Below are 135,970 nucleotides of genomic sequence, written 5' to 3' on the forward strand. Positions count from 1 at the left end.
TCAACTTTTGCCACCATACAAACCAATAATTCTAAGAACAAAAAGAAGACCTCAATATCTACCTATTCTCATTCGTCAACAATCATTCCTAACAAAAAACAAGGTTTATCAAAACTACAAATCAACAAATATGCCATTAACATCAATCACCATTAGCAACCACCACTATTGGAAAATACCACATCCATTGACAACAAGGTAAAATGATCAAGGTCCATCATTAGTGATGAAGATATGAGCTAATCATAACCACCAAGTGTGTAGTACTAGACCAGAGCCACCTTTAGGACTATGCTTATTGTGTGATAAACCATTGATCCTAGAGTTTTCCATCGGTATGGCTATAAGGACAAGTGAAGATATTGTGACATAAAAGTGTTACATGACCATTTCATCACATCCTTCAAGTCTACCTACTTTGATATGATACAAGAAAACCTAGAGGAGTCGAATCATCTAGCAAAATCCAAATCACATTTTGTATGAAAGTGATTTGCTCAAGGACAATGGAATGGAAACATATATTCAAATGTGTGAAAATTGGCATTCACATGTTAGATACTAAATTAATTAAGTCACTTGTCTTGTGAGTTTAGAGTTTAAAAACCACAATATATAAAAGAATTCGAATTACTTTTGTTGTTGAACATATGGGATAGGATAATAATCTTACTGGTTGAACATATTCACGCAATGTATACATACTCTAGAACCGTGCACAAATCCACATAGACTATAAAGACAAATGAACAATACATGCACACATACACCACTCAAAGGAGCAAGAATTAGAGTTTTGCCAAATTATGTATACCAATGAGCAATAAAGTGTAAATTTACTCAAGGCCTCTTTGCATCAATTTGAATGAGTCCCAAATCAAGACTTGAGCTCTATTTGAGTGCTATTCAAATGCTTTGTTGTGTGTTGCCTAGCATGGCTCTACTATTAGGAGCCCAACATGGTCATTATTAGATTGGTCACCTCGCTATTGCTACTCTTGGTTGCCCCGTCTACTCTATACATTATTTAGAGCTTTGCCTTGGGGATCTCGAACCGACTAGAAGGCTCCCAAGCCTATGTGGCACAAGGACAAGGAGTTTGGTATTCAAGAAATAAAGATAGCTTTTTCTTGAAGCGTGACTAGGGGTTATATTTGAGAGAGAGAGAGAGAGAGAGAGAGAAATGAATTTATTATCTAATTAGACATATGAAATGATACAAAATTTTAATGGTTGAACATGCGCATGCAATGTATACATACTCTAAAAACATTTGCAAATGCACATATACTATAAAAAAAGCGGTAAATTTCTTTTTTCAATTGAACATTATGGGATGAAATAATAATTTTAATGGTTGAACATGTTCATGTAATGTATACATACTCTAAAACCACACACAAATGCACATGGACTATCAAAAGACATGAACAATATATGTACACATACACAAATACATGTGCACACACATGTGCAAACATATACATAATATGTATACACATGTATACATATATGCAGACATGCTTGTACACATGTAAATATGTATGCGTATATGTAGACATGCTTGTACACATGTAAATATGTATACATATATGCAGACATGTTTGTACATGCATAAATGAGCGAGAGAAAAAATGGGGGGAGAGAGAGAGAGTGTGTGTGTGTGTGTGTGTGTAGAGGAGAGAGAATGGATATACACTTGTAAAACATATGATCACACACACACACACACGCACACACACGCACACACATATGTAATGTGCATGTAAAATGTACATATACATATATGCACATGTGTACACATGTACACATATGAGGTGAAAAAAAGAAAAACAAATGAGAGAATGCAAATGATAAGAGGGAGAGAGAGGACGTACATTTACGAGACCACATAAATAGCCACACATACATATACATACATACATACACATATGTATGCACATATGTATATGTGCACATGCACACACATACACATACAAAGCATAGGAAAAACAATAGTAGGCAAAAAGAGAAAGAAGTGTGTGGGTGTATACGTGTGGGCATACATGTGTATCATTCACACACACACCCTGTATGTATGTATGTATGTATGTATGTATGTATGTATGTATGTATGTATGTATGTATGTATGGTTAATATTTATATTACATATTGATAATTAATTATAATGTATGATAATAATTATTTGTTATTTATATTAATTATATTTATAATAAATATTATTATTATTATTATTATTATTATTATTATTATATATAAATATATAAATAGGCAGATATATGATATATGTGTATGCTTAGTGTGTGAGAATAACATGCATGCTCTGATAGGCTCAATATGAATAGAAATCAACATTAAATGTGTTTGTCTTTGAGAAGCTTTATGAAATAGTCATAAGGTTTCATTGATGGTTTAGGCTTCATCCTATTAATGTTGATATTTAGTTCCAAATACATTAGTAAGTGATATATTGCCATATATTGCATTTTTGTGTATTTAGTATAAGTTACAAAAGCTGTCATGCACGTGTAGGTACCTTGCCTTCAATGAATACATAATTTAGGAAAAGCACAGTTCACCTCCTAGCCACTCAAGGTGATAGCCTCTTTTAGTAATGCAGCGGTGTCTTAAGGCAGATCCATGGATTATTTTTAGATTGCTGACCTTTAGTAAGTCCATTCACACCGATTGCCTATCCTTTGTTCCTTTGGTACATATACCCTTGTGCCCTAATGCAGACTATCTCTTGGCCCCTTAACCTCGTCAATACCTTAGCATAATAGTCCATCACCTGCTATTAGCACTATGATTGTTGAGCTATCCTATAGACTCCATGTTGATGACCCTTGTCCTAATTTTATTCCCTCCCTTTTGGAAGAGTTTTCGTCCCCTAAAACAAAAGTGGAAAATCTCTTCTTGAGTATAGTAATATTCTTCCAAATGGAACTTTCTTAAAGTCTATCTTTCCACTTGACCAAGGCTTGTTTTTGACCATGATGACATGTATGATGCCCATGGAAATCCACAATCCATTCTAGTTCATGAAGTTAAATTGATGATTCAATGATTTCTACTAACACCCCTTGGTCTGAACATTACCAAGTTGCCTTCGCAATTGGCTAACATGAAAGACTAGCTAAACTCTATTAGAGGACGATAGATCTAATTTGTAAAAGTAACTGCACTTCTATGTTCATATGCATATTTTTTATAATGGTCTTGATCTTACTTAGCATTCAAGCATGCTACTTTTAGCATATCAAAATGATATTGGAGAGAGTCCTTGACATGTTGGATTTTCTCATTGACTAATTCCACCATGACTAGTGATCGTGGTTGAAATCTATACATAAGCATGAACAAACTAAACCTTATAGTCACATGATTGGCACTATTGTAAGCAAACTCTACTATAGTAAATAACATTTCAAATTAGATTATTTTTTGCTTACACATGCTTGTAACATATCTTCTAGAACTTGGTTTATCCGCTCGGTTTGCCCATCCATTTGAGGGTGATTAATGGAACTTAGATTAAGGATGGTAACTAACCTTTTGAATACTCCAAAAATGGTTAGAATCCATAGAGTCGATAAATATTCTCCACAAATAATTGTGCTAATTCAGGAGTCTTAACAATTGTCTTTGTTAGAATAAATATATACATCTTAGTGAGTCTATCCACTATTACTAAAATGGCATCATGATCATGATTGGTAGTAGAAAGTCCAACAGTAAAATCCATAGAGAGACTTTTCCACTTGCCATTAGGAATCTCTAAAGGATGTAAAAGCCCACCTACCTTTAGGTGCTCTGCTTTGTTCACTTAACACTTTTGACATTGAATAACATAATGCTATATATCCTTATGCATTCTAGACCAATAAAAGTGTCTATAGACATGTGCATAGGTCTTTCTTATCCCAAGACGGCATGCAGTAGGACTATCATGACACTTATAAAGAATTTGGTACCACGTGTCTAAGTTCAAGGATACACATATTTGACCTTTCATTGATTGAGCTCATCATGTGTAAGAGAGGAGCCCAGTGTGGGATTCACATCTTGTGCACGAGTAGGTGACGGATCCCTTTTTTTAACTACATTTCATGCCTCTGCGTAAGATTGTTCATGCTCATATTTATCTTGTGAAGGTTCCAAAGATCACTCTTCAATATGGTAAATGAGAGAGTGTCATACTTAGAGCATCAGCTACAACATTATATCAACCTTTGCGATACTGTAGTGTGTAATCAAACTCTTAAAGAAATTTAATCCATCGAGCCATTCTTTCATTCAAATCCTTTTAAATTGTTTGACACTCTCTTCGTCAAAGACTACCTCATATGTAGCACTATACAAATAATGGCACTACTTTTTTCGAAGCATAGATAATTGCATAAAGCTCATGTTCATAAGCATAATAATTATGATGATCCTTATCTAGCTTTTCACTTTCGAAAGCCATAGGCCTACCCTCTTGGAGTAGCATGGCTCCAATGGCTATGGCACTAGCATCAGTTTCCAACACAAATGGTTTGTTGAATGCACTATAGTTAGGATTGGAGCAATAACAATGTCTATTTTGACTTTGTCGAAATTGCATGATTGTTTTTCACCTTAAGAGAATGTACAACCTTGAGCTTTCAATTGGTTTGTCATAGGAACAAGGGCTATTGTAAGATAGTTTAGACATTTTTTGGATCCATTCTAATACCTTCTTTAGATATGATATGGCCAAGGTAGTGAACTTCTATCTTTTAAAAATCACATTTACTTTCCTTAACTTAAAGTTTGTGATTCTTGAGCAAAGATTAAGCGAAGTTGTTCCCAATGGTCTTCTTCAAAACAAGTATAAATAAGTATATCATTAAGTAAAAAAACAACAATTTTTTTTGAGATATGGATGTAATGCACTATCCATAAGGGACATGAATGTGGTAGGAGCATTAATTAGACCAAAGGGCATAACCAAAAACTCATAATGGCTAAAATGCATTCAAAAGGTAGTTTTAGATGTATTCTCTATGCATATTTGCACTCTAACCTCAAATCAGTCTTTGTAAAGTTGTGAGCTCCTTTAAGTTGATCAAACAACTTATCCACACAAAGAGGTGAATACTTATTTTTCATTATGAGTGAATTTAGACCATGGTAGTCTATGCATATATGCATGGACTCGCCCTTTTTCTTGACCAACAATATCGAAAAACCCATGGAGAAGAACTAGGTTGAATAAATCCTCATTGGAGATAATCAATCATTTGCATATCCACTTCACTAGCTTCACTAGTAAGTTGATAAGGTGGTTGACTAATGAGTTTATTTCTTGGTAAAACATCAATATTATGCACTCCTATGCATTACATTACATTCCAAGGGGTAAACTTGGAGGCAAATCAGGACGAAATCCATCATTGTATTTGTTAAATAGTTGGTGCATCTTATTATGTACATATGGTAGAGAACAAGAAAAATAGTTTATAAGATAATGCTACGGTGAGGAATTTTCTTTTTAAAGAGAGAGAAGAGAGAGTGTGTGTGAGAGAGCATATACTCATTAGATTCTAGTAAAGAAATATCCACAATATCCTTAAGAGAGAACAAAGACTTATGCAAAGAAACAAAGGACGACGATACATCATAAAAATCGACATCTTATATTTCCTTATGTTTGGCCAAATAATGAAGTTAAACTATATATATAAGAGGGGATGGCAAAATATTCTTCTCACCCTGTAACAAAACGTGCACACCATTGTCCTCAAATGCAATAGTATTATGTTGATCGTTGTATTTTAATGAGTGCCCAAACTGTACAACCATTCTCAACTTGATGCCACATCTACCCTAGTCACGCTCATAACTTGAATTTTATTTTAATAGTATTCCTATGCTCTTGCACTTCTAATGGCAACATTATAGACTTTTGTATCGCAGACATCCTTGTCATCCATGTTCATGAGAGATATGATATAAGTATGAGTACAAGGTACTCATGGCGAACATAGCTTATTAACTAATGTATAGTTAATAAATTTTTGAGTTCATCCATCATCCATGAGAATACAGACTCGTTGTCCATTGAGTATACCATGCATTTAGAGTAACTTATGGGGGCCAAATGTGGGTTGCCATGGTGTAGCAATCAAGTGACACTCATGCTCATGAATTTAATGATTGACTTGTATGGTCGAATATTTAGAACAAGCTTCCAAAGGAAGCATCTGCCTCATGTGCATTGCGTTTTCTTTGTTATTGTTCTTATTAGGCTCGTTGCTTTTGAGTTTTGAATATTCCTTTTTTTCATGAGGGCCTAAGTAATCGAAACATAACTTATTCTTATGTGCTCTCGCAAGCTCTTCTCTTGAGAGTGGCCCTCTAGCCCCTTTAGGCTTCTTAGTATTCTCCTTTTCAAATGTAGCATTGAACTTTCTCTTCCCTACTAATGCTTATGCATATTAGATGTTTTCATATCTAATATATCATCAAAAATTTGTGCCCTTCTATACACTCCACGTGGCTACTTGTCACTATCACTTTATTTTTTATTCTTACAGTGACAAGAGAATAAGGGAAGGTAGGCCACACATTGTGACTATTGGAGTTTCCATATATCAGTCTCTCTTCTTTGGTTGAATCTCCATTACTCTTGCTTGCACTCATGCTTCCACTTCTACTCTACCTTTCAACTAGTATCAAAGCAGACATTTGAGGAGCTTTATCAACATTGTAGTCAGCCCAGGAAGATAGCTTAACTTACAACTTTCATGGCAACCCTATTTTAATCCATTTGAGGTATGCATTGGCTTCCCTATTTTCAACACTTGTTCCAAGCTGGTTGACAAGCTTCCCAAGGCTTAGCTAGGCCTTCTCGAGTGCTTATTGAGCTAAGAAGTGGCCATTCTATCCATTTTGAGTGGATATGGAGCATGTTGCAAAGATAACTATGGTAGCTTGATAACACTTTTGTATCCTTGCCATAACTTTTGCATACCATATCATATTGAGATGTTCTATAACTAGAAACAGAAAGCACAGCTAGAACTATAGATCTAAACACTCATAAAGTTGATTCTATGGAGTTTTCAATTTTATGTTTTATATGGAACTAAATAGTTCTTGTTTGGACAACAAGCTTATAGGTTACACAACTTTATGTATTACGTACCTTCATGCTATTTGGGTCTTCCACATGCTTATATTGATGCTTAGCATTGATATTTGTGCTTAGATATATTTATGATAACCTTTAAATCTTGGATTTGAGCTTCATTGGATGTGTTTGGGTGTTAGCCATTCGTTTCAATGATTCTTCACTTGCAGGTTGTTGAAGACATATTAGATGTATATGCTCCTAGATGTATCATTGATGTGCTTGGGCTTCTTGGATGTTATGTGGTTGATGTATTGAGCTTTGTTATGCTCTTGGGAATTTCGGATTTTCTTCAAGTTGGGAGCCATTTGTATTTATATTGTAGAGCTTAGTTCTTTGAGTTGATGGGAGCACTTTTGGTTTATGCTACCCTATTCATTGCAAAGATTCATGATGGTGGATTGATTAGCTTTTGAGCTTGGATACCTTATACCTATCATTGTTAGTAGGTTGTTAGTGATGGATACATGCTTGATACACATTGTTGTATACATCCATGTATCTGACACCGTGTATATTTTGACAACTCTTAGTACTTTGTCGCTACATTACTGGTTGCATTTTATATATTTCAATTGCTACTTGGATTTCTAGTAGTGGGAACTTCCTTCTTTGGTCATTTGCCTACATATGTTGTATACATCCATGTATATTTTGACAACTCTTAGTACTTTGTCGCTACATTACTGGTTGCATTTTATATATTTCAATTGCTACTTGGATTTCTAGTAGTGGGAACTTCCTTCTTTGGTCATTTGCCTACATATGTATAGTCATTTACTATAAATTTATGGACAACAATGCTAAAATATGTTTATGAGTAGTTTTTTTGAGAAGTAGACATCTTGTTTGAGCACTCTAGTACCTATTGTTTGTGGACAACTATGTACTATTTAGTTCCCCACTTCATGCCCTCACTTGTCCCTCAATTTTAGGGCCATCTTGCTATTATTACAACAACCCATTCTCTTGTACTTTGTAGTCATTTGTAGACATAATGGCATGTACTTCAAATTCATCCAATGACAATGTTATTTTCAAAATCGAAAAGCTGGATGGTAACAACTTCCAATATTTGAAGACGCAAACATTTTAGGTATTGGTGTAAAAGAAGCAAGTTAGGCCATTCAAAGCCAAGGGCATAAGGCTAAAAAGTTGAGATAGAGATTATTGGGATGAGCTTGATGAGTCATACAAGTCTACTATCATATTAACTTTGCCTAAGTAGGTGTACTTCTATGTTATTTTGACTAATAGTAGTGCATATGATTTACGGAAGAAGATATGTGATATTTATAACAAGTAGAGTCTTACATCTCAATTAAATTGCTTGAAGAAGCTTATGGATCTTTGCATGAAGGAGGGTACCCCTATGTCTACTCATTTTAATGAGTTTCACTCTAATTTTACATGCTTATCTTGTAGGGCATAAAATTTGAGGATAACATAGTCTTTGTTCTTGCTTGTCACACTACTAGAGGAGTCATGGAATACATTCCATACTACTATGAGTGCTAGTCCTCCTGAAGATGGCTTTAAATGTAGTGATGTAGAGAGGGATTTACTTACAAAAGAAGTACATATGACTACAACATGCCTAAGTCCAGCATGAAGATAGAGGAGATAAACGTCTTGGAGTACAATTTCAATGATTATATACTTGCTACTTCATCACTAAATGCCACTCGGTTGACTGATGCTCCATCTTCTTACTCTTAGAATTGGCTTCTTGATTTGAGGGCTTCATTCCATGTTACCCCATATCATCATTAATTTCATATACTGTTATGGGTTCTATTAGATTGGGAGATGACATTGCATTGGATATCATCGGTATAGGTGATGTTAGACAACAATTTATTATTGGTGCTCCATTTGTGCTTCATGATGTACATCATGTCCCAGCTTTGATCAAAAGCCTTATTTCAGCTGGACAATTGGATGATGACAAGTACCATGTATTTTTTGGTGATTTTACATGGAAGATCACTTGTGGTAGTCTTGTTTTTACTGGAGGTGCCAAGATTGGTAGCCTCTATCCCTTGCTTATCTCTAGGTCTGTTGACCATGTTTTAGTTGTGACTGATCTTCCACATGTATCATTATGGCATCATCACCTTGGGCACATGTCTTTGAAAGGAATGAAAATACTTACTCATTTCCAATATATTTTATCTCTTGATTACTCATATTTTGATTCATGTGATTATTATCTTTATGGCAAGCAAACACATAACTCTCATAAAAAGTCTTGCTCTATGCATGTGGATGAGCCTCTGGTTCTTGTGCATTTAGATGTTTGTGGTCCCATGCCTTAGTAGTCATTAGGTGGTGTGAAGCACTTTGTTACATTCATAGATGATTATTCACATAAGGTTTATGCCTATCCTATCAAGTAGAAATTAGATGTTTTATCTATATTTTAGTGCCTTTCTATTATGGTTAAGAACTAGTATGAGTAGAGACTGAAATGCATGCGGTCTAACAATTGGGGGAATATGTGTCTAAGTCATTTGAGCAACTTTGTGATGAGAGGGGTTTTAAGCATTAGTTAGCGACCCCATACACCCCATCCTAGAATGGTGTTACAAATCACATGAATAGTCAAGTAGGCTTATCACAATACTTTTGCACAGAGGTAGTTACTACTGCTATGCATCTCATTAATAGATCCCCATGCACTATTCTTGGTGGTAGAGCTGCATAGGAGGTATGGTCTAGTAAATCTCACTTATATGCACACTTCCAAGTCTTTGGATGTGAGGTTTTCAACCATATTCCCAAAGACAAGTGCAATAAGTTAAATCCAAAGTCTGTCAAATACATCTTTCTTAGATATGGTGATGTGGGAGAGATGGGCTATCGTCTTTGGGGTCTACAAGCTGAGAAGGTTATTCATTGCCATGATGTTATATTCCATGAGGAAAAGATGCATATGAGACTAGAGGAGGTGATTAAGGTATGTATGATGATCTTTTAAGAGGAGCCTCCTATTACAATAGAGATAGACCTAGTGATACAATCTCTTGCAATCACACTGGTAATACAGTGGCCTAGGATTTGTGTCTTGTGCATGATCATGATGTTGGATAGAGAGGATAGGTCGTACAAGTTTCACAACTAGTTTTGAGCTTCATGTCCTCCTAATCACTTTGAGCTCTTCCCAAGAGTGACTATCACCCTTATGCATAGGCTCGTCATAAGTGAGAGGTTACCATCATCTATCCATGACATAATGCATGTAGGGTCATGCAATTTAAGGATGATTCACTAAAAAAAAAGGTACATGGGATTTGGTTTCTTTGCCCAATGGGAAACATGCATTTCCATGTAAGTGGGTGTACAAGTTGAAGAGTAACCCCAGTCGCCCCAAGCCAACATAATAAGGCTGTATCAGTTGTTGCTAAGGAATTACGAAAGAGAAGGAAGTTCATTTTTTGAGATATTCTCTCCTTGCTCAAGATGGCCACCCTATGCTTGGTATTGGCCTTAGTTGTGTACACAGATTTGGGCTTGTACCAGGTGGATGCAAAAATAACTTTTCTACATGGGACTTGCATGAGGACATTTATATGCAACACTCTAAGGACTTTGAGGAAAAGGGTAGGAAACACCTAGTGTGCAATTTGACAAAGAGTCTTTATGGACTTAAGTAGGCACCTAGGGAATGGTATCATAAGTTTGATACCTTTACACATTCACAAGGTTACTCCTACAATGATATGGATTTGTACCTTTACAAAAGAAGGCCCATAATGATAAGCTTATCATTTTGGTGCTGTATGTTAATTATATGTTGATTGTTGCTAAGCGTCATGATGAGTTGGATGCTTTGAAGACTGAGGTCAAGAAGAGCTTTGAGATGAAGGACATGGGGCATGTATCTGAGATACTTGGTATGTGTGTTACATGCAATCACTCTAAGAGACTCCTCTACTTGTCACAAAGGAAGTATATTCATAAAGTCCTCGAGCAATTCCATATGTAGGATGGTAAGCTTATTGGCTGCCTATTTCCTTCTCATGTGAAGGTTAATCAAGTAGATTGTCCCTAGTTTGATGATGAGAAGGTCGAGATGGCCAAGATCTCGTATACATCCACCATGGGAAACTTAATGTATATGAGTATGACTTCTACATTGCATTTTGTCTCTATTAGTGCCATTTAATTGACATGAAATCCTATGTTTTATGCAAAGACCAAGCACATTGAGGTATGTTATTCCTTCATCAAATAAGTGATTGAGGATAAGCAGATAGAGCTTATTAAGATCTCGACTAATGAGAATCTTATAGATTTGCCCATTAAAATTCTCTAAGTGGAATGTTATGTCCTCCTTAGGAAGATGATGGGCATGGGATGAGATGATGTTTATTACACATCCTATCATGCTTCTATGTACACTTTGCACTTTGTCATTTTTTCCTTTTTTTCTCCACATTTGTGCACATTCACCTTTAAGCGGGAGGTTGTTTGGGTTAAAGACCACCTATACCTAACTGTGTGCATTTACTTATACTTATCACATACACACCGGTACATTGCATGTGGTAACTACCCATCACTGTCACTTTATTCTTTATTCTTACTATGACAATAGAATAAGGGAAGGCATGTCACACATTATGATTGTTGGATTTCCCACACACTGGTCTCTCTCTTCTTTGCTTGAGCCTCCATAGCTCTTGCTTCCACTTCTACTCCACCTTTCAATCCTGACCTTGGTTTTATTACCACATGCAACTACCTACAATTATTTCTCCAACTACTCAATCTAAAGAAGGCGGTAGAAGAATAGGGCTTGTATCTGCTCTTCCTAAACATAAATGCGAGGATCAATAGGTATATCATGGTGAGAGTACTTCTTCGAGCCACATACTACCTATATATTATTTGGAACTACTAGAGGATATAAAGGCCAATATGATTAGTAGCTAGGGTCACCCCTTTCTTTTGGCTATACCCCTAGTTATAAGAGTAGGAATACCTCAAAATCTACAAGATGATTAGGACATGCTTGGAAAGATCATTACAATTAGTTCCTTGGCCAACACAAGGGGAAGAAAAGAGGCCCCAAAAAAGTTCCCATTTAAAAAATATATATAGAATAAAGGAGAGCAGAAGATCTATTATACACCCACGATCATATCACCTAGGAGCCCTCAAGTTGGGCATGTCTTCTGACAACCACTTGCGAGCTTTGTTTCCAATCCCCTTGCCCTTCCCCACTTCAAATAGATTCATGGCACATTAATGGCACAACCGTTGGAGGCCATCGACAAACTTGTCACCTTGAGCTTTGTATCACGCCTCCTCTTACACCAACAAGGCTCTCAAGCATGGGACAATACCTCAAGCTTTCTTGGAGTTTGACCTATCTCCTAGTTGCACTCTCACTTGCATGAGCAATCACAACACAAAAAGGCAAGGATAAACCCTTAGGTAGTTCACATCCTTTTCTATTACAAAATTTTGACATGAAGATTTGCTTGACCAACCCCATAAAATCAGTGGCCCTTGTCATTCTATTTCCTTCTTTCCGTTGACTACGAAACCCAACTCTAGAGGACCATAAGCAAAAAAGCTAATCCCATGCACACCAACAATGACCCAAAATTACAATGTCATTACCAAGACACCCTCGTCATGACCCACCAACCTTGGCCACACAGTGCTACTCACCAAATTGCAAAATGCCATGGGAGTGTCACATGTCTAGGAGGGGATAATGATAACCCTCTACGAAGCAAGGGCAAAGGTCATACATGCAAGGAGAATTTAAAAAATTATGAAAAGAGATGCAAAAATAAAAATGTTTACCAAGTGCTTGTAATTTTAATAAAAAATTAATGTCGTAAATTATTTCAGGAAAGGTGAGATCACTTTCATTCAAATTGTAATAATATTTTGAGTGAGGCACAAGCGTAAAACTCTTGCTTCAACAAGCTAGACATGATTTGTAAACGAATAGAATATGCATAAAGTGGAAAAGGACCAAGTTAAGCCAATGAGATGGGAGGGTGCCTAAAATATCACGTCCATATATAAAAACTAAGAAATGAAAGGATAAGCTCATCCTTGTGGAGCTCTCTTCTTGCTTCTTACTTGCAACTTGCTTGTGTGAGAGATGGAGAGAGTGAGAAAGGAATGAGAGGGAGAGTGTGAAGTAGAGTGAGGCCTCCTCCTCCTCCTCCTCCTCCTCCTCCTCCTCCTCCTCCTCCTCCTCCTCCTCCTCCTCCTCTTCTTCTTCTTCTTCTTCTTCTTCTTCTTCTTCTACACAAAGCTCATGCAGTGATCAAGGACATGGTGAAGCTTGCTTGAGGTGCATTGCTTGAATGGTGGAGCCATCAACAAACCTTTGCAAATAGAGTACAATGAGAAGGTAAATCTATGAGTTTCCTATGTTCATTTTGAGAGCGTGCAATGGTTATGTGAGAGATGGTCATAGCCACATTGCTTGAAGTGATTGAAGCAAAAAGTGTGCCATCAAGTTTGGCATTCATAGCTTGTGAGAGTGACAACATCGACCATGTTCATTAGGATGTGCACGGTCATGAGAGATGTTGTTGACTACATGCACGTACTTACATCTATCCTTCATATAAATGTCCTAAGGGAGGAAAGGAGGGAGCATAGGTGCTTGAGAGAGAGTTTAGGCCTTCAACCATCTAAACATCCACCATCATGTGTGAAACAATAGAGATAACTTAAAAGTAAATTATGGGCTTTTGAAATTTAGGTCTGTGGAGGCTAGGAGAGTCTACAAAGTTTGGATGTACCTAAGAAATTGCCAAATCAATGTGGTATAGACATCATCATCAGCAAGAGTAGCTATTTTTCACTCAATCATACACTCATACTATGTCTCATCTAGATCAATCATTAGGAGCCATACAAAGAGTCTACCCAATCAAAGAGGCTTCCCATGGATGGTGTGGATCCCCCCTCTTATGTGTCTCAAGGCTTATGAGAATGCATTGAGTTTGCAAATACCCCCATGTCATCCCTTCTCTATCACCCTACTCCATTGCCTTAGATCACTTTTACAAGAAAATCCACCAAGGAGTGAGAGAAAATGTGAGGTGGAAGAGGTAACATGAAAATGTTCACAGAGAGAGAGAGAGAGAGAGAGAGAGAGAGAGAGAGAGAGAGAGAGAGAGAGAGAGAGAGAGAGAGAGAGAGAGAGAGAGAGAGAGAGAGAGAGAGTTGATAAGCACATGTAGCATGATGAGTTTAATAGGATGGTAAGATTGGGTTTGAGGACTATACACCTGATCAATCTTGCATTTATTATTTCCATTATATTTTTCAGTACTTCGAGGTGCCTCAAGGTTATAGGTTAATTTGGTCAAACTTGGAAGAATGACTTTGGCAACAATCCCCTTTGCTTGCATTTTAGCCTTTATCCCCCATAGTTGGATTGGGCTTTTGTGAGATCGTCAACTTTTAGGAAACATTCAACAATATAATGGAGGGAAAATTTTTACATGTACAAGAGAGATACCCTTTTCTTCTTCTCCAAGTTAAGGAAGGAAAATGAAGAGGAGAAGCTCTTCTTCACATCAAGAGCAAGATAAATTTCCCTTTCTCCTCTTCTTCTTCAACTTCTTCTTACTCCTCCTCTACTTGTCATTTCTCTTTCTCAAAGAATGTTAACATTTCTACTTCCCTTCTCTTGCTTGAAGAGAGACAAGAGAGAAGCTATTTTCTTCTATCACCCAGTGAAGGAAGGATGAGGAAGAGGGGAGGTTCTTCTTCATACCAAGACAATGTATTGTTTCCATTCTCTCCTTCTTCTTATTTCCCTTGAATGTTAATGCTTCCTCTTGTTTCTCTTTCTTTCATAGCACGAGAGAGAGAGAGAGAGAGAGAGAGAGAGAGAGAGAGAGAGAGAGAGAGAGAGAGAGAGAGAGAGAGAGAGAGAGAGAGAGAGAGAGAGAGAGAGAGAAGATGAGCTATTTTCTTCAATCTCTAAGAGAAATAGAGGTGTCTGCATAGACAAGGAAGAGGGAAAGTTCATCTTGATGTAAAAACGAGGTTAATTTTCTTTGCTTCTTCTTCTTCCTACTTCTCTACCTCTTGTTTTTGAACTTCTCTCAATAATGTATTATTTCTTTATTGTATATTATTTTCTTGAATTATTTTGTATGTGATAGAATTGCTTAGTTTTTTGAATAAGAATTTGGAGACTGTGGCAAACACATACATGAATATGTACATATGTAGATAAAACACACATACAACATGCTCATAAACACAAAATTGCACTCACACAATGCACACTCACATTTGTAACAACATTTTCTAAAGACTGAGTGGAAAAGTTTTTCCTTTAGATGTCCCTAACAATCTTCGTGAAAAAAGTGCAATAAAAAATATATTGCAATTTTTTCAAAAAGACCTTCAAAATTTATAGAAGAATGTTTTCGGGGTCAGGCCATGCCTATGCCCATTTTACTTGTTGGAGTTGATGGAGTCAAAGTAATAAAAACATTGCTGCATTACTTTCACTTCACACCACCAAATTTGAGACTCGGGGTGGTCATGTAGGTACATCCAAAATTAGATGTTATAGGGTTAACTCCCTCAACTTGAGTGCCATGCGGTAGTCAAATATGGGAATTAGTACTCTTTTTCTTCTTTTGCCATGAGAGAGAGAGAGAGAGAGAGAGAGAGAGAGAGAGAGAGACTTAAAAACACTTTCAAACCATCCAAAAACCAATCAATCAACCACAAAATTAAACAAGAATTACCCAAAATTCCAACAAAAAATAGTTTAAAATACAGTCATTGCAGCACTCAACATATCCCCACAATTAAGGAAGCATCCTTATGACCTTGGAAAAAGAGAATAAAAGCTCTCAAATAACCATATTCAATCATACACTCTAGCTCAAACAAATCTATAACTCCTTTTAATAACCTGCATCTAGCAAATAAGTTTGATGAAGAGAAAACACATTTTATCTACTAACTTATCCTAAAAAGATAAAATCATGAGAGAGAGAGAGAGAGAGAGAGAGAGAGAGAGAGAGAGAGAGTGTGTGTGTGTGTGTGTGTGTGTGTTTGTGTGTGTGTGTGAATTCTAGACAACTTGCACTAGTTACAGAATCATTTTCTCAACTAATGATGACCTGATGATCATTTTCATCAGGTCTCGAATCCTAAAAATCTTCTCTCCCTATTACATTTCCAGGGCACTTGATTCCCCTTCATAAGATAGTAGGCAAAATATACACTTGCTTACTACTTGCATAAGTTTGACCGAAAGAATGAGAAGAGAGAACTAGACCACAACTACTTCCTCGACCTTTTAGATGTTATGTAGGAAATTATGTGTGGCCCTATTTATCTACACTATCCCTTATTTTGTAATCTTCCAAACCTCATACTTTAATGTGGCACACATCCCAAAGACCAATAGAGATGGCAACTTGCTTCTTTTGCACCATTAATTGCCACATGGAAGATCTCTCTCTCTCTCTCTCTGTCTCTCTCTCTCTCTGTCTCTCTCTCTCTCTATGTCTTTGTAGTGTGCACCATTAATTACACAACCTTGTGGAGCCTATTGAATAGGGAAGAAGGAGAGGTGGAGAGAAAGGGTATTCATCATGTTGGTGCCTAAAGATGCACAATTGTTTCCTTTGCATCTGGAGGGGTGAGAAGCAATGGTGACCAAAGCTACTCAAGACGCCTCTCTCTCTCTCTCTCTCTCTCTCTCTCTCTCTCTCTCTCTCTCTCTCTCTCTCTCTCTCTCTCTCTCTCTCTCTCTCTCTCTCTCTCTCTCTCTCTCTCTCTCCCTTCCTCCCTCTCTCTTTCCCTCTCCGCCTCCCCCCCTCTCTCTCTCTCTCTCTCTCTCTCTCTCTCTCTCTCTCTCTCTCTCTCTCTCTCTCTCTCTCTCTCTCTCTCTCTCTCTCTCTCTCTCTCTCTCTCTCTCTCCCTCTCTCTCTCTCTCTCTCCCTCTCTCCCTCGCTCCCTGCCTCCCTCCCTCCCTCCCTCCCTCCCTCCCTCCCTCCCTCCCTCCCTCCCTCCCTCTCTCTCTCTCTCTCTCTCTCTCTCTCTCTCTCTCTCTCTCTCTCTCTCTCTCTCTCTCTCTCTCTCTCTCTCTCTGTGCTTGAAGCATGTAGTGTTTTTGCTAGGCCTGCTACTTACCTGCATGCATACATGCTACTTGTCCTGGGCCATAGTGCCTATTGAGAGGTCATGTGTTGTTGCTCGAGGCCTGCAATGCCAGTGCCATGCCCATTGCTTGCTACATAGTACATGCTATGTGTCTTGCCCTACAATATTGCACGTGGTAGGTTGAGGCATATAGTGCCTCTACCTAGCTAGTTGCTTGATGGACAATGCCTGTTGCCAGTCTCGCCTTGTGATATTGCACGTGGTAGGTGAAAAAGGCATGGGGGACAATGTAGCGTATATTGATGTCTTGCCCCATGGTATTGCATGTGGTAGGCCAAGGCTTGTAGTGCATGTGCTAGGACAGTTGCTTGCTGTGTAGTACTTGTTATATGTCTTGTTGTGAAATATTGCATGTGGTAGGAAAAAAGAGGTTTAGGAGTCATTGTAGCCTATACTAATTGGTAGTTCATGTGGTAGGGTGTGATTTTTGGTTAGACTAATGATTGTGATGATGGTGTGATGGGGGGCTGCGAATTCAATATCATACAATGAGTGGGTGTAGGCAACCATAGACATGTTGAAGAAGCCGAGCCAATGGACGTGCTGAAGAAGTAATGTCCAATGAAAGTGCAAGTAGCCATGGACATGCTGAAGAAGCCTGAACCATACCTCTTGGCACCAGGGGTGAGGGAGGAGTTAAGATAATGTTTTGAGACATGCAACCTCATGGCCACAACAATGATAGCTCCCACATCAACCTAGTCGACTAGCCATTTCTCTCTTACAGCCTCTAATCAAAGCAACTCCTTTCTCAAAGTAGTGGATCTGTGGTGCATGGACCAAATGACAATATATAAGAGGAGTAAAGTAGATCAATGATGTTGATTCTCTGTTTAGATATTATGAGACAATGATTCATAAGAGGTGTAAAGAAGATCAATGATGTTGATTTTGTTGCTATGCTCATGATGAAACAAATGGTATAAAGGATGATGATGTTGCATACAGTTACTAGGGAATCAAGGAACTAGAGGAGCATATGAAGGTGATTTACATGCACATGCTATCTATAGATGTGATGTTTGTAGATGTTCATTGATGATTGTAAACTTAAGTTGATGCTAATTGCTTCATTATTAGCAACACGTGGGTATGCTTGATTTGGAGCCAAATGTGCATATGGTGTCTTAGGTTTGATGTGTGTATGTGTGCATGTGTTACATAAGTCCAATGTTTGTTTTGATTTTTAGATCACATAGATTTCTAGTGACCAACTGTGAAATATGTAGAAGAGGAAGTATTGTTGCGGCAAAGCGGCTTTTTGACACCCAACTTTCTCACCATTGTTGATGCTATTGTGTATCGAGCATGAAATCATTGGCCAATGCCTATTGTATGCATTCCAATAGAACATCTTGCAATGCCCATCCATGTTTAACTTTGTTGCATATTCACCCCTTCAACCAACGAACTAGCATTGTGGCATTTTGGTTGGTTGGAGTGAGGGGAGAGTGGGGGGCGGGTTTCTTGGTGGGCATAGAATGGTTATGCTGGGGTTTCAATTTCCCTTGAGCTCAACATGCATATTTGATAAGGGATACACATGCATTATGTAAAGACTGGTCTCTTTATGCACACATCCCAAATGAGACATGATTTGTAAATGTGTCCTTGAGATGTCATGGTAAAGCAATTATCCTTGAAAAGTTACAATTGCTTATTATGGAAGTAAGAACACAATCAATTTTGTAAATAATAAAAGAGTCAAAGGTCTTCTAATCACTTATATAAAAAAGATGTGAGAGGGAATTCTCTCCACATAAAGAATGGAGCAATTTTAAGTTATGCATGTGTTTATTTTGAGTTACATGAGTTAATTTCTAAAGAAAGTGTTGAAACATGTGTTAATAAAGGAGCTAAAGACTCCAAAATATGAAGAATTGTTCTATTGTCTTATGGTTAAAAAATCCTTTGTTTAGGTGTTGATGAGATGTTGATTCTATTGCAAATGATAACCAATCTGAGGGGGAGAGAGTGACCTCTACGTGTCTTAAGTAAAAGTAATACGTATAACTATAGGCATGTGGGTTGCCACATGCAAAAGAATGGGAATTAAGATGCATATGTGCTACCACATATTCTGCAAAAAGATCCAATCCGTTACCTAGTCTTCTCCTAGTGCTTCGCATCGGGGCTAATGCTACATGCCACCTTACATTTGGCGCTTTGCACTAAACTTCAAAGCACCATTGTTACTATTGGTTAACATATTTCACGCCTTGATGCATGTCTTACATGTCAATATGATTCATGGCTAGTTGAGTCCCTAAAAAACAAACCATGAGAGACCCCAAAACCATTGTGAAGCACTTGTATTATTAATAGTTAATGTACTACACTTCCATATGTAGATTAATGTGCACTTGTATTATACCAAAGGTAGTGGCTAAAGGTTTCGATAACATATGATGATTGAATGGCTTGATGATCATGAACACTTTGTATTGATCATGATCCCTTCTTCAATATGCTTATCGAAGACCTTCAAAGTTATTGAGCCTTCTATTAGAACTCATGCACCTCATTTATGCTAAGAAGTTTGGGGTAGAAGGTTGTGGTGTCATCAGCTTGAGAAGTTGATAGCTAGATCCATGCTTGCATTTATGTACATACTAAGGTTACCACATTGAGACTCTTGGTAGAGGTTGAGAGGAAGTTATGGGTGGTTGGGGACAAAGAGTGGGCTCTAAAAGTGGTGATTCAATGTGCAAAGCCTTTTGCTACTACAAAAACAAGCAAAATAGCCCTTTGACTTGCTAATGAAGCCCTTTGTATTTTAGCCATACACACACTTATAGCAAGCAACTTGCGAGTTAAGATTTGGGGACTCACTTCCTCCGTGCTTTTAATTGAGGGACAATCAAAGCAACTTCTTTTTTATGTGAGATGCAACTTTGTGTAATTGACATAGATAAAAGATATAGTTTGCCTCATTTCTAGAAGAGAGTTACATAATGTTGGGTGACCTTAAGCTTATGATTGATGCTCGTTCCTATTACTCTTGAGTACTTGAGCTGACAACTTTGCTTTTCTTGAGCTTTAGAAATTTGGAAAGAAGAGGAAGAGGTGGACATTGATCTCTTTAAGATTTAAGTGACCATGATATCAACATATGTTTAGAGAGGCCTTTCATTGAGTAGCCATAGTACAAAGTCTCATGGCATGCATTTTGAGCACATTTCTATACACATCACAACAAAGAAATAAAGGAATGACCATATCCATTTTAACACAAAGGGTAAGCATTACATAAAAGGAAAAGTGAAGCAACACATGTGCATGTGTTCGTATATGCATTAGTACATGAATATATAAATAATGGAGGTAGAGAGAAGAAAACACATTACCAAAAATGGGTATGATAGCTATAAGGGCAATAGTGAGTCAAATTGCAATAATCAAGGTGGCTAGGCAATAGCAACTTCGATAGCGACTATAGAATGGTAGCATAAATGATGATTATATAACATGTGAACACTTAGACTATTATTGTTGGAGATTAAATATGTTCTAATAATGATAATAATAATTTAATATATTATATTAAATATATAATAGAAGTTATATTAATGTTAATAACTATCATTCATGTGTGTGTGTGTGTGTGTGTGGAACACACACACACACACACACACACACACACACACACACACACATGTTGTATATATTAATATTATACTTAAATATAAGTTAATACAAATATGCATACATGAATATGATATTTATATATTAAATTATATATTGATATCAATAAATAAATAAACACACACATACTTGTATATATTAATAAATATTCATATTATACTTGATTCTACATATATATGTTCACACTCATATATATTATTTATATTACATCATTGATATATTTAAGTATACATATATAACGATGTATGATACATATTATGCATGCGCGCACACACACATGCATGCTATTATATATAGTATTTATAAACTATCACAATAAATATAAATGTTTCATTGCATTCATGTGTGCACACACACACACACACACACACACACACACACACACACACACACACACACACACACACACACACACACACACACACACACACACACACACACACGAATTCATTTTATATTGAGATATGTATTTATATACAAATTTGATACATATCGATATAAATGTAAATACATACATACATACACACATATGTATGTGTGTGTGCGTATCGATAATTTGATATGTATGTATATCAATAGTTCAATTGATAAATATATAGTAGGATACACACACATACACACACACACACACACACACAACCTCAATAAATATACAAGTTCGACTATCAAACATAGGTATTAATTTTTTGAATGTCAATGTTAGTTGTTGAGACTAAAACTCAACATCCATTGTACATGCAACTACAAATATCCATTGATTCGATTAGAGGAACATAAAAAAAAGTGGGAAGTATTTTGCACCTGACTTTCCATCTTATAGGTGCTGCTCCCCATCAACTTGTGACCTATTGTGCCTATGGATGTATACACACATGTGTTGTATGTATTAATAAATATTTATACATAATTCAACATTAATATATATTTATACTCATATATATTATTTATCTTACATCTTTGATATATTTAAGTTTACATATATAATAATGTATGATACATATTACATCTATGTACATACATACATACATAGCATTTATAAAACATTACAATAAATATTATGTATATAAATAGTGTGACACATATTACATTGTATTTGTGTGTGTGTATATATAGAAATATTAGGATAATACACTATAGAATTATTATGATAATATTTACACACACACACATTATAATATATAATTATCATATATATTGATAATTATATATTTATATCTAGTGATAATTATTACATATCATTATATTATTATCACATTATTTATAATTATAGAATTATATGTTTATAATGATTAAATATTGTAATATGTATTTGTAATAATTTTATATCATAATATATAATTAGATACATATTCATAATATTATTACGATATATTACATACTTTGTGTGTGTATTGGATAAATATTACAACCACATGATACTAGAAAACATTTTGGTCATGTGAGTTTTGTGTTGACGAGATGATTAAATGATAGAGCTCATAAGTGATACTAAGCAAACACTTGATTACATAGCACTTAGCTATAATCGAAGTTTAAGTCAACCAACATTGACGTCTCAAAATATAAAAGGGTTTCTACCCCATTACAAAGGCACAAATCTCTTCAGCGCAGTATTAATGGCCCACAAATACACACACACATATGCACGTGCTCACACACATGTGGATACACACGTGTACGCACTCAAAGACACAAGAAAGGCTTAAGTTATTGTTTAATATGATTAAACAACAACCTAAGGTTAGATCAGGTTGAAGAAATTGCTCAATTAGACTGTAACTGAGTAATACAATCAAAAGCTACTAATGCATATATCTAATAGAGCATTGTAACTTTAGTGCATGTACAAAACAATGAACCATCGTGAGAGAGAGAAAGAGAGGGGGGCGATAAATCTATACTATTAGTTAACTAGAGGTGGGGGGCGGGTGCCATGTGGCAGCCCCCCACCTCCCCCATAAGAAAAAACAAGAGAACGTGGGGGCGGGTGCCACGCGTCCAGCATCCGCCCCCACCCGCAAAAATCGCGCCCACCCTGGTGCGAAGAGTCGGGGTGAGTCTAGGTGCGGAGCGCCTAGTACCATTGCTTTAAAGGTGCCTAGATGAACTGCGCTTGCGCGAATCTTAGTACGAAGTGTTAGGATAACGAACACCCAAGCTTGCACAGGTATGAGAGTAGGGGAGCACTGGTATGTAATTATTCACCATGTCTAATAAAGCCATAAACCTAGGCGTGGCAGAGCTCTTACAACCTTCAACTTGACAAGTACAAATCCTTTACAAAAATTTTTAAAAGCTAAGAATGCTACCTGAAATGTTTTGCTTGAGCTTGCCACTTTACACTTTTGCGCAAAAGCGCCAATGAGACGTCGACACCTGCAAACGAATGTCCAGCGGCATATTCAGCCCGAATAATATTATTCATTTTTCTGTTAAAAATATCAAAATTAACGAAACTATAAATACAGACAAGGCATGATGACCCCGACGATGTACTCAGCGCGAGGAGGAGACGCGATGGTGGTCCGCGAATGCACTGCCGGTAAGGCTGCCATGGCCTCCTCAATCCTGTTCACCTTCCGGCGGCCCTTCGTGTTGTCGATTCAGGAACGATTCTGATCATATGCCTTCTTGTTCCAGCCGACCTTCAGCAGTTCTTGCTCGTCGCTGTCGATGCTGCCAAGCAAGCTGGACGGGTATTGTCCCCGATCGTCATCAGCTTTTTGAGGAGGATTCTTGTATTCATCCGTCGTTTGTAAGGGTTTTCCTGTTGAAATGTAGGTCATCTCGAGCAACTTTCATGAGGTGAAGACAATCGAGCATAAAGGACAAGTATGATCTCTACCTCTCTTTTCTTTCTTCTTTCTTCTGGAATGCTCGGTAGGGAAATTAAGACATCTTGAGCCTAGATACAAAAGACTATGCAGATACCCCCCCTTGGAGCCCCAAGGACTATGAATGATCATACCCAAGAAGTTTTTGGCATTTTCCCTTGTGGGAATAGGGGCTCTTTTCCCTTGTTTTTCCCTGTAGTGTTCAACATCATGAGCTGCTGCTCGGGAGGCCCCACATGCCTAGCTACGTGCAGTTGGGGACAGGGGCCAGGGCTGGCAGCCCCGTATGTGGTCCTTCCCTCACAAAAGTTCATGATGCTATAGTTCTCATAGGTGAAGAGTAACTTACAGAAAATGTAAACAAATGATCAAATACACTATGCTGATGTGAATACAATGACCTTAAACCTTTGTGTCTCGGCCACTAGGCAATTGGGCAGCTGCAAGTTGTTCAGTAATAACCTCAGCTCTTTTGCCTTTGTATAAAATACTACCTTCTCATATAGTGCCTAATTTTTTTCGTAGCAAAGACCATCCAAATGCACAATTTTTTCATATATGTATAATTAATTTCGAACACACCCATGGCGAATGCACTTAATTACAGCAATTAAGCACTTAATTATAGCAATTAGCAAATGAACATAAATTGAAATGCTCACTTTACCTTCATAAACTTTGACAGTGGACAGCTTGTTGGCCCCAGAACTGGCGCCCCTTTCGGTATTTCTTTAATTTCAATTGCTGATGGATAAATTACAAGCCTTGCTGTTCCAATAATTAGCAAAGCATTCGTGCAAATTGCCCCTTGATTTTCACCCAGGACTTGCTCTAATGGGTCAAATGCTGTCCCAAATTCACAATAGATGGGCTAGCATCTGAAATTCTCACAATTTCACGAATTTTTGGCGCTGATTTCAGTGTACAATGCCTTTGACTGATGACACGTGTCCCAAGGTGGTGCTAAACCCTAATTATTGTTGTAATTTTTGGGTTTACAGCAGTAAACTCTCTCCTATCCACCAAATTTGGCTGTACTCTGCTACCCATGGCTGAAAATCACTGAGAATACTTGAGTATAGACTGGAGGAGATAAGAGAATGCTGTAGAAAGAGAGAAAATTAGCTGAAATGTATCTTCTGATTCGTAGCTCTAATGACAAATCTGATGGTACCAATAGCTTTAAAGGGAGGGAAAATATTAGCTCGGCTGGCGAGCCCTCCTCTTCTACCGCCGTCTCTCTTGAGGCGGAAGAGAAAACCTGTTGCCCGTTCTGTCGCGGCGTGCGATCAGTCGTCGTCGCCTCTCAGAGCCAAATCTGTTCACCTCCTCTCTCTCCACCAAGCTCCCAATGGCTGCCGTTCAGCTTCCACCACCCTCCAACAGCCTTCTCCCTAGTTGCATAGGAAAGTTTTGCGAAGTGACAGCCTTCCTAATGCATTTTCAGTCATTAAATTAATTTTTCAGAATTAATTAATTCTGAAAATTAATTTTAGCCCTTTTGACCCTGCCCATAATTAAACATGCCCATCTGGAATGAAATTGGCTAGGCCATTTGCAACTTGGAGCGGTTCCCAACCTCTGTTGACCCTTAGACTAGCATTAATTAATTAATTAATGCTAGTCCCTAGTGTTATCACTGACACTTAATGACCAAACAATTGTCCTAGGGTCCAATTTGGCACCAATTGACCACCAAAATTCAGTTGGCATAACTTAACACAACTTTTGCCTTTAACACCCATTGCGTCCTCGGGGTCCTTGGCCCGTTCTCATGAAACAACTGCCATGTGCATCACATGTGCTAAACAACCTTGCACATTTGATTAGTAACTTAATCAAATGTTACTAGCAAGATTAAAGCATCTTAAAATTTCACGTCCCCGTGACAGATACTACAAAGATACACTTCCTTAGATTCAGAGCAATGCAAAAGTACTTGCAATGCTTAAAACATTTCTGCAAATTTATGAATGAATTGAAGTGTGTGTCATACTATGAACAGATTCTAAAATGCAGCAAACAGTCTCAAGAAGTGATCAATTGCTGTAACCATAGACAGTGAGGTCCAGATAAGTTGAATCTAGCAGTACGCAGTAGGGTGGCTTGCACAGGGTTATAAAGGTAGGTTGGAGTTGGAGAACTCTGATCTACTTCAAAATATAGCTACTACAAGGAGAGTGATATCGCTTGGGAAGTGGTAGATGGTGGGTGGTAGTTGCTAATGCAAAACAAAGCTGCTTATTGTGGTGGTGTTCTTATTAGGATGGCTAACTTGTTGCATTTGAGAGCAGTAAGCTCATGGATGCCCAAACACATTATACCACTCAAGAGAATAAATTATTAGCGGTCATCTATGTACTTAGAATTTGGTATTATTATTTGTACATGACCCAATTCATTATTTGGATTGACACGATTTATTAAAATACCTTTGTGATTAGCTTGATCTTTGTGGCTGCAAGGTGAGATGGCCGGAGCTTATTCAGGATTTTGACATGGAGATATATTACCAAAAGGGTGCAACTAATGTGGTTGCTAATGATCTTAGTCAGATCCTTGAAAGTTAACGCCTTGACTTTCTTCGAAATTTTAAGTGATTTTTATCCCTTTCTCAAAGGGTGTTGCCAAAATGATCCTTACTTTAGTAGGATTTGGGAATTAGTCCAAGATGGACCTAGTAGCCTAGAAAGCTTTGATGGTTTGGATGTCTAAGAGTTGGCTATTGAGAGAAAGATGGTAGAAGAATATTTCATTTGTAACGAATTACTATTTAAGCAAGGCTAAATATGTGTGCCTAATGATGTGGATATCCATAAAAATATTTTGTAGTGTCATGCTACATTGAGCATGGGACACCCAAGCATATATACTTTGGCCTTGGTCACTTGTTCTTTTATTGGCCATACGAAAACCTTGGTTGAGTCTCATGTATGTGAGTATCTGTAGTTCTCGCTTTATAAAGCTGAATGGCACAAGTAAGCGGGAATGTTATATGGTTGATAGGTTCCTGACAACAAATGGAGTAGAAGTTCTATGGATTTTGTAGTAGGATTACCTTGCATGAATCAAGGTCATGATGCAATTTGAGTCGTGATTGACCAATTGACAAAAGTGGCTCAGTTTATTACGTCAAAGATGATGAAGTTCACTAGCCAATTCTGATAGACTAACTTCTAAAAATTGGAAACACCATTGTTCTTGTCCTAGGAGTATCTTGAGATCAATGGATGGACTGAGAGGACGACTGAGGATATATTGCATGTAATTGCCTTCCATAGACAATTTGATTAGGAGCACTATCTTCCAAAGATTGAGTTTGCTTATAACAATAGTAAATGTTTAGCTAAATGGGTAGGGTCCATTTATGTTGACGTATGGTTATGAGCCAAAACCACCGATTGCCGTCAAGCTCAAGGAGATGAAGCTATAGTTTATGGTTAAGTTTTGGCACAATATACACGAGATGTTGACGATTGTGAGAGAAAGCATCAAAACCCGGCCAAGATCATGCTACATTTAATGCTAACCAAAATTGTACTCCTTGAAGTCCTAAAGAGCTCTAATTCAATAACTACTGGCAAGTATTATAGGTTATCTTTGAGGTTTCGTGGTCTCCAGATTACCAAGAACTTGGTGTCCTATGTGAGTCGTTTAAAAAAATGATTGGGGCAAGGTGAACTAATAGTTCCAATTGAGAAAGCCCTTTTGTTGGAGGGTATTGCTTGTTATGTTATGTTCCACTTGAATCAGATTGATTCTTGGTCATAGGACTAAACGATCCCATTGGACCATCTTGAGTATTTGATCAAGTGGAAAAAACGCTTGGAGGCAGAGGCTACTGGGGAGTTGGTACGCCCATTGAAGAGTCGTTACTCCACTTCATGCTTGAAGACATTGCTTAGGACGACAATCATTCATAAGGGGGGAAGTGTTACATCTTTGGGCCTCTGGATGGGCACTAGTAGTCATGAAGTGATGTAGTGTGAATGCACTAGTGACGCTTTGGGTTAGGGCAGCCAAGTCTTATTTATTAGATTGAAAGCCCTATTGTGCACATCATTGTGTGATCACCACTCTTGGACTCTTGATTGTAGGCCAATGTGTCTGTACATTGGGATAGTGTGGCTCTGGTGGAATGAGACGCAAGCTCTTGGGATATGGGTGTGTACTATGGCCCAATGTGCGGCTAACTCCCAAGCTTGGGGCTGAGCTCATTTGGCTCTATGGCTAGGAGGCGAGTTTAATATTGGTTCCTTTTATATTAATGGATGTAGCTTGTTTCACATCTTGTGTATAGATTGCTCTTGGGATGTGGTTGTGGCCTAATGTGTAGCTAGCTCCTAGGCTCCGTGGGGTGAGCCCATTTGGCTTTATGGCTGGGAGGTGAGTTTGATGTTAGTTTCTTTTATGTTCATGCATGTAGCTTGTGTCACATCTTGTGTGCAGGTTGGATCCTAGGTGGAGGTTTCGACATGTATTTTGCAAGAATAGCTCATTGGCCAAGATCGGAGGCATTGGGACAGCTAAGTTAGACACTAATGGAGGCCTCAACCTTATTACGGTGGATGATATATAGTATGTGCCCCAATTAGAGGTGAATCTCTTATTCATCTACCAACTTTGCCTCTTGGAAAGAGTTGTATTTTTATCTTCCCACTAAGACCATGGTCAAGATGTTCGATTATGCTACTAGTCTAGTGATAGCTTGAGGTGAGGTATAGACTAAGTCTATTTGAAGTTGCAGTTTCTACAACAACCGAGAGTCAAGGCTTTGAGGTCATCACATATATGGCTTAGCTACAACTAGAACACCTATCGATGATGAGCAGCTTTTGTATTTTAGGTTAGACCACCTTAGCTACAACTCTTTGTAGGAGTTGTTGAGGCACTAGTTAGTTGAGGGCCTTCCTTGCCTAAAATTGGCTAGGGATGTGTGTTGAGAATATTATTTGGGAAACAATAGGAAACCCAATATTCGACTCATGGAGTTGAGGGTATACTTAGGTTGATTCATCTTGATTTGAGTGGGAAATGATCCGCAACTTTTGTTAATGCTGTTGAGAAACCCTTCATCCTTCACCCGCAGTTTGCATTTAGGGTTTGCAGCCCCAAAAAGAGGCGCTGTCCTAGATTGATTGTGCCTATTTATAGGCCACTCTCTCATTCATTCCTCACGGCTGATTCATTCAGTCCGCCACCTCTTCTCTCCGGCCTCTCCACTACCCTCACACCCCTTCAGGAGGACATTGCGGTTCGTGGTTCGTGGCTGTCTTCATCATCTTCCTTGTGCTACGGCACCCTTGTTTCCTTGTATCACATTCACTCCATGATTCAGAACTTCATCATTCCATTCATAAGAGTTTCTTCTTTCTTCTATTCTCTTCTCCATGTTTGTCGAGTTCACGCCGTGTTCCTCCCCGCAAACCCTAGTGTTTCGCTAGTATGTCATCTTTTGACATGGTATTAGAGCTGGATTTGCTCAAACAGCAGCAAAGATCCTCCACTCTAGTGAAGGCAAAGAGCAATGGCGGGTTCGGCATCCACTTCTCGTCTTCTGCTACTGTGCTTTATTACCCCATTTTACTGCTGTGTTCTACTGCGGCGTTTTACTGCGACGTTCTATTGCTACGTTTTACTGGAACGTTCTATTGCGGCGTTCTACTGTTACGTTCTATTGCGGCGTTCTACTGCTGCGTTTTACTATGACATTTTATTGCTGCGTTTTACTGCTGTGCGTTGGGAGATATCCTTTTTCTCCCTCCCACCCTCCCTTATCCAGTTTACCACACCGGTACCATGGCGTCTCCATTGACAGTTGCCCTTCTACTGGGTGCTCCTGCCGCGGCACGAACGGTCATCCCATTGAAGACTATCGACATTGACCTTTGCTTCCCACCCCTCCGGAGTATATGTGTCTTCTATTCGGCACTCCTTGTGCCACCTCTTTTTTCTAGGCCATAGAGATCGTTCTACATCGGCTATTAAAGTATTATGCTCAAGGCAATAAGCCGCACCCGACACGCACTAAGTCCTTTCGAGTACACGGTGGCTCTAAGACCTTACGAGGCGATAAGCCCTCCTGAAGACCACCCCACTGCGCGGAGGTTTCCCCTACCTACTTCTGGGTATAGTGGTTTCCACGGCCCACATCTCCTCCAGAGTCCACTCTCCTGAGAGCTCGCAACTGTTCACCACCCTTGGCTCATCCTAAGCTTCCTTCTTCTCCACCCTCTTTCACTCAGGTTTGAGAGGCCACTTCTGGGTGCTTTCCGGCTTCTTCTTTCGAGCCTCAGATACCTTCTTCGGCATGACCTGTCAGAAGTGGTGTAGCAATGGAAGCATAAACATGTGCTGAAATAAACTGCTGAACACAAGACAAAAGAAAAGAAAGAGATAACACAATACAGATGAGAACTTAGATGTATACTCGGGAAATGGAGTCCATATACCAAGACATGAGATAGTACAGATACAATGTGAGTCACCGGCTGTGGAGGCACTAGCACCTGCTTCCTCTCCCCAGAAACTGTCAAGTGATGAATGAATGTGGAGGGGGAGGCTGACAATAAATAGGTTAAAATAAATGCCTAAAATATGACAGGTCGGTCAGCATTAAATGCTGGCCGACTGGCTGCAAATAATGCCAATCCACAATAAACAATGGCAAATAAAATGCCTAAATAATCTCTGATGCCAGCCTACTGAACCACAAGTCTAGACTCAATCATGAGCTGACTAATCTGCTAACACCCTCTCTCAGATCGTGGTTGGGTGATCTGATACAATACAATATACAATGATAATGTCACATCATAGTACACACAACAATGTCCAATATAGTAGAGCCATGGATACCCAAGTAGTGGGTGCGCAAGCCACCACCAAGGTGCCTCGGAGAGAACCTGATGTCAATGTCGATCGAACCAGCTCCTGAAGATAGAGAATATCATAGCAGCTCTCAATGTCTGTCAACAATGCCGTTGAAGTAGCACATGTGGCCATCCTGTCACCAATGCCACAGCGCATAAATGACCATGGATTCCCCGTCTTTGGCCAGACCGCCAAAGTGTCCCCTCATGTGAGCTCCAGATGAAAGCCATCCGCTTTCTATCAAAGAACCAGCCCATCATGAACCTGGATATCAATCCCAGCTCCAGGATTTGTACCTGCCAGACTTCGGTCGATGCGTCAAGGATGTCCCTCCCTGGATCTTGTGCATCTGCATAGAAATATAGATGAGGCATGGTTGCCCCATCTCACCACCCTCTCACACTCCCTCTTTGGCATTGGAGAGTTGTGAGGGATGACCTCATCACCACCACTAGAAAGAAGCTGAGGAAGGGGCTACTAAGCCCTTCCCACAATCCGAAGAAGAGGATCCCTTCCGTGCCTTGGACTTTGCCTTGGCCGGAGGATCGGAATCGAAATCTGAGGCAGATGATGGCTCGGTGGAGGAGTCCGCATCCCGCTTGGTCTTCTGCTCCTTTTTCTTCTTTGAAGCCGCTAACTCTTTGCAGTCCTTCCTTAAATGACCCTTCTTGCCACAGTGGTAACATTGGGCCTTCGACTTCTTCATCTGCAAACCCCTCTCTGAAGCTGCAAGAGCCTCACCTGAACCTCCATAATGTGACGGAAGCGTCCCCTGTAGTCGCAAGGTAGCCTCATGCTCAAGTGGCATTGAGGACATATGAAGAAAACTGACAGGAGTGGTAGATGTCTGCGCCCGTAAGGCATGCACCACTCCATCAAACTCCCGAGGAAGCTTGTAGAGTACCGTACCAACAAGATGTACCTTTGATAGGGCAAACTGCATAGTGCGAAGCTGATCCTGGAGTTGGGTAACTCGAAGTAGGAATGATTGAATCGTATCTTTGGTTTCAAACTTCAGTTGCTGGAGCTGGCCATAGAGAGTAACGGCCCGCATGGTGGAAGGAGCCTCGTACATCAATTGCAACTTCGACCATATGTCGGAAGCTGTCTTACAGGAGGTGACCGCCGGTAGGACTTCTTCGGAAATACACTGAAGTAATGTCGAATCAGCACGGGCATCATCCGAATCCCATGTAAGGACTGCCTCCTCATGGTTGTCTTCATCAAAATCAGATGGAATAGGAGAAGGTTGTTGAGGACGTGCCATAGCTCCACCAACCACGTATCATAACCGCTTCTGGATAAACCAAGCCTTCATCTCAGCACTCCACGTGTAATAATCAGGTCCATGGAGCTTGTCATCAGTGGATGTGCATGGAGGAGCTATCTGGAGAAGAGTTAGAAAAGAAGTAGAGAAAAGAAGGGATTGGGAGATAGGGAACACAGCTAAACCACGAGCACAGACTGCAAAAAGCAAGAGTTAACATACAGTATAACCCAAAATCTGATCAAAATAAGACAAAAGTTGCTGTAAGAAGTCAAAAAAACAATTGAAAAACTGTCAAAAACAGCAAAAACGGCCTGATAATGTAAGTGCCCAGCCACGAGGAGATGTAGAGGCACCAAAACGCAAGCTGAAACACATGCGCAGGCTGTACGGATGCTGACGTCAGCAAAAAACGTAGGCAAAACAGGTCGTTTGGTTGGAGCAGCAGCTGCCTGATCAGTAAGAGTGAAAACAGTCTTGAAATCAGCAAGAAAACACAGCAGAAACACAAATCCTGAGCTCTGATACCATGTCAGAAGTGGTGCAGCAATGGAAGCATAAACATGTGCTGAAATAAACTGTTGAACACAAGACAAAAGAAAAGAAAGAGATAACACAATACAGATGATAACTTAGATGTATGCTCGGGAAATGGAATCCATATACCAAGACATGAGATAGTACAGATACAATGTGAGTTACCGGCTGTGGACACACTGGCACTTGCTCCCTCTCCCTAGAAACTGTCAAGTGATGAATGAATGTGGAGGAGGGAGGCTGACAATAAATAGGCCAAAATAAATGCCTAAAATATGAAAGGTCGGCCAGCATTTAAGGTCGGCCAGCATTAAATGCTGGCCGACTGGTTGCAAATAATGCCAATCCACAATAAACAATGGCAAATAAAATGCCTAAATAATCTCTGATGCGAGCCTATTGAACCACAAGTCCAGACTCAACCATGAGCTGACTAATCTGCTAACACGATTAGCGGCACTTCCTTCGTCATCAAATGCTTCGCAGTCCATGAGCCATGAGTGGTTGGATTCCCTTTCTCTCTCAAATTGGGATTTAGAGGGGGATTTTTTTTCTTCGGCTTCAAAGGGGGCTCCCATTTTTCCTCCTCCAAATTCAGAGAGGGACCCTATGTGCCGTGAAGTTCTTCACACACCACCTTTCACTTTCAAGGAGTGGCTCTCCTTTGAGCAGTCATTTCCTCTACTCATACCCAGGATCTAGAGGATCCATCTAGATCGGGGCCCTTGGGTCTTCAGCAGGGACTTGGTGGTTAGGCCTTCGTATTCCTTCCAGCATGGAGTCACGAAGCTAGTAGCTTCTCTCCCGAGGTTGAGTTTCGGGTTCTACAGCTCATTCAGTCTCCTAGCTATCTTCAAAGGTCTCCTTTCAGGTGGTATTCTTAGATTACAAGGTGGATCTTCTTTGTCCCTTGGTCAGCATGGAGCCACATCTCGAGATCGAGTACGGGCATATCCTTATGGTTCTCGGCACCACACAAAGTCCGACGTTCCTCCTATGCATTGCATGATTTCATCATCTTTGTACTAGGGCGTTTGGGCAAGTAAACAATTTCCCCACGAGGGACATTGTCCAAGTGGCACATGCTGCATGAGCATTCTTCAGCATGTAGCATTGCATCTCCACCTCACTCTTCTCTTGTTCCCCTTTTTGGGGTTGAGAGGGGGTGTTGAGAAACCCTTCACCCTTCACCCGCAGTTTGCGTTTTTGCGTTTCTGCGTTTTGCGTTTAGGGTTTGAGTTTAGGGTTTACAGCCCGGCGCCATCCTAGTTTGATTGTGCCTATTTATAGGCCACTCTCTTATTCATTCCTCACGGCTGATTCATTTAGTCTGTCACCTCTTCTCTCCAGCCTCTCCACTACCCTCACACCCCTTCAGGAGGACATTGCAGTTCGTGGTTCGTGGCTGTCTTCATCATCTTCCTTGTGCTACGGTATCCTTGTTTCCTTGTACCACATTCACTCCATGATTCAAAACTTCATCATTCCATTCATCAGAGTTTCTTCTCTCTTCTCTTCTCTTCTCCATGTTTGCCGAGTTCACTTCGTGTTCCTCCCCGCAAACCCTACTGTCTCGCTGGTATGTCATCTTTTGACATTTAGAATATTACTTTCTTTTAATGGTTGATTACCCTCGCTACATGTGGATGTGCTTTCTTAAAGAGAAGTGTAATGCTTCACCTACTTTGTTACATGGGCTAGGTTAGTGACACATCAAATGGATGTTTGCCTAGGGACAAGGAGTGATAATGGTGGTGAGTTCGTCTCCCATAAATTCTCCGAGTTTCTACATGAGCACAACATTCAATTTCAACTCGCCTCAACCAACTCCCCTTCCAAAATGGAGTGGTTGAGTGTGGGAACCCAATAGTGATGAACATGGCACGCTGCATACCTTTTGCAGTTGAGTTGACAACGGTGAACGCACCTTTGGTTAGAAGTAGGGCATCGACATACATGGTTGAGAGGGGTTCCAACTTCCTACCCTTCACTTGGTACTTGTATGTTTCAGCATTGTCTTCGACATTGCCTCCATGGCCTTGGGCACATCTTTTTCAGGGAAGTGTTCCATGAATGGGAAAGGAGACTTTGATCTGCACGAGATGTCTTTTGTCACGAGAGAGGTTTGCAAATAGCACTGTCTTGTGCACTCAACTCTCAACTCTCAACTCAGATTTTTGACTCTCAACCCACAAGGCGCTAGAGGAAAAATGCCCCTCTAGTATGCTAAGATAAGAAGAGATTACTATGATGCGACATAGATATGATGGATGGGACAGCGCCTTAGATGGGTAATCTGCCAAAAAGCTGGTGTCTTGGAGATAAATTGAGTGTGACCAAAATGAAGCTGGACACTTTTCTAGTGAGGTAGTGCTGTGTATAGCCCCTAGTTCTTTTCAGATTTTGGAGCCCTACTCTAGATTTCGGCCCTACATTGTAAATTGAAGGGTCTGGTGCCTAAACTTGGAATTAACTAGGGTTTCTCTTCTTAAAACTTGCTAATGATGATATTGAGTTTCTAGATCTGACAAATCAGCTTGCAAATCTGAAAATGTTTGAACTTACTGTTGACTACAGCTTCTCTATTTTAGAATTTGCAGAATGGTGTTATTGAGTTCTAGCAAATTGCTTTCAGATCTGACAAATTCATTTGAAAGACTGAAATGTTCTAATCTTAAAAGTTACATTTTTGGCAACTACCTTGTCAGGACGAGACTGTAATGCATTCTTCTGGCTTGGAAATAATGTAATAAATAAATAGAAACCTAGAAAATGCTGTAAAAGTGACAACCATGAAAAGAAAAAAAAGCAATAGTAAGCAGAGAAGATATTGAAAGGGCATAAGCATGGTCAATGCATTATAAATGCTGACCTTCCCACAATAAAAAGCACAATAGGACCAAATCAAACTCATCAGAAACAAGATGCAACCATGATCTGAGTGGAGACTCGTCCCAATGATGGCTGAGATACTTGAGGAATTCTAAAATTCCTCATGTAAAGGGGGTTAGAACATTCCCACCCTATCACCGACTGAGCTTAAAGGCGTTTTTAATTCTAGATCAACATGCTATCATGTAGTAGCTTTAGAAGTAACCAATGGACATAGAATATTGCCATTAGTTTGATTTTCTTCCTCTTCAAGGAATACTTACATACTAGTGAAGTTTTCAGAATCTTTAATGCCATCACGTGCCTCATAACTTGAAGTTTTAGCTAACTCAGGAAACAGTTTGGTTCAAGTTCTAAGGTGTCACATTGAGATAGGAGAATCGCAACTCATTTTGTGTTACCATTCAAAATCTTGAAGAGGGTGGGAACATTAACTTAGCAACTTGAACTGCCTGTCCACACAAAATTGCATCCTGTATTTCTTATGAAACCTTATGTTGCTAATCCTTCTCATGTTTGGCAGGACAAGTCTAAGATTCAAGGAGATGGAACCTTGAGGGTGTAACCACAGTATGTTTTGGATAGGTGACAGAAGCAACTTAGGAATAGGACAATAGTTGAAGTTCTAGTAAAATGGGATGTATATCTAGTGGAAGGTCCTTCTCGGGTAGATTTGGATTCTGGAGAGTCAACATTCAAATTTACCTCAAATTTCCTCATATTTAAGTTACTTGATCCTTGTGTACTATACTTGATTTGTGTTTGCATGTATTATGAATGTTTTACTATTTTTACTTGTTTTAGAAAAAGTTTGAAGTATTGAATTTCAAAATTTACATTTTCCCTTTTCCTGTTGTGCTTTTCTTTATACCTTTCACCCGGCTACAAATATGCAGGTTGATCTTGTGACAGAGACTGACAAGGCCTGTGAAAAACTAATTTTCGAATATATCGGAGAAAAGTTCCCTGATCATGAGGTACATAATATTGCTGTGAGGTATCATATATATTTTGTCATATAATATTTTACATGAACATAATTTTCTTTATTTCAGCTGATAGGAGAAGAGACAACAGCTCTTTCTGGGGGTTTTGATCTCACAGATGCACCAACGTGGATTGTTGATCCCTTGGATGGGACTACAAATTTTGTTCACAGGTCAGAATTTGGCATAATACAACTCGCTTTTTTTCTGATTGCTGCAAAGTTAAGATGTGGGTTAAGATTGGAATGAGATGGTAGTGGCCGGGTTCTCATATTTCTCTCATTTTTCATGCATATGCATGCAATTGCATGCTTGTGCATATAAGAAATAGTTTGCTTTGAAAGTTGTTTCACATACTTAGTCGTTTGCAGGTTTCCATTTGTTTGTGTATCAATTGGCTTAACCATTGGGAAAATACCAACTGTGGGAGTTGTCTACAATCCAATACTTGATGAGGTAAAACCTCTTGGATGTATCACTATATCTTGAAGGTCTCACTGGCATTTTTGTTTATACAAACACTGGTCATACTCAATATTGATAGAATTATATTCACTCTAGTCAATTCAGAAGGCAGGCCAAACTAGTGAAGTATGATCCTCATTTTCAAGTTGAAACAATCCTAACATTAAGATTGGATTGGACCAGATCTACATGTTTTCATCTATAGCAGCCAGTTTGCATTAGTAGACAGTGTCTGTCAGTCTCAGTCAGTCTATTGTGCTAAGACCTCATGTGGATGAATTTCTGTTATACTTTGACTTTATGTGCAGAATTTCTTAACAGTGATTGAGGATCCATACTCCATAAGCATTCTTGATGCATGTTTGCTTGTATATTGAACTAATGTTCTTCCAACATTAAGAAAGGAATTATTCCTATGTTATAGAAGCAGGGGCTTTAATTGTGTTATGGGTACCCTGTTTCTCTCTCTAGACTATCTACTGTGAATGACAGTTAGGCATGATTGACTGCAACGCCAATGAGGCATGGTGAAACAGTGAGATCCTGGATATGAAGCATAAGCATCGGAGGAGCCAGTATATCCAGCTCCCTCCTGGGCGGACCCCTCAGATGGCTCAGTGACATCTGAGGTATTACTTCAGAGAGACAGATGATATCTACTCCACTACATGAGCTCACCTAGCAGTTCAGTGAGGCTCTACATAATACAGCAGGGGCAACATTTCCACTCTCACAGTCCCAGAGAGCTCCCTCTGGGATGATATTTTGCAACAGTTTTCTGTTATGCGTTTTTTGTTCTCTTTCCAAAGATATACTGCTGGGTTGAGTTCTGATACTTTGCAACAGTTGATATGATGATGACTGCTGTGAGACTAGGGCTTGCCTACAGAGAGATGTAGCATTGGGATCCACTACTCACAGGTAGGCACAACTATTCTTCAAATGCCTCATATGGCAAAAGAAGAGAGCAATCTTAGCCTAGTTGGAGAGAGATTTGTCCTGATTGTTCTGAGCTAGGATTCTAGAGAGGCTTGGAGGCTTTTCAGAGAGCACTGTCTAGTCACACCCATTATATCTCCTCATACATGGGAGCAGTATACAGCCAGCCTCTGCACAATGGCAGCCAGCCTTCTCTCTCTGATTCACCAAAGCCTTGCACAGAGACAACAACTTTTTTCACAGCGAAAATGATCCAAGCAGCTATTGACAGACTCAGGAGAGGTAAGGCACAAGATCATGATGGTTTAGTAGTGGAGCATTTGATACATGCTAGGGATTTGATGGCTGGATTCCTAGCATCTATGTTTTATAGAGCTATGTGCAAAGGCTTTCTAGAGAGCTGGAGCACTAAAACTATTGTGCCTATCCTCAAGTTAGATGATCTTATCTTACCCAGTAATTACTGAAATATCATGCTTGGTCACACATTGACTAAGCTTTATGCCTCCATCCTTGAACATAAGCTAAGCTGTTAGGCGAAGAGGTGGGATTTCAGAGCATGGGGGAGTCTGCTTTTAGGAGAGGCTTCTTTACACTGGATCGCATCCTTACACACAGAGTGATTATTGAGGAGGGCAGAGCTCATGGTAGACAAATCTACTGCTGCTTCGTGGATTTCTGCAAAGCCTTTGATACAATACTGTGAGCAAAACTGTTACATAGGCTATATGCTACGGGAGTATTGAGGGACCTCATATGGGAGATTTTAGCACTATATGAGAGGGTCATTGGTAGAGTGTGGATACCTGAGGGTGGGTCTGTCAGCACTTGTTCATTTGACCATTGGGGTGAAACAGGGATGCCCCTCTCTTTGATACTATTTGGGTTTTATATTGACAGGATCTCTAATTATATCACCCAAGGTGGGATAGAGAAGCCTTGCTAGCTAACACTTGGATATTCCTATTATTATATGTTGATGACATTATGTTGATAGGTGACTCTCTACACGGACTCCAAAGATATTTGGATGCACTAATTCTCATGCATTAGACAGCGGGCTTTCAGTGAACCTTAGTAAAATCAAGGTTATGGTGTTCAATACCACATCACAGTGGATCAGGAGATCAGCACCTGTGTTTACCTATGGGCAGGAGGAGATAGAGTATGTAGATTCTTATACATACTTGAAAGTCCTATTCACAAGTCCCACTTTCTCTATGAAAGAGGTAGTGAATACTACATTGATACGAGGTCAGCACTGGGTGAATTGGAGAGGATGTGTTTAAAGGTTCAGTTCTAGGAACCATGCACTGAGCTATGGCTATTTGATATACTGGTCACATCTACATCACTCTATGGAGTGTAGGTATGGGAGCCTAGACGACCATATGCCGTGTATATGATGGATGGAGATTGATGGAGAGGCCCTTGGTATCCTCATACATATGTAAGGTCTCTCTCCTGCATGAGATCATTAGAGCTGAGCTAGGGGCTACATCGATTGTAGTAGAGGCCCTCACCATATCCATGATCTCCATGATGATTAAATGTATGGACTCTATCCTAGATGAGGTCATCAGAGCTGATTTAGGGGCTACATCAATTGTAGTAGAGGCCCTCACTATATTGGTTTCATTCATACACGGCCTATGAGATCTACCTAGACACAGATAGAGATGTGCAACTTGCTTCGAGTCCTCTTGATAGCTTGCTAGGGAGGGAGATAACTCATGTTTGTGTGCATAGATGTCAAACTAGTTTGAGCTATATGACTCTAGCATGGACAGACTACTCCTCTTTCAGTATTCTCTTAATGTACCATCTCTCACTTGGGAGCCATTCAGAGATTAGGAAAATTACTAGGGTGGACCTCACTCTGTTGGATACCAAGAGGGGACATGGTTGCCACTAGAGCATCAGTCGGGGACAAAGATGGCTTTCTATCAAGAGCATCTCCTCTATACCACAAATGATGGCTTTACTATTTGTTTGAGATACATGGATACCCACCTTTCTCATGGGATCGGATGTGCTATTGGCCTGCACCTCCTTACACCAATCAGACATTGAGACTAGTTGCCACTAGCATATATAGATCCATACTCCCAGAGTAGCACACATTCCAGATATGTCAATTGAAGCCAGAGAAAGAGGAGCATTACATCTGTCACTACTCAGCCTCTTATGAGATTTGAGGGTGCTTTCATTGTCTCTTTAGGGACAGGTTTGGGCTACTATCAAGAGTCTTGGATTACATTGAACAACAATGTCTTGGCCTCTTTCTCCTTGAGATGTGACAGCTCAAAGAGACTCTCCTCAGGAATAGAGCTCTAGTGCATCGAGTGTTGAGAAATCACTTATTCTGTATAGTCACTTGATTTAGGGTTTTGCACTGACAGCCCCAAAATGGGCTGAGTGCCTATATTATGGGCACTTTTTTAGTGGGGTGCCCACATAGTGAGGAGCCACCCTAGACTGATTGAGGCCTACTTATAGGCCACCTCTCCACACATTCTTACATTTCTTTAGTTACTCTTCCTCATTTCTTCTTTTGATGCTCTCTCACACTCTTCCATATTCTTTTCTCCTTTCTCCATCCTCTCCATTGCCATTCACACCTCGTGAGGACATTATGGTTTGTGGCTTCTACATCCATCTTCACTTGGTGCTTTACTGGGGTGTTCTATTGTTGTATTCTATTGCTGTGTTCTTCTGTGGCGTTTTACTATGGCATTTTGATGTGAACACTTCTATGCACATGGGTACTTTTACATTCTTGTTGGGGAACGGATTTTCCCCCTTGTGATGACACCCCTCAAGGGTGTGGTACTTTAGTACCTTAGGATTGTACTTTCATTATTCATTCTCACATCAGTGAATGTGATGTTCTAGCGTGTGCACACACACACACACACACACACATACACACACACTCTCTCTCTCTCTCTCTCTCTCTCTCTCATAATGGGTGGTTATATTATATCAAACGATATCAAACTACATGAGGAACAAAAAAGTCACAGCAAAGGAGTAGAAGAAATTGCTATATGCCAAGGAAACAAGTCCTTCCTAGGGAAAATGTTAGCATATTGAATGAGATCTAACTACCAATATAGAAGACCCTATATCCTTGGATACTAGAGGCTAAATAAAAAATGCATGCATTCCAGATGACCCAATTATGCCAATAGCCCCAAAATCTAAGAAAGTGGAATAATATATCACACACATACACACACACTCTCTCTCTCTCTCTCTCTCTCTCTCTATGTTTATTAGTCATTGTGAGAGAGAGAGTGTGTGTGGTTGAGCTCCTACCCAATAGTGGTATCAAAGCAGGTTCTATCGGTCACCATTGTTGGTGCGAACTTTTGAGCTACTCCACCTTGTTGCCCTATAGAGTCACCATTGACATTTAGCTCAGCCCCTTTCATCCCAAGAGCTTAGCTCCTTGCCAGCTTGCAAGAAGCTTCGCCACTTGTGCACCCATTTTTACTTGCCCGATGCCCCACTCCTCCTGTGGATTGCCAGGTGCTGCTTGTAGCTTGTGACACTGCTAGGACTTGTTGGAGCATCACCTAGCTTTACGTGTCATGCACTATGCCCTTGCCTTTAGCTTCCCTGATTAAGCCATGTGCACTTGCTAGACATCGCTCACCATGTGCTTGCTACTTGTTGCCTTCAGGTGCCACCCTTCACCACCCACGCCTATTATTCTCTATGTATCCTAGGCTTTCGTCCGTACACACCACCAGCCTATTCACCAAGTGTAGTTGGATCCATAACCATTGACCTGAGCGCTAGCCACTTTTGACTTGAGCTCATTGAGCTCATCGACATTGTTAGTATTGCCACTCAAACATTCAGTTTGTAAGCTGTGTTTCTCACTTTGATTCTTCTTGTATTTCTTTCACATAGGTGTTTGGACGTCAGTAAGTTAGCCCCTCATTGGGGCACTCCTGCTTCGTGTTTGAGCTGCATTTGTGCATGCACATAGCGCAAGTATTACCATGGCTGCTCAAAATGATTTACGTGGGTTGTTTGGTAATGATGATAAGAACGATGGTTCAAGCTATCTGATTGGGTGTACGTGATGCACCACATGTTGGTTGCAAAGCAACTTTGAGGTTACGTATCCAGTACAGAGATTAGGCTTGTAGGCACTATTATGCAGCCTGTTGTAGGTACATCCAGTGGTTCGCCTACTATTTCTAGGGGCTCATTATCTTCAGCTCTAGCTCCCCCTTCCACTATAGATCAATTGAGATGGGATGGGAGAGAGCCAGGTATATGCATTGACGGCACTTTCTTGCAAAAGACGAGTCATTCTGCACATTTGGTCTTGTACTTGGGCCAAGCATGCATGGGATCTACTTACCTCTTTGTATCAGTTGTGCAATGAAGTTTGTGTGGCCTATTTGTGCAAGTGATTGGAGATTGAGTACATGATCGAGGAAGATTCCACAGATGCCTTGTAATAAAGATTAAGGACTCAAGCAACAGTTTGCCAACATTGATAAGATCATTCAACTCATCTCTAGTGTCTAAAGTTTTGGGTGGTTTGCCAGATTCCTATCAGAACTTTGCTATTACTCTTCGTTTGTTAGTCAAGGGTAATGCTAATGTTTACTCATTTGATGAGTTGGTATCTTGGCTGTTGCAAGAAGAGTAGTCTCAAATGAATTGCTTGAGTATGGACACATGGATCAGGCATTTGCACCCAGCCAAAGGGCAAAGGAAAGTCATGGCACCCATCAAGTTTGAAGGCAAAGAGCAAGGCATCCCCATCTTCCAATTCTCATGTCAATAAGGACAAGTGTAAGAGGAAGAAAAGATGCAATTATTCAGGAAAAGTGCACCCAGCCAAAGGGCAAAGGAAAGTCATGGCACCCATCAAGTTTGAAGGCAAAGAGCAAGGCATCCCCATCTTCCAATTCTCATGTCAATAAGGACAAGGGTAAGAGGAAGAAAAGATGCAATTATTCAGGAAAAGTGCCCATGTCATTGAGGAATTTTGAAAGCGCATAGGTAGTGAAAATGCGGTTTTAGCAGAAGTTGAGCACCATGGAGCATGCCGTGAAGTTCGCAATGAGTTAGATTGCATTGGGACCATAGTTGGAGCATGGTTTGTTAAGGTCTAGGGATACTTGTTATCCCAAAGTTGCACAATGTACTTACTAGCCACACCAACCCACACTTCATAGCACATCAATCAAAGGGCTTGTCCTCACCTTTTGTGCAACATTGAAGCTTTTCTGAAGAGCTGAAGCTAGGTGGATTTCAGTTCTATCACACATAGCTGCATAGCAAGCTGTACACTACCATTAACTCACAAACTACTCTCTAAGATTTAGACTTTAATTTGTAGGAAATACCACACAAGGCTTTAATCTTTCTTAAGTTTGTATGTTGTAAAATCCAACTCCAAATAATCCAGTTGGGTTGCAACTAATGGCTGTGTTTTGTCACCTTCCTAAAAGGATGTGGTAAGAAGCATGCATGTCTTCAATAAACCATCAACACTCCAAAGGAACTAGTCAACATAGCAACATGGGACAGGTTATGGGGACGGGGATAGGGATCTCTATCCCTTGTCACCATGAGAGGGTGGTCTAACATGTGGATGGGACTGGGATGGGATTGGGACGGGAAGCTAGAAGATGGCCATCCCATGTTACTACGCTAATAAAATTTTTCTACAAGTATACATCCTATAGGAAATGATATGGACACTAATAGAGTGGCTTACCCAAACATGAATGCAACTCTAGGATATTTTTAAGATGCACTTTTGAATTTACCCTAATAGACACCCATAAGGGAAATGTCTTGATTGACATTTGGAGAACATTGTTTCAACTATGACTAACTATGTTATATTGTGGGGACACATTGAATTGGCATTTTCCATGAATTTTGCAAACAATTGTTCTATGAGTTAACCACCACAGGAATTGGATTGGTGACCTTGAACAAAGATAAATGAGAATATAAATGTTCTAATGCGACTAATTGCTGAAGTTTGAGGAAATTAGATTGATTTTGGAAATAGCTTTTTTCTCTTCTAACTAGTGATAAGAGTGGCTAATTGTACTATTGAAAGAAAAAGGTCACATAGCCCCAAGAACATCGCTGGTTTAGGGAACAGAAAAGCTTGCAATTGTACTATTGAAAGAAAAAGGTCACATAGGCTCAAGAATATTGCTGGTTTAGGGAACAGAAAAGCTTGCAATAGAGTCAAAACTTTCATAGGTGTATGAAGCCAGGTCGGTTTGTGGAACATTGGGGGAAAGAAGCCAAGGCAGACGGCTACAGATCTATTGAGGAGCACTGTCTTGTAGTGTGAAAACTAGTTGTTTCTCCCTTGGGTGTGAAAGAAGAGCTGCCCGCAGTCTGCAAATTGCCTACCCGAGCACCCTTTGCTAGGGTGACATACTCAATAGTGCTTTCCATAGGACCATTTGGCAACTGATCCTCTTGTGATGCTCCCCATAAGCTCATAGATCTCTGAATAAGATACAATAAGCTTACAACCTGTTGAGGCCAAAGTCTCTAAACCAACAGATGACCCAGCCTCAATACTGAAGGTAGTATCATGCATCTTGACCTTGTAGAGTAGGCAGCACCCTTGGTTGATAGCTTGTCAAGAAAAAACCCCCAGGTGATGCACCCTACACTTGCCTCGGCACAACGATGAGTCCAGCAGGTGCCTCTCCAGACCAGTTGCATCTCCTTACATGCCCGAAGATGTCCTGTGGTTTCTCCAACAACTGAATAGGACACTTCTGTCACTCTACAAGCTGCTACATTTGAGTTATCTCATTGTGAGTCCCTAGACCAACATAGGCGATCAGCCAAAAGAAGAATGGCACCCTCTTGGGCTGTCAACTAATGCTGATTGATACCTGCTTGTGGGGGCAACAATCGTCATGATCCTGCATCAAAATATGTATGCCTACCTTGGCTATGTAGGAGAAGAAGCTAATCAGACCTAATAGACGAAGATGTTGGCCATTGCTGAACATAGTTGAAGTGCAAAGGTCAAGCTAGTTGGTATATATGTTGACCTATATAAACAGTGCTGTGTACCTTGTATTCTCAGTTCTCATTTTCCATTTATCAAGAAATGGTGTTCTGAGTCTTTCCTTCCCCTTCGAGTCTCACTTTCCTTTAGTATTTCATCTTCCCAGTTCCTATCAGCACTGCGCTTTGCCAGATACATGTCAGAGAAGCACAATGAACCTTAACCACTACCGATATGCCTGCGGAACTGTAAGCATTATCCAAGCTTTCAGTCACGAGCCCCTATGTTCAAGATAGCAGCCCTCTCTGACACATTATCTTGTGATGGGCACTACACCATCTGCCTCTCGTCGAGGCCCTAACCGCCATAGATGCATATAGTCAACTCAAGAACATACACATGCTGACAATCCAAATGAAAAATGACTAAGCGAGCAACCAACAATGAGGACCCTCTCTTGCTATGATAAGAGCGTCAACATGTCTAACAAAGATCTTTCTGAACTATTTCCTTTGTGACTTGGCAGCTTTTTACTGCTGTAAAAGGAGGAGGAGCATTCTTAAACGGAAGTCCTATTTCAGGTTGTTCACGGCCCTTGTTATAGATCTTATGAACAAGGCCTTGACTATTGTTGAATGCATAGGAGAGGTTGCACATATAATACAGATTTTTCTGCTTTTTTTGTTATCTGCTTTGACTATTGTTGAATGCGTTGGATAGGTTGCACATATAATACAGATTTTTCTGCTTTGTTTGTTATCTGGCTACAGTTTCTTTGCAGAAGGAGATTGGCAAATCACTCCTAGCTTCTGAGGTGTGTGTTTTCTCTCTCTCTCTCTCTCTCTCTCTCTCTCTCTCTCTCTCTCTCTCTCAATTTTGTGAATTTTCTGCCATAATTTTTTATCTTCCTGTTTGTCTTTCAAGGTGGGGACCAAGCGGGATACTGAAACAGTTGATGCCACCACAAGGAGAATAAACAACCTTCTTTTCAAGGTTACCACTCTTTTGTACTGCTGTCTTTTCAGTACCAAACAGATAAATATAGGCTCTCATAGATATGCTTGGTGGCTATGTTAATATGGTTTCTCTTACTGCTTTAGTTCATCACATAATGATGTGAATGTGCTAAGCACAAAACCTAGCCAATAAAAGCACCTGGACATAGGAAACACAGATGTTTCCCCTTTTTCTTCTGTATCCATTCTCATGGGCGGTGTGTCTAATAAACTTGTCTTCAAGATGTGCTTGGGAGTTTTTTTTTGATTTTGCCTCTGCATTTGGCTGGTGAGTGATGAGCACGTGTCACTTGGACAGGTTCGATCCCTTCGCATGTCTGGATCATGTGCTCTCAACCTGTGTGGAATAGCATGTGGAAGGCTTGATCTGTTCTATGAACTTGGCTATGGGGGGCCATGGTCAGTAAATATTCCATTTTGCAAATCTTTTCATTTGAAGCAAGGCTTTCCAAGACTTTTGAAACCTTCTAAAACCTTTGGGAATGTGCTTCCTTTCTGAAAGGGATGTTGCTGCCGGTGTGGTTATTGTAAAGGAAGCAGGTGGCCTTGTTTTTGATCCGTGAGTGAATTCAACTTAATCAATTTATGCTTTGTTCTCCTTCCTTTTCCACTGTCTGATAATGTGCATGTGGGCTTATGCGACACAGATCTGGAGATGCTTTTGACATACAGTCACAACGTGTCGCAGCAACAAATGGGTTTCTGAAAGATGCATTGGTCGAGGCATTGCAGGAAGGTGAGCGACCTTAATATTTCTTCAAAGAGGAGCTAAGCAGTTGGAGATTAATATCAACATTACGGCTTCCAAGGCATGAAATTGTATTTCTGAATTTTGGCAATGATTCTTTCATATACACGTCCCTAGTTAGCTCAGATATCATGATGGAATATTGCAAGTAGAGACGAGCAAAAATGTTCTCACAGAAAGCTGGTTCATAACAGATCATGTAGTGACTTGACCCCTACAGATAGAATGGCTCGTCTTGAGAGCTCACTATGCTTTCTCATGGGCATCTTTAACAAATGAGGTGGACATGATGAAAGATTGGATCATGGGCATCTCAAACAAATGAGGGGACATGAAGAAAGTTTGGATGTCTTAACTGCCGACAATGTTAAATTATTAAGACTATGGTTAAATTCTATGACCTTTGGCTTATTGAATCATATGGTGATGCATGTTGGATTTTCTTTAGTTGAGTAAGCTATCCCAATGTAAGAGGATGATGTTACCATGCAAGGGTTTCAGTGTTTTGTTTGCTTTGTGTGCATTGGCAAGGTTTTGTTAGCATCCCAATTTAAGGGCATAATGTTGTTAGCATGTCCAGGAGATGCACATATCTTTCAAAAAGTAATGTGTTGATAAGCTCAAGGACTGCACACGTCTTATTGATAGCTGAAACTTGCGGGATCTTGTGATTTAGCCCTTGATTTCAAGGCCTCCATATTTAAATGACTGTGGGAATTCCTATAACTTAACAGGTCTTCCACACATGTTAGCCTACAAATTTTTTTGGAGTTTTTGAGGCCCAGTGCGAGGCTTGCCTAATCCTACATGCTTTCTAGGTTGGCTAATCACATGTACTTGCATGATAGGCAAGTTATGGCAAAGTTATGTTCTTGGAGTATCTCAACTACACGTAGGCATTATATTCTACAAGTGGTTTTTGAAATTTGGATAAGGCTTTCTCGGTCATCCACTTTGCTTTACTTGGGCTTTCCCACATTAAGCTTTTGTTGAGGAGGGTCTTTGCATCTATCTTCTAGGTCTTCTTACACTTGAATTTCATTTGGTTGTGCACTTTGACGATGACTCTAGAACCCTTGCTATTGGATGGCTAGTCTTATCGTTAGGTGTGTTGGAGATGCCTAGGTGTGTCCTACCATTTTGATGTGCCCTTGGTAAATGTGAGGCAAGGGGCTAGGGCATTAGTGAATAAATTGGCCGAATCAAGTCATCAAGCATCACTAAATTTGGGGTTTGTATGGTGTGTGCTTAAAAAAAGATAAAGAGCCTTGAGGTTGAGAAGAGGGACGGAGAGCTCAATAATTAGTGCTTGACTAGTGGTTAAAGTGCAACAATAGGGGGTCAGGAAACTGAAAGGTGAGAAGGATCGAAGCTTGCACGCGAGCTATGGCGGGAGAGCAAGAGCAAGAAAGAGAGAGACAAGAAATGGGAACTCCAACAGTCACAATGTGTGACCGGGCCTTCCTTTATTCAAACTGTCACTAAAAGAATAAAGAATAAAGTGACGTGACGGGCGCCCGCCACCTGCAGTGTGCAGTGGCGGGTACTGTCAGTGTAGTAATACACGGGGCGGCACGGCGGAGGCGCCTTTACCCCCAACAACCTCCCACTTAAAGGCGAATCTACCCTAGTGAGAGAGAAAAGAAAAAGAAAAGACAGTACAAATGTACATAGGTACAAGGGATGAGGAAAGGTGACATCTCATCCAACGCCCATCAACCTCCTGAGGAAGGCAAAGCGCTCAGTAGTGAGGCTCTTCGTGAGCAAATCTGCAGGATTCTCGTCAGTGGAGATCTTGACAAGGTCAACAGACCTGTCCTCCACGACACCACGTATGAAGTGATACCTCACCTCAATGTGTTTCGTCTTCGCATGGAAGACCGGATTCTTAGCCAACTAAATGGCACTCATAGAATCCGAATGCAGTGTAGGTGTAGCATCAATCCCAAGGTCAGCAACTAGATGGCCTAACCATATGGCCTCCTTGCAAGCCTCAGTGGCTGCAACATACTCGGCCTCAGTGGTAGACAAAGCCGTACACTTCTGAACCCTGGACATCCAAGAGATAGCCCCTCCAGCATAGGTGAATACATAGCCAGAAGTGGACTTCCTACTATCTGCATGTCCTGCATAATCGGAGTCAGTGTACCCCACGACCCCTGTATCCTGGCTGCCATAGCAAATACACATATCTGCTGTGCCCTTCAGGTACCTCATGATACCCTTCACGGCATCCCAATGTCTGCTACCAGGTGTAGCCATATAGCGTGCCACAACACCAACTGCATGTGCAATATCTGGACGAGTGGCTATCATGGCATACATCAAACTGCCCACGGCTGATGCATAAGGGATCTTGGCCATCTCGGCCCTCTGCTCATCTGTCTGCGGACAATCGGCCTGTGATACCTTCACATAAGAAGGTAATGGACAGCCAATAGGCTTTACGTCCTGCATGCGGAAGCGCTCAAGGACTTTATGAATGTACTCCCGCTGTGAGAGATACAAAAGTCCCTGATGCCTATCGCGCTTAATGCGCATCCCAAGTATATGTGAGGCCTGTCCCAAATCCTTCATCTCAAAGCTCTTCTTCAGCTGAGATTTAAGAGCATCTAGCTCATCATGAGCTTTCCCTACTATCAGCATATCATCAACATAGAGTACCAAGATAAGCAAACTGCCATCACGGGCTTTCTTCGTGTAAAGACACGGATCCATAGCACTCCTGCTGTAGCCCTGTGACTGCATAAAGGCATCAAACTTATGATACCATTCCCTAGGTGCCTGCTTCAAGCCATACAAGCTCTTCTTCAACTTGCACACTAGGTGCTCCCTGCCAGGTTCTGCAAAGCCCTTAGGCTGATCCATATAGATCTCATCATGCAAGTCCCCATGTAGAAAAGCCGTCTTGACATCCATCTGATATAGATCTAAGTCAAGCTGTGCAACCAAAGCCAAGACTAAGCGCAGGGTGGTCATCTTAACCACAGGAGAGAATACCTCATCAAAGTCCACACCATGTTCCTGCTTAAAACCCTTTGCTACCAATCTAGCCTTGTATCCCGGCTTGGGGTGTCCAGGGGTACTTTTCAGCTTGTACACCCACTTGCATGGCAAAGCCTTCTTGCCCTTAGGCAAGGCAACCAAATCCCAAGTCTCATTCTTATGCAGGGAGTCTATCTCAGACTGCATAGCCCTCTCCCAGGAGTGACTGTCACCCCTGCGCATAGCCTCATCATAAGTGAAAGGCTCTCCTGCATCTGTAACCAAAACATAATGCATAGAGGGCTGAAATCTGTCAGGTGGACGTCTATCTCTAGCAGACCGTCTCACCGCAGGCTCTGCTGCCTGTCTAACTACCTGTCCAACATCCTGGCCCTGTGGAGGAACTGCTGCAGGCTGTACTACTGGCTGTGCTGGAGCTTTAGGCTCCTCCTGAAAGATCACTCTGCGGATCTCAACCACCTTCTCAGGCTGCTTGTGCATCTTGTCTTCATGGAAGACGACATCATGGCTGCGTACTATTTTCCGCGCCTGCGGATCCCATAGGCGATAGCCCATCTCTCCTGACTCACCATAGCCAAGGAATATGCATTTAATGCTCTTTGGATCCAATTTACTCCTCTTGTCCTTGGGCACATGGCAGAATGCCTCACATCCAAAGACACGGAGATGCGCATAAGAGGGTGGCTTACCAGCCCAAACTTCCTCTGCAACCTGGAAATCCAATCCACTGGAAGGCGATCGGTTTATGACATGCACTGACGTACTAACTGCCTCAGCCCAAAAACTCGGGGGTAGGCCTGCATGGCTAAGCATAGAGCGCACACGCTCCTGAGTAGTCCTGTTCATGCGCTCAGCCAAACCATTCTGGGGTGGGGTGTAAGGGGCGGTCAACTGACGCTTAATACCCCTGTCATCACAAAACTGCTCAAAAGCATGCGAGACATATTCTCCCCCATTATCTGTCCTAAGGTATTTCAGCCTATACCCAGTCTGGTTCTCAACAAGAGCAAGCCATCTCTGAAAAATTGCCAAGACATCAGACTTCTGCTTTATGGGATAAGCCCAGACTTTCCTAGAAAAATCATCAATGAAGGTAACGAAGTACTTCGCGCCACCCATAGACATGCAAGGCATAGGCCCACAAACATCGGAATGCACCAATGCCAAGGGCTCACTCATGCGTGGCCTACCCGATTTCTTATGCGTAGACCTATTCTGCTTATCATAAAAACAATGATCACACGAGTCAAAACATGCATAATCCAAAGGCGGAAGATACTGCAAACCAGATAACATTTTCATTCCTTTCAAAGACATATGCCCCAAACGGGCATGCCAAAGTGATACATGTGGGATAGAGCCCACTGCCAAAACATGGTCTACAGAAGACCCAGATACAACAAGAGGATAGAGGCTGCCAGCCTTGGCGCCTCTAGCAAGCACAAGTCTGCCTTTGGTAATCTTCCAGGCAGAATCCCCAAAACAGACGTGAAATCCTGCATCATCCAACTGTCCTGCAGACATAAGACTACGCGTAAGCGCAGGTACATGACGTACATCCCTGAGCAAAAAGGAACTGCCAGTGGAAAACTGCAACTGAATATCTCCACAGCCCACAATATCAAGAGACCTGTCATCTCCAAGTCTGACTGATCCAGACACAGTACGGTAAGAGTGAAACCACTCACGGTAAGGCGTCACATGGAAGGACGCACCTGAATCCAATAACCAGCACTGTGCATACATACTAGGTGTCTCAGTCAAGTGTGAAGCATCAGAAGAACTAGCTGCAAGTATAAACTCATCACCACCATCTGACTCTTCAGTCTGCGTGACATTAATTTCCTCAATCTTGACGTTGGACTTCGCAGGTACTATGCTGCGATCAGAGGACTTCTCCTGCACTTTATCTTTCCCCTTATCCTTGCGCTTCTCATTGCGCAACTCATGACACTGTGGTCTAATATGGCCCTTTTTCCCACAATGATGACAAGTGACATTTGCATTGCGTCCACGCGACTTGCCACCATGAGATTTAGACCGACCCTTCTGCGAGTCACGGCCTCGGCCATTACCACGGTCATACCTGTCATTCCTGCCTCTAACTGTCAAAGCATGACTACCACGAGAGGCATCCAAGTTTTTGCGATTCTCCTCTTCCTGAAGAAGAGCACTCTCAACATCTGCCAATTTTAGAGTAGCACTAGAGGCACAAAGGGCAGTGCGGAATACATCCCATGACTCATTCAGAGTTCCAAGCAAGAAAAGAGGAGTTACTTCCTCTCCAAAGGTGATATCCTGCGAAGTCAGGTTCTTCAGTATAGCATGGAACTGGCTCAAGTGAGCAGACATAGTCGCATTATCCTTCATGCGCAGATCCATAAGCTGCTTCAACCAGTACATCTGACTCGCCGGACTTTTCTTATCATAAAGATTCTTGATCTTATTCCATAGATCCCATGCACTCTGTGCTTCCTCAAATACATTATAATGTACCTGTTCAGTGAGAGACAATACAATCGTGGACTTGCATAGCTCATCAAGTTCAAGCCAGTCGTCATTGTCCATAGTTTCAGGCTGCTCCCCACTCAACCGAAGTGGCTTAATCTGAGATTTCTGCACCAAAACCTGCCATATTTGACTCTTCCAGTAAGAGTAGTTGGTACCATCCAACTTTGTAATGTTAAAGATGGCACTATCATGCGAAGATGACGCCATTATGCAGGCTGGAAATGCCCAAACAGTCCAAAACTGCTTGCTGTTTTACTGCAGAAACTGCCCAAAAATGACCAAAACGGGGTCCAAAGGGTGAGCAAAGTGTGCCAAAAGTGGCTGCCCACTTAGTACTAGGTGCGGTACACCAAATCAGGATATTTCAGCATGAAAAGTACACCTCAGTCCACCAATAACTGCTTGCTGTAATAAATTGCAGGTATGCAGTCTAGAGAGCAAACTGTCCCAAAATAGGATCCAATGTCAAGCAAACAATGCTAGGTCCAAAGCCGGCATGAAATGGACATAAGCAAGGCCAATGACAGTGAAAAGAACATGAGCTCAACACCAAGCATGTCAAAATAACATCTGCCAGTGAAAGGCACACCACCAGACACTCTAGGCAAAGTGTTCCTGTAACTGCCAAAACCTGACACAAATAGGTATGTGCTCAAAGAGAAAGATCCAAATATGAGACTCAGCTCATAAGCATCCTGTGAACCAAGAGTGCATCAATGCATATCCATAAAGATCGGAGTATGATCCCAAAGTCTCAATGTGTATGTAGCTGCTCAAGACATAAACTGCTCCAAATACATGTAAGTGCTCCAATAGCATGCAACTGTCAAAGGTCAAGAAAGCATGTAAAATGCTCCCACTGGCACAAAAGGCGTACAAAGCGAGCTCAGAAGCTCAAACAACCCAAGAGAAAGCACCAGTGATAAGTGACCATGTCAATGCATCAAGCGCATCCGAGAGAGCATGACATACATGAAGCACCGGTCGTATTAACCATGAAGCAATACATAAGCCCAAATAAGCTCTCGGTCAACTCAATGACATCCAAATAGCAACCAAGATCAGTGATCAAGTAAGCCGGGAATGCTCAAATACATCCAAATCCAAGCTCCAAATGTCGGTATCGCATACACGAACCAAATAGCATATGTCACGAACCAAAGCATGTAATGCAAAAGCCTAACTGTCAAGCAGAGACATGAGGCATAGGCGGTCCACGAGCATGCCGAGTCGGTCCAAATGCCAGTGAAGACGGAGCTAATGCGAAGCTCAAAAGCATCCCATAATCTCATACATATGCTCCAAGTCGTCCCCAAATGTCAGAGATATCATGCCAAAGCTCAAAGCATACATCCGGTATCGGTAGGTAAGTGCCAAAGCATATAAAGTACCTTCAGCCCACTGTTATTCCAGCATGTATTTACTGTTCTAAACAGTAGATTTTAGCCCCAAATTCAAGCCAAAATCATGGTCAAACCAAACGCATACATCCCCAATACATCCGGGTAGGAAGTAGACCGCATACGGGCATCAAACAAGGTAACCGGAGTAGAGTATAAGCATTAAATGCCAATGCCAAGTGTGGCTGCCCTGTTTCCAGCACTGTATAACAGTAAATAACAGTCCCAAATCAGCCAATATTTCAAGCCAAAATCATGGTATAATCATGTGCATACATTCCCAAGGCACTAGGCATCATGTAGACCGCATACGGGCATCAAATAGCACAACCGGAATGGAGTATAAGCAACAAATGCTAATGCCAATGGTGCTGCCCTGTTTTCAGCCTGTTATGACAGTTTATGACAGTCCCAAATCTGAAGAAATCAGCTCCGAAAGATCAAGACCAATGCCCAAAGCTTTAATGACATCAAACATGAAGTCTATAGCCCTCTTGATCAAGGTAGAGAGCAAGAAGCAATGGCCAAGTGTGGAGCTGAAGTAGATGAGTGCTCACAGCCTGGAAAAAATGATGCAATCTGCCTTGTTGGTGCTGAACTTGCTGCTGCTCCACATGGGCTGAAAAGGGGGTAATGGGGGGCTCAATGATGGCCCAAGGTAGGCACATACCAAGCCATGAAGGCCCAATGCAAAGGGGAGGGAAGATATGAGCTATGGAGCTCAAGAAGAGTGGCTGCCCTTTGTTCCTGCCCTGTTTCAATCTGAGAATACACTCAAATGCCTGCAAATGCTGAAGCAATACCTCAAGGGCAAGGCCCTGATGAAGCTCAAGAAGGCCAGGATGGAGCTCGGGAAGCCGGGGAGAGTCGGGAGCTCAAGAGGTCGGCTATGGCTGCCGGGATGAAGACCCAATGCGTGAAGCGAGTCGATGCGAAGGTCGGGAAGCACCGAGTCGAGCTCGAGCAAGAGAATGCCAAGCTCTGATACCAGTTGAAAGGTGAGAAGGATCGAAGCTTGCACGCGAGCTATGGCGGGAGAGCAAGAGCAAGAAAGAGAGAGACAAGAAATGGGAACTCCAACAGTCACAATGTGTGACCGGGCCTTCCTTTATTCAAACTGTCACTAAAAGAATAAAGAATAAAGTGACGTGACGGGCGCCCGCCACCTGCAGTGTGCAGTGGCGGGTACTGTCAGTGTAGTAATACACGGGGCGGCACGGCGGAGGCGCCTTTACCCCCAACAGAAACTGGTCTAAGAGATCCTTTGTGATTATGATGTATATTACCTTGAGACACAACTATGTCTAGCACCCATTTGTATTCAACCTATGTGCCATAACACTTGTTGGTAATCCCATAATTAATAATAGGGTAAACCATATTGGAGTCTACTACTACTTTAAAAGAAAGTAGATGGAGCAAGGCACCATATATGTTGAATTCGTGCGGTCTTTGGGAACCAAGTTGACATCTTGACCAAATCGGGATCCTTGAGCATGTCTATCTACGTATCCAGCTTGGGTCCACCCTTTTGAGATTGGCATGATGGGGAGAGGGCCCCTCCGCACTTGTATAATACACTAAGGGACCACCCACTAGCACACTGTTATAGTTCACATTTGTGTTGCTCGAGTACTTCACCCTACAATATCTTGCCACTCTAGTGCTACACTAGTGCAAATGCGTCATTGATGCACCAAAGCACACACCCACAAGCACTCTACATAGAGCATTGTGCACACTAGCATGCGCACACCCTACACACCCACATCACACTAACCTATTGCAGTATTCCCCCCACCAGTCTAGTCCAACAACAAGGCATAACCCACCTTGTAGGATTCTTGTACCAACCTAGTGACACGTGTGCAATAATGCACCAAGTGCACACATGTGCTCTCGAGTACTAGGGACCCTTTCACACTAGGACACTACCACCCACATCCTAGAATACTGCACACGTGCTCTTAAGGACTAGGGACCCCTTCCAACTAAGACACTACATCACCCACATCCTACGTCAATGCACCCACATGCACTAGTATACTCACTTCACACAAGCCCCATCTCTGCACCAATCCTTAGGGACCCCTTCACATAAGTAAGACATGCATTGCACTTAACCACAATAGTGCACCAAGCACATTGCACTAGTATAGTGCAATTGAGTGCCAACCTAAGACATTAGTACACTCGTTGCGAAAAGCCCCACACACATGCACTTAGGCACTAGCAGCTCTTTTTACACCATATACCCATTAGTGCGTAAGTGTACTAGTGCACACCTTGTACCATAGTGCAAAAGTGCACACATGTACTATTGCACCTTGTGTCCCTTGTGCACTCAATAGTGCACACACCATGCACCTAGCCTAGCATAACCACCATTAAGCATAACCTTACACCTCGCATGTACTCTTGCATTCATAAATCACAGTGCACTTCATCATAACACAATATCCATATCATTGCACCTTTATGCTCTAGTGACCTTAGTACACCAGTGCACCACTGCTACACACAAGCTTAGTACACACCCATCATAGGTGCACCTTGCACACCATAGTATTCATCTTGTTTGATTACAAAAGGCACTCCATTTACACCAACTCAACCCTAGTGGATACTAGCACATTGATGCACATGCACATGTGCACGACATCTAGGGCATGTAGCCATTGGTGCAACAATTGAGTGCCCTTGTGCATTGGAGTTCACACTAAGATCCTTGCATACATACATTGCATGCACTAACTAGAGCACAAAGATGTAGATCACCTTTAGCTGTACATTGCCACAAATAGTATTTCTTCTCTTGAGTCCATGAACTCTTATCCTAGTGGAAGGAAGGAGTTCATTAAGTGGTAAGGACGAAGTGGGTCTTGCCAAGTGCACTTGACACTCCACTCTAGTGCACCCTTGTGCATGTGTGATACTGAGCACTTGTGTACTGCCAACCCACCTTAGTGTGCATTGGCACTAAGGCCAACCTCACATCCTCTCCATCCTAGAGCTCACAAAGATGACTGATTACCACTTTCATTAGCATTCTCTCTCTCTCTCTCTCTCTCTCTCTCTCTCTCTCTCTCTCTCTCTCTCTCTCTCTCTCTCTCTCTCTCTCTCTCTCTCTCTCTCTCTCAAATTGCAAGGGCTAAGTAGTTACTATGACTCACGAAAAGAAAGATGCAAAAAAAGAACCTTCATCGTTAAGGTTTTATAGCCTTAGTAAGTGCTTATTTTTTTAAAACACATTATTCCTTTCTCACTGTTTCAATTGTCTCTCTCTCTCTCCCCCATGAGATCAATAGATTGCTACCATCTATTCCTTGTGAGGAAGTCTAGCTCACTATGAAGACACTATTGCTATTGATATATTTGAGGACGTCGATCTGTTTGTGTTCTTGTTTTGATCGTTACTTAGAGTTGGCATTCACCTCGATGATGCTGTAGACAATTTGATCCCAACAATGAATTCGTTGTAGAGGTGTAGGACAATTATGGCAATTATCATGATTAAGGTGCTTCAGATGGGCAACATTATGTTAGGGCGATTCTCACAATACCTTGAGTACAAGAATTGAGGGAATATTTGAGAAGAAAAGTTTGTAGTATCTTGTTTGAGGTGGAATTTGAAGTATCGGTGGATGAGGAAGTGCGGGTTTAAGCAGGTGTAGGTTGGTGAGGAAGTAAAGAGGAGGAACCAATACCAGAGAATATTGCACCTGGAGATATTCCATCCACAAGTGCATTAGGAGTAGATGGCAATGATGATCCAAAGGTGTTTATACAAACTCCTCGTGATGATTATAAAAGAAGCATATGGGATGGTTGGTTGTTAGGAACCGCTATCTTTGGCCCACCTACTTAATGGAAGTTAATATTTGATCCATTAGGCCTTGGTATTAGGAGTAGAAAAATGTCGACTCAAGCAACACCACCTCAAGACTCTAAGGTACATGTAGCAAAATTTTCAAGTGGAAAGAAAGAAGATCTTGATTGTCATGTTGCTTAATTTGAAACAAGGTGGACATCAAGTGGATTTAATCAATTGTATGGAGATTAGGTTAAAAAGCAATAGTTTGCAGCCACTCTTCAGGAGAAGGCTATGGATTGGTTTAATAGTCATGGTATGGGTGCTTTTAATACATATGATGGATTGAAGGTTGCATTTTTACAACAATTTAGGAAGGACAAAACCCTTGGAGATATTTTTGGAAGATAAAAAATATAGATAAAAAAGATGTGTTGGTTGAGGATTATGTGGAGAAGTTTAGGAACTTACTGAATTGATTGAATGTTGCTAATAGACCATCCCAAGAGATGCATATCTACTATTTTATTAAGGGCTTGAAGGGTAAAAGAGTATGATTGAAGGCCCTATAACAAATGTGGAATTGGCATCCAATGATACATTGGACACCTTAGTGAGAGCGGCTATGAGAGTGGAAAGAAGACTTGGTACTAGCAGGTCAAAGAATTGTAGAGATGAGGATTCTTCATATTTTGAGGAAGCGTCCAATTCATATAGTGATAGTGATGATGATGAGAGGGATTCAAGATTAAATTCAGAAGATGTCAATTGACTTCGATTTGGAGGAAATTAGTAAGAAAAGGCATAAGAAGAAGATGAAAAAAAAGTCAAGTAAAAGTAAGAAGATTAAAGGAAGAATAAGGGTAAGAGGAAGTTGGAGGACAACAAGCTTGAGAAGAAAATTAAGCAAAAGTTGAAGGAATTAGGTTTGCATGAAACACAAAGAAGGAAAAATATTGTGAAATATGTCAAAGAAGTGGGCATGAAATAAGGGATTGTTGGTATAACCATAATGTGTGAATAGGACAACTACCAATGATGCAACCTAGAGTGAGGATTGCACAATCAATTGCAGTAAATTAGGCGATGCTTGACACAGTATCTCAAAGGCTCTTCAAGGGACCAAGGAGGATTTTGGCAAGATAGTCATGGAACAATTTTCTAAGACATCAACAAAATGCACAAATAGGACCATGCCATTACTATGGAGGTCAAGGACACTTTGTAGGACGCAACTGTGAACTATGGGCAAGGCATAGGAGTGAGAGAGGGATGCTAGTAGCAATGACCTAAAACGACAAAAGACCTATAGGAGGATCCCTTCAACAACATCCACTTGTCCCAGTAGCAACAATCCTAATAGAGTTACCTAACCAAAATGAAGAACAACAACAACCTAGAGATGCAATTAATGCTTTAAGAGAGTAGTCATCAAGTTGTCGAATAAGGAGTGGAGGACGAGATGTCAAGTAATTTGAATGCTATGGGTAGACTACATCTGAAGTTTTGAAGCTATTACTTAAATGCCCTTTGTCATGGTATACATGATAAATTACTCAAAATTTTAAATCTTTAGAGAACATTGTCACTTAAGTGACCATTAGACTAGTGTGGTGTATAACAACATTTTTAGTAGCCAGATCACAAAGAGAATATGGTTTACTATTGAGAGAGAGAGAGAGAGAGAGAGAGAGAGAGAGAGAGAGAGAGAGAGAGAGAGAGAGAGAGAGAGAGTGTGTGTGTGTGTGTGTGTGTTTGTGTGTCTAGATATGTGTATTTATTGCCAATAGGTTGCAAAACAAGGTATGATGGAGTTGAAACATGATTTATTATTTAGTTATCACTTACTTACTAAGAAAAAAGGAATAGAGACAAGCATACATGAGCAAAATACTCATAATGATTCATGATATGTGAATTATAAATTGTTCTTAGCAATAAAATGCAAAATACAACTATAGAGAATACAACACTTTCTCTCAACAATACAACCCATCAATGTATAGTTAGATACCAATGGGCATATATATATATGTGTGTGTGTGTGTGTGTGTGTGTGTGTGTGTGTTCAAAATCCAAGATCCAAAGAGGCGTGATCCAATCCAAAAGTATTACTATCCAACAACACACACACACACACAGATATATATATATATATATATATATTCATGCTCCTAGTTTATATTGAGATGTCAAGATCCACATGAGCCGGCATCCACTATAGACCTTGGTGATGTGATAAGATTTCACTCACTAGCATGTTAAGTGATCGACATGGAGGATATACCAGTGATCCTATAGCTGCACTATACCCATGTAATCCACTCTTAGTTATAGCACATTCATTGTGCCATCTCATTTATCCTTAGTGGACTTGCACTTAGTAACTGCACGCATATAGGTTTTAGTACTTTCATATTAGCCTTTTATCATGTCGTAAACTAAGTTCTTTTGTGTGGAAGAAGAAGAAAGAAGAAGATTTTAGCCCTGTGTCTCTATGTTTGAAGTCTCCATTGTGTGTGTATGTGTGTGTGGTTGCTTTACACCTCTCCCCTCTTGTTTCTTTTCATGGTATCAGAGCCATCCCATGGTTGCAGGACCTTGATTGAAGTCTAAGGTGAGGACAATGAAGTATGAAAATGAGGGAGCAAGCAATGAGTAAGAAGTTATTTTATCTTATTCAATTTACATTAGAGTATAGTTGCATGAGGCTCCCTACACTGATAGGGTTGCATTCTCATATTGCAATGAAACTTGTGATCATAAAGAGCAATGTATATATTATAAATAACCCTTGTAGAACTTGGTACTATGATTTTTTCCATTCGAGATCGATTTGACCTCTGTTTTTGCCCTGCAAGTTGATCAATAATAATTTTTGGGCATATTGCATTTTTTGCTATGTAGTCATTCACATGTGTAAAGGTTAACAATTTTTGAATCTATAAGATTTCAAGTGTTTGTTGGATTGTGGATACAAAGGGCATAAGCATACAAATTGTAAATTACAATTATTGTTGTATAGTCAATGGAAAAGGTTGCATGCTTGATTGCAGAGTGCACTTGGTATTGGCTTGCTATATTATCTTGCTTGCATATTGTAGTTTTGTGAGGTTCTTTGACTCGCTAGAATGTTTAGCAATTTCAACTAGATTGTCCAGGATAAGCTTGATAAGAATAACTATTCTAGTTAGAAGTTGAGGGTGAGGAATTTCTTGAAGTGTAAAGGTCTTTGAAGGAGACAATGTAGTGGTGTCTAAGGTTCCTCCAAGAAACACTCCTACATAACAAATAAAGACTAAGAAAGATTAGGAGCATGCACATAGTAAAGTAATGTATTGCTTATCTATAAGTATCAAAGATAGCATGATGGGTTGTTTGGAGGAATTTGAATCCCTACCATTTGCATGGAAAAATCTGGTAATGTTATATGAAAAAAACACAAAGATGTAGCTAAAGTTAGATATGAATCGTGTTAAAGAAGTGAATTTTTCTATTAATGATTATGCATTAAAGGTTAGAGTATTATGAAAGCTTTTGGATCTATCAATATAACAATTGATGATGATGATATTGTGCTTATACAAAATGTAGAGCCCATTAGTTTTAAGAATGCAATGGGTGACAAGCATTGGAATCAAGCTATGCATGATGAAATGTAAGCATTTAAGGGAAATGGCACATGGAATTTGATACCTTTACTTAAAAGCAAGAAAGCTATTATCTACAAATGGGTTTACAAAGTGAAGCATAAATCTGATATTTCTAGTGAGTGCTATAAAGCACGATTGGTTGTGCCAAAATGTATGTGTAGAATCATGGTAGTCATTATGAGAAGACCTTTGCTCTAGCAGTCAACATTGCTATTGTAAGGACTTAAATAGTAGTGGCTACATCAAAGGGCTAGATCGTACATCAAATGGATGCTAAAAATGTCTTCTTGCATGGAAAGTTGCAAAAATAATTTTATATGGAGTAGCCACTTGGTTATGTGGATGAGAGTTATCCTATTTATGTATGCAAGTTCCATAAGGCCTTGTATGGGTTGAAGCAAGCACATAGGTTATGGTATAATAGGATTGCAAACTACCTTGTTAACTTTGGATTTTGTAGAGGACACACATATCACTCACTTTATGCATATGAGAGTAATGCCAATATTGTGAACAACACTATATATATAGATGAATTGGTTATTGTAGGCAAAAATGAGACAAAGATTGATAATGTGAAGGGCCTTCTTAAGGTTGAGTTTGAAATTAAAGTTTTGGAAGATGGCTCTAGAGGGGATATAGTTATCATAGAGACAATATGCTTTGGATATGTTAAAAAGGTATTGCATGGTTTATTATAAGCCAAGTTCTATACCTTTGGTTGTTAATGCTAAGCTTAATATATGTGAGGGTGACTTGATTGAGGATGTCATTACGTATAGAAAGATTGTGGATATGCTTATCTATTCGAAGATTATTTGGCCAGACCTAAACTACATAGTTGATTTCGAGTATTAGTTTTATAGCTCTCCACGGAATTGCATTTGAATGCAGTATAGTGCACAGTGCACTAGATCAAGTCTACAGTTGATTATGCCTCGTTCTACATTGTAGGTGTACCCTTGGACTTGCATGTTTACATGGATACATATTGGGCTGGTAGTATGTCAGATAATAGATCTACCAATGGTTTTATGATTTCTAGCTGTTACTTGGAGCAAGAAGAAGTAGCCTACAATTGCATTGTCTAGTACTGATACAGAGTATAGGGATGCTACAGTTGTGGCACTATGAGTTAGCTTAGCTATGTAAGCTACTTGGTGATTTAGGGTTATATGTGAACAAAAGGATCGTCATCTAGGATGATAAATCTTAGTAGCATTTAATAGGCCAAGAACCTAGTATATCCATAGACTAAACACATGTAAGTCCACTACCATATCATTTGAGAGGTTTTGGTAGGAGATATTGACTTGGTTTATGTCAATATGGAGGATTGAATTATAGATATTTTCATCAAGGCCTTGAGAGCCGAGAAGGTCCAGTACTTCAGAACTATGCTTGGAGTTTACGAGCTTATGTTGACCTCAAGAGAAAGTGTTAAGATGTCGAGCTTCACATGAGCTAGCATCCACTACATACCTTGGTGATGTGGTAGGACCTTACTCGCTGGCACATTAGGTAATCAAAGTGGAGGATATACCAATGATTCTACAGCTAGAATACATGTAATCGAATATTGGCTATGGCACATTCATTGTACCACCTCATCTATTTGTAGTAGTGCCGTAGGACAAAGAGTATATGGTTAGAAGACATAAGGTCTCAAAAAGCCTGAATTTAGGGAGAATAATCTTGAGGATAGAAAGAAAAAAAGTGTAGAAATAAATTGGTGGTTCAAATAGTTTGATTCAAGTTAAATCTGTATGATATAAAAACATTTAAGATATATAATCCCAAAATATATATTGAATATGTAGACCATATTTCATCATATTCTAGACATATATAGACCATATTTCATCATAGTCAAGGGCATATAACATCTTATATCGTTATACATTAATGGGTTTGTGTGTAGGCAGCAACAATGCTTTGATGCATCAAAATATAACCTTTGAACAGCTCTGTTAAAAAACAACCCATATACTTTCAAGCTACCCTATTCTAGAGTAAGATCAAATAGCAAGATTTCTTTAATTCCTTGCACAAACCTTTATGATAAGTACTGTGCGAATAATGGTCATTCTAGCAGCTGGGGCAAATGACTCTTGAAAATCAAACCCTTCAACCTATGAAAAACCTTGTACAACCAGTCTAGCTTTGTACTTTTCTAAAGTATGATCAGCCTTGTACTTTACCTTCCAGATCCACTTGGTGCCAATAACCCTCCGCTTTGCTGGCCGATCCACTAGCTCCCAAGTGTCATTCTTCATTATGCTGTCATACTCGGCTTGCATAGCTATGCAAGCCGTCGTAAGGTCATTGATCGGGAGAGGAACTACACAGTGATTGAGTTAGAGTGCCTTGCAATAGTGTTTGCCTTGGAGAAGTTTTGAAACTACTTGATGTCTCGATGCACTTCAAGTTTATGTGGATCATAAGGCATTGTCCTTCATGATGAATAAGGCAGATGTTAAACCACATTTTGTATTGACTCCTCAATACTTTCCAAGCCTCTGACACCTTGGTTGTGTGCTAAATCAAGGTCAAAACACTATCAAAACAGGTTGTAACTAAGGCACATAGTGCATATGTGTTCCTTCATTTCCAAGCTTGTAGAAGATTTGCATTTGGAGGAATCATAACACTCAAGTTTGATGGGTTAGAGGTGGGTTGTGGTTTTGGATCAGTCCCCAGCACCGTCTCTAGAAGCTCATAAGAATCAAGGATAGTTCTGATTTTAAAATTCCATAAAGTATAGTTTGTACTATCTAACTTGTGTTCATTGAAGCTTGGTGGATCCTTAATGTTTGAATTGCCGATGTAGAAGCAACACCATCTAATGTGCCAATACTGCTACTTGATGCAACATACAACATTTCTCATCTTCCTTATTGAAGCCCTTACCTCTCACGTACTCTTCACTCCTCAAAGCACCTTGGGCTCTAATACCATCTAGAAATTACATGGCACAACAGACATAATTTGAGCAAGGAGTAGAGAACACATAGAAAATACGAGAAGAGAACACATAGCAAGGAGTAGAGAACACATAATAAATATGAGAAGAATAGAGACTACTTTAATTCAAACAAACTGATACAAAGATGGCTTTATCCACCCATACGCTTTCATTGTGAAGCTTAGATGGCGATCTAGATAGATGATAGGCGAAGAGCTTAGGGTAGCTGGAAGAACTCTGATTGACTGGGTAAAAGATAGATTGATAATGGCTTTAGAGGGGTCTTCCTTTTATAGCCCAGGAAGGTAATCTGGTCGGCAAGCCCATCAAGGGAGGCCCCTTGAGATCCCCTAGCTAGGGGCTGCTTCTGTAGCCCCCGAATCCCACAATAGGGGCCCCTGATAACTCCCACACCTTGCAACTCAATGCATTGTGCCTTGAGTTGCTACCAACATAACTACTTTATCTAACCCAAAGGCTAGATCCACAAAGGTCACCTTTTTTCCATCCAGTCACATAGACCTCATTTGACATACAAGTCAGGACCCACTGTGCTCACACATGGCTTCTCCTCATAATGGGGGCGTTACAACTTAGAGCACCATGGATCATTGGTGGCACCTTATGAGGGTGGGGCACTAAAGCACATCTAATAGATTTGATCCAAAGTCAACTATAGAGAATATCTTGCTAAAGCTTGAAATAAATCATTAGAACCTCCTCCCTACAACTTTCCTAAAGCTCTATCTTCAGGTTGGTGAATTTCTTGATCAAGGCTATCCTGCCACTCTTGAACTTCATACTCTTCAAGTATTTCTTTTCTTACCACATTGTGCAGCTTTCTAACATGCATAGTTGCCTGCTTCCTAGATTTTTCTTATTCTTGCTTGTCAACTTTCAAACCAGCTTGACTTCTAGTAACAGCTAGCACCATAGCTTCTTTCAAACATTTCTCTACTTTAATGCAATATTAAAACAATCACATTGAACATGCATGCTTACATCATTTAAGTTACGTAACACCTCATTTTCTCTTCCTAAATCTTGAACTTGATGAATATTCCCATAGCCAATAGTCTCTACACCTTTAGGAGGTTGCCCTTACTCATCTTGATTTGGTAGCTCTATCAGGTCGACTGATGCTACTAGGGCAAGTGGATTATGTTGATGAGGTGCTCTTGTAGGTCTTCTGCCATTGTAGATCTTTGCTACTGGCATTCCTCTCTCGGTCCTATGCCTTGCCCATAATTCATAGTTTTGTTCTTCAAAATGTCCTTGACCTCCACAATAATGGCATGCTCTTGTTTGAGTAATTTGTTGCTATGCTTGGAAATTTTCATGTGGCTATCTTGACAGCATTCTTCTAGATCCTCTAAAGGGCCTCTAAGTCATTATGTTTGTAATCACCTAATTAACTCTAGCTAGCTGAATACCTCTTGGCCTAGGCTGCATCACTGGCATCTTTTGTGCCATTTGGACATTGGGGTTGTACCAGCAAGTTCTAGTTTTGTGACCATACCTTTGGCATATGTCACAAAACTTCTCCTTCCACTTGGTTTCAAAAAGGCCTAAGTCTTTTAGCTTCAGCTGAATCTTCTTATCAAATTTATTGTCATCCTATCTTCTTCTTAGTTCTATTTTGTCTTATTCTTCATGTTCTTTGCTAAACGTGATTTTGTTTTCTTCTTCTTGTGTTTCTTCCTACTAGACTCTGCATCATCCAAATCATTGTCATTGTCTAAATCTAAACTTGCATCAGAGTCTGAATTTGAATCTAATGAATCCTAATCCTTGTGGATCTTTGATCGAGAAGTTACCAAGCCTTCTCTAGCTCTTACCATGGTATCTAATGTATCATTCTGACCAATCTCTACATTAGTGATTCAATTCATGATTTTACCCCTCAAACCCTTAATGAAATAAGTAATCTGCATCTCTATTGATGGTGCATCTATAATAATCAACCTGTTAAGCATGTTCTTAAACTTTTGAGCATAATCCTCAACCAACATATCCTTCTATCTTATCTTCTTAATCTTTCTCAATATATCATTGAGAGTTTTATCCTTTCTAAACTTGCCTAAAAATGAAGTCTTTAATATATCATATGTGTTAAATGCTACCATGCCATAACTACTAGACAAGTCCATCACTTTGCCCTACAAAGTTGTTGTAAACTATTGCTTCTTGACTTGATCTCCATATAGCAAAGTGAACCCACTAGCTATCCACCTTGTCTCAAATTGGTCCACATGATAATCGAGGTCCTCTTTCCTCTTTCTTGAAAACTTTGCCATCATTCTAACCAATTTCCACATTAGTGTTTTGATTCTTGATTTTACCCCTCAAACCCATAATGAAATAAGTAATCTACATCTCTACTGATGGTGCATCTACAATAATCAACATGTTAAGCATGTTCTTAAACTTTTGAGCATAATCCTCAACCATCATATCCTTCTACCTTATCTTCTTAATCTTTCTTAATATATCATTGAGAGTTTTATCCTTTCTGAACTTTGCCTAAAAATGAAGTCTTTAATGCATCATATGTGTTAAATGCTACCATGCCATAGCTACTAGACCAATCCATGGCTTTGCCCTACAAAGTTGTTGTAAACTATTTCTTCTTGACTTGATCTCCATATAGCAAAGTGAACCCACTGCCTATCCACCTTGTCTTAAATCGGGCCACATGATAATCAGGGTGTTGGGGATAAAGGCACCTCTGCCTAGCCGCCCGTGTATTACTACACTGTCAGTATCCACCATTGCACACTGCAGGTGGCGGGCGCCCGTCCCGTCACTTTATTATTTATTCTTTTAGTGACAGTTTGAATAAAGGAAGGCCCGGTCACACATTGTGACTGTCGGAGTTCCCATTTGTGTGTCTCTCTCTTCTTGCTCTTGCTCTCCGCCATAGCTCACTTCCAAGCATGCTTCGATCCTTCTCACCTTTCAACTGCTATCAGAGCAAGGCTTCCCGACTTCTCGAGCTTGGTTCGTGGCATTTTTAGCTTCCATTCAAATACCTACAGCATTGGGTCTCCTTGTCGGTAGCCATTGTCGACCTTCTCGAGCTTCCGTCACTCCCCAGCTTCCCGAGCACATTCCCAGCCTATTGAGGCACCGTCAAGGCATTGCTACAGAGGTATTGAAGTGTTATTTTAGTGCTTTTATTTAGTTCTCAGGTTGCAGTCAATCAGGGCAGCCATAACTCAAACCCTTGGAGCTTAGATCTTGCTCCCTCTTGCATTTGGGCACTTGAGGCTTGTTGTGGGCCTCCCTGGGCACCCCCTGGAGCCTCTAACCACTTCCATTGAGGCCACGTGGATGCACAGGTGTTAACCGTCAGATGAAAAAGGTGAAAATTTTGGAAAAGCTAAAGCAGAAGAAAAAGGCAAAGGAAAAGTGAAACGGAAGACAAAGGCGCACAAGGAAAATCTAGAAACACAAGAAGCACAGAAAAGTCCCAAATAATGGAGAAAGACGCACAAGAAAAAGCGCAAGTCAATACTTTTGTAAAAGAGCGCAAGCACAGCATGATTTATTTTAAGGAGCGCCGGGCTTTCACCTATGCAATTTGTAAAGGTAGATGGGCAGTAGGAAGGAAGGGGCTTGATAGGAGGACAATGGGAAAAAGGGCCTAGGCCACGGCCGGCCATGTAAAAAAGGGGATAAGGGGATGACTGCCCAAAAGGGATTTAGGGTTTTGTATATAAAGTTGAAAAGTGAATGAGAAGCTCATTCTTGTGTGTGGCCAAAGCTTCTTCTTCTTCTTCTTCTCTTGTTTCTTGCTTTCTTGCTTGTGCTTGAGTGAGGGATTGAGGGAGTGCAAGGGAGTGAGGGAGTGAGTGTGTGAGAGTGAGGGATCGTGGGGAAGAAGCTCCCCATCTTCTCTCTTCATCTTCTCTTCTTTTCTCTTTTCTCGCACGGCTATGGAGAATGGAGCTTGACGGAGAGGGCTTGAGGTTGCTTGAGCTTGCCGTAAGGATCGTGGAGCTACCAGAGTGCAAGAGAGAGGAGGGAACTCGATCGAGCATCAAGGTAAGCTCACTACACCCGTAAGGTAGGCATTGCATGTCGGCTATGTGAGAGGTAGCCATGGCCGCTCGGCTTGAAACGCTTGATCAATAAGCGGTCTGTAGGTCTCGAGGTAGAGCTCTGTAGCTGCTCTTCATTTTGGTTCCATTGCCGGGACCGACGGATTCGAGCCTCGAGCGCCGCTCGCATCGAATCGAGCATAGAAGTAGGGTTTGCAGCCCAAACCGGTGCTCGAGATAGTTAGGATATTTAGGAGGTTTTAATCCTTAGAGCAAGTAAGTATTTTGATTTGTTGTTGAATATTAGAGTAGGACCATCCATCTCCATCTCTGTTTTTGATTTTTGTTGCATTAGGTTAAGATTCGGATAGGAAAAAGAAGGAAAACATAAAGGGTTTTGCTGCTGCTGGAAACAGAGAAATAGGGGGACAGATTCTTGGAGTGCCATTTGATTCGAGCACCATAGTGATTCCAGGTATGTCTGGCATTACCTTGTAGTGTTTTGCACCTATCTGGAAGGCACTGGATGATTCCATGGAGTAGGTGCTGAGCTTGAGTCATCGTGCACAACCCGCAGGCTGTCGTCTACGTAGTCAGACCAAGTTGTCTGGGTCCGATTCCCAGAATTGAACCACCTAATTTCTGGAGTCGGACTGTCCGACTGTGAGAATCAGACCACCCCGTCCAACTGCTAGAATCGGACCACCCCGTCCGATCCAATTCCAGCAGTCAGACCCAGTGCAAAAATCGAACCACGTGTCCTAGTCTCAAAATCGGACCAACTGCAAGGATCGGACCACTTTTCCTAGTCTAAGAATCGGACCATTGGTCCTAGCGCCACTCGTCCTATCGTAGGAGTCGGACCCCCCTATCCGACTAGGGAAATCAGACCAAAGTAGAAATCGGATTGTCCGGTTTTCACAATCGGACCACCCTGTCCGATTTTCACAATTAGACCACTTCACCAGAACTTAAAATAGAGGGTTTTTGAACCTGCCTGACAGTCCTGGCCACCCTGTTCACATCTTTGACCCCCTCGGACCCTAAGGGGCTCTGCCCCCTCAGCACCTCCCCCAAGTAGGTTGGAGAAAAAATGCACGTCGTGATAGATCCTCCAAATTGGACCCTAGTGTAGTAATGGCTCTACACAAGCATGGATTCTCACTTGCAAAAGAGCAACCAAAAGCCCATATACCCGAACAGAGAGAAACAGAGACCCTCGAACATCAATGGGCCAATCTAGCCAACAAGGGCAAAAAGGCCACACTGCAAAAACACATACATGTTGCACTCAGACTGCATCTAGTCAAAGCGGAAAGCAACAACATCCAGCTACAACAGCGAGAATGACTAGATATGACAATCCTGACAATAGATGCTCCTTGAATAGCACTGCACTAACGATCCAAGACATCAGTGGAGAATCCGCATTTGGTTGTGCAGTTGGGGACTCAAGGGCATTTGTCAGAAGGCTTAAATTTACACGCCAAGACCCGGAAGACGAAGACATAGTACACCTGCTTATCTTAGGGTCAAACTCACCGTGAAAAGAGAGCATACTATCGATGCTCTGATTGATGAAGGAGCAGATTTTAATATCTTGACCTATGAATCATGAACCCTACTAGGCCAACCAGAGCTCACACCGACTAATGCAACTCTTAGCCCTTACGGGGGACACCCACAAGCACTCATAGGGAAGTGCAAAATCCTTGCGACAATTGAAACTGAAAGCTTGCCTATCCTATTTCATGTTCCTCCAAATAGTGCTAATTACAGGAAGGAAATCCTCCTAGAAAGACCCTTTAAAAGGGCGACCAAGTGTGAGGCCGACTATGTAGCACAGAGGATACACCTGACACTACCAGGTGTGAGGATAGTCACAACCTTTAGCAAGGATGACCTCATCGAACCTCGAGGCAAGGAGGGTGCTGACATAACAGTCAAGCCTGCTAACGAGAGCAAGGACTTGTTGGAAGAGTTGATACAAGCACAGGTCGAACAACGAGAACTAGTAAGTGAGGCCATGCCTGAAACAAGAAGGTCAAGAGACAATACCAAGGACGGGCTTTGGACTTAAAATATCGTAGAAGACCTCAAAAGAAGCCCAAGGCTTATAGATGAAGGCATTGATGGAGGGTCAGCACAATGCCACGATGGATATCCAAAGCATTGCTATGTGCTCAAGGGTATTACACAGGTAACCAATGGATTTGGGTGCCAAAACCCCTTGCTAAACCTCCCTTGTCGACTGAAGGCCAGATCTTATCAAGAGCAAAGAAGCGTAGGAGGAGATCTAAACGAAAAACCAAGTCTCAAGTCAACAATAATGGAGTGACCGAGCCCCTCATGGTTGAAATCAAGAAACCAAACGGGACCAATCGGAGGGTAGATCCTCAGCCTAGCGTGCTTGACAAGCAGATATCAGATGTAATCATTGAGGATATGCAAAAGCCACTAGTGCCCAAGGAGCCTTTGATTCCCCAAGAGGATAGCAGGCATCATAGGCACAACATTGCTCATGGCAAGGTTAAATGCTCAACAAAGCAAATAGCAAAATCATCTAGTAGCCACCACGAGCAAATCTCCCAGCTAGTGTCAGAGCCACTTAGGAGTCCCAAGTCTCCTACACCCTCTTTCCCTAAACGGACACATGAAGCACAACAGTCGTCAAGTGCGGCTACTCAATCCCAATCTCTACCTACATCAGAGCTTCCAAATGTCCAAGAGGCAAGACACGACACCACCCTTAGCTCTCAACCTAAGGATATGCATGTGCAATCCACCGTGGCTAGGTCAACTGATACTCGATCTATGCAAGTGAATGCTCTAAGGGCAAAAAAAGACACGACCACTTCCAATCGACCTAAGGACTTGACACCGCAATCCACCAATAGTAGCAAGTCCACTGAACTAGCTGCTACTACTTCCAATCAGGGATCACAGCAATCCACAGCCCTTGGCCGTGACAATGCCCCTTGCGAAATGTGTCCTTAGTAGTTTACCTGTGGAGGAGGTGTCGCAACCAACTTCATTGATAGCTCCAACACTTCCAAAGCGCCTAAAGTCTAGGCTGGAGGAGTTAAACAGAAGGGAAGAGCTAGACTCTCCAAAAAGGGAGGCAATTGTACCCTCACAACAAGGCTATGTCCCATAAGGACACACTAGAGAAAGAGAATGTTAAGGCCCAACCCAGCACATCAACGGTTGACCTAGTCCAGGGTCTTGAGTCGTTGAGAGATGCACCTTCACTGACCAAGAAAAAGAGGAGAAAACAACGAAAACAATAGCAGTTACAGGTGATTGTGGACCCTAAGGACATTGACACCAAGAGCGCTGGAGAGCTGAGGAATAAAGCATTGAGTCCATCTACCAATGACCCCATTGATGCCTCTCCTAATAGCGGTGAAACCGCAAACACATCCGTGTGCTCTGAAAAATCAAAGCAGTCGTTACCATCAACGGTTGCTTGCAACATTCAATCCACCGACAACAGAACTCGCATTGACCAATCAAGAGTGGATACAATGCTATCACAACAAGGTGACAAATTTATACCAGTCACATCCAAGGAGAACCATGACGCAATGACAAAGCCTCAGGAGAAACATGGAAACCCCAAGAGCATAAGAAATCCTAGCGTTGACCAATCTTGCTCGTCTAGGCCTGAGCCCCTAGCTATGCTAAAATTAAATTCTTGAAACCTACTTGAAAATATGAGAAAAATGTATAATTTTCTCCTAGTTTTGATACAAAGCATCAGGTCTCAAGAGTTTACACACAAAATGTAGATTTTATTGCTCTTGGACTTGATTTTGACAAGCCTGTTTTTCAAATAGTAATTCCCAATTCCCTAAAAAGAGTTCACACCTACTTTATATTTACATGTGCTTGATCAAAAGTACTTTTTAGAGTCCATGATGTAATTATTTCATTAGTGTTACAAATTCTTTAACTACGATATAAATAACCATTGATAGGGTTACTTAAGGTGTATCATGACTTTGTTGTATGTGCATTATGACTGCCCAAAAGGGATTTAGGGTTTTGTATATAAAGTTGAAAAGTGAATGAGAAGCTCATTCTTGTGTGTGGCAAAAAGTGGCTCTCCTCTTCTTCTTCTTCTTCTTCTTCTTCTTCTTCTTCTTCTTCTTCTTCTTCTTCTTGCTTGCTTGAGCTTGTGCTTGAGAGAGGGAGTGTGAGAGTATGAGGGAGCGAGTGTGTGAGGGTGAGGGACCGTGGGGTGGAGAAGCTCTCCATCTTCTCCTCTCTTCTTCTCTTCTCTTCTCTTCTCTTCTCTTGCTCGCGGTGATGGAGCTTGGAGCGTGGGGCTTGAGGATGGAGCTTGCTTGAAGCTTGTACTTGGATCATGGAGCCACCGGAGTGCGCGGTAGAGGAGGTAACTCGAACGGCATGGAGGTAAGCTCACTACACTCGTAGATATGGATGGCGCGTTGGCTATGTGAGAGGTAGCCATTAGTGCTTGGCTTGGAATGCTTGAAGTAATAAGTGATCCGTGGGTCTTGGCGGTTGAGCGAAAGCTCCCACATTTTGGTTCCGTTGTACTGAGACCAATGGATTCAAGCCTTGAGCGCTTGCGTGCTTCGAATCGAGCATCGAAGTAAGGGTTTTCCTCCGAACCGGTGCTTGAGATAGGTAGGAATTGAGGGGGTTGAAGATGGTATTCGATCTCCTTGGGAAGTAGGATTTTTGCTTTTTGAGATTGATGTTGTGAGATGGAGTAGTGTAGGTATTTACTTTGTGATTTGGATGCATTAGAGTAGGAGAAAACAAAGAAAAAGAAAGAAAATAAACATTAGGGTTTACTGTTGCAAAACAGGGCAAAAAACAGGGCAAGAATCGTGAAAAAGTGGTAAAAAACTCGCTTGTGATGCCTAAGATCGGCAAGTGAGCTATTAGGGGTATTAATACCATACCCGGGAAGGGGTATAAGGGCCAAAAGTGGCAAAAAAGGCCACATTGTGCACTGCAGGGTTTCAGGAGAGCAAGAGAGAAGAGGAAAGCTTGGTGAGGGGATCCGCTTCGATCTTGGCATCAGAGAGATATTTGGCCATCCCAGGTAATTCTACACCTTCCCCTACATGAGTAGGATGGATCTGGAGCTACTTGACTAGGGGGAAGGCCTCCAGCACCCGGCACGGCGAATTTCGTGAGGTTCGGTGAAGAAACGCGCGGCGCTCGGCGTGTCCGAGTGATGGCTAATCTGGTCCGAGGCCTAGAATCGGCCCTTGGACCGCTCAACTCGACCCACTTGACCACTACCACTCGGACTCGGCCCGTTCGAATTGAGCACTCGGACTACCTCAGAACTCGGCCTCAGCCCATTCGGCCCTCCTGCCTCGGCCTACTCGGCCCTCGAACACCCGGGTTCAGACCGACCAAATTTGGCATTTGGACAGTTACATACGGCCCTTCCTACTCGGCCCTTGAACACCCGAGTTTAGACCGATCGAATTTGGCATTTGGACAGTTACATACGGCCCTTCCCACTCGGCCCTCAGACGTGTCGAATCGGGCACTCAGACCATGCAATTTGAACCAGTTGGGCCGAGTGTGCAGTTTCACCAAATTCTCAAAAAACTTAACCTGACCCAGCTAAAACTCAGTAGCGCGAACTGTCGAAAGCCCTTAGAACGCTCAGAACTTGATTCTGGCGCATGGAATAGGCAAAATCGTAGTGCGCAACTTAGCAGTTAGAAGTAGGCAGTTGCCAGACCAGGGACTTAGACGCGAACCGTTGAGTGGAAAAGCCTGATTGGATCCAAAAACGAACGAGACAACGAATTAGAAAGACTCTGAACCTTGAAATTGACCCACAGGCTACATAGAGCGAAAGGCGCATCATAGATCCACCACTAGGCCAAAACTTCGAGCAAGTGGTTCAAGATTTGGCTGAACGATCCTCCAAACTGCACATGGTGTTTGCGTAACGGCCCTGCGGGCTGGGGAGGGGACTGCCCCCCGGACCCCCGCAGAGGGGGCTCTGCCCCCTCTGCACCTCCCCCAAGTAGGTTGGAGAGAAAACGCGTGCCGTGAGACAGGCCCTCCGACTTAGACCCTCGGGTAGTAATGGCTCTACACAAGCATGGATTCGCACTTGAAAAGGAGCAACCAAAAGCCTGCACCCGAATAGAGACAAACAGAGACCCTAGAACCTCATTGGGCCAATCTAGCCATTAAGGGCAAAAAGGCCACGCTGTAAGGACACATGTATATTGTGTTCAAACTGTGTCTAGTCAAAGCAGAATGCAACATCATCAAGCTACCAATGCAGGGATGACTAGACATGCTAATCCTGACGATAGGTGTACCTTGAGCAGCGCTGCACAGACAACCTAAGATCTTAGTAGGGAATCCACATCTGACTGTGCAGCTAGGGACTCAAAGGCATGTATCAGAAGGCTTGAAGCTATAAACCAAGACCCTGAAGATCAAGACATAGCGCCACCTGCTTATCTTAGGGTCAAACTCACCGCAAAAGGAGAGCATTGTGTTGATGCTCTCATTGATGAAGGAGCAGATTTCAATATCTTAACTTACGAAGCCTGGACTCTACTAGGTCAACCAGAGCTCAAACCGACTGATGCAACTCTTAATCCTTACGGGGAACACCCACAAGCACTTCTAGGGAAGTGCAAAATCCTTGTAGCTATTGAAACAGAAAGCTTGCCAGTCCTGTTCTATGTTCCTCCAAATAGCGAGAATTTTGGAAAGGAAATCCTCCTAGGAAGGCCCTTCAAAAAGGCAACGAAGTGTGAAGCCGATTATATAGCACAAAGGATACACCTAGCACTACCATGTGTGAGGATAATCACGACTTTTAGCAAGGGTGACCTCCCCAAACCTCGAGGAAGGGCAAGGAGCATTCTGACATACCAAGCAAGCCTAGTAATGAGACCAAGGAGTTGTTGAAAGAGTTGATACAAGCGTAGGTTGAACGGAGAGAACCAGTGAGTGAGGCCATACTTGAAACAAAGAGGTTAGGAGACAAGCCCAAGGATAGGGTTTGGACTTACAAATATCGTAGAAGATCACGAAAGAAGCCCAAGCCTTATAGATGAAGGCATCAATGGAGAGCTAGCACGACGCCACAATGGATATCCAAGGCATTGCTTCGTGCTCAAGGGTATTATGCAGGCAATCGATGGATTTGGGTACCAAAACCCCCTACTAAACCACCTCGGTCAGAAGCCCAAATTAGGTCAAAAGCAACGAGGCATGGGAGGAACCCTAAACAAAAATCCAAGACTCGAACCAAAAATATTGGAGTGATTGTGCCCCTCACAATTGAAATCAAGAAACCGAACACGACCCATCAAAAACTAGATCCTCAGCCTAGCATGCTTAGCAAGCAGATATCAGAGGTACACGTCGAGTGTGCACAAGGTCCACTAGTGCCCAAGGAGCCTTTGACTTTCCAAGAGGATAATGAGCACCACAGGCACAACATCACTCATGATAAGGCTGACTGCTCAGCAAAGCTAATGGCGGAATCCTCCAACAATCACGAGCAAATCATTCAATCGGTGCCAGGTCCGCCTAAGAGTCCTGGGTCTCCTACGTCCTCTCTTCCCAAACGGACCCAAGAAGCACAACAACAGTCGTCAATGGCGGGGGCTCACTCCCAATCTCTATCTCCATCAAAGCTTCCAAACACCCAAGAGGGGAGACATGACACTAGCCGTAGCTCTCGACCCAAGGATATGGCCATGCAACCCAATGTGACTGGATCAACTCAGGATCGATCTACACAGGTAAATGCTCAGAGGACAACAAAAGACACAACCACGTCTGATTGCCCTAGGGACTCGACACCACAATCCACCAATAGTAGCAAGTCCATTGAACTAGCTTCTACTACTTCAAATCAGGGATCACAGCAGTCACAGCCCTTGGCCGTGACAATGCCCCTTGCGGAATGTGTCCTTAGTAGTTTACCTGTGGAGGAGGTGCCGCAACCAGTATCCTTGACAACTCCAATCTGTCCCAAGCACCTAAAGCCTAGGCTCAAGGAGAAACCCCTCAAAGATGTGGCCAAGGAGATGACGTATCAAACCACTCAACCTAGCAAGGCAATTCAGCGGGCCGCGGCTATGTTCCATGAGGACACACTAGAGAAAGGAAATGCTAAGGCCCAACCAGGCACAACAACGGTTGACCTAGTCCAAGGTCCTGAACCATTGAGAGATATGCCTCCACTGACCAAGAGAAAGAGGAGAAAACAGCGCAAACAATAGCAGCTATAGGTGGTCATGGATCCCAAGAGCATTGAGACCAAGAGCGCTGGAGAGCTGGGGAATAAAGCATCAAGTCCATCCACCAATGAACCCATTGATGTCTCTCCTAATAGCAGTGAAACCTCAAACACATCCGTGTGCTCTGAAAAATTAAAGCAGTTGTTGCCATCAACAGTTGCTTTCAACACTCAATCCATCGACAATAGAACTCTCATCGACCCATCAAGAGTGGAGATAAATGCTATCACAACAGAGCGACAAATTCATACCAGTCACGTCCAAAGAGAAACATGACGCAATAACGAAGCCCCAAGAGAAACATGGAAACCCCAAGCGCAAGAGCACTCCTAGCGTTGACCAATCTTGCTCATCTAGGCCTGAGCCCCCAACTATGCTAAAGCCTAGGCAAACTCCTAAAACCTTGCGTGAGATGGCAATCGAGAAAGCTCTCGTTGAACATAGAAGTGTTGCAAAATGCCTAGCTGAGTTGGATGCCAAGCTCAAGGCATTCGCACGTGTCTATGTCCTGGCAGACATGCGCGCATTCCCTAAAGAGGAGCTCGGAGAATACTTGCCCTTTCCTTTATCTTGGGAAGAGCAAGAACATCTCGACGAGCACTATAGCAGGCTCATGCACGAACGCTTGCTACTCATCTCGGGCGAGGAAGCCGACGAACTGTGCTTAACTGTCACATTCAATGTGGCGCTCTGCCAACCAAATCTCTTAGAGATAGAGCAACTAAAGCGACTGTCAGAAGGCCGAAGTCGGTTTGAACAGCGTTGGTGTGAAAACCGCATTGCAATGGCCGAACTAGGAGCCCAAATCATGACAGTCTTTGAGGAGTGATTGGCCAAATGGTGATCCCAAAGAGACCCAACCTATGTGGCACCAACTTCCCTTCGATGCTGACTGCCATTCGGGGCATGGACTTGGCTGAACCAAGCCAAGAAAACCCTCTGCTTGATAAGGTTCTCACTGAGGAGGAGTTACATGTCGCCAGTAGACTCGGACAAGGTTCCATGCTACTCGATGTAGCAAAATATCTATCAGTATTGAGTAAGCTGCCACGTGTACTAGATGCGTGTGCCACGCTTCAGTACAATCCCGAGTTCTATAATTGGTTTCTATCCTCGTGAAGTGACAGGGATTCGTAAAAATGTATATATATAAACAATGATTTTTGTGTCACCCTGTATAGACACTATCAACACACACAAGCAATAAAAGTCAAGCACAGACAGAAGAATCGGGACCAACAGACTAGGCTAGTCCGGTCCCCCTTTCACATGATTATGTCCACCTCCGGGCAAGGGGCATGCACCTCGCATTGCCACCATGGAAAGCCATGACCAACATCTCTGATGATGAAAGAAGGGTGCAGTCCCTCTCTATACACTTTTCCCTTTCCAGCCTATCCTTTCAAGGATGAGCCCTCCCAAATGCAGGACCACCAAAACCGATGTAACTCGGTGTGAGTCAAGATCTGCTAGTAGCTAGAGACTAAATGGACACCATTACGGGGGCCATCCCTCTACAACGAGTATAACATGTTCTGAACCTTCTCTTCTAGTCATATGCGTTTGAAAATCCACATTGAAATCCCTCCTATGCGAACAATCTTATTCCGTATCAAGGCCTAACCCTTGGATTGCATCTTGCAAGCCCCCAGAAGGAAAACATGGAGAACCACGGGCAGCTGGCGTGCAGAGACTCTCTTCACGGACGACGGGAACATGCGGCATGCACCCCTCCGCCGGTGCACTATGTGCCCACTCTCAAGAGATATGCAAAGAAACGTGGACCTAAATGGTACCGTCCTAGACGAAGGCCTAAAAATCCTCGGACCAGGAAAGTCGAAGCTCAGCAAAGCGTGCAAGCTGTGGCAACACCAGTCGCACAAATCCCCCACGAGCGCTCAAGCACTAGATGCCCAAGGGCAGGAAAGGCAGCCAGGGACAGGGAAGAGTTCAACGAATTATTTAAAGGCATTTTGGAAATGGTGGTGGCCCGGACTATACCATCCATATCCCGGCCGACATGTGCCCTGCCCGACCTCACGACAATCCCGCACCAGCACCAGCCCAATCGCCTAACCAATCAGACTCGCCCCGCCTAGTAGAAATTGACTAAGCCCCTATGATGTACAAGCAGCTTGACAAATTATCAGGACCTAACTTTTTGTCTTTTGATGGGTAAAAGGGCAACTCCCCACTTGTACAACTTCTTCTGCCTATCGCTAATCTATGCCGCAATTTTGACAAGCAATTGCATGGGCATTGCAATTAACATCATAGCATTTCGAAAAGTCATGTTTTAACATAACTATTTCTGCTGAATTACTTAACGAAATCAAGCATGTGCTCTCACGACATGACAAGTGGATGCAGGATAACATAGGTATTCGTGCAAACGTGTTCAACGCTTGGGTCACCACAAAACCATGATCGTGCACTAATCTCAACAAAGTCATGCTATTGAATGCGAACAATCACCCTTGCAAGTGCCCACGTCGCACGAACCAATGCGTAGTCATGGGCTACACTCACTTCTTGGGTCAAGCTCTACACTCGCGATGGGGGACGCTGCAATCGTACCGATATCGCAACAACGGCTCCCCTAACAACGAGGCTAGGGCCAAATCATCCCGGTCATATCCATTTCTTGAGCCTCCGAGGCTTGACATGTTCCGACCCATGGAAAGGCTCATAGCCTCCGCATATTGCAATGGTTGTACTGTGGCAAAAAAAAAAACCGCACCTACGGGTCCTCAAATTAGCTGTGTCCAGTGACCTTGGTCAGCTGGCTCCGTCCCTACTCCCCCAGTCCCCTAACATCACCCACAATAGTTCAGGGCACATCAAGGGCAAAACAGCCCTGGGGAGCTTGTCTCTCTTGTGGTTAGACCTGTTACCCTGAACCATTCGCACAATTCCTACTTCCACTCTGCCTTAAACCCATGGCAATCACTTGGGGCGCACCCTGCATGAATGGCCATGAACAGTATACCGTCCCCATCCACAGGCCCAATGTCTCCCATCTACGGCTCATACACTATCCCTGGGCCCTATCCGGCTACGTCTACAATCACAATGCACAGGATGTCGCACCCACCTTCACATGTACTTCTTTCCACCATGGACCACTCTACTTCATCCACACGACGTTATGAGCCACCATGCCGCGGTCTTCTACCTACATAATATCTAAGTATGCACGAGTACTCACATAATATATGCATGAAATTCTATACATAGTTTGGGTCCTCAAGTGCAGGACAATACTCCAAGCTTGCTTAGAGTTTGACCTGTCTCCCAAACTCATCAAAATATGTCTTGTGCACGCTAAGATGACTAGCACTACCCCTTAGGGAGAGATCACCTGAGAGGTTTTCCAATTGCAGGTATTCAAGTCTCCAACAGCAGCGCCGTCAACTCTCCATCAACGTTCAACTCTAAACTCTTGTCCTTCACTCCATCATCACAATCACCAGAGAGTCATCATGCGCAAACTCAACCAGGAGCATGCCACGCACACCAATCCCCATGCCAGCTATGAGTGGCCATTCCTAACAAAGAGTCGCCCTATTGCCACCTACAACAATCATATCACCAAGCCAATCGGAATAGCCAGTGCCCCCAACGACCTTCATCCGCACCAACCTCAGAACTCCCCCAAAACAAACCACAACCGTCCTTGCCACCCACGTCTTCAGTGCGTGCTACTGCCTGCTACCTATGACGGTGAGTGCCATGGGACTGGCACTCATCTAGGAGGGGGGTAATGTTAACCCCAACACAAAGAAAGCAAAAGGAAATAAAAAAGATGCAGGGCAAAGGCGGAAAAAAGAAAGCTCGACTAAAGAAAGAAGAGGAGAAAAAGCCAAAAGCGCAAGGGCAACCTTAAAAGTCTAAGGCAACTGCAAAAGGGGAAAGGTGCATTTTAAAATACAAAGGCGTACCCTGAAATCTTGTAAAAGAGTGCCAGGCAATGGAAAATCCGAAAAGCTGAAATAAAAGACAAAGACAAAGACAAAGGCCAAGGCAAGAGAAATGGAAGGCAAAGGCGCACCAGGAAAAGCGCAAGACAAAACTTGTGTAAAAGAGCGCAAGCGCATCGCGGTTTAATTCAAGGAGCGCCGGGCTCTCACCCGTGCAATTTGTAAATATAGATGGGTAGCGGAAAGGAAGCTAGGAAGATAGAAGGACAATGGAAAAAGGGCTTAGACTACGGCCAGCCATGTAAAAAAGGGAAAAGGGGATGACCGCCCAAAAGGGATTTAGGGTTTTGTATATAAAGTTGAAAAGTGAATGAGAAGCTCATTCTTGTGTGTGGCAAAAAGTGGCTCTCCTCTTCTTCTTCTTGCTTGCTTGAGCTTGTGCTTGAGAGAGGGAGTGTGAGAGTATGAGGGAGTCAGTGTGTGAGGGTGAGGGACTGTGGGGTGGAGAAGCTCTCCATCTTCTTCTCTTCTCTTCTCTTCTCTTGCTCGCGGTGATGGAGCTTGGAGCATGGGGCTTGAGGATGGAGCTTGCTTGAAGCTTGCACTTGGATCATGGAGCCACCGAAGTGCGTGGGAGAGGAGGTAACTCGAACGGCACGGAGGTAAGCTCACTACACACGTAGATACGGATGGTGCGACGGCTATGTGAGAGGTAGCCATTAGTGCTCGGCTTGGAGCGCTTGAAGCAATAAGCAGTCCGTGGGTCTTGGCGGTTGAGCAAAAGCTCCCACACCTACGCTTGCACACTGCAAGCAGTGGGTGCCCATCATTGTTACTTCATTCTTTATTCTTTTAGTGACATTTGAATAATGAGAAGGCTGGTCACACATTGTGACTGTTGGAGTTCCCACATTGTGTGTGTATCTCTCTCTCTTGCTCTTGCTCCCACTTGTGTTTCCACTTCAGAGCTCACCTCCCTTCAACTGGTATTAGAGCCTTGAAGTGGAAGCACAATGTTGGAAGCTTGAGCTTGGTCTGGCACACTCTCAACTTCCATTCGAATACCTATATCAGTCATCTCTTTGTTGGCAGCCATAGCCACTTCGTTCGAGCTTCCTATCGCGGTTGCATTCTTCTTGGGCACTCTTTGAGCCTTCTCTAGCAAGTTGGAGAAGCCCCCCATAGCCCTCACTTGCTAGTACAATATCACATTGTGTGAAATAGCCCCTTTTTTCAGCAAGAACTCACGTTTTTCATCTCCTATAGCATATATTCTTCGTTGGGCAACTATACAAGCACTTATACACTTGGTTTTGATGCTTAACATTGATCCTTCCACTCTTTGCATGTGATTTGAGTGCTAAGCTTCAATTTTGGACTATTATAATAGTCCACAGACTGTCATGAAATAGGGAAGCACTTATCTTTGATGTCTACACTCATTGCCTAGGTTGGATGATGCCTGATTATGCCCGGTTGATGCTTATATATTCAAGGATGCTATATCATTGCTTAGAGTTGATTTAACAACTTCATTTCTCTATTTTGGTTGAGATTTGTTGGCTGGAAATACAAGATAGTACTCTATTTGATGCTTCTGTGGTTAGCTTTATTAGTCTTATGATGCCCAGTTATGTTGAGGTGATGTCTACATGTATGGGAATGGTATGCCTGTGTTATGGATTAGATTTGGAGTTGATTTTGATACTGAAATAGCTTGGTTTGATAGTGTATTGATTGCTATATATATCAGCACTTGAACCTCTTTTAACAGGGATTTTATATGCCTATTGCTTCTGGCTATGATTCGGGTGTTCTATATGCACTACGGATGTGTACCATTGATGCTAGTACATTGGTATATCATATGCCCATGATTTGAGGTGGCTTTGAGCTTGATTTGAGGACTGATTTACTCAGGTTTGATAGTGAATTTATTGATGTAATAACCAAGGCTGATGCCTATTCGGTTAGTATATGCTCTACCTATTGGTCACAGGTGCTTCCTGGTTGACTCATACAACTACATGGATTTATACAGAGATTGGCACATGTCTTGTATTCTTCAGAATGCCTTTTGAGCTTTGATTGAGCTCCCTCTTGGTTGGCATTCGATTGACATTGGTCTATAGTGGCATGCTTTGTGACAGTCATTATGTCTATGGTCTATGCTTGACCCTTCAGTACATACTTTGACGCATATGTCAAAAATGCATACTTCTTATGTTGTCTATGTTTGATTGCCACTTGGACCTTCAGTTGGTGGGCTTTGGAGCTCTTGGATGCTTATTTGGTTTGTTAGAGATTTGACATTGACTATTCAATGATGTACTGGATGTTATAGGTGATGCTTGACCAATCCCTTGGTCTGGATGCTTCGTTGATATACAATCATGGCTCCATGATGCCTTATGTATTCACATGTTGCTCTATTGACATCAATATTTTTGCCAGTGGGAGCTTCATGCTATCTTTGGATATTGCAGAAGCTTGTGGTTTATGCAATTAAGCTTCTTGAGGAGATGAGACTAGGATCTCTTACATGTCCACACTCTTGATAGATACTTGTCTGCATTAGATGATTTTGGGCTGATTTGATCCATCTTGTCTTTGAGCATACACTGACCTTTGTCAGGTCCTATCAATTACACCTAGCCTGGCTTACTCTCTAAGTTCTTTATACTAGGGCTTGTATCCTTCTACGGACATCGATTACTCTAAAACATTTGGGTGTTTGGCTCATGGTTCTTGGCTACTACTATATTTGTTACATGCCCACTTCATGCAAGATCTAACCTGGCACTCATACTTGACTTTTGATCATTGTTAGCTCATTGTTTGCTCTCTTTTTCTCACTAATGTGATTTATTATAGCAAGCTATTTTATGTGGATTGTGATGTATTTACTTAGCTTAACATGCCATTTTGATGTACTTTCGGTACTATTTGGTGGACAATTGGTCATTTTAGTAGTTTCTCTTATTTTTAGCTTGTTTTGGCAGTGATTTTGGCATGTTTACTGCTAATTACAATAGGATGTTTTTTGCATTGTCTACCTCTATTTGACTCATTATGGCTAGTCATCTCAAAGATACAACTTTGTTTAACATTGCCAAGTTGACTGCACCAACTATGGATACCAGAAGTCTCAAATATGGTAGGTTTTGGTGTAGAAATTGTAGATTAAGGCACTAAGAAACAAAGGTATTAAACCTGAGAACATGGATGATGATGATTGGGCTAATTTAGATGCACTACACAAGTCCACTATCATTTTATCACTCTCTAAAGAGGTCCACAATAATGTTGTTGAAGATGAAGATCAAAGTGCATGGAATATATGGGAAAAGATTCAAGAACATTATGTAAAGTAAAGCCCTGCTTCGCAAATGTAATAGTTGATGGATCTTCGCAATGAAGGAGGGGACCCCATTGTCTGCTCACTTTAGCCAATTTCATTCTATCATGAAGAATCTACTTCAATAGGGTATTGAGTTTCTAGATAATCTACATCATTTGTTTCTACTTGGCACTTTACCTAAGTCTAGGAATGTATTTCACATTGCGATCTATACCAACAAACTTGATGGGAAAAATGTGAAAGGTGTAGAGTGTGCTCTTTTGAACTAAAGAAATTAACAAGAAAAATGATGATGCTTCTCAGAGTTCACATGATTTATCTATTAGAAGTGGCAAAAGTGGTAAGAAAGATAATGATCGTCATGGGAAGGACTCTCAAAAGTCTCGGTCTAAGTCATGTGGATGCAACAAGCCCCATGGATGTAAGTCTAATCTTACATGCCATTATTGTGGAAAAGTAGGACACATACGGCCATAGTGTCATAAGATGCACAATGACAAAAGAAAAGGGGAAAGAAAAAGTACATGAGAAATCTAATGATTGCATCATTATACCTATAAAGTCCAATGTAAAGATTGAGGAGATAAATGTCATGAAACCTAAGAAGACTGATGGTGACTATACCTCATGTGATGCCTCTCAACTAACCGAGGCTCAATCTATGCATGCACAGTGTTGGCTCTTGGATTTAGGTGCATATTTTCATGTGACCCCCTACTGTGAGTGGTTTCATACCTGTCGCAGAGTATCTAGTACTATGTGCTTAGGTGATGATCGGTCTCTTGCTATTGTTGGCATTGGTGATGTCACTCTATAATTTCCCTCTAGTAGCACTTTTGTTATGCATAATGTACATCATGTACCCACCCTGACTAAAAGCTTTATGTCTATTGGGCAGCTTGATGATGCAAGTTATCATATATGCTTTGGTGATTCTGCATGGAAGATAACTCGTGGCAAGCTTGTTATTGCAAGAGGTGCCAAGTCTGGCAGCCTCTACCCCTTGGTTATATATGGTACTATTAACCATGTTTTGTCAATGGGTTGTTCTATCCCATGTGTATCTCTCTAGTATGCTCATCTTGGGCATATGTCGCTTAAGGAAATGAAAATGCTTAGTGCTTTGCAGTATCTTCCACCTTTTGACAACTCGCATTTTCAATCATGTGATCATTGTTTATATGTGAAGCAGACTAGGAATTCACATAAAAAGTCTGGTGTTCCATGCGTGGGTGAGCCTTTGGTTCTTGTGCATTCAAATGTATGTGGACCCATGCCTTGTCAGTCATCATTAGGGGGGTGTAAAGTACTTTTTCACATTTATTAATGATTATTCACGTAAGGTTTGGGCTTATCCCATAAAGTAGAAATCTAATGCCTTGGTAGTCTTTCAGCGTTGGCTTGCTTTAGCAAAGAACTAGTTTGGGCATAGGCTAAAATGCCTAATGACCGAAAACTAGGGTGAGTATGTCTCACATGCCTTTGAGTATTTTTGTGACAAGTGAGGTATTAAGCGTTAGTTGACCGCCCCTCACACCCCTCCCCATAATGGTATGGTTGAGTGTATGAATAGGACTATCCAAGAGAGGGTCCACAGTATGCTTAGCCAAGTAGGCTTACCACAACATTTTTGGGCTGAGGCAATCTCTACTATTGTGCATCTCATTAACAAGTCACCTTGCAATGGTACTGACTTCGAGGTTGCAGAGGAGGTATGACCAGAAAAGCCTCCCTCATATGCTCATTTGTGTATCTTTAGATGTGAGGCCTTTTGCCATGTGCCCAAGGACAAACACAATAAGCTGGATCCTAAAAGTATGAAATGCATTTTCCTTGGCTGTGGAGATGCAGGTGAGATGGGATATCATCTTTGGGATCTGTAGGCATGGAAAGTGATCCACAACCAACCATGATGTTGTGTTCCATGAGGACAAACTGCATATGCAGCCTGAGAAAGTTGTTGAGATATGTAGGGTTATCTTTTAGGAGAAGCCCCTTGCTCCCACACAGCCAACTAGATAGCATGCACCAATAGCCAATCCTCATGGCCAGGATGTTAGATAGGATGTTGGATAGGCAGCACAGCTTGCATTGAGGCATTCTACTAGAGATAGATGCCGTTATGAGCCCTCCATAAATTATGTATTGGTTATAGATACAGGAGAGCCTCTCACCTATGATGAGGCTATGCACACACGGGTGACAATCACTCTTGGGAGAGAACTATGCAATCTGAGATTGACTAGTTGCATAACAATCCTACGTGGGATTTTGTTTCCTTGCCTAGTGGCAAGAGGGCTTTGCTTTGCAAGTGGGTATACAAGCTAAAAAGTACCCCTGGACACCCCAAGGGCCAACATACAAGGCCAGATTGGTAAAGGGTTTCAAGTAGAAGCATTGTGTTGACTTTGATAAGGTTTTCTCTCATGTGATTAAGATGAACACCCTTACGCTTAGTCTTGGCTTTGGCTACACAGCTTGACTTGGACTTGTGACTTGTACTTGCATTAATTGGATGTCAAGTTGGCTTTCTTATATGGGGACTTGCATGATGGGATATACATGGAGCAACCTAAGGGCTTTGTAGAGCCTGGTAGGGAACACCTAGTGTGCAAATTGAGGAAAAGTGTTTATGGCTTGAAGCAAACACCTAGGGAATAGTACCACAAATTTGATGCATTCATGCAGTCACAAGGCTACAGCCATAGTGTTGTGGACCCATGCTTGTACAAAAGAAAGCTTGTAATGGTTTGGGATGTCGTGAAGGGTATTGTGAGATACTTGAAGGACACTACTGATATGTGCATATGTTATGGTAGCTAGGATTCAAGAGTCATGGGATACACTGACTCTAACTATGCACGACATGCAGATAGTAGGAAGTCCACTTCTAGCTATGTGTTCACTTTTGCTGGAGGTGCTATTTCATGGATATCTAGGGTGCAAAAATGCACGGCCCTTTCTACTATAGAGATCGAGTATGTTGCAACCATTGAGACTTGTAAGGAGGCCATTTGGTTGGGTCAGGTCGGGATACTTCCCAATCTTGGCATTCCCCTTTTCTGTTGTCTTAGGAGAAAATGTCTTCACTTCCACATCCATGACTTGCTTCCCCTTGGGTAATGTTGTGATGTTATCTGTATTGAGAGTAACCTTCGCCTCAGCCCTTTTCCTCCTCCTATAGCTCTTATTTCCTATTGAAGCTACATCAAGGTTGCTAGGTTTGGATAATAAAATGCTAGCCTTCTTTGCTTGTACTCCAATCATGACATTCAACGGGATTGGTGTGGCCTCACCATCAAGTGTCCAAACTCTGAATAGTCCCAATGGTATGGATGGTATGATTACTGAACTAGTGGACGTTTTTTGCCTAGGGCACTTAGTGTACAAGTGTGTGATCCTACACTCTGGACATCTCAGGTCAGCCTTGTCTCAATTGGCTTACTCCCTTTTGGGGCAATGAGATGAGATGTGCCCTAGGTGACCACAAGTCCAACATGCAATGGGTTCTTGGTTCTATCCTCCTAGACGTTGTGAGAAATGTGGGATCTAGAGCATGGCAAAACAGGAAGCTATGGAGGATGGAAGGAGAAGTGTGGACTCATGATGGAAAAGACACTGTTTGTTACACAAGTGAATTAGGTTCCAAGATTGAGACTTGGACTCATAAACACAATCTTGTGTATGTGGACAATGACATTGACACTTCACTGAAAAGAAAAGAGTACTATCATTCCATTAAGAAAAGGAAGCAAGTACAATGCTTTACAGGAAAGTAGGAAACTGCAGTAGGCACCATTGTGCATATGGGATAGGTTAGCCTGCATATCCTTGGTCCTGAAGCTTCATACAAAGAGGTTGTTTTAGTGAGTGTGATTGCTGATTCTCAACACCCCTCCTCAATCACAACTAGAAAGGCACAAAGTGTGTAGAGGCTGTAATGAGAACCACCTGCAAAGTATGGGCACAACACAAACATGGTAGACACTAGAGGCTGTTGCAGAAAAGGCTAAGTGTGGGCACCAAAACATGATGGACATCCAGAGGCTGTAACAGGGGCCTCACAAAGTGTACAGGGACTGTAATGCCAAGTTACATAAGGAGTTTACAAAGCTTATGGTAGGAAGCATTAGGGCAAGGAAGTACAAGGCTTTTAAAACAGTCTATCAGAGTTATGAGAGTAGAAGGACTGATGAGTCTTGTCCTTCCGATCCTGGTGATCTTCATCTTCATCTTTTGGTCCATGGTCTTCTTCTTCTTTCACAGCTGCAAGATAGGCCTTTTGGGACCTCTTCCTAGCATGACAGAACTTTTCAGTATGTCCGGTCCTTTTGCAGAAGTCATAGAAGAGCGGTTCCTTTTTACCTTTGTATCTGTTGTTTACATATAACATTTGTTCATCCTTTGAAGTGCTGGGCTCTTCTTTGCTTTTAAGTTTCTTTTCTTCTTCTAATAGTGATGCTTGGATATCAACAAGTTCAGGATTTGGCATGTTGATTAAAGTTGTTGATACATTATTATATTCAGGAGGCAAACTCTTAAGTAGAACACCGATGCCAACATCTTCATCCATTTTAATGTTGATTCCTGCAAGTTGGGTTAGGAGTCCTTCCATGTAATTGAGATGTGTGGCAAGTGATGTGCTGGACTTCATTTCAAGCCTCAAGAACTCAATCAGGAGACCATACTTTGATGATTTAGATTGTGCACCGAACAGGGTGTCAAGTCTTTTCCATGTATCTTGTGAGGTCTCACAGTTATCCACATGGTGGATATAACTGTCGTCTAGCTCCAGTTTGATAATGGCCTGAGCTCTATCATCATTCTTTTGCCAAGTAGTTGCAAGGTCCGTGTCCCGAGGTTTCTTCTCTTTGCCATTTGTGATGGCCCAGATACCCTTTTTCATCAAGATGAGCTTGATGCGGGTTTGCCAGGTGTGAAACCCGACTCCTTTGAATCGAGCATTTGGAGAGTCTTTTCCCATGTTGAGGTTGCAAGATCAGCAGCAAATCAACACCAGAATTCTGAGATTTTATCAGTAGAAGAGTAGAATGCAGTGTGTCAAGAGACATAGTTAATGACAGTGTGAAAACACACTATGTCAGTGTTGATGTTGAGCTTGATTCTTCTTGTTCGGGATAGTTCGGTCATTCTTCAATCTTCTTAGGTCCTTCCCCTCCTTGATTTGATGCTGGGTCAATGGATTAGAGTGACAGAGGCTTGGGTTGAGTGTCAGGAGAAAGAAAAACTGAGGAAAAAAAAGCTTGAGAAATTTTGGCTATGGTGGAATTAGGGTTTCTGAGACAGGGGCCTGGTTTTTCTCAGATTGCAGGAGCTACACTTGATCATTTTCAAAAAATTTTATATGCCTAGGAAGCTGACTTCATGAGCTATCAAAGCCCCATATAATCGTCAAGATCATGGACTGTATGAAGCACGCAGGAAGCTCGAACAGATTCGGCGCAGTTCAGGACAACGATGACAAATTTGTGCAATGACGGGGTCAGGGCGCAGTAATGTAATCAATTTTTGTGCCAGGATGAAGCGCCTTGAGTAGAAGAACAACTCCCTAGAAGAAATCAAGAGTTGAAATGGCATGGTTGAGAAGTTATTGAAGCTCCAAGTGAGGTAGGTCATGTCTGGCTGTGGTAGACACAGAGCAGAGATTGAGAATTTTCACAATCCTGAGCTTCAGATGGTCAAACGTCCTGGATTGATGTGATACAGGGAAGCTTTGTGAGTTGGAGAATACTTTTCCAGAAGGAAGCTCCAAGAGATTTGACTTGTGGAGTGAGATATAAGCAGCTCAATCTGACAGGGTGCTGCTGGCTATGGCTGCCATGGAAGCTTCAGTGAGAGTAGAGTTGGGAGATGAAGTCATGAGCTGACATTGAGCTAGATTGAGGTTGAGAGGAATCAAGAGAGGCTGGAGAAGCAATGCCATGCCCAGCTGGGCTCTGATACCATGTGAGAAATGCGGGATCTAGAGCATGGCAAAACAGGAAGCTATGGAGGATGGAAGGAGAAGTGTGGACTCATGATGGAAAAGACACTGTTTGTTACACAAGTGAATTAGGTTCCAAGATTGAGACTTGGACTCATAAACACAATCTTGTGTATGTGGACAATGACATTGACACTTCACTGAAAAGAAAAGAGTACTATCATTCCATTAAGAAAAGGAAGCAAGTACAATTCTTTATAGGAAAGTAGAAAACTGCAGTAGGCACCATTGTGCATATGGGATAGGTTAGCCTGCATATCCTTGGTCCTGAAGCTTCATACAAAGAGGCTATTTTAGTGAGTGTTATTGCTGATTCTCAACAAACCTCTATCTCTTCCCTTGCCTAACTCCATCATCGGCACTAGTTTGAAATCCATCAAGATGGGGTTACCCTCTTCATCATATGAGATATAAGGGTTTACATACACTTTGTCCTCATTCGGCTTCTCTACGTAATGTATCAAAGTGTCTCTCGGTGGATGGGTCACAAAGGATCCAAGTGGTTTGGGTATCCCTATAGGGTTGATGTCCATCCAACGGTTGGGTTTCAGTCATTGGGTACTGGGAGAGCTAATGAAACTCCCTTCTAGATGTTCGGGGGTCTATTCCCTAAGTCATACAACTAATTATATGGTTACAGGTATGAGAACCATCTCGATAATTTGCAATGCATCGCATCATGGCCAAACCTACCACAATTAGCACATGGTCTCAATCTAGAATCTAGACACTCGGCTGAAAGGTGACTTCCTCTGCAATGCACACATTGCATGTGAGGTCGTGTCGGCCTTCTCATTATCTCTTGAAGCTTAGCCAACTCCAACTTTGTGTTCGCCAACTCATGGTTCTGGTTGACACTCTTTCCCTTGTCTTGTGTGCTCTGACTAGGTCTTTCACTAATGACCGTGGCTCTCTCTGAGGATCTAGAGGCAATACTATCTCGAGTTGTGGCTTTTCAGCTTCTCTCCTTGAGCAGGTCATCCACACGTATGGCTTCTTTGAAGACCCTGGCTAACATGTCCCTCTCTAGGTTCAAGTTGTTCACTAAGCCCTTGTAAAGCTCTTCACTTCAGATTACGTTTATGAATATAGTGGAGACTGCTCATTTGTTAGGTCATTCTACCATTGGGATTCTCTTAAAGAGACTCCGTAGCGAGTAACATAATCTCAGATATCCTCCTTGTTCCTTTGGTTGACATTCATCAACCTGACAATGAGGTTGTTGGAGTATCCCGCCTCTCAGAGAATCTCTTGATCAATAGATCCTTGAGGTTATAAAAGTTATTATGTTCAGCATTATCTAGGCTAGTATACCACATCCGTCCTTTGTCTCCTAGTGGTAGAGTCTAAAAGCTTGTACACATTAACTACTCCCCTTGGCCTTGTCTCCTACAAATTCTCAATTTTATTTGTCTCCTTTTGATATTTTTTAGCAAAATGTCTCTCTTTTGTGTACCTTTACTGTGATTGGTCCCCTATTCCATTATCATTGTTGTGCAAGTGTGGATCTTATGTTTCTTTGTTAGTTTTGTTTGAAGTGTTCATAGTTTGTTTTCTTATGTGCTTGTTGTAATGGTTTCTCTTGCGAGATACGTGGTGTTTGTAGTTCCTTCCCCTTGATTCTTGTGATAAGGGAGTATATGTGTACAACCAACATTTTACTCTCCTTAATCAATCCATTGAGTTATAGTTCAAGTTTCCCAAGTGCAACTCGTGCTCAATCAGGTTTTGTACTTTCCAATCAACAACATGTGAATGTTACATAACTTTCTCAATGCTAGTGATGTTTGCTAATTTGTTTTCTTTCTAACCCCTTTATTATGTGTTTCTCCATTTGTTTTCTTCAATTACAATTCCACCCTTTCTCAGTGGGATTTCTCTTGCTAACAACAATGTAGGTTCTCTTTTCCTTTCAATCCACCCCCTTCCTCAATAATTATGCTAGGTCAATTTGCATGGACTCATCCTTATAAAGCTCAAGAGATTCTTCCAAATGAACTTGTGTGCAATCAAAGTAGTTGATGTATCATGTGGAGTCCCACAAATGTACTATCCTAATTATGGAGGTGACACCCAAAGAAGCTACACATAGTTTCTCAAGGGATGCTAGAGATGGATGCACAAGCAACTATCCTTGGTATGCGCACAATATAGAGCATCATAGGAAGTCCTAGACCTTTGTTCCAATCTTCGAATTTGTGATCAATAAGAGTTTCAATGTATTTGTTTCACAGAAACTTGTTGGCCAACTAGTCCTCCCCTATCTTTGGTTCTCACTATAGCTTTGTCAACCCTCAAACAAACAAGGTGGAAAAGCTGAAAAATCTAAAGCAAAAGACAAGGCCAAGGCAAAAGTGAAACAGAAGACGAAGGCATCACAAGAAGAATTTGGAAACACAAGAAGTGCAGAAAAGTCCTAAATCAAAGAGAATGGCTCACAAGAGGAGCGCAAGTTAATACTCATGTAAAAGAGTGCAAGGCGCACCAGGATTTATTTTAAAGAGTGTCATCTCTCACCCATGCAAATTGTAAAGGTAGATGAGTGGTAGGAAGGAAGCTAGGAAGATAGGAGGACAATGGGAAAAAGGGCCTAGGCCACGGTCGGCCATGTAAAATAAGGGATAAGGGGATGACCGCCCAAAAGGGATTTAGGGTTTTGTATATAAAGTTGAAAAGTGAATGAGAAGCTCATTCTTGTGTGTGGCCAAAAGTGGCTCTCCTCTTCTTCTTATTCTTCTTGTTCTTGCTTGCTTGAGCTTGTTCTTGAGAGAGGGAATGTGAGAGTGTGAGGGAGTGAGTGTGTGAGGGTGAGGGACCGAGGAGGAGAAGCTCTCCATCTTTTCTTCTCTTCTCTTCTCTTGCTCGCAGCAATGGAGATTGGACCATGAAGCTTGAGGATGGAGCTTTCTTGAAGCTTGCACTTGGATCGTGGAGCTACCAGAGTGCGTGGGAGAGGAGGTAACTCGATTGGCATGGAGGTAAGCTCACTACACTCATGGATAGATAGCACATCGACTATGTGAGAGGTAGCCATTAGTGCTCGACTTGGAACGCTTGAAGCAATAAGTGGTCCGTGGGTCTTGGCGATTGAGCGTGAGCTCCCACATTTTGGTTCCATTGCCGGGACCAACGGATTCAAGCCTTGAGCACTTGCATGCTTTGAATCAAGCATTGAAGTAGAGTTTTCCCCGAACCGGTGCTTGAGGTAGATAGGTAGGAGGCAAGAGAGTTTGAAGAGGTATTAGATCTCCTTAGCAAGTATATTTTTGGTTTTTTGGATTTGGAAAAGCATGTTGGAGTAGTGTAGGTATTTGCTTTGTGATTTGGATGCATTAGGGTAGGAAAAAACAAAGAAAAAAAAGAAAAAAAAGCATCAGGGTTTCTGCTCTGTTATAATAGAGCATGAGGGTTTGATTCATTTATCGATTTGCATTTTGGATTTTATTGGCTATTCCAGGTATATACAACTCTTCCCCTCCATCCATAGCTTTGATCTGGAGGTGCGTGTGATAGACCGTGACTTGAATTATGTGATTCGAGCGATTTATCGTTGTGCCGGCCAAAAATCGTGCCACATTCAGCCCGTCTAAGTGACAACGATTTTGGGCCGAATCCCAAAATTGGCCCTCGGCTGGCTGACCTAACTCAGACCACTTGACTCGGACACTTATCGCTCAACTCATCTGAGTCAACCATTCGGACTGGCCCTTGGCCCTTGGACACCCACTCCTCGGCCCATCTGAATCAACCACTCAGACGTAATATTCGACCCTTTCCACTCAGCCCTCGGACCACTCGGCCCTTTTGGTCCACTCGGCCCTTTTAGCCCACTCGGCCCTCTCAGCCCTCGGACCATGGCCGAACTCACCCTTCGGACCGCTTGTATTCGGCCCACCTGACTCGGCCATCAGCCCTTGAATGGGCTGAATCGGACATTCGGCCCCTGCAATTCGGACTTGTTGGGCCGAGTTTGAATTTGGTTAAGTTTTTAACCTCCTGTACACCTTGAAACCGACCTAGAGACCATAGAAAGCGGAAAGCACATCATAGATTTATCACTGGGCAAAAATCTAGAGCAAGTAGTTCAAAACTTGGCTATGAACGGTCCTTCAAATCACGTATGGTATTTAGCATAATGGCCCTACGGGCTGGGGGGGACTACTCCCTCAGACCCCTACAAAGGAGGCTCTGCCCCCTTTTGCAGGGGAGATGCAAAGGAGGCTCTGCCCCCTCTGCGTCTCCCCCAAGTAGGTTGGAAAGAAAACACATGCCACAACAGGTCCTCCAAATTAGATCCTAGTGTAGTAAGGGCTATACACAAGTATAGATCCTCACTTGCAAAATAGCAATCAAGAGCCCATACCCAAACAAACAGAGACCCTATAACCTCAATGGGCCAATCTAGCGAACAAGGGCAAAAAGGCCACACCACAAAAACATGTAGAGGTTGCATTCGGATTGCATCTAGTCAAAGCGAAACAGAACAACATCGAGCTACAACTGGGAGGATGACTAGAAATGACAATCGTGATGATAGATGCACCTTGAATGTCATTGCACAAATGACCCAAGACATCAATGGAGAATCCACATCTGGTCGTGTAATTGGGGACTCAAGGGCATGTATCAAAAGGCTTGAATTTACAAGCTAAGACCCAGAAGATGATGACATACTACCACATGCTTATCTTAGGGACAAACTCACCACAAAAAGGGGGCAGTATGTCGATGCTCTCATCGACGAAGGAGCTGATTTTAATATCTTGACCTATGAAGCATGGACTCCACTAGGCCAACCAAAGCTCACACCGACTAATGCAACTCTTAGTCCTTACGAGGGACACTCCCAAGCACTTATGGGAAAGTGCAAAATCCTTGTAACCATTGAAACGGAAAGCCTACCTATCCTATTCCATGTTCCTCCAAATAGTGCTAATTGTGGAAAGGAAAGCCTCCTCGAATGACCTTTCAAAAGGGTGACAAAGTGTGAGGCCGACTATGTAGCATAGAGGATACTCTTGACACTACCACATGTGAGGATAATCACGACCTTTAGTAAGGGTGACCTCATCAAACCTCGAGGGAAAGATAAGGAACATTCTCACATAGTAGGCAAGCCTAGTAACAAGAGTAAGGACTCGTTGAAAGAGTCAATACAAGTGCATGTTGAAAATAGAGAACCAGTGAGCGAGGCCATGCTTGAAATAAGAAGGTCAAGAGACAATGCCAAGGATAGACTTTGGACTTACAAATATCGTAGAAGACCACAAAAGAAGCCCAAGCCTTATAGATGAAGGTATAGATGGAGAGCTAGCTCAACGCCGCGATGGATATCCACAGCATTGCTACATGTGCAAGGGTATTACATAGGTAACTAATGGATTTCAGTACAAAAACCCCCTGCTAAACCTCCTCTGTTAGTCGAAGGCCATGACGTATCAAGAGCGAAGAAGCGCAAGAGGAAGTCTAAATGAAAAACCACGTCTCAAGTCAAAAACAATGGAGTGATTGAGCCCCTCACGATTGAAAGCAAGAAACCAAACAAGACTATTCAAAGGGTAGATCCTTAGTCACCTAGCGTGCTTGACAAGCAAAAATTAGATGTAATTGTTGAGGGTACGCAAAAGCCACTAGTGCCCAAGTAGCCTTTGATTTTCCAAGAGGATAATAGGCATCACAGGCACCACATTGCTCATGGCAAGGTTAAATGCTCAACAAAGCAAATAGCGGAATCATCTAACAGCCACAAGCAAATCTTCCAGCCAATGCCAATGCCACCTAGGAGTCCCAAGTCTCCTACACCCTCTTTCCCTAACCGGACACAGGAAGCACAACAACAGTTGTCAAGTGCAGCTTGCTAAATCCCAATCTCTACCTCCATCTAAGCTTCCAAATGTCCAAGAGGTGGGACATGACACCACCCGTAGCTCTCGGCCCAAGGATATGTCTGTGCAATCTAATGTGACTAGATCAACTGAGGCTCAATCTAAACAAGTGAATGATCAAAGGGCAACAAAAGACACAACCACTTCTGATCTGCTTGAGGACCTGACACCTCAATCTACTGACGGTACAAGTCCACTAAACTAGCCATTACTACTTCTAATCAGGAATCACAACAGTCACAGCCTTTGGCCATGACGGGGCCGTGACGATGCCCCTTGCAGCTAAGTCCCATGAGAGCACACTAGAGAAAGAGAGTGCTAAGGCCCAACCAAGCACATCTATGACCAACCTAGTTCAGGGTCCTGAGTCATTAAGAAAGACACCTTCATTGCCCACAAACAATAGGAGAACACAATGAACACAACGATAGTTACAAGTGGCAGTGGACGCCAAGAAGATTGAGACCAAGAGCATGGAAGAATTTGGAAATAAAGCATCGAGTCCACCCACTAAAGAACCCATCGTCATCTCCCCTAACATCGGTGAGACCTCAGAAACATCTATGTGTTCTGATAAGTCAAAGCAACCATCACCATTAGTGGTTGATGGCCACACTCACTCCAAGCAACAGAACTTACATTGACCAATCAAGAGTGGATACAACACTGTCACAATAGGGTGACAAATCTATACCAGTCACATCCAAGGAGAACCATGACACAATAATAACAAAGCCTTAGGAGAAACATGGAAACCTCGAGGACATAAGCAATCCTAGAGTTGACCAATCTTGCTCGTCTAGGCCTGAGCCCCCAAGTATGCTAAAGCCTAGGGAAACTCCTAGAACCTTACATGAGATAGCAACTGAGCAAGCCCTCATTGAACATAAAAGTGTCATAGAATGCTTAATTGAGTTGGATACTAAGCTCAAAGTGTTCGCACATGTCTATGTCCTTGGAGATATGGGCACATTCCCTAGGGAGTAGCTTGAAGAATACTTGCCATTTCCCCTATCTTGGGAAGAGCAAGAACATCTTGACAAGCACTATGACACGCTCCTGCATGAACACATGCGACTCATCTTTGACGAGGAAGCCGACGAACTACGCTTAACTGTGACATTCAACGATGTGCTTTGCCATCCAAATCTCTTAGAGATAGAGCAACTAAAGTGACAATTAGAGGGTCGAAGTCAATTCGAAAAACATTGGTTCAAAAACCACATTACAATGGCTGAATTGGGAGCCTAGATTATGATGGTCTCAGAGGAGCGATTGGCCAAATAGCAGTCTCAAAGAGACCCAACCTACATGGTGCCAACTTCCTTTCGAGTACTGATTGCCATTCGGGGTATGGACTTAGCTGGAATTAGCCAAGAGAACTCTCTAGTTGATAAGGTTCTCACTGAGGAGGAACTACATGTTGCAAGTAGACTCGAACAAGGTACCATGCTACTCAATGTTGCAAAATATCTATTGTTATTGAGTAAGCTGCCACGAGTACTGGATGTGTGTGCCACACTCCAGTACAATTCTGAGTTTTACAATTGGTTTTAATCCTCATGAAGTGACATGGGTTTATAAACATGTATATAAATAAATGAGTTTTTGTGACTGTGTATAGATAATACCAACACACACAAGCAAGGTTAGTCAAGCGCAGGGAGAAAAGTTTGGGTTTGACAGGCTGAGCTCCTCAGGTCCTTCTCTCACCACATGTCTAGAAGTTGTGTGATCGTTCCTGCCTCCACGTGGAAGGCATGTAGCCCTCACTGCCGCCATGTCTAGAAGTTGTGTAACCGTTCCCGCCTCCACGTGGAAGGCATGTAGCCCTCGCTGCCGCCATGGGAAGCCTTGACCAACACGTTTGAGGGTGTAGATGGGGCGATGTCCTTTTCTACAGGTTTTCTCCCGTTTTCGATCTATCCTTCCGGGGAGCCCTGCCCCATTCCATCACAATCAGTCCATGCAACTTGGCATGAGCAAAGATCTGCTATTGGCTGGAATACGCCCGTATTCTAGGCAAGATGAACATCATCACGAGGGTCGCCCCTCTACAATAAACACTGCATGCCTCATCACACCCCTCGTCATATGCACTTGATAATCCATTATTTAATCCCTTCCATGTGAATAATTCTATCCTACCTCAGGCCTAACCCTTGGTTCACATTTTGCAGGTTCCCCCACAGTAGCCGTCATGGAGCACCCAATGCAGCTAGTCTGTAGGGAAGCTATCCACCGTCAAAGGGAGCATACGGCACAAGCTCCTCCGCCAGAGCGCTATGTGCCTACCCTTAAGAGGTACGCACTGAAAAGAGGCCCTAAGTGACACCGCCCAGGACACAGGCCGAAAACTCCCCAAGCCAAGAAGACGAAGGCTCAAGGGAGCACCTGGGGTATAGCGACACCGGCCGTGCAGGCCCTCACCAGACGCTCGGGCACCAAGTGCTTGAAAAAGGAGAAGACAGCTAGAAAAAAGAGAAAATTTGATGAATTATTTAAAAGCATTCTTGAAACAAATGTGGCCAAGGATTACACCATTCGGGTCCTAGCCGATATCTTCCTTGCCTGGCCCGATGGGAGCCCCTCACCGGCACAGCCCCAGCTGCCCGACCACTCGAACTCACCCCGCCTCATACAGATAGAATAGCCCCTATGTTGTACAAGCTACTTAACAAAGGCCGTCTTGCCATAACTTTTGTGTCCTTAAGTGGTTAAAGGGGCAAGCTTCCCAACTATACAAACCTCCCTTACTACTACTAATACATGTCACATCTTTAACAAGCGCCGATGATGTGCATCGTAGTCAGCACCATAGGATTTTGATAAAGTGATATCTTTTTGTGTTACATCTATTCATTATAATTGATGCATGTGACTTGCATATACTCTCACAAAGTGTCGAGTGGATGGAAGACGACACAGGTCTTTATACGAAAGTGTTCAAGGTCCGAGTCACCGCAAGACCACCAACCTCACAAAGAGCCATGACGAAGCCTCACTGCTGAAAGCAACAATCACCCTTGCCGATACCCCACATCGCATGGCCCAAAGCATGATCAATCAGTGGTGGCCACTCTCTCTTTTTGGGTCAAACTCTACACCTGGCACTCACAGCAGTTGTTACCTCAATTGTACCAATATCGCACATGACAAAGAGGTTTTGCAAAATCTCCAGTGTATCTCCTCATCTCAACGACAATTTCTCTAGCAACGAGGCTAGGACACAATCATCGCTGCAATATCCATTTTCACAGCCTTTGAATCTCGACATTTCCCAATCCATTTGAAAGGCTGATAGCCTCAGCATATTGCAATGGTTGTACTCATGTTATTCTTTTTTTTTTTTTTAAGGGGGAAAGAAAAGGAAAGAAGAAAAAGAGAAAAAAGAAGAAGAAGAAAAAGAAAAAGGAAAAACAAAACAAAACAAAAAACTAAAAGAAAAGAAAAAAAAGCACTCAATCACAGCACGACACCTAGGGATCCTCAAATTAGGTACGCCCAGTGACCTTGGTCGACTGGCTCCATCCCTAGTTCCCTAGCCCTCTACACATCCCCCACAATTGTTCAGAGCACATCAAGGGTAGGACATACCTAGGGAGCTTGTCTCTAGACATGTCACCTTGAACCATATTTGCACAATTCTTTTTTGCACTCCACCTCAATGCCATTGCAAGCAAATGTGGTAAGCAAGGCATGGAAGACCTTAGAAAGTACATTGTACTCTTCAATCACTACAAGTAGACACCAGCTATACCAAAGCTAAGGCATCGATGAGCTCAATTATACTCCATCATGTTGTCAAAATCACAAATGATGTCTCAAGAAGCCTTCAAGTGTACTTCTCCTCAACATTGAAAATTTTTCCCACCTCATCGAACCCTTGCTTCATCCACCCATTGCTACGAGGAACCAAGCTAGTGGTCTTCTAATTACATAATAACTAAGTATGCACGTGCACTCACATAATATTTGCAACACAATATATACACAGTTTTGGTCCTCAAGTGTGAGACAATACTCTTAGCTTGCTTAGAGTTTGACCTGTCTCCAAAACTAATCAAACTACATCTTGTGCATGATAAGAAGACTAGCACTACCCCCAAGGAGAGACCACATACGAGAGGTTTTCAATTGCAGGTATTGAAGACTCCAACGAAAGTGTCGTTCACCCTTTATCAACACTCAACTCTGAATTCTTATCCTTTATCATCATGCAAGCCCACCAAGAATTGTCAGCCACACAGAATCCCTAGAACATCAACACCTATGCCAACCCATGAGTCCAACTCCCAGCCCTATCACCAACCACATGCCCCCAACGACCTTCATCCGCACCACCACCAAAACTCCTCTATGGCAAACCACAACTATCCCTTCCACCCACGTCTTTGGTGTATGCCAAAGCTTGCTACCTACGATGATGAGTGCCATGGAACTAGCACTCGTCTAGAAGGGGGATAATGTTAACCCTCAAATGAACAAGGTGGAAAAGCCAAAAAATCTAAAGCAGAAGACAAGGCCAAGGCAAAAGTGAAACAAAAGACGAAGGAGCGCCAAGAAGAATTTGGAAACACAAGAAGTGCAAAAAAATCCTAAATCAAGGAGAAAGGCACATAAGAGGAGCGCAAGTTAATACTCATGTAAAAGAGCACAAGGCACACGAGGATTTATTTTAAAGAGCATTGGGCTCTCACCTGTGCAAATTGTAAAGGTAGATGAACAGTAGGAAGGAAGCTAGGAAGTTAGTAGGACAATGGGAAAAAGGGCCTAGGCCACGGTTGGCCATGTAAAATAGGGGATAAGGGGATGACCACCCAAAAGGGATTCAGGGTTTTGTATATAAAGTTGAAAAGTGAATGAGAAGCTCATTCTTGTGTGTGGCCAAAAGTGGCTCTCATCATCATCTTCTTCTTCTTGTTCTTGCTTGCTTGAGCTTGTGCTTGAGGGAGGGAGTGTGAGAGTGGCAAAAAGTGGCTCTCATCATCTTCTTCTTCTTCTTGTTATTGCTTGAGCTTGTGCTTGAGGGAGGGAGTGTGAGAGTGTGAGGGAGTGAGTATGTGAGGGTGAGGGACCGGGGAGGAGAAGCTCTCTTCTCCTCTCTTCTTCTCTTCTCTTCTCTTGCTCGTGGCAATGGAGCTTGGAGCGTGGAGCTTGAGGATGGAGCTTGCTTGAAGCTTGCACTTGGATCATGGAGCTACCGGAGTGTGCGGGAGAGGAGGTAACTCGATCGGCATGGAGATAAGCTCACTACACTCATGGATAGGTAGCACATCAGCTATGTGAGAGGTAGCCATTAGTGCTTGGCTTGGAACACTTGAAGCAATAAGCAGTCTGTGGGTCTTGGCGGTTAAGCGTGAGCTCCCATAAGCTCTTTGTATCGCACGAGTACTAGGAATCCTCTAGTATTCTATGTGTCACATGAAAAATTTTAATGTGCCTTTTTGCAAGGTCATTGGTAGGGAGTCCTAGGATCAGTGTAGCTGATGGAGGTTTTGTCACTGTCATGAGGAAAATGCAAGTACAATTCTTGTAGTAGAAACTTTAGCACTAGACTTGGTTGGCAATCTTGTGGCTCACTAGTTCTTGTCTTAGTCTTGGCTAATGAGTTTGAGCCTCTTTGGGTGTTGGTTCAAGGCGAGATGTTTGATTAGACACTATGCAAGTAGACCCAAGTAGAATTGAGTCAAGTCATGATGTAGTTCAAGACCCCCACTCTATTGGAAGAGTTAGTTCATTCTCTTTCACATCCCTACAATGCTCTCAATAGCCCTAATAATACTCTTATCAATATGTTCTCTAGTTTTCTACCCGTGAATCCTTGGTTGCTACTTTGCAATGGTAATGGCACTTATATTGTCAAGACTCAACTCTTTACCGTGTCTCATTCTATGCAAGCTATTCACATGGTTTTTGTCTAGTCCAAGAATTCAAAGAAATCATGATGTAGAGGTGTAGATTTCTAATATGATGGTGCTCTAGTAAGTACCCTTAATGGTTTGTAGAGGTTGCTTCTCCTTCTTTAGCCCAAATAGCATGTTTTTGTGTCTCCCTCTAAATGTTTGGATTTGTCTTTATGATTTTTGTTGCCATACTATCAGCATTGTGTTGCTGTAATCTCTAGATACTCAAATCTCTTCTTGTGTGAACATGTTTTTTAGGTCCCCCATTGTGCTAGTAGTCCTAAATACAATGCAACCTACTTATGGCTTAAATGTAGCTAGATAAGGTAATAGTGAAGCACGATGCAAATGGTGCTATTATGACCTAGGGTATCTAGATTATTTCTTGGCATGTAACAACTTACAGAGCTCTTAGTAAGATGCCCCTCTTTGCAACTCAATTGTAAGAAAGTTCTAGTGCTTGTGTTGGATTATACTTGATGACACGATGCTACTAAGTTTATCATGTTCGAGGGTATTCCAATATACAAGTTGATCAAGCTACCCTCACGTTATTGGTGCTCCCATGAGCTTGGAATAGTTATGATTACCCAAGATGTAGATGATATATTGCAATCAATCATAGTCTCCCCTTCAAGGATTCTAACTATATCAATCAATACAAATCGAGTCATCCTAAGGCCAATATGTGTTGTCTCTAGATCCAATAGCTAAACCCACTAGAGGCAATGCATGGCTATTGTATCTAGTCAGTGCTTGATTGTCCACTTGCAGTGATTCATAGGAACCACCCAAGTGGTGCTGAGTGCTACTTAATAGCTCAACAATTTTAGTACTTTCAAGTTTATATCACAAGGATTTCTAAGCGCATGGCTTGGGAGTCAACTGACATGGTCTAGCTCAACCATATTCTATCATTTCCAAGAGAGGTCATGCATTTTGTCCACATTTCTTAGGGCTACTTGAAGTTATGATGTTGTTGGGGGTAAAGGCGCCTCCGCCTAGCAGCCCGTGTATTACTACATTTACAGTACCTGCCACCCACTGCACACTGCAGGTAGCAAGTGCCCATCATAGTCACTTATTCTTTATTCTTTTAGTGAAAGTTTGAATAAAGGAAGGCCCGGTCACACATTGTGGTTGTTGGAGTTCCACTTTGAGTTTCACTCTCTCTCTTGCTCTTGCTCTCTATCCACCATAGCTCTCACTGCCAAGCTTCTTCCTCCTGGGTTCCACTTCCCTTTCAACTTGTATCAGAGCAAAGGCATTGGAGCTTACCCGGCTTTCTCTTTAGCTTGGATTTGAAGAGCTTCAACCCGAGCTTCAATGGCAGCCATGGCACCTTCATTTATAGGTATGTTTTGATCTCTTGCCTCCTCCCTGAGCTTCCAGGCCTTCATTGGCTTCTTCCAGGGCTGCATTGGAGTCCCCCTCGACATTGCCAAGTGCCCCTGAGCACTATTAAAGACCCCCCAAGAACAGCTAGTGCAAATTGCGGTGCATTTTTAGGGGGCTAGGCTGACCTGCTCCTGGCATTTCCCGTCTCTTCATTGGCTTCCCGGCACTCTTGGCAACCTTCTCGATCATTGTTGGACTCCCCGGCATTAGTGCTTGGCTCTCGGTGATCAATTCGAGTGCTTTCCCCTTCAGCCCTTGCTATATGCATAGTCCTAGGACTGTTAAAACATGGCAGCACTTGACATTTACTATTTGATGCTTCTTAGCATTTCTCGTTTGATGCCTATTGATGCCCGACGATGCCCGCATGTTATGGGATGCTATGTCTATGATTTGGGACTGATTTGGAGCAAATTTGGGCACCATTTGAGCTTCATTTAATAGTAAATAAGCTGCTGTAATACAGTGGATTGAAGCTCATTTCCTTGGTGTATGCATTGGTTCTTGGATACGGGGTGCTTACTGGAGGATTGAATAATTATACCAATGTATTTGGAGATTGTCAAATGCTTCTTCTTGGTTTTGGAATGCTTTTGAGCTTGCATTAGGCTCCGACTTGGTTGTCCTTCACTGGCATTTGGCTTCAGTTGGCATGCTTTGGACCAGTTTATGCCTATTGTCACTTCTTGACATTTAGGCTTCTTGCATTTATGCTTTGGTCAGATATGGATGCCACTTGGTTTGTCCATGCTTGACAGTTACTTAGAGCTTCGTTCGTCAGATGTATTTGAGAATTTTGGACCTACTGGGCATTACATTTGGTTGTTAGTTACATGCTCTTTGAATGCTTTCAGGCTTATGCTTTACAGGTCCAAGATAGCTTGGGATTTATCCTTCGAATGTACCCTACTGGGATTTGGCATGTCTAATGCTATGTATTCAATGTATTAGAGAGTTGCTTGCTCTCTCTGCATCTGACTTTACTTCCAGTGGGAGCCTCTTGGTATATTCGAATGTATACAGAGTCTTATTTACACTTGAGCTTGAGCTTGTGGGACAGTTACATGCATTTGCTCTCTTGAGAGCTTTATGTTTGCAGTTAGTCTATAGTGGGCTGATTTGATATGCCTATTGGGCCAGGCACCTATCTTTGTCACAAGTTTGTCAGTTTTATATGCATCTTGGATGGTTATTCTTGCTCTATCAGTTGTGCTTGTGCTTGGTTTCTTCTCTTACCCCGAGACCCATTACATGTATGACTTCTAGACCTATGAGATGTCTCTTGCCTGATAGGTTATTGGTTTGATAGTTCTTGGTACCTTCTTGCCCCTTGACACTCATTGTTGGATGTATCTTGCTACATGGCAGTTGCAGTGACATATGTATCAATGACTGCTTCATTTTGGGTCAGTTTTACATACTACTGTCATTTATTACAACAAGCTGAAATTTGCAGATTTTGAGCACTTCTATGAGGGTAATGCTAACTATTTGATGTTATCTTGGTCATATTTGGTGGATAGGTGCTTCTCTTGATAATATCCACTCTTTCTACCAGTTTTAGAAGTGGTTTTAGTGCATTTTCTGCTAATTAAAACAACATGCAATTTTGCTTTTTTGCTTTGATTTGGGACAATATGACTGGTCATGTGAAAGACACTGCTCTCTTTAACATTGCCAAGTTGGATGGTACCAACTATGGGTATTAGAAGTCCCTGACATGGTAGGTTTTGGTGTAGAAATTGCAGATTAAACCCTTGCGTTTCAAGGATGTTAAACGCGAGGATATGGATGATGATGTTTGGATGGAAGTTAATGAGCTATGCAAGTCTACCATTATCTTGTCACTCTCAGAAGAGGTCCATCATAATGTTGTTGAAGATGAGAATCAGAGCACATGGGATTTATGGGAGAAGATTCAAGAGCTCTATGCGCGACAGAGTCCTACATCACAAATGTATTGGCTGAAGCAATTAATGGAACTTTGCATGAAGGAGGGGACCTCCCTATCATCTCATTTCAATCAGTTTCATGCTATCATGAAGAATCTGTTGTCACAGGGTATTGAGTTCAAAGACAACATGCACCCGTTGTTTCTACTTGGCACCTTGCCTGAATCATGGGATGTATTTTGTACTACCATATGCACGAACAAGCTTAATGGGCTGAAAATTAAAGATGTTGAGAGTGCTTTATTGACTAAGGACATCAACATGAGAAATAATGATGCTTCCTAATCTTCACATGCATTGACCGTTAGAGGTGGCAGACATAGCAAGCATGATAATGATCATAAGGGTAGGGACTCTTAGAAGTCTAGGTCCAAGTCACGTGGTCATAGTAAGTCCCGTAGACGGAAGTCTGATATTACTTATCATTATTGTGGGAAAGTAGGACATATTAGGCTGCAGTGCCATAAGATACACGATGATAAGCGCAAGGAAAAGGGAAAAGAGAAAGTGCAGGAAAAGTCTTCTGAGTGCAGTATTGTACCTGCAAAGTCCAATGTGAATATAGAAGAGGTTAATGTCATGCAGGCCACTGATTCAGATGACGATTACATACTTGCAACTTCTTCATGCGATGCCTTACAGGCTTCTGAGATACACTCTATGTATGCGCAATAATGGCTCTTAGATTCGGATGCATCATTTCATGTGACACCCTGTAGAGATTGGTTTCATACCTATTGTACCATCTCTGGTTCTGTGTGTCTTAGTGATGATAGGTCTCTTGACATAGTGGGCATTGGAGATATTAGGCTGCACTTTCCTTCTAGTAGTTTGCTTGTTTTGCATGATGTACGCCATGTACCTACCTTGACTCGCAGCCTTATGTCAGCTGGATAGCTTGATGATGCAGAGTATTTTGTGTCTTTTGGAGACTCTGCATGCAAAATTACTCGTGGCAGGCTTGTGCTTGCAAGAGGTGCCAAGTCTGGCAGCCTCTATCCCTTACTTATATCTGGAGCTACATTGGATCATGTTTTGTCTATGGGTTCTATCTCCCATGTATCCCTCTAGCATGCTCATTTGGGGCATATGTCCCTTAAAGGAATGAAAATGCTATGTGCTTTGTAGTATCTTTTGCCTTTTGACTCTTCGCATTTTGATTCTTGTGATCATTGTTTGTATAGAAGGCAGAGTAGAAATATGCATAAAAGTTCTAGTAAGAAACGCATGGGTGAGCCCTTAGCGCTTGTGCACTCAGATGTATGTGGACCCATGCCCTTTTAGTCACTCAGTGGGGCAAAGTACTTTGTTACTTTCATAGATAATTACTTGCGTACTGTTTGGGCTTATCCCATAAATAGAAAATCCGATGTCTTAGACACATTTCAGCATTGGTTTGCATTGGTAGAGAACCAGTCTGGGATAAGGCTAAAATGCCTAAGGTTAGATAATGGGGCTGAGTATATATCACGTGCTTTTGAGTAGTTTTGTGATGAGCAGGGTATTAAGCGTCATTTGACTGCCCCTTACACCCTCCCCAGAATAGTATGGCTGAACACATGAATAGGACCATTCAAGAAAGGGTCCGTAGCATGCTTAGCCAGGCTAGCTTACCGCACCACTTTTGGGCTGAGTTAGTTACTACTGCAATGCATCTCATTAACAGGTTGTCTAGCAGTGGCATTGATTTTCAGTTTGCAGAGGAGGTATGGGCAGGCAAGCCCCCCTCTTATGATCATTTGCGTGTCTTTGGATGTGAGGCATTCTACCATGTGCCCAAGGAAAAACGCAATAAGCTGGATCCTAAGAGTGTCAAATGCATTTCCATTGGCTATGGAGATGCAGAAGAGATAGGTTATCGTCTATGGGATCCGCAGCGATCCGCAGCCATGATGCCATCTTTTATGAGGATAAAATGCATATGCAGCCTGAGAGAGTGGTTGAGGTACGCATAGTTATCTTTCAAGAGGAGCCACTTGCTCCCGTTCAGCCCATTCCACAGCCAGCTAGATAGTGTGCAATATCACCTGATGCTCATGGCCTAGATGTTACACATGCTGATGTTAGACAGGATGTCAGTTAGGTAGCAGAGCCTAGGTTGAGGCATTCTACTAGAGATAGATGATCTCCTAACCATTTTGCATCCTCTATGGACTATGTACTGGTCATAGATGCAGGAGAGCCTCTCACTTATGATGAGGCTATGCACAGGGGTGATTGTCACTCTCGGGAGAGGGCTATGCAGTCTGAGCTTGACTCATTGCATAAGAATCAGGCTTGGGATTTGGTTTCCTTGCCTCAGGGTGAGAAGGCTTTGCCATGCAAGTGGGTGTACAAGTTGAAAAGTACCCCTGGACACCCCAAGCCAGAATACAAGGCTCGATTGGCTGCTAAGGGTTTTAAGTAGGAGCATGGTGTTGATTTTGATGAAATCTTTTCTCCTATGGTCAAGATGACTGCCCTATGCTTAGTCTTGGCCTTGGTTGCACAACTTGACGTGGACTTGTACCAGATGGATGTCGAGACGGCTTTTTTACATGGGGACTTGCATGATGAGATTTACATGGAGGAGCCTAAGGGCTTTGCAGACCCTGGCAAGGAACACCTAGTGTGCAAGCTAAAGAAGAGTCTTTATGGCTTGAAGTAAGCATCTAAGGAATGGTACCATAAGTTTGATGTGTTCATGCAATCACAAGGCTACAACCGCAGCGGCATGGAACCTTGCTTGTACAGGAAGAAAGCTCGTGACAATTCTTTACTAATTTTGGTACTCTATGTGGATGATATGCTTTTAGTAGGGACAACTCATGAGGAGCTAGATGCTCTTAAGGCTCAACTCAAGAAGAGCTTTGAGATGAAAGATCTGGGACATGCCTCTCATATACTTGGTATGCGCATTACGTGTGATAGATCTCAGGGACTACTCTATCTGTTCACAGAGGGAGTACATTCATAAAGTCCTTGAGCGCTTTCGTATGCAGGCTGTTAAGCCTATTGGTTGTCCATTACCTTCTCATGTGAAAGTTTCACGGGCCGATTGTTTGCAGATAGACGAGCAGAGGGCTGAGATGGCCAAGATTCCCTATGCATTGGCCATGGGCAGTCTTATGTATCCCATGATAGCCACCCATCCAAATATTGCTTTTGCAGTTAGGGTTGTGGCACGTTATATGGCTACACCTGGCAAGAAACATTGGGATGCCATGAAGGGTATCATGAGGTACCTGAAGGGCATAGCAGATATGTGTCTTTGCTATGGCAGCTAGGATACATGAGTCATGGGGTACACTGACTCTGATATGCGGGACATGCAAATAGCAGGAAGTCCACTTTTGGCTATGTGTTCACGTATGGTGGAGAGGCTATCTCTTGGATGTCCAGGGCGCAAAGGCCAAGTATATTGCAGCCACATAGGCTTGCAAGGAGGTTATCTGGTTAGGCTGTTTGATTACAGACCTTAGTATGGTAGATGCTATGCCTACACTACATTCGAATTCTATAGTTGGCCAAGAATTCGGTCTTCCATGCAAAGACGAAACATATTAAGGTGAGATATCACTTCATTCGTGAGGCCATTGAGGATAGGTCCGTTGACCTTGTCAAGATTCTGACTGAGCAGAATCCTGTAGACTTGCTCACGAAGAGCCTCACTACCGAGCGCTTTGCCTTCCTCAGGAGATTGATGAGCATTGGATGAGATGATGTCTTTTCCTCATCCTATTGTACATGTGTACATGTTGTACTGTCTTTTCTTTTTTCTCTCTCACTAGGGCAAATTCGCCTTTACGTGGGAGGTTGTTGGGGATAAAGGCACCTCTGCCTAGCCACCCGTGTATTACTACACTGACAGTACCCACCACTGCATACTACAGGTGACAAGCACCCATCACAGTCACTTATTCTTTATTCTTTTAGTGATAGTTTGAATAAGGGAAGGCCCAGCCACACATTGTGGATGTTGGAGTTCCACTTTGAGTTTCACTCTCTCTCTTGCTCTTGCTCTCCATCTGCCATAGCTTTCATCGCCAAGCTTCTTCCTCCTAGGTTCCACTTCCCTTTCAGACGCCTTTTGGTCCCACCCAATAACCATACAACATTGTCCAATGAGGTGAGTAATTCAAGGCATCGATCTGGATACAGATTGGCTTGGAATAGTCAAGTGGATATTCCTCCCCTTCCTTGATCTTTGAAATCTCAATGAAAACTTCAAGACCTAGTTGCAAGCTAGTCCTCCTAACCTTACAATTCAAGTGTGCATTTAATCCATCTTTGATGAGTGAGTGGGCTCATGCTTAGTATCCATGGTTTCTAAGATATTCCTTTTTACTTGTGATTGCTTGTTCTTGATCTCCTAGAATGTAGTATGAGTGTGGCTTATTCTCCCAAATCCTTAAGATGAACAAGATGCCCAATAAACTATGTTTCTCTTTTAGGTGAGTGCAAAGTGGGCTCAAGAGTATTTTCTTTCTCCAAGTTTGGAGCTTAGAATCAAACTATTATGCAAAAAGCTAGGACTTGTACAACCAGATAACTACTCTTCATGGGGATGATAGCAAGTACCCTTTCTCGTGAGCTTCTATGAGATTCTTTTGAGTTGGTTCTAATGGGTCCACCTTTTCCTCCCTCTAGTGCTAGGAGTGCTTCCAACTAGTGTGTCAAGTGTGTTAGAGGTACTATCAAGGGCTAGTGAGTTCCTAGGGCCAGAACCAACCATGATAGTTCCTAGGAAGGGTGTCTAGAATGCCACATATAGCGTTATGGTCATGTGTGCTTCCAATGCTAATGCCCATGTACAATTAGTCCCCTTTCTATCAATGTGCATTTTGAATCTTCGGGTGTGGCTCCCTCAAGGGTTCAAGTGGTGGCCTCGTATAGCTACTTCCCTCTTCCCTACTTTTGAGGCCTCCCAAAACCATAATGGATTATTGTTGCATGTCCAATGAATACTAGATATTTGAATCCAACCCTCAAGTTGTGCCATGCATGGGCCTAGGCTAAAATGTGTGAGTTGCTTGAAGTTTCCCAAAGACTAATGCTCCCTCCCCATAGGATTCCAACAACCAATACCTCAAGAATTCCATTCCAAGCATGCCATGGGTCAACAATAGTCAAAAGATAACCTCATAACTACAATACAAGCATGCCATGGGTCAACAATAGGCAAAAGATAACCTCATAACTACAATACAAGTGACTTCATTTTTCAAGGCTTTGGGCCTTTGCTCCATAGTTTTAGGCTTTTTACCAAGAAAATAAAATTTAAAGATTTTATGGACTCAGCTTGTCATAGAGACCTTTGGGTCAAAAAAAAAAAGGAATGTTCTTGCCTTGCTATCTAGGCCTTTGTGTTCTTTTTTCAATAAATATATATTAAAAAAGAGGAGGAGGTTTGGCCATCGTTTTAGAGTTGGTTGATTTTATAGACCGATTTCCCAAGGTCTTATGGCCTTTGTATAATGTTGTTTAATGGCCATTTTGGCATGTCCACAAAATTTTTCACAAGAAAAAGAAAAAAACCAACTTAAGACATTCCATTCGATGTCATGCCATTTGGTCACGGTCAGGGCCTTTCACTATAATATCTCCTTTTTTAAAGAAAATTTAAATTTAAAGAATATCAAACACCTAATGGCCAATGCCTTCGGCTGTCACAACTAGGAGGCCTAGTGGCCGAATGAATAAGGCCTTTGACTAAATGTGGAAAGACCAATAAGGTGCCATGACCTAATAAGAAGGTCTAGCGGTCAGAATGACAAGGCCTAATGGCCTAGCTAATAAAGCCTTCAACCATTTGAAAAGTCAATAGGTTGCTTGGAAGGCCAATAGCTCCTCAAGAAAAGGAGGACCAAGTGAAGAGGCCATGAGCCAAATGGGCCGAATTTGAAGGCCTACTCCATCAAGTGATGAGAATTGGCACGGAGGATGAGTTAAGGCCCTATGGAGCCAATCTAATGTCCAAGGCCTTAATGGCTGGGATATAAAAGCTAGAGGCTTATCATCAATGAACCAAGATGTAGTGGTCATGTATGCAAGGAAGGTGGAGCCCTTCATTGTCGTCATGAAGGCATCTTGCTTTTCTACCTTTAGTCTTTCTCTTCCATGTGCTTCAATATCACACAAGCCAATTTCTATGTCCTAAAGACTAGAAAACAAATTCATTTTGCAAAAATAAGTCTTTTTTTCAAAACATAAAAGCACATAGAGTTATATGCAAACCCCCAATCTCCACAAGCCCTACTTCAAACTCATAAACAAGCCCTTTATGAATCTTGCAGGATGCAATATAAAGAACAAAATTTTAGATTTTTTAAATAAATGATTTTCCTTGTTTAAGGTTTGATTCTATGCTCTTTGAACTATCTTTTGTGTTTAAATTCTTTTGATATTAGTTTTTATGAGCATTGCCTCTTTGGAAAGAAAACTAAATGTATAAGAGAGGACATGCTAAGAGAAGATCACAATATCTTGATCTAGTTCATAGTGATTTACGTGGGCCAATGTCCATGGTTTCATTGGGAGCTTTGTATTTTGTCACTTTCATAGATAATGCCATTAGGAAGGTTTGGGCTTACCATCTTCACAAGAGGAGTGATGTGCTAGATGCATTTCAAAATTTCTTAGCATTTGGAGAGAATCATTCATGTAAAAGCTTTAGGGCTACTACTTAAGGATGGATAATGGTGGTGAGTACATCCATCAGCCTTTATGGAATTTTATGCAAGCTATGGTATCAAGAGAGAGTTGACAGCTCCTAAGAATCTTGCTCAAAATGGTTTGGCTAAGAAGATTAATGGGACCATTCAAAAAAAGGGTTTGTAATATGTACATGATGCCATGTAGTGGGTCTATATGCTGAAGGTACCTCCATTTGATCCCTTGTACTTACCAAGTAAGTCAATCTCAAGGGTAAAGCCTAGGTGGAAGCACGAGCAAGCAGAAGCAAGAGAGATGCAAGCTATAGTGGATGAAGCAAGAGAGCAAGAGAGAGAGACGCACACATATATAAGATGTGGGAACTCCACAGCCATAACATGTGTTTGGCCTTCCCTTATTCAATAGTCACTAAAAGAATAAAGAAGAAAGTGATAGTGATAGATATCCACCACTTGTAGTGTTTATGTGTGCAATCATGGTATGTGTAGTAAATACAACGTAGAGTAGGTGCAAATGCCTTTAACCCCAATAACCTCCCACTTAAAGGAGAATATACCTCGAGTGAGGAGAGAACAAGAAAAAAGTAACAAAGTACAAATATATATAAAGTATAATAGAATCAGAAATAGATGTCATCTCATCCTACACTGATCATCTTCCTAGAGAAGGAAAATGTTTCACCAATAGACTTTTAGTGAGTAGATCTATAAGATTCTTGTCATTTGAGATTTTGACAAGCTCAACAAACTTGCCCTCTACCACCTCCCTGATGAAGTGATAGTGTACCTCAATGTGCTTTGTCTTTGCATGGAAGACTGGATTCTTGGCCAACAAAATGGCACTCATAGAATCTAAATGCAATGTAGCAGTAATAGTAGCAAGGCCTAACCATACGGCCTCCTTGCAAGCCTCAGTGGCTACAATATACTATCCCTCAATAGTAGATAAGGTCATGCATTTCTGCATCCTAGACATCAACTAAACAACACCTTTAACAAAAGTGAAGACATTCTCATATAGGTAGACTTTCTACTATCAATATGTTTTACATAGTCGAAGTTAGTGTAACCCACAACTATAGTATCCTGGCTAGCTTAGCAAATACATATATAATTAGTGCATTTCAAGTACCTCATGATACCCTTCACGATGTCCCAATGTCATTGGCTAGGTGTAGTCGTATAGTATACCATAGTTCCCATTGTAAATGGTATGTCGGGGCGAGTGGCCATCGTGACATATATCAAACTATGCATTGTGGATGCATAAGGATCTTGGCTATCTTGGCCTTCCACTTATATGATTGGGGACAAGAGACCTAATTAACCTTCACATAAAAAGATAAAGGATAGCCAATAGGCTTAACATCCTACGTATGGAATCTCTCAAGCACCTTCTATATGTATGCTTGCTGTGACTTGTAAAGAAGTCCCTTGGAGCAATCACACTTGTTGTTTATGTCATGAATATGTGAGGTGTGTGCCATGTTGTTCATCTCAAAGCTCTTCTTGAGCTAAGTCTTTAGAGCATCTAGCTCATCATTAGCTCTCAACATACATATCATCGATATAAAGTATCGAGATAATGAAACTGCCATCAAAGTCTTCTTCATGTATAAACATGGATCCATATCACTACAAGTATAGCCCTATGAATGCATAAATGCATCAAACTTATGGTACCATTCTCTAGGTGCTTGCTTAAGGCCATAAAGGCTCTTTCTCAATTTTGCATACTAGGTGTTCCCTGCCCTTTGCCATAAAGCCCTTAGGCTAATACATATAGATATCCTCAGGCAAGTTTTCATGTAGAAAAGCTATTTTCACATCCATTTGATCAAGGTCCAAATCTAACTATGCAGCCAAGGCCAAAAGCAAGCATAGGTGGTTATCTTGATTGAATGAGAAAAGACTTCATCAAACTCAATGCCATGCTCTTGCTTGAAACACTTAGCAACCAATTTGGCCTTATATGCTTGCTTGGGATATACATAGGTCCTCTTCAACTTGTACACCCATTTGAATGGAAATGCGTATTTTCCACTAGGAAAAGGAACCAAATCCTATGTATGGTTATTTTGCAATGAATCAAACTTAGACTACATGGCCCTCTCCCAAGAGTGACTATCACTTCTAGACATGGCCTCCTCCTCATAAGTAAGGGACTCACTAGAATCTGTCACCATAACATAGTCCATGGAGGTTGCAAATCAATCTCTAGTAGACCGTCTCAAAGTAGGCTTTGGAGCATGTACATCCTATCCAACATCATGATCATGGACCACTAAAACATGAGCCTATAGGCTATCTAGTTGGTTTTATGGTAATAGGTGGCTCCTTATGAAAGATTAACTTGCATACCTCAACTACCCCTAAGGCTACTTATGCATCATCTCATCATGAAAAACAACATTGTGTCTATAGTTAACCTTCTAAGCATGTAAATCCCATAGGTGATAGCCCATCTTACATGCATCCCCATAACCAAGAAAGATACATTTCACTAACTTAGGATCTAGCTTATTGTGTTTGTCCTTGGGTACATGGCAGAAAGCCTCACATCCAAAGGCTCTAAGATGCACATATAAGGGAGGTTTTCCAAATCACACCTCCTTTATAACTTGACAACCATTAGTAGTGCATGGGGATTTGTTTATCAAATGTATAACAGTAGTGACTGCCTTAGCCTAAAAATGCTATAGTAATATTACCTAACTAAGCATACTTGGGACTCTTTCTTGAATGGTCATGTTCATTTGCTCGGCAACACCATTCCAGGGTGGCGTATATGGGATGGTCAACTAACACTTAGTACCCGTCTCGTCACAAAACTACTCAAATCCTTTAGAAATATACTCACCTCCATTGTCAGACCTTAAGCATTTTAACCTATACTTGAACTAGTTCTTAACAAGAGCAAGCCAACACAAAAAGGTAGATAAGACATTTTATTTTTACTTAATAGGATATGCCAAGGCCTAATATGAATAATCATCAATGAATGTAACAAATTACTTCGTACCACCTAATGACTAACAAAGCATGGGACCATATACATCAGAATGCGCAAGAGCTAAAGGCTCACCCATGTGCATAATGCAAGACTTCTTATGAGAACTACGTGTCTACCTACTATAAAGTCGATGGTCACAAAAATCAAAATATTTGTAATTAAGAGATAGAAGATACAGTGAATAGGTAAGCATTTTCATTCCCTTTAAGATCGCTCTGACCATCATGTCTACCGGTAATAGTCAATGCATGAGAAATACGGGTTGCATCTACATTCTTTCTATTTATCACCTTCATTAGTAAAGCACTCTCAACAACCTAGAGTTTCGAGCCATCCTTAGGCATATTAGCACACATGATTGTATAAAAAGTATCACATGACTCTAAAAGTGTCACAAGCAAAAATAAGCAAGGTAGTCTATCCTTAAACTCAATGCCTCGCAAAGTTAACTAGCTAGAAATTGAATGAAACTCATTCAAGTGAGTGAACACAAAAGTTTCTTCCTTCATGTGAAGGTCTATAAGCTATCTTAATCAATATATCTTTGATATAGGACTTTGTTTGTCATGAATATTGCATATATTTTTCCATAACTACTAGGCATTATCCTTAGGTGCAACAACATTGAAATGAACATGTCTAGACAATAACAATATATGGGTGGATTTGCATAGCTCATCCCAATCATCCTAATCCATGCCTTTGGGCTTTACAATCTTGGTCTTCAATAGTCTAACTTGCTTCTTTTGGACTAATACATGCCATACTTGTATCTTCCAATAGGTGAATTTTGTGCCATCAAGCTTTTAAATATTGAAAATAACACTATCATTCAAAGAACCGATCACAATGATAGTATACTAATGTAAAATCCAAGAGAATGGGATGTGGTAAATGATTGTAAAACAACCCTAAAACTTCGCAAAAAAAAGGGCAAAACATGAGAGAATACCAAAGGAGAGAGCTATCCACCAACTTCGAGCAATAGAATACCAAAGTAAAGTGTCTGCTCTCCAAGATAATGTTGAAAACTATAATTACAACACTATTATAATAAATGTAGCATTATGACTAAGACCACTATGGGCAAATGACAAAAAAATACCAAGTTTCCACTACTAGGAATATCTAGGTAACAATTGGGATGTGTAAAAGCAACTAGCACTGAATAGGCATACAACCAGTACTAAAATCTATCATAAATTCAAGGGAATCAATAACCAACACATCCTAGAGGCATAGACATCGTGTATATAAGAGATCTCAAGATGAAGCTTAGAGATCCATCAAATACACAATTGATTGAGCAAAGAGTAATGAAGCTCTACAAAACTAAGAAGCATGTATGCATCATTGAATCCTACAATCAAAGATAAGTGCGAGTGTCCAAAGCATGTCAATCATATCAGCCCTTGGTAGGTGTAAATGTGTCCACGAGAGTATGTACATAAGGCAAGAGCCCCAATGTCTTAGTAAACCAAGCTCAATTGCATAGAAAATCCAAAGGTCTAATGCAATGTATCTAAGTAAATGCAAATATCTCAAATGTGCATCCACTGAAGTGTATCCAAAGTGTAAAAGAGAAATGCAAGGCTCAGTACATCAAGTACATAAGGTCTAGGTGCCCAAAGACATAGCCAATACATCTAGGAGCATAAAACCCAACCCATAAATGACAATTACTAAAGCAATTGAAGCATGTATCCAAAGCTTCAAGATATCGACTCTAGCTTTTTTAAAAAAGAGTCCAAATGGTAGGCTCTGATAAGAGTTGAAGGGTGAAGGCTAAGTGGAAGTACAAGCAAGTAAAAGCAAGAGAGACAAGAGTTATGGTGGAGAGAGAGAGAGAGAGAGAGAGAAGATGAGGGAACTCCAACAATCACAATGTTTGACTAGCTTCCCTTATTCAATACTCACCGAAAGAATAAAGAATAAAGTGATAATGATAGGCACTCACCACATGCAATTTACATTTGTGCTGTCATGGTGTGTGTAGTAAATACAAGGCAGTGTAGCACATGTGCCTTTACCCCCAACAACATCTCTAAAAGATGACAAACATTTGTACAATCATTTCTTTGGTTGCTAGAGAGGATAAGGAGTTAGTTCAAATGGATATAAAGACTGCTTTGATGTGGACTTATGTGAGGATATTTACATGCAATATCTTGAGGGGTTTATTGTGGAAGGCAAGGAGCAATTAGTGTTTATGTTGCATTAGAGCTTATAGGATTTGAAATAGGCTCCTAGGGAATGGTATCATAAGTTCAATGCCTTTATGCAATCTTAGGGGTACACTAGAAATGAGATTGATTTACTACCTATATACTAGGAAGGTTAGGGATGGTAGCCTTATGTAATTGTTTAAGGGTTGTTTGTGCACGTAAAATAACTGAAAAAATCCAAGAAAAATGTTGAAAATTCTTATGCATTTGGGAGTACTTGGATATCAAATTGGCATCAATTTTGAGCCATTTTTATGTTACATTAGTCATTGATTGCATTTGCGATGGCATTTAGGGGGGTTACAACCATATTTGTCACATTGTACTTGTTGCAATTGACCACATAGCAGTTGTTTGGCGACTAGCACATATTGTAGTGATTATGGCTTTTTTTGACTTCAAAAGTGCCTTGTGTCAATATCAAAAAGCTTGATGGTAGGGACTTTTTGTATTGCAGAGAGAGTATGTTTATAACGTATTGGTTCAAAATAGGAAAATCAAAGCCAATCAAATTGTGGGGTGTAAAGCCAAAGGATATGCAATGGGTTGCTTGGGATGAGTTAAATGAGCTTGCATAGTCTACCATCATGCTAATAGTCTTTAAATCTGTGTCCTTATAATGTTAAGGACATAGAAGGTAGTGCATTTGGTGTATGGTGTGTGACTTTTATGAATAAGACAGAGTTGCTTCATAAATTTATTGGTTGAAAAAACTAATCGACATCCACATGGAGGAGGGGACTTCTACTCTATCTGAGAGTTGGGATACTTTCAAGACTACCGTAAGTAACTCTATATCTACTAGTGATTTGACAAGTACAAATGTTGAAAGCATTTTGCATATATATAAGGTCAATATGAAAAACAATTTGAAGTTTTGCTCCCATATCTTTGTCCCACAAAGTAGAATCTATGACAACTAGCCTGAATGATTACTCATATAATCAACTTACTGGCTTGTTTATGGGATGTAGAGGACCTAAGATCATATGCAAGTCAAAGCATGAGAAGAAAAAGCCTTGGAGCCAAGCTAGATGTGAAGATCATATACGCTCTGTATATAAGCTAGGATGGTGCCAAGAGTGGTCATTCCCCAAGTGGAAAGAAGATATGAATTGGATTGAACCCTCAATATACTTGCCATATGGCTAGGATGGTGCCAATATGAACTGTCATTCTCCAAGTGGAAAGAAGATAGGAGTGGTGGGATTTGTGACCTAAGTCTCTGTGTTAGCTTAAATCTTATATGTAAATTAATAAGAATAATAGAGGGAGTTGAAAAATCATATAAATCTAAAAGTATGTATGAGCCTAGAAAGCAAAGACATAGTTGGTAGGATCTTGGAAGAATAAGAGCTCCATCAATGTTCCACCATTGAGATAGTGTTCACCTCAACATTTTTTGGTAATGTTTCAAATATTGAATGGTTTCCATGAAACTATGCCACCCCTTGGTGGCTAGGAGTTTCAAGCTCTCACTAGTTACTTGGATTGAGATATGCCTTGAGAGGGTATTTGGATGATCATGCTAAAATGAGGGTAAGAGGTCTTTGAAGACAAAGGAATCCAATGAAGGTCCATGCTTACTAAAGATGTTAAGAATGAAGACTTGACTACCACTCCCTTGGAGTGAAGAGTGATGGTGAGAGGAAAGAGGAGTAGCTCAAAAGGTGGCTATTTCAAGATTTCTTGAGTTAGTTTGAGTGTGCTCTTGCAAAACCTCTCATGATTGCATGGGTGTTGTGCGCACTCACATAAGAGTTAGTCTTTGTGTTCTCTCACAAGACCTAGGGCTCATGATAGCTTATGCATCCAACTCTCATACACTAAGGTTGGTAGCATTCGAGGATACACTAGGGTAGGTAGAAAAACACAATGTACGAATAACCATGAACAAATGAACTCAAAAATATATATAGATGAATGGAATGAAAACTAAATGAACACACATAATACATAGAGGTATGTGATATAAGCATAATCTTAGAGGGCTATCCAACAACCGTTGTCTCTCAAGTGATTGGGTTGAAGGATGATAAATGACTATGTTGTAATCAAATAGATCTAAACCACCAAACTTGATGTCGAAAGGTGAAGGAAATGATTTGTGAAATATTATGGTAAGAAAACATTGGCAATTGAAAAATCCTGAGAGCTTTTGATGTTGTCAAGGTTATGGAAGATAGTGTAGACTAAAGATATGGCAACAGATGATGTCCTATGAATAACATGGCAACATGGTGCTCCAAAATGCAGTTGTTTGGAGACTCTAGCAATACTTAAGAATGAAAATATTAGGGTGGACTACAAAAATCCAACAAGTATGGATGATGAAGAGTAGCAAGAAAATAAAAAAATTATGAGTAGTAAGATAGTAGCCACAAACTCCTCTCTCTCTTTGGCATGCAAACATGATGACAATGAGATTGACATAATAGGGTATCAATAATGGTTGATGGCAAACATAATTGATGGCGTGAGTTGGGGATGAAAGTGATGATTATAGGAATGGAAAGGGGGATCTACTCATGATCCTTTTTCATAGAACTATTTGAGTCAATGTTCTTAACACAATTTTTTGAGTGCCATCTTTTTAATAAATCGTCTTGAATCTTAGCTAGGACTGTATAAGAGCTAGATAAAATTGCCAATAATTTGACATTATCTTTGGCGAAGATCTTAGGTAGATTAACAGCTTCTATTGTTTAGAGTTTGTTCGTGTCACATCCTTTTTGACATTAGAATTAATGCATGGGGTTACTTTGTCATTAGGTTGCCTTGACATGCCCTTAAATGTATATGGGCAATGAAGGATTCATTACTTGAAAGTATGAGAGTTTTGATTAACTCAACTCTACACTTCTTGAGGACTCATTGAATGGACACAAGCTAGCACTACCCTTGGCAACCATACGAAGAGTAGGAGTAGAATTTTGGGGACAGTCTAGGAAACAACCAATTATTATAGAAACAAGGGAGGTATAAGAGATAACTTCATTACCAATAGCAAGTTTTCATTAAAATCTTCAACACATCATGCAATAGAATACACATTAAGATACTCAAGGCAGTATACTGGTTACATCATATCACAAAATAGTTACGATTGAATAGATTCAACCAAACTACAACACAATCAATATCAAAATCTCGATCTCTGAAAACCAATCATAGAAGGACTTGTTTGCATGGGCTTATGGTTCATGAATGGATGCAAACTAACAGATTAGGGGGAGGCAAATAATGAAAACTAGCGTTCCGTGCGCGCTTTGCACACACGAAATGCTAGGCCGCTTTGCGGCATGCTATTGCACGGCAACTTCTCTCAATAATCCATTTCTCCTCTTTCTCCCTCCCATTTCCCCTCTCCATTTTCAATATGATTTATTTCCTCTCTCTCTCTCTCTCTCTCTCTCTCTCTCTCTCTCTCTCTCTCTCTCTCTCTCTCTCTCTCTCTCTCTCTCTCTCTCTCTCTCTCTCTCTCTCCCCAATTCTCTCTAAGCACCCTCTCTCTGTCTCACACACACACACCAAACTTAAAACTAAAAGTAGTTTAAAACCAATGTAACACAAAATGCCAGACATAGAAACAATATCTTTCATGCACCATACTTACAAACATTCCTCTCGACATCAATGTAAGCAATCATATGCTAGCACATACAATAATTAGAAATAACAACGTAATACTGAAAACGAAGCCACAAAGGCCAAGTATAAGACACGCAAGTGTTTTTAAGCACCATAGGCAAATGGCCAATGCCAACAAAAAAAGACAATGTCTTGAAGATGCCTAATAGAAACAAACCTTCCTCTTCTTTGAGTAATCATTAACAAAATCTTCCTTGTTGAGCAAAACATGAGAAGGCGAAGCTGGGAATGATCCCATAGTTTCCATTGGTAATCGCATGGGCAATGCAACGGTCTTACCACCTGCATTGGAACAAAAATCACAAAATAAGTACGTGGAACAACAACGTTACACTAAAGCGGGTCATAATTGAGACAAAGACCAAGCACCACAAAGAGAATTTCTATAAGAGACCTAGTCAAAATGAAGCCACAAAGGCGAAGCATAAGGCACCAACGTGTTTCCAGGTACCATAGGCAAATGACCGATGCCAACAAAAAAAGACAATGTCTCCAAGATGCCCAATGGAAAGAAATCTTCCTTTTCTTTGAGGAATCATTAACAAAATCCTCCTCCTTGAGCAAAATATATGAAGGTGAAGCAAGGAATGATCCCACAGTTTCCATTAGTAATCGCATGGGCGATGCAATAGTCCTACCTCTCTCTTTACCACCCGCATCAGAACAAAAATTACAATATAAGTACATGGAAAAACTAGCAAAGATCATTCCATCCCAACAATAATAATACCTGGTCGAACATTTGTGAATCACTCCGTAGGTACTGACAAACGTTGATGCAACGTCACAAAACAACCCAAATCCTTGAACCCATACTTGAACCAATGCCTCGGTATCTTATCAGTATGAGAGCGTTGAAATCTCTTCTTATAGTCAACCTCATACATACGCGCCTGAAAACATTGCACGTATCCACAATGTACAGCTTCAATAAAAACTGGGAGCTTGATGTCGATATTAATGTCATCATATAAACACTCGATGACCCTTGCAAGTGTTCTTCTTATGATATCATCAGGAGCTACAGTGAGTAATATGCACTATAGCTCCTTTTGATAGTCAGAAGCTGGGTAATAGTACCACTCTAGGGTAGGCATCTGCAAAAGTTAAATGAATAGTGAAATATGAAAAAATTATAATTCCAAGAGAGTATATGCCAACCAAACAGGGCATAGAGAGTAATTCACACATATGCAAAACCAATGTCCCTGCATGGTCATCAATAACTATATCTCCACAAAGAAAGCAACAAAGAGTAATTCACATATATGCAAAGCCATTGTCCCTACATGGTCATCAATAACTACATCTCCGCAAAGAAAGTAATGCACATTACTGCACCTTTCGGAGAACATCCTTGTATATAATGTTTGTGGTCATATCCCCATCCTCTTCACCCAATAGCACTTTCACACCATGCGAAGATTTGACCCTTGAAAATGCAACATACAGCTGACCATGTGTAAATACTGGTGCCTTTAGATAAAGCCCGACAATGAACAAAGTCTGCCCCTGTGACTTATTGATTGTCATAGTGAATGCCAATCGGATGGGAAACTCTCTCCGCTTCATAGTAAATGGCAATTGTGTAGCATTCGAAACAAAAGTAATCCGGGGAATAAAAACTCGTTCGCCCACATTTGCCCCTGTTATTATCTGGGCATCTATCACTTTCCTATCGAAAGCTCTACATATCAATCGCGTACCATTACACGTACCCCTTCCTAGATTTAGGTTTCTAAGAAGAATAATAGATACATTTATCTTCAGCGGTAATAAATGAGGAGGAAATCCACCTCCAAAGTCCACTGTATTTAAATACTCAACAGAGTACAAAAATGAGTCGTCAATCTCTGCAATTGAATCTGCACTATAATACTGCCTGACCTCCTCCGGCATTAGTTGCAATGTATGATCGTTCAAAGTAGCCACCTCTGTATTCCATGAGGCAAGTATAGCCCGCTCACTAAAATACGACGTGTAGTCATCCACATTGGACACGTCACTATAGACACTATCAATCAGTGTTTCGATACTGTTAACCCCAAGTCAAGATGGCGAAAAATGACAGAAAATGAAGGAAAAAGCAAAAAAAGTATGGAAGAAGAGCAAAGACACGCATGCGACCTCTAAAAGCTAAGCCGAGACCAAAGGTGCAATTTTAAATGAAAGGCACCTCAAAAAACTTGGAAAACTCTTGTAAAAGAGCGCCAGGCTCCCTCCTGTGCCAATTGTAAAATATTAGACAGGCATAGGCTAGAGGCATAAGGCTAGAAGAGGGAAATGGAAAAATGACCTTGCCACAATGGCCGATCATGTAAAAAAGGGGATGGGTGCCCATGGGATTTTAGGGCTTGTATATAAAGTTCAAAAAGTGAATGGAAGCTCATTCTTTGGTGTGTGGCTACAACAGCTCTCGTCTTCTTCTCTTCTTCTCTTCTTCTTGCTTGTGTGTGCTCTTGAGAGAGGGTGTGAGAGTGTGAGGGAGTGAGTGTGTGGGAGTGAGGGATCAAGAGGGTAAAGCTCTTCACCATCTCCTCTTCTCTTCTTCTCTTCTCTTCTCTTCTCTTCTCTTTTCTCGTGCGCACGGCTATGGAGGATGGAGCTTGGAGATGGAGGAGGCTTGAGGATGCTTGAGCTAGCATCAAGAATCGTGGAGCTACCGAGGTGTGCGAGGGAGGAGGCTACTCACATCGACATCAGGGTAAGCTCACTACACTCGTAGGATCGACGACGCGTCGGCTAGATGAGAGATAGCCATTAGAGCTCGCTTGAAATGTTTGAAGCAATAAGCGGTCTGTGGGTCTTGGCAGTTGAGCGTGAGCTCCCACTACATTTTTGTTTCGTTGCCGAGACCAATGGATTCAAGCTTGAGCACTTGTGCACCCCATATCGAGCATCGAAGTAGGGGATTCATCCCCGAAACGGAGCTTGAGATAGGAAGGAAGTTTGGGTGTTTTTTATCTTCAAAACAAGTAAGTATTTTGGGATATTTTGGTTGTTTGATAATTGGAAAACATGGAAAACATATTTCATTTTTTTTGCCTTCGATTTTTGTTGCATTTAGCATAGGTTAGAATTAGGAAATCGAACCGAAGAAGGGTAGGGTTTACTGTTTCAAAACAAGGCAAAAATCGTGCAAAAATTGGTAAAACGCTCGCTAGTGATGCCTAAGATCGGCAAGTGAGTGATTCGGGGCATCAACACCACACCCGGGGAGGGGTATAAGAGCCAAGAAGCCAAGGGAGAGCTCATTTGTGCCATTTCAATGAGAGAGAGAGAGAGAGAGAGATAGAGAGCTCCAGCCCGCATCGGCCCGCATCGATTCGATCGCATCACCGACGCAACCGTCCCGTTCAGGTATATGAATCTCTCCCTCTACTCCCCTAGATAGGATCTGGAAGTGCATGGCCATTGTGCTTGCTTGAATCTTGTGAATCGATCACATTTATGTTCGCGCTATTTACGTGCGCCGCATTCAGCCCGAGTGGCCTTTTCTGGGCCGAGCCCCAGAATCGGCCCTCGGCCCACTCAGCCCAAACCCCCTCCGACCTCGTCCGAGGCAAACCGTCCGAGTCAACCCATTCGGCCCGCTGTCCGAGTCAAAACTTTCGTCCACATGGCACATTCATCTAAACGACCCGTCTGAGTCTCAAATTAGGCCCTTGGCCTTCCCAGATGCTATTCAGCAGCTGGTAAGCAGTTACGATGCACACGCCCGGTATAAGCACCGCGGTAGGATAGTAGACGCTATCATCGTAGATCTAGAAGAGGAGAGAAAGCTAGCCCGCAAAGCATTGCAAAGCATAGCCAAATACAATAGGGATATGCAAGCTAGAAGCCAAAGGCAAAGTACGGAGAGAGCGTCAGCCTCTAGTGAGCGATCAATCCCATCATCCCAAGATAAGGGGAAGGCCACCGAGACAGACCAAGGCTTGTCTGATGTCAAGATGGAATTAGCCAAGTTGCAAGACATGTTGAGATGACCAACGCGCCCGCACATCCAATGCGTGTACTGTGGTGGAAACCACTTACCGGTCGAGTGTCAAGACCCTAGGTCAAGACCTTGTGCTAACTGCGGTAGGTTTGGCCACGACGTCACGCATTGTAGATTACCAAGAAGACTTCCGTACTCGCAACCCTACGGCCAACCTTACCTAGTGAACAAACCAATGAACCAATCGAGGGACAAACCAATGAACCTTGTACGACTGCCAAGTTCTTATAGGAGCAAGTGATCTCGTGATTCGGCTGCCCCATCGAACTGGTCAGTGACCAAGGCACGCACTTCATCAACGAAGTGATAGTGCATCTCCTGTCCACCCTTCTCATTATCCATCGCAAATCATCGCCATACTACCCTCAGGCGAATGGTCAAGCAGAATCCGCGAATAAGATTCTCGTCAATGTCCTAACCAAAGTAGTCTCAGCCTCACGTAGCGACTGGGACAACAAGCTTATGGTAGCTTTGTGGGCTTACTGTACAGCTTATAAAACGGCTGTCGGTCAAACCCCGTTCAGGCTGACCTATGGAACAAAAGCAATCCTACCCTTAGAATTCTTTGTTCCTAGCCTGAGAATAGCCCTTCAAGAACGATGGGAAGGGAAGGAGGCATGGATGCAATGCCTGGTCGAGCTTGAATGCCTATCAGAGACCCATCTTCTAGCCATCCATGCACTTATATGTGAGAAGGCCCGTCGCAAGAGTTGGTTTGACAAGCATGTCAAGCAGTGCAACTTTGAACAGGGCGACTTAGTGCTCCTCTACTCCGTTAAGGGACATAAACAGAAAATGAAATTTCAAGGCCTTGGACCCTTCAAAGTTCATGCGATCAGCCCACAGGCAATGTCGAACTCAAAACCTTAGACGATGAGGGAATAGGCTTCTTCAATGGCAGTCGTGTCAAGAAATACTACCCTCCCACCCATCCTTTACACGAGCCCCCGATGTTAGAATCACCTGTCAAAGTACGAGTGGCCACAATCGCTGAGATTGATGATGAGGATGAGGAAGCCGTAGAGCCCGCATACCTCCATATAACGGTCACTGCAAAACAAACCTACGCTTTCAACGCTTTGATCGATGAGGGAGCAGACTTCAATATCCTAACTCACGATCTTTGGACCAAACTTGGCAGACCACCACTTCAGCCCACAAATGCTAAATTAAGCCCATATGGGGCCCATTCCTACGCACTTCTCGGCAAGTGCAAAGTAGCTGTTTCTATCGAGTCTGAGACTGTTGCAATGATTTTTTACGTGTTGCCAAATGCTAAAGACGCAGGCACGGAGTCGCTGCTAGGGCGCACTTTCAAAAAGCAGACTCACTGCAATGTTAATTATGAGTCGCGACGCATCCACCTCGCAATAGGCAACGTTCGCATTGTCACAGCTTTCAGCAAGGGCCGTGCGACTTCATCACCGTCCCCAAAGCCCCCGATAGAATTCTCCATAACCAAATCTAAGGAGGAGGGTAGTGTGTGGCCGCCACCTCCCAGAATTCAGGAATCATAGCCCACAGTAGAGCAAAACATAAGGCTCAACAGCCTAGATTTCAATGGAAGTCTAAGCAGCCGCAACCGCCGCCTAGGAGTCGATGCCCCTATCCTCATACGACCAAAAACTCTAAACCTAGGAGGCCAAGACACAGTCACAGACAGCGCCGCATGATCAAGCAAAGATGGGTCCCTAAAGCCCTCTTACGTGCGCAAGGCTACTACGAGAGAAATACATGGCTGTGGATCCCTAAGGCCCACACGGCCAAGGGCACCATTCATACACCGCCCTCAAGCTTGATCAAACTACGTTCCATCAACCCTCAAAACCACAAGCTGCAGTGCTCTACTGAACCACAACAATCTGTCTCATCCATGCCTAGGCCCAAGAGAGTCCCACAAGCCTACCAGCCCAAAGCGCAAGCTCTGTCACAAGAGTCATCACCCGCCGAAGTCAATCCGCCTCCCCAAATCCAACCTGAATACAGCAGCCCGTCCGTCATGGCTGCTCCTAATCCATTCAACATCCAAGTGGCCCAACCACAAACTCACAAACCATCCCAACCGCCCATCTTCGTTGTCAAAAGCTCTTGTTCTGTCAAACCTCAATCACCTGTCGGCCTTACGCCCTCCTATGAACGAAAATCCTTTTTAGCGCTAGCCGCTGGCCTCGCTGACGACACCGGGGATGACGTGGTGAATTGTATTAAAAGACTAGATGACACTTTCGTGTCACTCGCGCTAAGCTACGACCGCTTGGACTTAGGTCTATTAGAAGAACCCTTTGCAACTGAAGTGCAAAATATGCCTTGCTCTTGGGAAACCTTTGAATTCGTGTTCGCAAAAGCTTCTCGCTCCGCTGCTAAGTTGATTAACAGCGAAATCTCCAAGGAGCAAGCCATCAAACAGTGCCTTATCACGTCATACAATCCACGAACCACTTCTGCGATCACTGACCAAGAAATCACGGAGTTATCACAACTCGCTGATACTGGATCACCTTTCTTGAGGCAGTGGTACGCTCTTAGGTTGCAATGGGAAGTTGAAGGATGTCGCATAATGACCAACACTGAGCAATGCCACGCCATCAAAACAGTAGAGTATGATCCCACTTACGTCACGCCCACCTTGTATAGAGTGTTAACCACTCTTCGGGGCCGACCCATGGAAGAACACATCAAAGGACACCCCTACCTTGATCGCTTGTTGACTGAGGAAGAGTTACACATTGCTAGCCGCGTCGACTCTGGTGACTTCCTCATAGATGTTCTCACATACATCACGCACGTGGGAATTCGACCCGTTGATTTGGACCGCGAAGCTCAATTGGAGTACAATCCAAAATTCTATACTTGGCTCCTTCACAAGTAACTCCTACACCAACATGCCGAAAGCCCTTGACCTTTTGACCCTCAATCCTAGGAAGGATTCTTCTCAAGATGGAAGGGGAGGGGGTAAGGTGAAATGAATCAGATGAGAAAGGGGTAAGGCGAAATGAATCAGATGAGAAATGAATCAAAGGGGGTAAATCAAAGCAAAATCTGTGAAAAACATAAACATATATTATGAAAAAACAGATGGGGTAGGAAAATGGGCATGAAAACTTTGAAGTAAAGGGTAAAAAATCCAAGTCTAAAAAGGAAAATCTACATTGCTTCTTAATGAATTCATTCAAAAAGCATCGAGTTTTTCTTTTCCAGTATCAGCGAATTAATATGTGGAAAGCACTAATGGAAGTTACGATTTATGGCAAGAATATAAAATGTTGTAGCAAGACCGCGCCCACCAACTCCCGTTCACAGACAAGGAAAGAGAGTAATACCACATCCACCTAGAGAACCGCGCCTTCAGCCAGCTTAAATTTTGAACCATCCACAGCATAGAAGTTGTGGTGGCCAAGGAGGAAGCAACTAGGAGGGTGGTTGAACAATGCAACCTCATGAAGTATCTTGAAAAGTTCTCGTAGGAGCTGAACCACCTGAAGTGCGTGGAGTTCCTCAGAATGTACAACCCAGATCAAGAATGTGGCACTGTGACAATGGGCAGAGGAGAAAATGCAAAGCAGGTACAAGTCCGCTTAGACCCAACCTTCGTGGAGAAGGATTTGGGGTTAGAGCCAAAGACGGAGAGGAAATAGAAAAGGGATGTTTATGCCATGCTTAAAATGAAGAGGGAAGATATGCTCACAAATGATGGCATAAGCATCCAAGATATCCTCGACACAGAAGCCAGGATGCAAGCCAAGCTGATACATGTGCTTTTCTCCAGCCAGCACTACAATTCATTGATGCATCGAATTAGCGTACCTATGCTGAAGAATGTAGCAGCCCATATCGTAGATGAAGTGGACTGGAATGGGTATGTGCGAAAAACGATCGACCAGGCAGCCAAAGCATTGGCCCTAGGAAGTGTGCTAGTAGGAGGAGAATCTCCAGCCTCTAAAGCTACAGAAAGAAAGAAAGTCTCCTCCAAAGCCTCCTTCATTGGGTATGGAGGTGTCTTGACTACGCTCATCCAGGAGGCAGTGAAGGAAGCACAGGATGCTGAAGAAGGAGAAGGAGAAACGCCAGAGAGGTTGCCTCCTCACTAGGACAAGGATAGGTCCACCGATAGAACTAAGACAGAGGAAGAAGGGGAAGGACAGACAAGCAAAAAGACAACCAAGAAGTCCAAAAAGAAGACGACGTAAAGAAAGAAGAAGGATGGTGAAGGCAGAAAGAAGGAGAGAGAAGACTTGGAAAGGGTAAAGAAAGATTCCCTAAAAGAGGCCAAGGAGAGAGAGAGGAAGAAGAGATAGGAGGAAGAGAAGGAGAAAGAAAAATTATAGAAAGCAAAGAAGGCATCGAAACAGGAAGAAGAAGAGAAAAAAAGAAAGGAAAAAGAAGAAAAAGAGAAAAAGAAGGAAGAGCAGAGAAAAGTAGAGGAGGAAAGGAGAAGAAAGACTGATGAGGAAGAGGAAGAACTAAGAAGGAAGGAGGAAGAGGACCTGGCTGAAGCCACATGCCGGTCCATCGAGCAACAAAACCGAGTTGATGAATTGGGGAACTTGAGCCCACATAGAGAAGAAAGGCCAGGGCCTAGCACACAGGTGCCGGAGATCGTGCCACCTGCAATCATTGAGGGCAAGGGCAAGGCCCCAATTCATCCAATTCCTACCCTCCTGGTGCCTTCTACTGAACCCACCACCATCACCCTTAGCATCCCGACCAGTGCCAACGTGTCAAATTTCGTGGCATGGATGCAATACTTCATCAACAAAGAGATGGCCCAAGGATAGAGCATAGAAACCACGACCACAGGACAAAAGAGGCCAGCTCTACTGATGCGGAATCCAGGCAAGATCCTAAACGACAGAAGGTAGAAGCCTCAACCTCACCCATCCACACAACGATGACACCATCGGCTAACTATGACGAGTACGTCGCCGAGCTACTCTCCCAATTGGAGAAAGCTAAGGAGGAACGCAAGATAGCCGTGTGGTTGAGTTGGCAGCTGAGAAGGAATCAGTAGAGCCACCTTCCAGCTGGATCAAACGAGGATGATAACCATGCAACAAAGGGAGATCGCAGATCTCAAACAAGAAATAAAGGCTAAGGACAACAAGGAGGAGCACTGGAGATAGCAGCTCAAGAACGAAACGCAAGAGCTAGTGAAGATGCAAAGAGAGCACAAGCTCCTGATAGTGCAATACCAGGAGCTCATTATGAAATTTGCTCAGGTTGATGCATTTGTGGCTGAGATGAATGCCAGAGATGAGGAGAGAAGACAAGACATAGAGGAGCAGCAAGAAGAAATTGAGTGCCTGACAGATCAACTAAACTCTGAAAAAGAAGAGCAAGAGAGACTGGTCAGGGAGTTGGAGGACCAAGAGCAAAGACTCATGACACTAACCCTAAAGCAAGGAGAGAGCATGGAGGAAATGAATAAGAGAGCAGAGGAGTGGCCTGTGCATAATGAAAAGAGGGTGAAGACACTGGCACGGCGCCTTGCTCTGGTAGAGAAGGAGAAAATCATTGTAGAGAGCAAGGCGGAAGCCGCCCAAGTGGCCTTCGGTGCCAACAAAAAGCCTTCCTCGACACCGTCATGGACACCACCCGCTCAGAGCAAGGAGAGTTGTTGGAGGTGACACAAAGAAATCTCAGCATCGCACACAGAGCCTTACATGCTGGATTGCAGATGCCGCCCCAACCTGCGGAGGTTAGGCTGAGCTTGGACGAGCAACCAAAATACCTATTGTTGGCTGGCCTAACCCCCCAAGAAATCGACGCCCTCAGATTCGAAGAGGAAGCACCACAGGGAGAATGGCAGGGGGAGGAAGCAGAACTTGAGATCGACATGAACCGATTCAAGGAGGATGTAGTCCCACAACCCCTCTCACCGCAGTCTCAAGAGCCACCACATGAGGACCCATCTGCGGAAAGACAAGCCGCATCCAGGGAAAGATGCAAAAAGCTAGTAGAGGAAGCCAGGAAATAGCTGAGAGCCAAACCAACCATGCTGTCGTCCGCACCCCTCCCAACTTGACCTGATGATATCCCTGCTGGATTCCACGCAGAACTGATGCTGTGGGAGAGACAAGAACAGGGAAAGGATCCATTCACCTTTAGTTTTCTCCTACCCAACAGTCTACGGAGGGTCTTGCCGCTCAAGGTGATGGATGAGGTGATCGTGATTGGTGGCCGGTTGGGGCAAAGATGGCTAGAAGAGCAAGAAAAGACCCCGACCTCTTGGGGAACAAAAGCGGTCGATTATTAGCAGAACAAAGTTTTTGATGTTCCACACACTGTATAGGGCTACAAAAGCCAACCCCTGTGGAGGAGGCGAGTATGCGACATCAGTATGCTCGCCTGGATGGTGTTTTGTAACACCCTGCCATTCGAGTAGAACAACCCCACCTACATGGCATACCCTCGAAGGGTAGATGTGGATTTTGATGCCACCCTCCACGGGTAGTATGACTTCCCTGTTATTTATAACTCTAATGTAGTATCCTTCGAGCATGCCCTTCTCTTTAACCCCGAAAGTCTAGATGATTCTATGACATGCTTTCTTGCAGATTTCTCCTCATGCCCTGACCCCGCCTTTGTAACAACCTATAATTACCTTAGGTTACTTAAGCTACTCCTTAAGCAGGACCCAACTCCACAAGAGCGTGGCCTACCTCCCCTCTTCTTTGACCCTAACTCTATTGACAGCTGCGCCATGGCTCGTCTTATGATGAGGGCTAGTCTCCTCCCCTCTTTTTGCCTAGCCCTCCTAGAAGATATGAATGACAGCCAATTCATTAGGTGCAATCACCCTTTCCTCTCCACCACTTCTCTCCACATCTGCATGAATCTGAAAGGATACATGCAAAGTTACCAATTCTTGAGCAAATCCATCCGACCCCCTTCCCCTCCTCACTCAGATGAAGAAAATTAGGCCTGGCTGTCATTCCAAAAAAAAAAAGAGAAAAAAAGAAAGAAAGAAAAGGAAAGTCAAAGCAAAGAAAAGAATAACATGAAAGGAAAGCACACAAGCACTCACTTGCAGAAGCACTTAAACACCGCATAGAGCACTATCACTGCACCTAGGGGTTCTCAAGTTAGGCGTGCCCAGTGGCTTCGTTCCGGCCGGCTCCGCTCCTAACCCCCTAGCCCTTTTTGCTTCCCCACTTCATGCTTAGGGCACATCAAGGGCAGGACATACCTAGGGAGCTAACATTCGCCTATGGTTAGACCTATCACCCTAAGCCACTTGCACCGCACCTCCCTTAACACAAATGGGGTCCTCAAGTGTGGGACATCACCCAGGCTTGCCTGCAGTTAGACCCACCTCCCCATTCCACTAGCACGAGCACACTGCACTAACACAATAAGGTAGACACTTCCCTCAGGAAGAGCACCGCACCTTCTCCTTCCAGGCATCACACAAGCGGCAAACCACCAACTTTGGAGGCCCTCATTAACCACTCGCTATCCATCTGGCTTCCCCGACAAACATCATCTTCCACACGCACCTAAATTTACATGTGGTCCTTCCCTTTATACCATCATTGCCCAAGTGCCTACCACCCTACAACAACACAGAAGTGCCATGGGACCGGTCTCGGAGGGGGGTAATGTTAATCCCAAGTCGAGATGGCGGAAAATGATGGAAAATGAATGAAAAAATGAAAAAAGCATGGAAGAAGAGCAAAGACACGCAGGGGACCTCTAAAAGCTAAGCCAAGACCAAAGGTGCAATTTTAAATGAAAGGCACCTCAAAAAACTTGGAAAACTCTTGAAAAAGAGCGCCAGGCTCCCTCCTGTGCCAATTGTAAAATATTAGACGGGCATAGGCTAGAGACATAAGGCTAGAAGAGGGAAATGGAAAAATGACCTTGCCACAATGGCCGGTCATGTAAAAAAGGGGATGGGTGCCCATGGGATTTTAGGGCTTGTATATAAAGTTCAAAAAGTAAATGGAAGCTCATTCTTTGGTGTGTGGCTACAATAGCTCTCTTCTTCTTCTCTTCTTCTCTTCTTCTTGCTTGTGTGTGCTCTTGAGAGAGGGTGTGAGAGTGTGAGGGAGTGAGTGTGTGGGAGTGAGGGATCAAGAGAGTAAAGCCCTTCACCATCTCCTTTTCTCTTCTTCTCTTCTCTTCTCTTCTCTTTTCTCGTGCGCGCGGCTATGGAGGATGGAGCTTGGAGATGGAGGAGGCTTGAGGATGCTTGAGCTAGCATCAAGAATCGTGGAGCTACCGAGGTGTGCGAGGAAGGAGGCTACTCACATCGACATCAAGGTAAGCTCACTACACTCGTAGGATCGACGGCGTGTCGGCTAGGTGAGAGATAGTCATTAGAGCTCTCTTGAAACGCTTGAAGCAATAAGCGGTCCGTGGGTCTTGGCAGTTGAGCGTGAGCTCCCACTACAACTACCCTTTTAATACCATGCTAGGTGGAACACACAACTTATCACAACTTTCGGTAACACCCACTCCATTCCCTATTCCTTGAATCCAACAGATAAACCCATTGTCCACCACACTACCAGTTGTCGACACTTGCATATTGACAAATAGCCTTAGCACCCTTATGTAACGCCACAAATCAGAGCAACACAATGCAACATTAACAATATCCTCACGTGTTCCCTTTACCACAACCGGTAAGACTTGTCTAAAATCCCCCCCAAACAAAACAACTTTTTCACTAAATGGCTTATCACAGCTCATAACATCTCTTAAAGTTCTATCAATCGCTTCGAAGGCATATCGATGGGTCATAGGAGCCTCATCCCACAAAATAAGGCTCGTTTGTCTCAATAACTGGGCAAGGTCACCTTGAACAGGAATATTGCAAGTGGATAGATTATTTAATTCTATTGGGATTCTAAACCACGAGTGAGCTGTACGACCACCTGGCCAAAGCAAGGCAGCAATGCCACATGATGCTATTGCCAACGCTATACGACCGCCATTGCGCGCCTTCGCAAGTAAACATTTGTATAGGAAAGTCTTCCCGGACCCACCAGGACCATCCAAAAAGAATACATCCCCAGTACCTGTATCAGCAACATCCATGATTGCACTAAAGGCAATTCTTTGTCCTTCATTCAACATTCCCTCCATGGATTCAAAAACCCTATGCTGTTCGGATATGTTGTATGCATATTCATCTTGCAAAAGAGGGTTAGCATGCAGTTGTGAGTTTGGTTGATGAGGTTCATGCAACCCATCAAAATCACGGAGTCTTCGTCCTACATGATGTAAAAGGTCTTGCAGATGCAACAAAGCCATGTTAGATGCCTCATGCTGCAGAACACCAAGAGAGGCGTGCACGTGCTGTAGCTGCAATCTATACATGATATCCTCTACCATTAGCATCAAAAATCTTTCCCATAGATGGCCAGGCCAAGCTGGCTCACAAAAGACCAAATTTGCAACAAACAAAGTTCGAAGTTGAGCACCAGTTTGCACAGAGGTGGCTTCTTCTAAGCACACAACATATTCATCATCGCTCTCCAGCATGCCCCTTGCAATGCAAGCATCCTTAAAAGTATCATAGATCACACTATCAACAGTACGCAAGTCTTCAAAAGAAGTACATCCTCGACACCCTATTAAAAGCATCCGTAAATAGTAGACCTCACCACAGGTAGGCGCCACAAAATACATCCAACCACATGTATTTCCATGCTTCCTTCTAGTCCACATCTTATTTCGTGCATTCCACACCCAATACACTGGAAAGTCCTGATAACGAATAGTCCTAGCCTCTGGATGAATGTGGTTGCACACAAACCATTCAATAAGTGTAGTTTTCTAGAGGTCTTCATTCCGCAAAACATCTGGTATACTATCTGTATCCCGAAACACCACATAGTTCTCACCAGGTAAGTGTACCTGCAAACGTTATATATCAGGCTTTTCATCGTGCAATGCATAATGAAAGATTTGCCAACATGCCTTAGAGGCACAAACATATTGTGCATCCAAATAACTTTGTATCTCGTCCACATTGTGAACATTGCCACCATTCCGAACTGAATCAACCCCAATAGAAAATTTTACGGTTGCACGGTCATGCCCCTTGTACACATACTTATACAAATACTTAACAGCCGCAACTGTCGAGCACACCTCCATATTTATGTGTGCATTGTATTTCTTACTCACGAATGGATTATATGGAACAATCCATTGATTATCAATAACATTACCATTTATGATCACGAAGTTTCCATCATCTCATCTTCGATAAATGGGATAGCCAGAACTATCAATCATTGTCATGCCCATTAATTTTCGTGGGTAATCTTTAGTACATCTACCCTTGTCCATATAGGGACTCTTCGAGTTCAATCCTTCGCAAGGGCCATGAATGTTGCACTTTGAAATTGTCTCAAATAAAGCTGGAAACTTAACTCTATTGGGCAACTCAGCACAAACCAGTCTATCATAGTGACATGCTTCAGAAGGTTTAAAAGACGGCTCTAAAATTAGCAAAGTATGAGAATGTGGTAGCCCCCTCTTTTGGAATTCAATCACAGTAACATAGCCTGCAACCTTTCCAAAGAGATCCTTCCACAACAACGTATACATTAAATCAACATGCTTTTTATGAAGCATGCGAGTAGTCAAATCCGGACGGTCAGAAGCAATTTGCCCAGGCAATAAAGCATTAGTTATCTCCAACCACTTTGGATTGCATGCCATTGTTATAAAAAGGTCAGGTTTTCCCTTGCATCGCACTATAGCCATGGCATCCTGATATAATTGATACATGTGCCTTGGCCCACCTGTGAATGACGATGGTAAAACTATCCTCTTGCCAAACAGAGGCACCAACAATCTGCATTGGCCCATCATCGTTTGCCCCCACCATGTCTGCCAAGCCTTTGTAGGCCTCCAATCACAACACTGATTGATTCTGGCGGCACCAAGTTAACCTCCACTGCTCTATACTACAATAAGCATCAATAATAATATTGTTGCAATAGTCGACCAGTACGCAATATGCACACCTCAATATCTTTGTGCACTTGAAGATGGGATGCATAAAACTACATCTAGGTAACACAATTTTTATTAGACAATTTATATATGTTAACATGAACACTACCATTACTATAGGGAACCTTTACATGCCAACTATCATCTCCCATAGGAAAAAGGAGAACATATAGCATTGGCATATATGCTCTATGCAAGTTTGAAATAGCAACACATTGACCTCCCGAGTGTAAACATGAATATCCCGACAATCAAGAGTACCCTCGTCACCGTGCCTTGGCATGATAACCGCAACCTCAGTTGTTGTAGGAGCAGAGTATTGTTTACTGGTTCTTTGAACACCAAAAATACTCATTCTTAGTTCTTGCACGGGATTATTTTGCAATTGCAAAGCCATTGACCTAAAAGCATGTGCATATATGTTCTCTCAATGCATCATACCTTGAAGCTCCCCTAGCAAATTTGGTAATAAATCATGCATAACCCCCAGCCTATTAAGCAACTCATACTCAGTATCATAAACATAGAGTTGTGCAAATCGTGGCCTTTCTTGATGCTGCACATCAGGAAGCAAAGTACCTATACGGTGATAAACAGAGCCATGCACTCTAAAAGTGTAACCATTCCCGATAACAAGTAGCTCGTCAACATTAGCTCCGAGTGATACAAATGCAACAGCACTATTGTATGCTCGTATGTTGTTTTTAAATATCATACTTTGAGGGTGCATACCATGCAACAAATCATGCAATGGTTGTGGTGGATGTTGCAATGGTGGCAACATTACTTTTCCATTTC

General features: G+C 42.1%; 1 protein-coding gene across 6 annotated transcripts; it reads left to right on the forward strand.

The window, feature by feature from the left end:
• Positions 1 to 23,426: 23,426 nt before the first annotated feature.
• Positions 23,427 to 117,634, forward strand: VTC4 (Inositol monophosphatase family protein). 6 transcript variants are annotated; one of them, XM_087689708.1, is made up of 13 exons: positions 23,427 to 23,526; positions 23,625 to 23,680; positions 23,766 to 23,816; positions 36,284 to 36,364; positions 36,443 to 36,546; positions 36,745 to 36,829; positions 45,331 to 45,385; positions 45,575 to 45,618; positions 45,729 to 45,797; positions 46,119 to 46,219; positions 46,323 to 46,379; positions 46,468 to 46,556; positions 117,525 to 117,634. In XM_087689708.1, the coding sequence occupies exons 1-13, from the start codon at positions 23,460 to 23,462 to the stop codon at positions 117,617 to 117,619; spliced, it is 954 nt and encodes a 317-aa protein (XP_087545834.1). In that variant the 5' UTR covers positions 23,427 to 23,459; the 3' UTR covers positions 117,620 to 117,634. The 6 variants fall into 6 exon arrangements, with proteins under 6 accessions (XP_087545834.1, XP_087545838.1, XP_087545836.1 ...); XM_087689712.1 differs by lacking the exon at positions 117,525 to 117,634 and adding an exon at positions 104,447 to 104,475 and having other exon boundaries at positions 23,428 to 23,526; XM_087689710.1 differs by lacking the exon at positions 117,525 to 117,634 and adding an exon at positions 81,928 to 81,974 and having other exon boundaries at positions 23,428 to 23,526.
• The last annotated feature ends 18,336 nt before the right edge of the window (positions 117,635 to 135,970 follow it).

Source organism: Lygodium microphyllum, chromosome 12, assembly GCF_053477565.2.
Source record: "Lygodium microphyllum isolate KBCC chromosome 12, Lygodium_microphyllum_v1.1.10, whole genome shotgun sequence".
Lineage (NCBI taxonomy): Eukaryota > Viridiplantae > Streptophyta > Polypodiopsida > Schizaeales > Lygodiaceae > Lygodium > Lygodium microphyllum.

Coding starts and splice junctions, on each gene's coding strand:
- VTC4 (XM_087689708.1), top strand. CDS start 23,460: ATGATGACCCCGACGATGTACTCAGCGCGAGGAGGAGACGCGATGGTG. Junction 36,547..36,744: donor ACTACAAATTTTGTTCACAG/GTCAGAATTTGG, acceptor AGTCGTTTGCAG/GTTTCCATTTGTTTGTGTAT. Junction 46,220..46,322: donor CTTGGCTATGGGGGGCCATG/GTCAGTAAATAT, acceptor CCTTTCTGAAAG/GGATGTTGCTGCCGGTGTGG.